At 39.7% G+C, this 124,889-nt stretch overlaps 1 protein-coding gene across 6 annotated transcripts; it reads right to left on the bottom strand.

Moving 5' to 3' along the window:
- Window positions 1–3,571: 3,571 nt before the first annotated feature.
- Window positions 3,572–114,031, bottom strand: dot1l (DOT1-like histone H3K79 methyltransferase). Of its 6 annotated transcripts, none has more exons than XM_041204047.1 (29): window positions 113,813–114,031; window positions 92,495–92,538; window positions 87,509–87,583; window positions 82,955–83,018; window positions 80,246–80,474; window positions 79,868–79,962; window positions 79,733–79,795; window positions 77,331–77,386; window positions 66,432–66,511; window positions 65,309–65,377; window positions 63,032–63,138; window positions 61,979–62,020; window positions 61,673–61,750; window positions 60,965–61,193; window positions 59,412–59,525; window positions 54,953–55,044; window positions 53,762–53,863; window positions 52,267–52,404; window positions 51,571–51,696; window positions 49,203–49,687; window positions 47,908–48,046; window positions 42,969–43,121; window positions 40,725–40,842; window positions 39,523–40,160; window positions 31,735–31,937; window positions 20,718–20,803; window positions 17,889–18,407; window positions 8,780–9,395; window positions 3,572–7,833 (listed from the first exon to the last, which is right to left on the bottom strand). In XM_041204047.1, exons 1-28 carry the CDS (start codon window positions 113,891–113,893, stop codon window positions 8,809–8,811), a joined length of 4,812 nt encoding a protein of 1,603 aa, XP_041059981.1. In that variant the 5' UTR covers window positions 113,894–114,031; the 3' UTR covers window positions 3,572–7,833; window positions 8,780–8,808. The 6 variants fall into 6 exon arrangements, with proteins under 6 accessions (XP_041059981.1, XP_041059982.1, XP_041059985.1 ...); XM_041204048.1 differs by having other exon boundaries at window positions 18,228–18,407; XM_041204051.1 differs by lacking the exon at window positions 8,780–9,395.
- Window positions 114,032–124,889: the final 10,858 nt, after the last annotated feature.

Here is a 124,889-nt window from a genome sequence, read left to right as displayed (position 1 = left end):
TAATTGGCAAAATCCAACATTGGCAGCTCACTGTATGCCTAGAAAAGGAAATGCTGCAACCAGGTTTCCAGTGATACATACAGAAGAAACATGATGTAAAGTGTGCGACTTTGGTGACTTCACCCATCATCACAGCTTATCTTGGGCAGCAGTGCATGAGTGTGGATTGGAGAAATGGTTCTCAAGCTATACAAAGCACTTCATAGCCAATGAAGTACTTTCAAAGTGTAGTCACAGTTGTAGGAAATGCAATAGCTAATTTGGAAACGGCACGGTCCCATAAACAGTGATATAAATGAAAAGATAATCTGATTTAGTGATGTGAGTTGAAGGATAAATATTGGCCCAAACAACAGGTGAACAATCAGATCTTTTATGTACATCAGACAGGGGCCTCAGTTTACAGCTCATTCTAAAGATGACACTTGTAATCACTGCACTGGAATGTCAGTTTAGATTTGTGCTCAAATCTGAAGTGGGCCTTGAACCACAACTCAGGCTTGAGTGCACTAAAAGGTCATAGCTGAACCTGCAGGATTCCATTCAGTTAAGAACTTGCAGTTATAAAGCATCTTTGTCATTGGACATCCCAAAGCATTTCATAGCCAATGAATCACAATGTATTTACACAGACCGCTAATTTGCGTACACAATATGAGAGATAATCTGTTTTGCCGTTATTGGGTATGGAAGTCAGTCAGAACACAATACATCTACTTCTCTACTTAACCCTACATCTTACTAAATAGGAAAACTGAAAAATAGCACTTGTGATGCTGTAGCATTCCCTAAAATAGCACAGAAGTGCTCAAGTTCTTCAATGGAACTCAAATCCACAAACTTCTCGCTCAGAGTGCTTTTATTTTATTTGTTCGTTCATGGGATATGCTAGGCCAGCATTTATTGCCCATCCCTAATTGCCCTTGTTCAGGGGAATTTTAAGAGACAACCATATTGCTGTGGGTCTGGCAGATTTCCTTCCCTAAAGGGCATTAGTAAACCAGATGGGTTTTTACAACAGCTGACAATGGTTTTTATTGAATTCACCATCTGCCGTGGTGGGATTTGAACCTGGGGCCCCAGAGCATTACCCTGGGTCTCTGGAATACCAGTCCAATGAAAATACTACTATGCCACCACCTCCCTCTTAGCCACTGAGCTAACTTGGCATGTGCTCCATGAATGGCGTTGAAATATCTATGGACTATAAAAAGGTCTAGTGATAAAACTAGACACACAACATATCCAATGACTCTGAAGCAGGAGTTAATAATGCAAGAACAATGCTAAAGCTAAACTATATTGATAAACAGTGGAGTACAAATTGCAGGAACTATGTTAAAACTAGACTACAAGTGCATTAGTGTGTCCAGTTTTGGTTAATGAGTCACAAGAAAAACATACAAACTCTGAAAATACTGCAGAGAACCACAAGGCTGAACCTCTGTGCCACAAGATGATGAGTTGAGGAATGATTGGACACTCATGGGATCTTCAGAGATGAACAAAGAAGAACAGGTCTCAAGTGCAAGTAATAAATAGTATTGAAATTATTTAAGACTAGAACATCACAATTTAAACCACGAGAAGATGAGGTCATAAGTTTAAACAAGTGAAAGACAAATTTAGCACCATTACCATGAGGTTTAGTATACAAAGTGATCAATCCTTGGTTTTAGACAGGTGAGATAATCAAGGTAGATGTTATAATGCCAGGATTGATGGGGGGTGGTGGTGGGACTAGTTTTTGGATGGATGAGTTGGGATGGGCCAAGAAGATTTTTCTATCTGTGATTATATTGGAATCCTCCCAATAATAGGAACTTCCTGCATGGGGTTTCTGTACTATCAATATTAAAATATTTTTGTTATACATTTTACTGTATAAGTGAACACATTGAAATTACACTGCACAGAATTTCTGCTGCTGCAAGTGTGGTACAATTGAAACTGCAAGGAAAATAATTTGGAAAAGTAGATTAGACAATGAATTTATTAAACAACAGATGTAATGGTGACTTAATTGTTGCTTACAAACAGCTATGACAAGGATTGGGTCCTGAATATTTTGAGGGGTAAACGATATTCAAGAATAGGAAGCTAGGTAAGGGTGGAGGGGTAGCACTGTTAATCAAGGATGGCATTGGTGCAATAGTTAAAAATGAACTTGATTCAGGAGATCAGGATGTAGAATTGGTTTGGAGGAGATGGAGAATAGTAGGGGAAAGTAGTCACTAGTAGAAGTGCCCCCCCTAACAGTGACCACAACGTAGGACAAAGTATATAAGAAATATTGGGTACTTGTGATAAAAGAACGGCTATAATCATGGGTGATTTTAATTTACAGATAAACTAGAAAAATCAGATTGGCAGTAGTAGACTGGGTGAGAAGTTTGTAGAATGGTTGAGATGGTTTCATGGAGCATGTTCTGAAATCAATCACACAGCAGGTTATTAGACTTGGTATTGTGTAATGTGACAGGATTAATTAATGACCTCAGAGTAAAGGTATCGCTAGGTAGTAGTGACCACATTATGATTGAATTTTACATCCAGTATGAAAGGGAGAAGAGTGTGTCTAAGACTAGTATTTTAAACTTAAATAAGTGCAACTATGTAGGCATGAAAGCTAAGCTGGCTGAAGTTAACTGGGATTCTAGGCTATGGGATAGGTCAATAACTGTGCAAAGGTGAGGAGGTCAGATGATTGGTCAGAATATAAAGATAGGCAGAGAATGACTGAAAGGTTAATCAGGAGAAATTAGAGCATGAGAGGAAACTAGCTAGAAATGTAAAAACTGATAGCAAGAGTTTCTACAGCTATTTTAATAGGAAAAAAGAGTAGGTAAAGTGAGTGTTGGTCCTCTAGAGAGTGAGAATGGGGAGTTAATAGTAGATAAATAAGGAAATGGATGAAATGAACAAATATTTTGCTCCCATTTTCACTACAGAGGATACAAAAACATTCCAGTAATAACTGGAATAGGTGGAGTGGAAAGAGGAACTTGGTGAAATTACAATCTCTAGGGAAGCGGTACTGAGCAAACTAATGGAACTTATAGGACAGAGGTAAGAATTTTTTTTTCACTCAGAGGGCTGTGTGACTTTGGAACTTTCTGCCTCAGAAGGCAGTGGAAGCGGGGTCACTGAATATTTTTAAGGCAGAGGTAGATTGATTCCCTTGCCTAACAAGAATCTAAGGTTATCGGAGGCCGGTGGTGGTGGTGGTGGTGGTGGTGGTGGCGGCGGGGGGGTGGAGGTGGTGTAGATGGGAATGAAGAACTTGAAACACAAACAGGTTAAGCACGATCTTATTCAATGGCAGAGCAGGCTCAAGGAGCTGAATAGCCTACTTCTCTTATTTCGTATGTTCGTACGTTGAATTGAAAATTTAGACACGTTTTGTAGCTCCTGAGATATGTTTTTTGCAATTAATACACAACATTACATTTAGAAATACACAACTTTATTAAAAAGCAAAAAAAAAAAAGACCCTTAAAAGCATAATTGCTTGACAAAGCAAACACCAGAGACAAAATTCAAGAATAATTTGGGGGTAAAATGTCAAAAATGCCAGGCCAAAGAAAATTTATTCCTCCAAAATAACATTTTAGTAGTAGTTGCAACTTAACTGGATTTACAGTACTTTAGAAAAGGGTGGAATGGCAGAAAAAAACAATAAAGAGCAGTTCCATTATAACATTACATACAAAGAAAACAATGAGATTTTTAGAATGCTTGCCATTTAACCTTCACAAATTTCACAAAATGTAATAAGCACTAGGCAACTGTAATCACAAAAACATCCCTTTCCCCTACCACACAGTATATGCACCAAGTCTACATTATGAAAAATTTGAAAAAGCCAATTGAACCAGCTGTCAATGTGAATATCTAGCTCTCTTTCAAATTCTACAGCCATGCCAAAATAGTCACAAGCTAATTCTTGAGCAATATCATCTTCGCAACTGTACATATTGAACAATTTTTGTATATTCAGAGTTTTTTAAATAACCACAGATTTTATTTCCTTAACATTGTGTTTATTTAGGACAGCTTTTTTTCTTCCACACCAAGCAGCATTGTACAATATAAGCTATAGCCACAAAAAGACAGACTGTACGGTACAAGTGCAAAGAATATATGATTCATCCTCCACTTGTGTATTTAAAGATAACGTCCATCTTACACAGGATAACATGTAGCCTTCTGGTCAAATACTACAAAGTGATGAAAACCTATGTCTGAGATGTCTAAAGCTTATAAGGAATTTGAGGAGTCCAGAGGAAAAACATTTAAAGTTCAGATTCTTGCACCTTACAACTAAGGTATTCAGTTTTCAATTCATGAAATTTGCTGAATTAATAGTCCTAACTCCTGTTTGTAAATGTTTTGGGGGTAGTATGTGCCCGAAATAATCAGGAGTCTTAACACTATATTGTATTCCCCTTTATCATATTCCACAATCACAGCACACTTCATATTTATGGAACTTCTGGCATTTTAATTTGTATTAACTGTGGTTAATTTCAAACAAACCTAACACCCATGCAATCTCAACTCACCGGCTACTTGATTTAAATGAAGTTGTAAAATTTTACATCATATGACTTTAGATAGTTATATATACATTGTTTAAATGCTCATTCAGGATGCAGTGCGATGAGGATTAAAATATACTTGTATCTCAAATGTTTTTCCCAACATAAGCATTTTTAAAATGTAAAATTATGTTCAAATACCCCTAAGTGCAGTTGAGGGAGTGAAAGATATATGCAAAATACAATTAATATGTAAAATCCAGCATATGATGGACATTACCTTTCAGTGCTGAAAAATATCATCTGTGCCTTGGGATGGTTCAGAGACACTTGGAAAAGGTTTCTCCTTTTTCCGAACTAGTAAATGTACAATTTTGTTACAAACAGAAAATATTGTCCTCCAAAGTATTTGGGAATACTCAAGAAAATTAGGTAATAGCTTCTAATATATCTCAGGCATTTTGGTAATATACATATATATTAAAATAATAGTATTACTTTGTACAGAAGATTTTCCTTACAGTAAACTGAACTTGATAAATAGTGTACAGATCACAATAGATGTTCAATATTTAAGGGGCAATCTCATTTACAGTTTCTGCATGATAGAGGCACCCCTGATGGATTGTACAAATTGATTTTGACTGCTTCTGAAAAGCAGTTTGTTTTATTACTATAAACCAACATAAAATGACATAAATGCACCTTTTTTCTATTAAGTTATATGGCTCAGTTTTCACAGCATGTAATTACACCTCAATCTACCTATAAATTTAAGGCTACTTATGAGAACATCCTGTCACTGTTTGATGTTTCACTTGGTTACTGGTGAGCTAACTATCTACCATGTACTAGTGTGAATATTTTCACATTGTACAAAAATTAAGCCAAATTTATAATTGATTCATCATCTTCCTATATATGCTTCCATGAAATTTCTGGTAGCATGTAATACCCGAATATTCAATTTGCAGTCAACATCACCAGACTCTACAAAGTAGGTTCTACGGGACTGAAATCCAATTAAACACCATATTCTTGAATAATTTAGATTTCTTACAGTTTTAGTGTCTATTTCAATAGAACAGTACTCTGAATTTTATTTTATTTGACCTGTTGCACCTCAAAAGCAGAGTTTATAATACCTGATAACTATTGCATCTGTACCAATAACAGACTAAAGGTCTAATTTTAGTCAACTATTTCCTAGTTCAATTGCCCTCTTAGCTATTTCAAAAAGGAAGAATACAAAAGATTCAATCCAATAATCTTTCTTCTTCCCAAGATCTTATGACGCATTTTATGAGGTCTTGACCAGGAATTGTCAGAATACAGAAAGGGAAGTACAACTCTCTACAGTACTACATTATGGTCTTTTAAACTTGAATAAATATTAGTTTCAAGTAAAGGTCAAAACATTAACATGACTGCACTGAATCTGGTAACCAGTCAGTGGAAGGTGTCCAATCAATGTTTGCACTTGAACACTTACTACTTTAAACTATATTGTGCATTATGTAGCACTGAACAAGTAGGAAACGTGTCGCTATTTTAGCGCTAGTCATGCATCAAGATGCATGCGCATTGGAGGTCCATCAAGCTCAATTTCTCAAGAACCACGGTTCCTCCATACTGTAAAAAGCCAACATTTCTGCTCACACTTTACAAGCTTTCATTTTATTACAATTACTCAGTCACAAACTCAAAATTCCCACAGCCACCACTAAAGCTAAACAATCTTCTGGACATCCCAAAAGCAAAAACAGTTAATTCACTCAGGTAAAATACAACAGTTTTAAACTGCAATGTGGTTTCAAAACAGCAGAAACTAAGGATACATCTCCTTCCCCAGCGCACCCTCCCCCCACCCTCACCCATTTTATAGGTTATTTATTTTCTTAACATGCTGGATATTGTTTTCAAAAAGAGAGATATGGGCTCCCGTGTGCTGCACTGCAAAAAATACAGGGCACATGAATCAGCTCCACCTGAAACAAACAGCACAGTTCTTTGCTGGCCTAAGAGCCTTTATGTCACCCTCAGTTACTTAGTTAATCATTTCATTATACTTACAAAAATGCTTGGCATTGGTCTTACTGCAGTTTGGTTAGTGAATATAATTACATAAAAAATTACTGCAACTTCTTTGCTTCAGACCTTTTTAAAAAAACATAGCTTTAAATAATTTGATAAAAGAAAAAAAACATTTAGCTTCAAGCACAATCCAATGTTGAATTCTTTAACCAGAAAGTTGAACTTTTGTAAGGATATTAAAAAACTTGAGGTACTTTTTAAAACTGGATTAGTAAAGATGTCCCACCTTAAATGTATAAAACATTGTGAAAAAGAAATTTTTAAAATACATTTTTAAAATGACCTACAGTCTATGAAATCCCATTGCATTTTAAATTCAGTTTTCATTTTCACATTTTGCTCTCTTGGGTTGTTTATACATAATACATATTTCTTGAACAAAATGTGTAGAAAATGGTAAAATTTACACTTCATTGTATACTAAGTTTACCAGAAAATCAATGTGCTATTGCTTACAATTAAAATTACACAGCAATAATTCAAATGTATAATAAATCTTTATCTAATGGTATTAGATTACATTGTATGAACTGCAATTTACAATGCTATAAAACACCATTAAATTAATGAGAAAAAGACAGTGATGACAGTATTTTTCTGTGTTATCGTGAACAATCACTTAACATACAAAAGACCAGAGACAAATCAGTGGAAGAGAAGAGCAGGATTGTACTTGTATAAAGTAAACTGAAGGTGGCTGAGCAACATCTGCATCAAGTACCAAACTGTTAACAAGTGATACAAAATGTTACAAAGATATCACTTGTTTCAGAGAAACTGGTCTCAGCTAACAATTTAGTTTGCAACCTTTCAGAATAAAAGCACCAGGGATCAAAACCCACAGAGGCACAGTTTATGGTGGTTAAAATAGCACCAACAGCAGGCTAACAAATGAATGCTGGTGTGCGCTGCACTTCACACTTCAAAGCCTCTATAGGCTTGCTGGGACAATGACTAGTCCCAATTACTTGGGAAAAAGATAAATAGTTTCTAAAATGCCATACAACAGGAGCCTTTTTTTGCAGCAACACTAAAACCAATTCACAGTAAAATGTATTTGCTTTTATTTTCCAGTAGTAAAGAAGCAAAACAATGTTTGCAGGCCACTCAAGCACCTTTTGTTTGATGGAAGTGGATGAAGTTGGTCCACATCGTCCTTGCATAGGTCACATTGTTTTGAGGTAGAATTCCTAATTACCTAGAAATAGAAGGGAAAAAAATACATCATCTACCTTACATTAATAATTGCACCATACTTCAGCTTCATAAACAAACGATGATTAGGCAAAGGAGAAAGAAACTCCCTATTCAACTTTTAAGCATCATCATGAGCGAACTCTATTCAATAATTTGATACAGATTAAATATTATGATTGGATATTCAAATCGCAGGTGTAAATTTAATATTAGCTGAACAGCAAAATAGTGTTTTTAATGTTAATGAGAAAACTTCCACTAAAGGGCATCTATATCGCAGTGGATAAGTCTTCATCTGAAACTCAAATGAATAATCAAGCCACAATCCTGAATTTTTAGATGCCATATTAATTATTATGCCAATATATTATTGTTGGAAAAGCAGAATTCTATGGATGCTGGAAATCTGAAATAAAAAAAGAGAAAATGCTAGAAATACTCAGCAAGGTCAGGCAGCATCTGTGAGGAGAGAAACAGAGTTAACATTTCAGGCCTGTGACTTTCCCAGTTCTAATGAAAGGTCACAAACCTGAAATGCCAGGCGAAATTTTATGCCAACGGGATTTTACGGTCCCAAAATCAATGCATTTTTTGAATGGCTCGCTGTATTTTACAGCCCCACCCCAGCCACAATGGGATGGTAAAATTCCGTCCATTAACTTTGTTTCTCTTAATGTTGGAACTTTGCTTTGAATTGGGGAGCTGCTTTTTTTTTAAAAGAATGGAGATATCTATATCTGCATTTCCAATTTGAAACATATGTGGCTACACTGTGTAAAGAAAAATACAACATTCCTAATCCATTAATGGGATTATCTAGATATCTTAATTTTGCAAAGATATTCAGTTTATACACTCCTAGTGTTTATATTTCACCAAGATATCTCTCACATAGCTGTACACATTCTGATAAATTGTTTTAACCTTGCACATTTTTCTAACCTTACCTTATAAGACTGATAAAGTACGCAAGTTCTTATCGAGGCTTAACCCCAGAGAAATGTGTAGCATAAGGAGACTGCATGCCAAGTGTGACCCACATTGCAGATGTATTTGTGCTGGACTGAGGGATAAGAGGTGCTGACTGAGCAAGCGCTGAACGTGGCAAAGGTGGGTGATGCACTGTGAAGGAAGGGTGAGAAGCTTTGGGCTGCAAAGATGCAAGTTTCATGGCCAATGCAGTGTTAGCAGATTGAAGCGAAGCAGTTGAAGAGGAGCAAGAAATGGATGAAGGCAAGTATCCATCGCTAACAGTGGACATATTACGGAAAGGAGAAGGATCAGAACTGTTTGAATTCAACAGTGGAGGAGGTGGCGGCAAGGAAATATTAGGGGGAGGTGTGTTAAGCACAGATTGTGTAGGTGCTCGGGTAAGGTAGGGGGCCACTCTGCTCTCAGTGGAAGATAATGTACTGGAAGATACAGAAAGAAATGAGTGAGAAGTAGTAGGAACAGTCTGTAGTGGGTTAAAGCTTAACATCGTGCTACTAGACACTGGAACATTGCTGAAATTGGCTCCAAACTGATGAGAAGAGACTGAAGGCACCACATGGTTAAAAATACCTGAAATAGGAGAGAAAAAAACAGCTCAAAGATTTTTGTCCAGCAAGAAGCAAAGCATCAATACAGCAGCTAAGCCCACACCTTCAGCATTTTTCAGCAAGCACAGTAAAAGCAACAAAAGGAAATAGATTTATAAAAAAGCAAAATAATTCAGGTTACCCAAAGCATAGCAACTCTCCTTTTCAGCCAATTTCTAGTACACGTAAGGAAAAGAAATACACTATTTATATAAAAATATAAATGTAAATAATACTTTAAAGCATGATAGCATCAACCAGACTGGTTACTTGCAATAGTTTTGTTCCCTGCTCTCTGCATCCATACAGAAAATTTTTCTCTCCTCCAAAATTAAACACGTGCATCCCTTTAATATTTTGGCAGAGTGACTATTCTTGACGAATGCACCTACATCATGACTGTTACTACACTATTCAACCACGAAGACCACCATTGAGACAGATCCCTGATCTCACCAGATGACCACATGAACGCATTGTCTGGAAAGGAGCCTCTGGACGGCATTCAGAAACAGAAACCCTCAGAATTTAACCCCTCACCAGCTCAGAAATCAACTCCTGCACACCTAGTTAGTTTGCCCAGCTGTGTTGTAACTCTCCCTTTTAACCTTGCGCCTCCATCTCTGTGAATCAGTTCTGAATCATTTTCCAAGGCCTTGTGCGTTTCAGTGAGTTCATTCCTAGCTAAAATATTATACTGTAAACATTTTGTTAAACTGCACTTCATCAAAATATTTTGGGACACTTCATAAAATCACTGACATTGAATTGTAGTAATATGGTCTAAATGCTAATACTACAATGGCAAAATTAAACCAAAGGCCATTTAGTATTTAGTTGTATTTTTAGATTATTCAATTGGCCACATGAAAGACCATTGAATTCAAAGGTGGATTGGAATGGAAGAAGTAATTTCTTTTAAGGTATTATAAAACCCAGTGATTATTTATATTCACTGTTTAATCCTACATCAGTTACCTTTTGCAAAAGGTTATACCCTTTGCTTTCAGTGGTTGTGTTGAAATTATATCTGCTTTTTTAAAAAAAGTGCACTCTGTGTTCAGGACATTAGGTGTCGTCCACTTGCCCTTCCAATGTTCTTGAAGTTAAAGATGGCGCTTAGTTTCAAATAAGTACAAACGAGGGGACCATTTGGCACATCCATGCTTAGGAATCTAGACTCCCTATTATATCATCTAGCTGCTCCTTGATTCATGATTTTGCTTTCACTACCTTACCTTACAGACAGTTCTAGCTACTGATCAGTCTTGGCTTCAAGCATATTTGTCTCAGTTTGTCTTTGACCAGTTAGCACTTGTGGCCCCTTGTCCTGCAAGCTCTAGGGAGTTGACACAAACATGGTAACTCTTCCCTTATGCATGGAATCTCACTATTGTAGATGAAATGCCATGTGGAAGTGTGTGTCGTGTCAATAGCAGCCAGCTAATCTCTGATATATCAAACTATTTTTAAGCTTGCTCAAATTCTTTCAAATACAGGTTGAAATTGAGAGTTTGAAAATCAGAAAGCATTGGAATCCCCTTTTGAGATCACATAAAAGGTGTTCACTTCTTAAGCAGGATGCTTCGGGGAGCTTGGGTGAATTGAACAGATATACAATGAACCCCAAAAGTAATTTTCCCCATCTGCAGCATGAGACATTGCATTAATCCCCAGCATTGTCAATTCTTTATCCTGCATCTTTCAATTTACAGAGGGTGGAAAGGCAGAGTGGCAGCTTCAAACAACAACAGAGGTAAGTTTCTTCCCCATCTTCTCTACTGCTGGTTCAGGTCTCAAGATTCTTTGCAACCTAAGGAGCCAATCCAAGAATAAATTTTGAAGTACACTTTGTCACATAACCCTTCCAAACCCTATTTCATGAGACTAAGGCAGAAGTTCAAAAGGATACAACAAGAAAACTGGGTTTACCCTCTCTTTTTCCCCTTCCAGGTAGCCAAATCAGTACAAATTGGGAAAATATTTTGCAGGGTACAGAGTTGACTAAGAATGGAGGATCTTCCAGATTCAGCTCTAGAACACAAAAGATCCCAATACCTAAAGCATCAATAGTAAGTGCTGGTTAGCATCAATGAAAAATACACTGTAGCAACGGGCATCATTACGATTTACTCGTCAGGGGTCAAGTTTATATTACTTAATGTTTGATTTGCAACTGGGCAGTATTGATGCCAATAAAGGCTGCTGTCGACACTCCGTACTCAAATTTCAGCATCAATCCTTGCCAAAAAAAGGCAGAATTTTGACACCACTGTAGGTTGCAGTGCTCAGATGTAACTCGAGGAGAGGCTGTTGTTACCAGAGGTGGAACTGCAATGCTGAATAAACATTTGATCTTGAAACCCCAGAATCAATGGCACAAGATGCCATGGTGCTAGTTTTAGTTGAGGACATAACTAGTGTCAATTTCTTGTTCTGGTCTTCTTAAGCACTGCTCTTGGAGGATGGCCACCTAGCATGGTCAAGAAAAACCTAGAATGCCACGCCCTCCAAATCATACTTTGTTGGTCAATAGTGCAAGCATCTGTCATGTCCATCAACACTTTCTGTAGAATTTGATTACTGATCACATACTTCATATGGAACATTAAGATCAATACTAAGATTTCATGACATAAGGCTGCTCTTTTTCTCAGATGCAAGGTCCAACACTGAATTTAGTTTCTTTCATTCAACTGTGGAAGCAGCTGAAGGTAAATTGCAATAATCCAATAAAATGAGACTGGCATTAAAAAAGCGTGATCAGTTGTTATGAGCAAGAAAAGTCAAGCACAACCTGTACATTGTCAGTACAATCCAATAAAATGATTAATTTTGTAGATCATCCACACTAAGAATGGTAACGATAATTCATAGGAAACACAACATGGTTTCTCCACAGTCGATGGTCAGTATAAAAAGGTTTCTGAGGTTCCAGAGAATAACAAAGTGTTTAATTCTGCTTTTGAGTTTTTCTGTACCGCACAGGCTTATGCCAAGTTTTTGTAGCTGGCTGTTTACAGTTCTGCAGAAGAAACCCAAGTGACTTATTTCCCCACCACCTCTATGTTCTCTGGAAGTGTCCTCTTTTCCTCTTTGTATTTGCTGTCCATATCATGATAGTTCACTTAAGGCCAGTAATTCAGTGCAGAAAACAGTGAATACAATTCTATATCCTACAAATCCATGAAATAGGCAGTTTCTAATTGTTGTCTTCATAGTTCATCTTTTTCTTTCCACTATTAGTTAAGGTAGAGTGTGTCACTAACTTTTGGTTAAAAACCATAGCTACAAGCAAGGACATGGGCAAGTTACTTCAAAAACTCGCCACAAGATGGTAGTGGGATCTATGGTCAGAGTTGGACCAGGAATAACAGAAGGCTTCTTGACATTATTTTACACCCTTACAAAACATTCCTTTTGTAAGGGAAAATATTTACCAGTGTAAGCCACAAAAAAAACCTTGCATTTATATAGTGCTTTTCATGACCACTGGACATTTCAAAGCACTTTATAGCCAATTAAGTACTTTTTAAATGTAGCTACTGTTGTAATGTAGGAAACAGGTGATCAGTAAAGATGCCAAATAAAATTCCAGGAAATCCACGGTGAAGAAGTTTTACTCTATATTTTGCAAAGAGCACAAGATGTATTCAGATGACAGCCTTTTGACTTATCTGATTTTCAACGAGAATAAACACCCTATCATCCCACCATTCTTGGAAATATATCGCCGTTCTTTCACTGTTGCTGAGTCTAAATCCTGGAACTCCCTCCCTGAACTATTGGTGTACCTACAGCGTGTAGACTCCAGTGGTTCAAGAAGGCAGCTCACCGTCTTCTCAAGGACAATTACGGATGGGCAATAAATGCTGGCTTAGCCAATGATGCCCACACCCGTAAATTAATTTTAACAGCTTCTCCAGCTTGTGACTCATTCTTGCTTTTTTTGGGGAAGTCACTGTACACACATCCTTGACCTTGTAAAACTGAACTCAGTCTCAGAAGAAAATTCACAAAATTATTGATTCTCCTTATTCCCAAAAGATCAGCATTCAATGGATAATGATATATTCCCCCAACCCACAAAATGGTGTAGGCAAACTGATCCCAGGCCTTAATCAGTGTTGTTTTAGAAATACCCCCCACAGCTGTTCAAGGAGTTGGAATTATTTAAGCAAGGAATTGAACACTTCCTCCCACCCTAACGAACATGCCCTTAGGAAAGGCAAAATATTACAACTACTTTTATCCCTATACATTCAGAGGAACTGAATTCAAAGAACTGAAAAAAACAATGCACATAACTCAGTGTGGTATACCAAATGGACCAAAAAAATCAAAAATTTATCATCACATACGAAATGGGTGAAAACTTTTGTGCCCAATACTGTTTCCTGCATTTGAATGTTTATCTAAATTTACAGCTAGGAAAAATGTTATTGTATATGGTCACCTACTTGAAAGGAATGTGTTGATAATTTTTGCCACTGATGTTTCACTAAAAGCAGCACTGCCTATGAGATACAACCTCAAGCAATATCAGAAATGATTGTTTGTGAAAGACAAAATGGACAAATCTCCATCTTGGAACAGACAGGTCCAGTATCCTTTATCCATAAATCTGAAAACCAAAGTCATCCAAAACTGCAGTTTTTAAAACCTCATCGACCTTTAGCATGGGAAGTCTCTGACCTGAGCGACTCGAACTTTGCCGACCACACCAGAACTTTAACACAGTAATTTTATTTGTTTGTCTGCACTGTTTATTTTGCGAACCCTCTCCTACATGCAGGATCACAGATGGCATCATGGGTGGGAATTTATTACAGGTACCCTGTCTTTATTATTCAGTGGTATGTCTTACTATTCTAGCCATTTTATTTACTTTAGGCTATCACTAGCCTAGGCTTCGGCCATTGTAATGTAAGTAGGCCTAGGCCTATATGTGGTATCTGAAAACCAAAGTAATCTGAAATCTGAAATACAATCGGCCCTGTGGGTTTCAGATACTCTAGTTGTAGCATGAACATACCCAACAAAAAAAAAAATTGCCAAAAAGGGTACAAGTGTTGCCTTATGTTGTGCAACGCGAGATAAAGAGATTTGTAGTTTGCTCGCAACAGCAATTTGATCATCATCTGCCAATCAAGATTTTTCCTAAATAATTCTGCTTAGCCATGACACTGGGTTTTCTGAATGACTTGCAGTATAAAAAGATTACAAAGAACTGGAATTGTAATAGTTAGACATGTCGTCAATACATTTTTAGTCCTGCCATTTTCAATAGCAATCAGAACATATTGTGCGTTAAATTTGTTGCAAACCCCAATACCAGGTCCTTGTTCTAATCACCAATATTTAGGTGTACTATCACTGCTAATATTGTGGAAATTTTATATGTCTGCACTTGTGGTTTAAAACCTAAATTTGTTTTTTGGTCAGTCTTTGGTATAAATATTTTCCCACTATAAATTCCAAAGTTCACATCAATAGATGAAAATAGCCTATGTAAACTTGTCTTACTGTAATTATACTCTCCCACTATTGATAGTGCTACAGCAACTCAATTTTTCAATTTCCAGCTTCTTAGTCACAATGCAGAGAAAATCCAATGGTACATGCAACTCTATAATTTCAAGATGAACCTCTCTCTCTCTCTCTCCACCACCACCACCCTCCCACCCGACAGGAGTAGTTCAAGGGAGATTAAAGACTTAAATATGGGAACACATCTCCAACACATTGTGTACTCGCTGAAGTCATTTTTCCAGCAGTGGATATCAAGACATCAGAGTCCCGCCATAGAGAGACGGGGGCAACTAATTAAATCAGGCTCCCGATGCACGATTCATTGCTGCAGGAGTTTCCTTGGGATAGTGAAAGAAAGAAAGACCGAACCCGAGTCCCACAGTGCAAGTAAAAACAAGTAGTGCTGGAAAAACTCAGCAGGTCTGGCAGCATCTGTGGAGACAGAAACAGTGTTAACATTTCTTGTGGGCCAGGAGCAGCAGAGGTGCTGCCCCTGCACCCAAGGAAGCCTTTTGCTTCCCTATTGCCAACCCTCCCCACCTCCTACCATCGCAACTCACTAGGGTGGCCAGTCATCCAGTTTTATACGGGAGAGTCATTATCTTACTTATCTCATCTTAAACCAGCCTGTGCGTGCAAAATCCAAAACAAACCATCTGTTAGATATGATTCTGCAATTGGGCAGCACTTGCTGAGTGCATTGATCGCTACATTAACAACCAATTTAAGACAATCAGTTGAGCTGGTGGCTCATTTACATTTGCAAGAAGCAACATACACATACAAAGGGACCCGTTTTTTGCAAACAAAGGACTATGTTCAAGCCTTGCACTTTTTTTGAATTACCTGGGAGCTTGGGGGAACCTACAGCAACACATCTGCCAATCAATCACCACGCTTTTGTCCTAGAGTATAAAATGTCGCGATCATTTGAAATTTGACATTCTTGCCTTTGTCCTAATGAGTGTAAGACAGAAAGCTTTGGAAAAGTAACTTTCTTATCAACAATTTTTAATTATTACTGGCGAACTCATGAATACGAGTGGCATTGCAATACATAGCTAGTCAACTCTATATACCGCTCACGGTACAAATTAGTAGATCTCCTCCAAAAGCTAACTAACAGAATTGTATCATTTTTCTAATGAAATGACAGTAATGTTCAAGGTATTGATCATCACTTAAAAATCAGCTACAGCAGCCAATCCTGCTAGAATATACAAATCTCACCAAGAAATCTTTATTGTGGGGATCCAGTTAGGAAACAAAAAAAATGCTTCAAATGCAAAATGCATTAAATGTTATGTATCTAAATTAAAACCTATTGCTCATTTTGTTTCAGTATTTATCAGTTGAGTCAAAAGGGTTTTGCAAGTACTTGGAAAATGGATTTGTTTCCAACAATTATTTTGTGGGCAGTGTCAAATTTAGTTTCTATGGTTAAGTATCTTTAAATTTGGGAGAAATCAAAGTAGAAAGTACTGCCAAAGGTGCGTAATGCAATTTAAACAGACTGAACTTCAATACGTTTGAAATGATGCAGCAGTAGGTAAAGCAGCACTCTCACTTTCTCTCCCTCTCCCAGATGCCCACCACCCCCTGACCTCCCAAATGTGGATCAGCTGCAAGTTAATTTTATCTATCATACTCCACATACCATCATGCAAAGTTTGTATCACATTAATGGCTCCTTGAGGTATGATAAGGTTGTCCTGCAGTAATGGCCGAAAGAATTAGTCATGCAAGTGTTCTTTTACTAAGCAATCTTTGGTCTAGTAATGTGCAAATCAGTGTCTGCAGAAAGGCAGAACTCAATGTTCTAGTCCTTTAAGAAACAAAAGACACCAAGTAAAGAAATAATTAGCAAATTCCAACTGTACCATAACAAAACCATATAAAATCATTTATAACCAGGGATTCACAAGAAGAATTGTGGGGTCGTAAACTCATAGTACAGACTGGAAACTGGATTTTGATGTTGATTACAGTGGCCTTTCTGATCTGAGATATGGATTCAAATACAACCTATTTTAATGAAACTTTCTCTATTTGCTAACATCCTACAGAAAATTAATTCAACAGTTTCAATCCAAGTGGGCATGAGGCTACTATGCAAAACTGTCCCTCGTTGTGTATTAGGTCAGAGAAAGTTGACTATTAAGAAAAATGTCTCCATGATCACATCTGTATTCATTCAAGCAGTTTACCACACAGTAAATGGCGCTCTTCTGAGAGTGGCCTTATGGCAAATGGTCATGTCAGAGTGAAGGAAATGTTTATGGAACAGGGCAAGGGAGCTTTGAACTGAAAGTATCTTCCTGCCACTCCAAGTATTTCTGAAGTTTAATAAACTTGTTAGTATCCTGGCAAAGCTTTCAGGCTTCCTCCTCAAAATCTAGGAATTTCATTAAAACGTAAAGCCCACTTTATTGTTGCTAATTCAGTCCTTTTAACTGCAGTACACTGGCATACCCAACTCCTGCAGTCCCACCAGCAATACCAGTAGTGGAGAAACTAGCAACAGTGCAATAATTAGTTAACCCAGCACCAGCAGCTGTGACAGGAACCATGCAAACTGGTGTTGATCCAAAGAAAGACTCCATTAATGTTGGTAGACAATGGAATTGAGTTTCCCTGCAATCCCCTAGGGTACTGTGATCCTGTGGTAAGCTGACCAGGAAAAGAACCTCCAACAGAATGGTGCAATTGTGACTGAATTGAACATAATGCATGGTTAGCTGTCTGAAAAACTGCAGCTAGCATGGTTTTAACTGCCCAGTATTCCTCCCAACATGATAATGGTCACTGAAATGAAAAAAAAAGGCTTTAGCTAGTTTACATTTCCTACTCCCTTTCATGTAATTTATTCATCTTTATATTAAATAGCATTGCATTTTCTCCATTTGGCCTCCCAAGTAATTTACTTCTCCTGCATTTTCTTTACCTTTGACCCCTGACTTGCTCAGCTCATCGCCCTTTGCACCAGTCAACCCATCTGGTTGCTTCTTGTTTGAAGAGAGATTTGAGTCAATACTGGAGTCAGCTTTGTTCCTGGTCAGCTGGTACAGTGCACTGGAATTCAGACCCACCATCTCTGAAGTCTTACGAGCTAAACAAGCACCTTCATTATAATCATGTAAACTGATATCTGCAGATCGTCCCGAATTGTAATTAAAAATGATAGGTGAGGCTGCATGACAACCATTTTCCTCCACCGAGACTGGGGTGGTGATGTGTTTCCTCTGATGGGATCCCATTTTAGCATCACTGACTGAAAGTTCACCTGTAATAGGCCTGGTGCCAAAAGGAGATGCTTGGCATAAAGCAGATGCTGACTGGGATGCGTTGTCAGAGTTCTTGGTCAAATTGATGTCAGATATCGGAGAAAAAGTGGATTTCCATTTACTGCTGTTGTCTGAAGTACTGGAACCGGATCCTTGCTTCCGTATTGATAAATTTCCACCTACAAAGATTTAAAAACAATCAGAAACTGGGAGTGAGAGAAACAATACACATTTAACTTCACTTCCAAATTAGGGTTGAATAGTAACACATAAGATTGCAATCACTGAAGTATTTGGGGCGTGGTTTGGTACTATAATATATTATAAGTCATATTCATAGCATTAAACAGGCTTGAGGCTGAAAGAAACTCTCAGAAACTAAACAGTGAGACATGCAAAAGGTATACATGATGGAAACAAAGAATCTATGATGAAGTAATATTGACAGAGTAAGACTTACAAAGCCAGAAAATCAGTAAAGATACAGAAATAAAAATAATGGATCACAACTTAAATAGGTACAAGTAGGCCAGGCAGCCTAGCTGAGCTCATTCATTCAGGAGAAAAATAAACACTCTTTACCTCTTCCTCACACATGAATTATATGAATTATTGAATGGCACAGCAGGCTTAAGGGGTCAAATGGCCTACTCCTCTACCCATTTCTTTTATTCTTATGTTCTTACACTATCCCCCACAACTTTTTTACTTCCAGCATTCCAAGTGTTGATTACTCTTTATTTAAAGCTCTTCATGACAAATATGTTAAACTGCTCTTTCACCAGTATTGGTCAATTCTAGTTTAGCATTGGTTTGGTCTCAGTACTTCTATCATGGCTAAAGAGTCCCAGTTTCTCTAAGCTTTCCTTGCAACTTAATCCTTTCTTTCAGCCAACTTTTTATTCACACCAATATTACATTGAATTTCCCTGCTTTTAGTCTCAGTAGCAACCTTTTGAGAAAGGGCTATTAGAAAAGCTAAGTGCAGCAAGTTCATGTTTAACATTGTTTTACTTTAACGTCGGTATGTTCATGGGGCCTGTAATCTCAGTGTCACGAGGTGTGGTGTGGAGGAGGCAGGTTCAATCGAGGCATTCAAGAGGGCATTAGATTATTATTTGAACAAAAACAATGTGCAAGGGCTTGGGGAAAAGGCAGGGCAATGGCACTAGCCCATAATGCTCATTTGGAGAGCCAGTACAGGCATGAGTGGCCAAATGGCCTCCTTCTGTGCCGTTAAAATTCTGTGATTTGTTTTAACATCATTTCCTATGTGACCTGATTGGTGCCATTTTGGAGCAGCCTCTCCCTATTTTGAGTTGTGATCTTGATGCACCTTCAATGTGTGAATCTGTATTCATTGAACTTATAAACTTAGCAACTCGTGCAGTCCAGCTCCGATTTAATGACACCACGTATACCCAAATAGATGGCTTTGCCATGGGATCCCCTCTAGGCCCAGTCCCCAACCTCCGAACTGAGGCCTCTCCTTGCTCCCCAGCCTCTGAGCTGTAACCTTTCCCGTTCCCCAACTCATCACTTCTCTCTCATGAACTTGCATTCCCATTCAAGATCCAGGTCTGACCCAAAGCCTGAGCTTCAATGCTGTGCAAGCGCGAGTTGTAATGGTGCAAAAGTTCTGAGCTGGGACTGCAACAATCCGTTTCTTTTAAAAACAACTGTCTAAGTTGTTCCTGCCTCGCTGCTCTTCTTCCACGCTGTCGCTCAGAGTGAGGGTTCAGGAAAGGGAAGTGGCAAACAGGAGCATTTAAATAAAAGCATGGATTGCAGCAGCCCCAGCTCGGCACTTCCACAGCCAATCAGATCTGGATCTTGAACAGGAACACAACTCCAGGAGAGAGAAGTGGTGAGAGGGTGAGTCAGGTAGAGGGAGCTTCAGTGACAGGGTAGGGAGGGCGAAGAGACTGCAACTCAGAGAGTCGGGGTGAGGTTGCAACTCGGTTGAGGAGGGGAAGAAGAGGCCGCAACTTGGAGGGTTAAGAATTGGGAGGTTCTACAGCGACCAGCAGGATCAGTGCCATGGTTTTTATTTTTTGTATATGATCACATCACTTAGCATTATCCAGTTAAGTTTAGAAACGTGTTTCATAGCTTCCCTGACAAAATGTATCTTGAAGCAATCATTTAGCATTTCTGGCTCTAAACCACTTGAGCATTTCGGATTAGCTTGATTGAAATCCCTCACGAATATCCTCACATAGCCTGCTCATCTCTTGATAAAAAAATGTCTGTGTTGTTCTGATTCAAATTTTGATAAACATGCTTCTGAAGTAAGCGGGAGAGGGGGACAGAAAGAAGTAGAAGGAAAGGCAAGCTTGGCTCAGTCTTATAAAGTGGTCCTCTGTATACCTCACAGCCCAGTTCTGCTGTGGAATATGAGGAACTGCTAATAAATACATTTTTGAAACAATTAGTTGTGAAAATTTCAGGCCCATTTCACTTTGATTGCACCACTTCAACTTTCTTACCTTGGTCATTTTCTCCGCAAATGGTTGGAATTTCTTTACTTTCAATTGATACAGTGCACTGATTTTGGGTCATTTTTCTTTCAATCCTAAAAAACAAAACACAAAAATTAATGGATGCTCTCTCAAATTAGTAGTTTGCTGCAGTATTTTCCGCTGACACCTCAAGAATGGCTTCATTCTTTTACACTTTATTGTTTAACTATCTACATACATATTTTGAGGGAATTATGCATTTGAGCCTTTCGGTCTCTGTTCATTTACACCCTATAAACGTCCATTAAATACATATTCTCTCACTTTGTTTTTCCTTCCAGACTATATTACCTCATACTTACCCACAATGAATTGCATCTACCACCTATTTGACTGTTCTGTTAATCTGTGCATCCTTCTGAAATCTGCTGCTTGCCAAATCTCTTACCTTTTCAACAAATTTAAGTGGTGTTGCCAAGTTGAAATCATCTCTACATACAAGGAAAACAAATCTGGTCCCAGCATTGACCCCAGGGTACAATACTTCTGACCTTTTCTAGTCCAAGCAACATCCATCTAAGGAAATGTTGATCCATCATGCTACATTTCCTCTTGCAGCATAGACCTGTCTCTAAGAGAGGATATTTACAGATGTTCAAATTTATTAGGTAAAGAGAGAAAAATTATTTCAGCTGGTCAATGAGATCTACTAACTAAAGCATATAAATCAGCTACAAAAGAACAAAAATATGATTTCTTTAAAATTTAAGAGGGTTGTTATCACGTTACTTTTAGCATTGAATTCTCTGTCAGAAACAAAATACATGAGCTTTCCAAAAGGGAAGCAATAAATATTTGAAAAAAATGCTAATAAGGGTAGGAAAGAGTGAGAGTAAGAAAGAGTGGGATGGAAAGGATAGCTTTGACGCTAGCACAAGCAGTGGGTTAAATGGCCTCCCTGCATGCTGTAAATTCTACTGTTATAATACAAAGAGGCATTATCAAGCTTCAAGAACAAAGGCAATTTAACATTTACATGAACATACATACATACGATTAGGAGTAGGCCACTCAGCCTCTCGAGTCTGCTCTGCCATCTGATAAGATCATGGTTGATCTGATTGTGGCCCTTACTTTCCTGTCTAACCCCTATACCCTTTGATTCCCTTGTCAGTCAAGAATCCATCTAACTGAGCCTCAAAAATATTCAATGACCCTGCCACCACTGCTCCCTGGGCAAGAGTTCTACAGACTAACAATCCTCAGAAAAAAATTCTTCTCATCTCTGTCTTAACTGGGAGACCCCTCATTTGTAAGCTGTGTTCCTAGTCTCTCCCAAAAGGGGAAGCATCCTTTCAGCATCCACCCTGTTAAGTCCCCTCAGGATCTTATATGTTTCAATAAGATCACACCTCAGTCTTCTAAACTCCAGTGGATACAGGCCCAGCCTTTCCTCTGACCCAAAGACAAAATACAGCTCCACAACTGCAAGCCAAAAAAAGAAACAAATTATGCACTGGCTGGGAACTACATACCAAACTTGAAATTGCTTTCAAAGGTAGAGTAAGTCTACAAATTGAGTTGATACCACAAACAAACTTATTCGTTCAAATTTGACACAAATAGTGTTATCCTGAAGTTAAGTCCTGAACAGCAACATTTACAGGCAAGCTTGAAGCACTGTGTTGAACTACTAATATTCCTGTCAGTTCAACATAAAGGGAAGGATACAAACTGTTTCTTTGTAGCTGCTTTACAAATAACTTGTGGGAGAGAACTCTAGAGGAGGGAGCAAGAGGAGGACCTTGGGACAGGAAGTCAGCAGCACCCAGAGGAGAGAGCAAGAGAATGACCCTGGGACAGGCAGTCAGCAGCACCTAGAGGAGAGTGTGAGAGGAGGACCCTGGGACAGTCAGCAGCACCTAGAGGAGAGAGTGAGAGGGGGATCCCTGGGACAGGCAGTCAGCAGCAGCTAGCGGAGAGAGCGAGAAGAGTGCCCTCTGCAGTCACCGTTGCCAAGTGAAAAAAAGAGAGTGACATCACAGGAAAACCGTAAGTTCACTGGTTGATAAGTAACTGCCAGTTTGAACTACCTATTCTAAGTTGATTTCAGATTAAGGGTGACTACTGGAGCCCAGGATCGGAGGCCTAACACTTCAGCTTCAACTCAGCAGAGAGGGTGAGTTCTAGTTGATTTTAAAAAGTGTTTTTTTGAATCTCTATTTTAACTTGCTTTCAGATTAAAGGTAAATAGGAGAAATATTTTACAGATTGATAAACCAAAGACCAGTTGGAAATTTAAAAACAAATTTAAAAACTAATTAAATAGAATAGAGATGCAGGGCCAGGCAATGTGTTGTAGCTGCAGAATGTGGTAGTTAGTGGACCCCATTATGGTTCCTAGTGACCACACTGTAACAAATGTTGTTTGCTCAAGGAACTCTGGCTCAGAGTTGATGAGCTGGAGTCTGAGCTTCGGACATTGCGACACATCAGGGAGGGGGAGGGTTACCTGGACACAATGTTTCAGGAGACAGTCACACCCCTTAGATTAACTACCTTAAATTTGGCCAGTGGTCAGGGACAGGAGGGTGTGACTATGAGTAAGGCAGGTAGAGGGATGCAGGAAGTAGCACTGTAGGAGCCTCAGCCCTTGCCCTTATCCAACAGGTTCAAGGTTCTTGCTCCTTGTGTGGACAAGAGTGGGGACTGTAGGGAGGATGAGGAAACTGACCATAGCGCCACGGTACAAGGAGCCATTCAAGTGGGGCGAGAAAAGAGAAATGTAGTTGTAATCGAGGATAGTATAGTTAGGGGAATAAATACTGTTCTCTGTAGCCAGGATCAAGAGTCCTGAAGGTTGTGTTGCCTACCTGGTGCCAGGGTTTCAGGATCTCACATCTGGGCTGCAAAGGAACTTGGAGGGGAAAGATCCAGTTGTCGTAGTAGGTACCAACGATGTAGTTAGAAAGAGGAAAGAGGTTCTGCTGAGGGAATACGAGCAGCTAGGGGCTAAATTAAAAAGCAGAACCAAAAAGGTAATCTCCGGATTACTACCTGAGCCACAAGCTAATCTTACTGACCTGAACCAATTAAAGAGGTAAATGCGTGGCTCAAAGATTGGTGTGGGAGAAGTGGGTTCGAATTCATGGGACATTGGCACCAGTGGGGAAAGCGGGAGCTATTCCGTTCAGACGGGCTCCACTTGAATCATGCTGGGACCAGTGTCCTGGCGAATTGCATAACTAGGGTCGCAGATAGGGCTTTAAACTAAATAGTGGGGGGCGGGAGGATTCAGTTGCATGGAAATTTAAAAAACTAAAGTTTAAGGACAGGGTAAGAGTGCAGGTTAGTGACGAGGCTGATTGCTATCAAAAAGTGAAAGGAAGGAACAGAGTGTGTGAACGCCATATTGCACCAAAGAATCATATAAGAGTAGGGAAAATTGACAATAGGGCAAACTTAAAGGTTTTGTATCTGAATTCACATAGCATTTGAAATAAAACCAATGAATTAACAGCGCAAATGGAGATAAATAGGTGTGATTTGGTGGTGAATACTGAGACGTGGTTACAGGGAGAATAGGTTTGGGAGTTGAATATCCAAGGGTACTCAAGTGTTTCGGAAGGATAGGTAGGAAAGGAAGTGGTGTAGCTTTGTTAGTGAAGGAAGAGATCAGTGCTATAGTGAGGAATAATATAGGCACTGGAGAGCATGACGTAGAGTCATTCTGGGTAGAAATGAGAAATAGCAAGAGAAAGAAGTCCCTTCTTTGGGAGTAATCTATAGGTCCCCAAACAGTAGTTTAGCAGTAGGGCACAGTATAAACCAGGAAACAGTGGGAGAATGTAAGAAAGGCATGGCAATAATCATGGGTGATTTTAATATGCATATAGACTGGACTAATCAAATTGGCAAGGGTAGCCTTGAGGGAGAGTTCATAGCGTATTAGAGATTGTTTCTTAGAGCAATATGTTGTGGAACCAACCAGGAAGCAGGCTATTCTGGATTTGGTTTTGTCTAATGAGATGGGATTAATTAATTATCTCATAGTCAAGGATCCTCTAGGGAAGAGTGATCATAGCATGATAAAATTTCAAGTTGAGTTTGAGAGCGAGAAACCTGAGTCCCACACTAGTGTTCTGGAGTTAAACAAAGGTAACTACATAGGTATGAGGGCAGATTTGACATAGTGGACTGGGCAGGAAGACTACAAAGTAGGACAGTTAATGAACAGTGGCAGATATTTAAGGAGATATTCAATTCCTCCCAAGTAAAATATATCCCAATGAGGAAGAAAGATGGTAAGAGGGGGAAAAAGCATCTATGGCTAAGCAAGGAAGTTAATGATAACTTAAAGGCAAAAACTAAGGCCTACCAAATTGCAAAGGTCAGTGGTAGGCTGGAAGATTGGGAAACTATTAAAGATCAACAAAGGGTTACTAAAAATATAACAAAAAGAGCAAAGGTAAATGATGAAGGAAAACTAGCGCAAAATGTAAAAACTGATAGCAAAAGCTTCTACAAGTATATAAAAGGACAGAGTAGCTGAAGTGAATGTTGGTCCCTTGGAGGATGAGACTGGGGAGTTAACAGTGGGAACGCAGAAACAGCAGAGATGCTTAATCAATATTTTGCCTCAGTTTTCACGGTGGAGGACACTAGTACCGCCCCAATAGTAACAGGTAGTGCAGAGGATATAGAGGAGGAGGAACTTAGAACAATCACCATCACTAGAGAAAAAGTACTGAGCAAACTATTGGGATTAAAGGGTGACAAGTCCCCAGGACCTGATGGCTACATCCCAGGGTCTTAAAGGAAGTGGCAGCGGAGATAGTGGATGGATTGGCTATAATATTCCAAAATTCCCTGGATTCTGGAAAGGTTTCAGTGGTTTGGAAAAATGGTAATATAACACCCTTAATCAAAAAGGGGGGTGGGGGGAGGTAGAAAGTAGGAAACTATAGACCAGTTAGTTTAACGCCTGTCGTTGGGAAATTGTTGGAATCCATTATTAAGGAAGTAATAATGGGGCATTTGGAAAGTCAAAATGCAATCCATCAGAGTCAGCATGGTTTTATGAAGAGTAAATCGTGTTTGACTAATTTGCTAGAGTTCTTTGAAGATGTGACAAGCAAAGTGGATAATGGGGATCCTGTAGATGTAGTATATCTGGTTTTCCAGAAGGCCTTTGATAAGGTGCCGCACAAAAGATTATACACAAGATAAGATCACGCAGAGTTAGGGGTAATATTTTAGCTTGGATAGAGGATTGGCTAACCAACAGAAAGCAAAGAGTTGAGATAAATGGGTCTTTTTCTGGCTGGCAAGCTGTAACTAGTGGGGTGCCACAGGGTTTGGTCCTTCGGCCCCAACTATTTACAATCTAGATCAATGACTTGGATTCAGGGATAGGAGGTACTATAGCTAAATTTGCAGATGACACCAAAATAAGTGGGAAAGTAAGTTGCAATGAAGAAATAAGAAATCTACAAATGGATATGGACAGGTTAGGTGAATGGGCCAAAATTTGGAGTTTAATGTGGATAAGTGTGAGGTTATCCATTTTGGTCGGAAGAATAAAAAGGCGACTTATTATTTAAATGGAGAGAAACTTCAGAATGTTCCAGTGCAGAGGGACCTGGGTGCCCTCGTGCATGAATCACTGAAAGCTAGTATGCAGGTACAGCAGGTAATAAGGAAGGCAAATGGAATTTTGGCATTTATTGATGAAGCAATAGAGTATAAAAATAGGGAAGTGTTGTTGCAACTGTACAAGGCATTGGTGAGACCGCACCTCGAATACTGTGCACAGTTTTGGTCCCCTTACTTGAGGAAGGATGTAGTTGCACTGGAGAAAGTTCACAGGAGGTTCACCAGATTGATTCCAGAGATGCAGGGCTTGTCTTATGAGAAGAGATTGAGCAGTTTAGGCCTATACTCGCTAGAGTTTAGAAGGATGAGAGGAGATCTAATTGAGGTATAAAAGATGCTAAAGGGAATAGACAAAGTAGACGTGGAGTGGATATTTCCCCTTCTGGGACATTCTAGAACAAGGGGTGATAGTTTTAGGCTAAGGGGTGATAGGTTTAAATCAGAGATGAGGAGGAATTACTTTTCTCAAAGGGTTGTGAATCTGTGGAATTCACGACCTCAGAGTGCAGTGGATGCCAGGAGGCTGAATAAATTTGAGGAGATAGACAGATTTTTAATTAATGGGTTGAAAGTTTATGGGGAAGAGGGCGGGAAATTGGAGTTAAGGTTGAAATGAGGTCAGCCATGATCGTAATAAATGGTGGGGCAGACTCGAGGGGCTGAATTACCTACTCCTGCTCCTAGTTCTTATGAGTCCATGATATGGTAACTGCCCAATCGAGTTTCTGCCAGAAAACAGAAATAATTAATTCTACTCTTTACTCCAGTAATTTTCAATTGGGATGTTGTCTTGAAAAGCTGATTACCACCACAAATTACTTGTGGACATATTGAAGTTTTTAAGGAAGACTTGCCTGGTTTCAAAGAAATGCAAACAAGGACACTGAGCAAAAGATGGCTGATAATGTAAAGTGACCACTTTCTGGAAAATTCTTACGTGGATTATACCGACAGACCTGTCCTGAGAGAACATGGAATGTCACACCTGAAAAGCTGTCATGGCCTTCTTAAAGCAGAGACACTTAAAAGGGAGATAGGAAAATTGCAAAAGACTGAACTTCAATCTTCTGTGGTTGCAGGGACAAAACTTATTTGCACGTCTCAGCAGACATTTGAAATCCATGTCCTGTTGATTTATATCTCAGAATGGTGTAAGTGGTCTGACATGAAAAAAACATGGACTCTGGGTGCAAGTCATAGTATTTTCCCTTCCAGAATACATAGGGAAAATCAGTTTAAAAGAGTGTGCTGTGTGTAACAGTGAGAAGACGACCAACTAGTTACCCCTGCAGTTGCAGGCGAAGTCTCTCTCTCTGTTGCTGGAGGCAAAGCTCAACAGAAGCCACAAACATAAAGGAAATAGAACAGCTTCTTCAGCTATCCTGCAGAACCAAATGTCTCCCAATCAATTGTGAAACTGCCAAACTCAGCTCTACCGGAATCACCCAACTTAATGGCCACAACGTTCCACCATCTGTGCATCATGGAAAGCCAAAGACTGATTAGTATTTTTTTAAAACTTTTATTTGGAGTCTTAACTTCTCATTTCTGATCAGTGTGTGTTTTGCATTTTTTATTATTTTTCTTGGGTTTTTAGTAACTAATAAACTTATTCTTTCTTTGACTCAAGAAAGCCTGGTTAAATTTGCTCCTTCTAAAATAACATACATGTGGACTGGGAAAAGGTATCCACAGGGGGGCTGAATAAAGAAGGGGAGCCAGCTCATTCCTCCTCACCCGGGAGCACAACAAAATTGAGGTCTCGTTCAGGAAGTTAACAAACTGGGGGACCTCACCCAGGGACCAGTTGTAACAATGTGCAAACTAATCTTTTGTTACTGCAAGAAGTAGCACTGAAAAATTTTGGTTCTCACGTTGTTGAAAGATGAAAGTGCTTTGATGGCCTACAAAAATGTGGAGTTGATAAAAAAAGCTTTTGCACAGATTTTCTGCAACAGGGAATACTAACTTGTGACAAGAGTACGCATGGTGTGATCAGTTCTTAGATTCTGGCTATCTAATAGCTCAACAGGATTCATATCCAAGAAAAAAATACACAAATTCATTCGTTCAAATGATGGATATCGGGTTACTCGCAACAGTTTAATTTCCAAGTTGAGATTTACCTCCTGAATAAATTATCCAGTTGCCCAAAGAAAGCCTGCTTCCCTTTGCCAGGTTTCATGGATCAAACATTACATGAGTTGGGTTGGTCTGATTATAGAATGACACCGATTTTTGTTATTCAGGCTCCCATTTGATTACCAGAAATAATAATTCTCTGGACCACAACAAATCCAAGTAACACTTTAAAGGTCAAGAGGAAAATCTGAGATCCATGTGTATGCATACATGCGAACACAAACTTATCTTTTGAGTAATTTCTCTGGGTAAACATTCTTCAGTCACCATGAGAACCCAGTAGACTTACTGAGCCTAGAGGGCACAGGTACTTTCTAACTCAGATTCTTCTAATTTTCTCTCAGAGGAGGAAGGAACTGTGCATGTATGGTCTCTGTTCACAACCATCAGATTCATTAGTACATCCTTATTAACACAAGATCCTACATTCATAAGTGGTCACTATACTCAAAAGTAATTCAGTACTTAGGATGTGGGACGCAGAAATACTGCCGTAATTTTCTGTGACTATGGAATTTGCTGGTCACCAACATCTGTTAGTCCAGCTGAAGTCCACTGGACCTCAAATCAGATGGATGCTGCCACCAAGCCAAGACCACCACAGCTGTTACTGGCATTTGTGCTGGGACTGGTATCACAACAGGGGAAGACATTAGTTGTAATCCTGAAGCAAAATATATGCTACAAAATACTCTGCTTGGCTAAAGACAAACATTGCATTTCGGGGATCCCTCAAAAATCTGAGTGGGACGCAGATACCTCAGGGGATACTTCATTTTCCTTTTGCAAGCCAGGCATCCGTAAAAGTTCAACATCTCTGGCTGCTTCACCCTGTCATGCATCATTGATAGAATACTGGTACCAAAATTACATCAGTGGAAAGTTTAGTCCTAGTCAATTGCTCAAACTGATAATAGGCAGCTAATTATGCTCGAGTAGCCTTGCTAAATATTGGGAAGGCCAAAACAATTGTCTTTGTCCCCTTCACAAATACAGTTCCTAGCTATTAACTCCAGCCCTCTTCAGGGCAACTGTCTGGAGGCTGAATCAGACTGTTTGCACCTTGGTGCCATATTTCAGGAAGAATTCAGTATCACCATCTTGTTCTAAGACGAGCTTCAAACCACACATCTGTACCATCACCAGGGCCATCTATTTACAACTCTATAACATTGCCTGACTCTGTCCCTGCCTCAGCTCATCTGCTGCTGAAACCTCCAGCCATGCCTTTGTTGCCTCCAGTCTTGACTCACCATTAACTGGCCTCCCACATTCAACCCTTTGTAAACATAGGTCATCCAAAACTCTGTTGATGTCATATCTCATTTCAAGTCCCATTCATCTATCACTCCTGTTTTCGTTGACCTACACTGACTCTCTGTTAAACAGCGCCTTAACTTTAAAATTCTCATTCTCTGTTTCAAATTCCTTCATGGCCTCGTCCCATCCTATCACTATTCTCCTCCAGTCCAACAACCACATTGGCACTCTGCCAATTCTGGCCTCGAGTATCCCTGCTTTTAATTGCCCCACCATTGGTGACCTTGCCTTCAGCTGCCAAAGTCTTCAGTTTGGGAATTCTCTCCCCAAACCTGTCTCTCTCTTCCCTCCTTTTAAGATATCGCTTAAAACCTCCGATCAAGCTTTGGTAATCTTTCCTAGCATTTCCTGATATGATTTCGTGTCAAATTTTGCTCGATAGCAATTCTGTGAAGCACCATCGGATGTTTTATTACATTAGCTGTGTTGGAATCATAGAATTGTTTTAACACAGAAGGAAGCCATTTAGTCTGTGGAGCCTGTGCCAGCTCTGCATGACCAAATTTTGTTGTGTTTAATAAGAGCTCAATTAGCCCAAGAGCACTTCAGTGCTCTGCCCTCATTCATACAAATTTACATGGAACACTTGCCAGCTATTAAAGCTTCTCTGGAACAATTATGAATCTATTTTGTGCTTGCATTTAGTCTCTAACTGACCTCATGATAAATGCTTCTTGACAGATTCAGGAATACAAAGCCTCCCTGCATCTCAAATTTACCTTTTGAATTCCAGACCATCAGCAGCAGTCTCAGCAAACATGGAAAATAAAGCCTCTTGTTTCTGCTGACAATGTAATTCAATTTTGTATGATCAGAAGATCCATGACATTCAACAGAAAAATCATATCTTGGAATGGTCAGAGGTCAAGGATTGCTCAACTAGAGCCAAATGGCTTTGGTGGGCAAGGAGTAAGACAAGGTATGTAAAATACTGTCAATTTTTCAAGCAAAAGTCAAACTTTGTAAACATTTTCAAAAAGTGTAAAGGTTCCGAGCAGAACCAGAAACTTAGCAAACTATTTGGTTTTCAAAAAAAAACTTTTCAGGTGTCTATAAACAATCAAAATTGCTCCTGGCAGAAGAACCAATGTTTGACTTTATACCAAGGTCTTACAAGCACACTTCTTGAAGGGACAGTATTAAATGTTTCTTCCATCTTTCTTGTGATAGGATGATGTCACAAGCTATTCACATGTAGACTGAGCAAAAGAAGGACTTAGTTAAGACAAACCTCAAGTTTCACACAACTTTGCTTTTCAGACTCATGTTACTAGTAAAACAATGCTTTGCTGTCTTAAGGATTTCACGTAACACACTTAATAGTACAGCACTCTCGCAGGTATAGAAAACTTCAACTACAAGATGCCATATTTTACCCTAATAGCTATACCTACAAAGGACTGACTAATACTTAAGAAACCAGGAAGTGCTTTCAATAAGTCCATTAGTCTGACTTCTAAATATCAAGAGCTCTCAATGCAGTGCTGATGCATGCATTTCTCGTTAACTCTATATTTCTATATTATAGTTACTATTATTCCAAATACTTATTAAAATCAAATTATAGCCCACCCCACTTTGCCAATCACTAGCAAATTTTTAAAATAGGATTAACTGAGCAGATGCTCAAGCTAGCCAATCAATAGTCATAGTAACTAAATGCAGAACAGTTGTACAGCAAAATAATTGAGAGTTGATGGGTAATAAATTATGGGGTTATTTCCATTAGTGTGCATTTCCCTTCAACTGCAATGAACTTGATTGTGTTCTTCGCATTCCAAGGAATGTACAATGAGACAGTGGTATCATTTTAATTGTACTGAATTTTAAATGAATATTTCTTAGCTTCAATCACAAATTACCAATTTTGAAATACAAATCCTGCAAAGTTATAAAGTATATGAACCTTTGTTTACAAGAGCCCCACCTTCCATTAATCTGCTCAGTTTCCTCCTCCTGCTCTTCATCAGATGTAAGTGGAGAATAATGAACACCATTGGAGGCAAACACCTTTTTCTTTTTCAAACTTGGAGGTCCTTCATTGTCCTGATGGGGAACAGGAGAGCTCTTCACTGAAGTTTCTGGTGATGAAATTGCTGTTATTTCCAAAGGTTGGTTGATGTTATTGACCTTAAAAGAACAAATTTAACATTATAAGTAGTGTTCCCTACATTTTGAAAACATTCTATACGCCAAGAAGCTTGGGAAGTATTTGGTGGGATGTAATTAATTAATTAAAATGGTCAGCAATTCATCAAAGAGGAAAATTATAGTGAACTACTGCCTTTATTCAGCAACAGTGATGTTATTACTTAGTCACAAGTATCAAAACAATTCAGAAACAATCTGGCAGAACCTTAAATGCCTATCCTGTTATTGCTCAACAGTTTTATATGCATTATATACACTTGTTGAAACATTCATGGTATTCAATATGTGTGGCAATTATACTCAAGTTAGTCCAATCAAGAAAATTCAATCTATGTAAAAACAAGAACTTAAAACTGAAGCAGATGGTTTCAACCATAATAATTATACAGTCACTTTCAACTGAACAAGCAATGCATCAGATCACCTTCCTATTATGACAAAAAAAATCATACCAGGTTGAACCGGTCATATTTGAACATACTGATGACTGAAACAGTAGAATACAAATTAGAGGAAGTCATGATACAATTGAGCAGTGTTCTGGTCAGACCATGCCTCCAATATGTAAATAAAAAAAGAGAAGGCATCAAGTGCAGAAAGCAATGAAGAGAATTGAGAGGCAATGGCTTAGTAGTATTGGCACTGGACTAATAATCCAGAGACCCAGGGTAATGCTCTGGCAGATGGCAGAATTTGAATTCAATAAATAAAAGAAATCTAGAATTAAAAATCTAACAATGACCATGGAACCATCGTCGATTGTTGTAAAAACCCATCTGGTCCACTAACGTCCTTTAGGGTCTGGCCTACAAGTGACTCCAGACCCACAGCAATGTGGCTGACTCTTAAATGCCTTCTGAAATGGCCTAGCAAGCCACTCAGTTGTACCAAACAATGTCAGGAATGAAACATGGTGGACCATTTGGCATCAACCTAGGCACTGAAAACAACAATGGCAAAGTCAGCCCTGTCGACCCTGCAAAGTCCTCCTAAGTAACATCGGGATCTAGTGCCAAAATTGCGAGAGCTGTCTCAGACTAGTCAAGTTAACAGCCAGACACTGTCATACTCATGGAATCATATCTTACAGATAATATTCTGCCATTACCATCCCTGGGTATGTCCTGTCCCAGTATAGGACAGACCCAGTAGAGGTGGTGACACAGAGGTATACAGTCAGGAGGAAGCTACCCCGGGAGTTTTCAACATCGACTCCGGGCCCCATGAAGTCTCACGGTTAAACATGGGCAAGGAAACCAACTGCCGATTACTACATACCATACCACCTCAGTTGATGGATCAGAGCTCCTCCACTTGGAATGTACTCTGGGTGGGGAACTTCAAATGTCCATCATTAAGACTGGCTCAGTAGTGCCACTACAGACCAAGCTGGCAGAGTCCTAAAGGACAAAGCTGCTAGACTTGGTCCGCAGCAGGTGGTAAGCAAACTAATAAGAGGGAAATACAGTCTTAACAGTACCCTCTCCAAACAGCCACGGCAGATGCATCTGTCCATGACAGTAAAAGTAAGTGTGACTACTGCACAATCTCCTTGTGGAGATGAAGATGCCCTCCATTGTGTTGTGTGGCACTACCACCATGCTAAATGGGATAGCTTTTGAACAGATCTAGCAACTCAAGGTTGGGCAACCATGAGGTGCTGTGTGCCATCAGCAGCAGAATTGTACTCAACCACAATCTGTAACCTCATGGCCCAACTTAGCTCCCACTCTACCAATCACCACCAAGCCAGCAGGTCAACCTAAAAATGCGGCGCCAACCTGGTGAATCTACAACACAGGACAACTTGCGTGCCAAACAGAAGTAGCAAGCAACAGACAGAGCTAAGTGATTCCACAACCAACACATCAGATCTAGGCTCTGTAGTCCTGCCCCATCCAGTCATGAATGGTGGTAGACAATTAAACAACTCACTGGGAGGAGCCAGTTCCACAAATATCCCCACCCTCAATGACAGTGGAACCCAGCACATCAGTGCAAAAGATAAGGCTGAAGCATTTGCAACAATCTTCAGTCAGAAGTGCAGAGTGAATGATCCATCTCAGCCTACTCGAGGTCCCCAGCATTACAGATGCCAGTCTTCAGCCAATTCGATTCGCTCCACGTGATATCAAGAAATGGCTGAAGACACTGAATACTGCAAAAGCTATGGGCCATGACAATATTTCCGCAATACTACTGAAGACTTGTGCTCCAGAACTTGCTGAGCCCCTAGCCAAGCTGTTCCAGTACAGCTACAACCTGACATCTACCCTACGGCTATGTGGAGAATTGCCCAGGCATGTCCTGTACACAAAAAGCAGGACAATCCCACCCAGTCAATTACCGCCCCAATTGTCTACTCTCCGTCATCAACAGTGCTACCAAGTGGTATTGTCTTAGCAACAATCTGTTCACTGGCACTCAGTTTGGGTTCCACCGGGACCACTTAGCTCCTGACCTCATTACAGCCTTGGTTCAAACACAGACAGAAGTGAAGTCCAGAGGTGAGGTGAGAATGATTGTCCTTTACATCAAGGCAGCATTTGAACACGTGGCATCAAGGAGCACTAGCAAAACTGGAGTCAATGAGAATCGGGGAAAAAGCTTTCCGCTGGTGCGAGTCATACCTTGCACAAAGGATGATGTCTGTGGTTTTTGGAGGTCAATCATCTCAGTTCCAGGGAGTCACTGCAGGAGTTCCTCAGGGTAGTGACCTAGGACTAACTATCTTCAACTACTACTTCAATGACCTTCCTTCCATCATAAGGTTCTGGGGATGTTCACTGATGATTGCACAACTTCAATACAATTTGAGACTTCTCGAATACTGAAGCAGCGAATGTCCAAATGCAATAAGACCTGGACAATATCCAGGCTTGGGCTGGCAAGTGGCAAGTAACATTCGTGCCCCACAAGTGCCAGTCAATGAACATCTCCAACAAGAGAGAATCTAACCATCACCCCATCACATTCAATGGCATTAGCATCACTGAATCTCCCAAAATCAAATCCTGGGGTTACCATTGACCAGAAATTGAACTGGACCAGCTACATAAATACTGTAGCTACAAGAGCAAGCTGGAAATTCTGCGGAGAGCAACTCACCTCTTGACTCCCCAAAGCCTGTTCACCATTTACAAGACACAAGTCAGGAGTGTGATGGAATACTCTCCACTTGCCTGTATGAGTGCAGCTCCAACAACACTCAAGAAGCTTGACACAATACAGAATAAAGTAGCCTGTTTGATTGGCACTGCATCCACAAACATTTATTCCCTCCACCAATGAAGCAGAGTGGCAGCACCGTGTACCACCTAAAAGATGTACTGCAAAGATTCATCAAGTGTCATGAAACTAACATTTTTTTCATTACATTATTGTGGTTTATTGTGAAGTAGGTTTATGGGTGTGAGTGTAGATGGTTCTGTCCTTGTGATTTAATTGATTAAAAGTCAGATAGGCTGCAGACTTTAAACTATCAAAAGAAGTTAGGGGTAATAGGCATTAGAAATGCTAATGAGTAAACATGGATGAGGGCTTAGCATGTAGGGTGAGAAGGAAATTTGGATTTTTACATACGTGAAGGGCTTGTTTTAGGTTTCAAAGGGATGATAGGATGTTTATAAGTAATTAAGATAAGCAAGGCCAAGCAGTATTTATTTTTCCCCAAAGGTAATGACCATATTGGCAACATGAAAGATTTTTATATTATAGGAAAAGTTCCAAAGACATATATAAGAATGGAATTTACAGATTGAAGAGAGAAACATACATAAAGAGAATGGAATGCTGTGTTGTTGGTCCATGTAAGATCTAAGAGGACCATGTTAAACAGCCTTGGGGAAGCCTCCAGTCACTTTAGCAAAAGTCTGTGTCCAGTAACCAAAGATGGAGGAAAGCCTTTGGAACTCCAATCTCGAGTGGGTGCTGTGGTAAACTTGCTGGCTTGCTATTTAAATTTAAAATCTATTTTGGACTGTTGCCTTAAAAAGGGGGTGTGTCGTTGGGAGTCAGGTTAATTAGGAATTTTGGGATTTGTTGTAATGTTAACTAACTAATCTTATGCATGTGCTTGAAATCTTTTTGCTAATAAATGCTTTAATTTAGTTTTTAAAAGCTCTGAAGGTGTTAGTAGACTCATTACTTCTGAATTCAGTGCACAAATCTTCTCGTAATAAATACAAATTGCAAAACCATTGTGATAGTGTGGCCAAGTTTCCTTTGTGGATTTAATCCGCATGGCACAACATCACCTGCCATGTCTAACACCAAGGTTCCTTGGACAGCACCTTCCAAAATTATGACCGCTTAGCATCCAGAAAGGCAAGGGCAGCAGACACATGGAAACACCACCAGCTAGAAATGCCCCTTCAAGCCACTCACCACTCTGACTTGGAAATATATTGCAGTTCCTTCACTGTGGCTGGGTCAAAATCCTGGAACTCCCTCCATAACAGTATCGTGAATGTAACTACACCACATGGACTGCAGAGGTTCAAGAAGGCAGCTCATCACCACCTTCTCAAGGGAAATTAGCGATGGGCAATAAATGCTGCCTTGCCAGCAATACCCACATCCCATGAATGAATAAAATAAATAGTGCCAAAGGGCTGATTGTGTTGAAATTGCTGGAGCTGCGTGCTGACAAGTGCCTGGGTCCTGATGGACTTCATCCTAGGGTCTTAAAAGAAGTGGCTAGGGAAATAGTTGATGCGTTGGAATTAATTTTCCAAAGTTCCCTAGATTCGGGGAAGGTTCCATTAGATTGGAAAATAGCAAATGTAACTCCTTTATTCAAACAGGGAGGGAGGCAGGAAGCAAGAAACTACAGGACAGTTAGCTTAACATCTATCATAGGGAAAAGACATTCCAGCAGGGCATTTGGAAAAATTGAAGGTAATCAAGCAGAGTCAACGTGTTTGTGTGAAAAGGAAATCACAGTGAACCAATTTATTGGATTCTTTGAAGAAGCAACATGTGCTGTGGATAAAAGGGAACTTAGATTTTCAAAAAGCTTTTGATAAAGTGCCACATCAAAGGTATTGTAAAAAAAAAGCTCACAGTGTAAGGGGTAACATATTGGCATGGATAGAAGATTGGCTAGTTAACAGGAAACAGAGTAGGGATAAATGAGCCTTTTTTTGGTTGGCAAAATGTAACAAGTGGTGCATCAACAAAAGTTGGTGAGCCTCAAATTTTTACAATTTAAATAAATAACCTGGATGAAGGGACCGAAGGTTTGGCTGGTAAGTTTGCTGATGACACAGTGATTGGTTGGAAAGTTGTGAAGAGGACATAAGGAGGCTACAAAAGTAAACAGATAGGTTAAGTGAGTGGGCAAATATCTGGCAAATGGAATATCATGTGGGAAAATGTGAAATTATCCATTTTCGCAGGAAGAATAAAAAAGGGAGCATATTATCTAAATGGTGAGAGACTGAAGAGCTCTGAGATGCAGAGGGATCTGGGTGTCCTAGTGCATGAATCGCAAAAGCTTAGTATGCAAGTAATTAAGAAAGCTAATAGAACGTTATCGTTTATTACAAGGGGAATTGAATACAGAATTAGGGAGATTATGCTTCAGTTATACAGGGCATTCGTGAGACCACATCTGTGTACAATACTATTTCAGGAAGTTCAGAGAAGGTTTACCTGACTAATACCTGGAATGGGACGTTGCCTTATGAAGAAAAGTTGGACAGGCTGGGCTTGCACCCACTGGAGTTTAAGAGTAAGAGGCGAATTGATTGAAACATGCAAGATCATGAGGGGTATTGACAGTTTGGATGTGGAGAGGATGTTTCCTCTTGTGGGAGAATCTAGAACTAGAGGTCATGGTTTAAAAATAAGGGGATAGAGAGAATTTTTTTCTGAGGGTAGTGAGTCTTTGGAACTCCCTTCCTCAAAAGGCAGTGGAAGACAGAGGTAGATAGATTCTTGATAAGCAAGGGGATGAAAGGTTATCAAAAGTAGGCAGGAATGTGGACTTGAGGTTACAATCAGATCAGCCATGGTCTTATTGAATGGCAGAGCAGGTTCGAGGGGGTGAGTGGCCTACTCCTGTTCCTAATTTGTATGTTTGTATCCCTAGTGTCAGAGATCCAAATTACAAGAAAAACCAGTACAGACATGGCTTTTGATGTGTTGAGAGGTGATTTTAGTATTAATAGGATAGTAAGGTTAATCTAGAGACCATTATAAATTTGACAGTGGGAGTAGGCCAAGGGCTCTCAGGTCCAAACTAATAAAAGACAGATATAGGACTGATATCATGAAGTTCTTCTTCACAAAAGGAAGAAGGGAACAGGGGTTAGAGTTGTTAGAATGAAAATGGCTGAATGTTTCTAACATTGTTGCAGATGAAGCCAATCACTGTTGTGGCATTCATTTAATTGGCTTCAAAAACCTCAGCTTTATTCAGTGAAGCTAAACAAGGTTCATTTCAAATGCCAGCCTCAGCAGCAAAAATGAACAGTGGGAACCTCGAAGAACAAGACAGACAAGCAAGCGAAGATGGTTTTAAAGTTAGTTTAATATAAAACTCTAAAAATATAGATTAGGCAAAAAACATTAATAAAAATCACGTCCCAAATACATTGTCTTGAACAATGTTGGTTGCAGTCAATATTTTAGGGACTCTGAAAATGCTCAAGGTTTCCCTGGAAGCTGTATTCACCATATTTAGGTGCAGCATTCCAATGTGCTATGTCAGCACTGCATCCATATACATTCACACCTCTAGGTTTGATAGCCTTCCTATCATGAGCTTTCTTTCCTCGTGGTCCTCAGAAGCAAGCATAAGCTTGTCTTTCAGCAATACACCTACACACAGTAGGCAGCTTGACCAAGTACTGGGACTTCTGCACTTGGTGATGCCAAAGCTGAACCAGTAGTAACTGACAGTTATAGCCAAAACATAAATCAAAAGGCCTCATACATACATAAAATGAGCAATCAGATTTTAGCCAACTGTTAGTCAGACAAACTACATTTCTAATTAAATTTTAAAGCTGTGGTCGGTTGTGAACCAACACCAGCAGGGCTCAAGTCAATAGAGGTCGAGATCAAGGCATACCGGAACAGCCCGTGATACAGGATGGCATCCACTAAACTGTGAGAACATGGGTTTACAGCCTATACTAAATTCAAGAAAGCGACTTTTTTTCCAAAATAGAACTTCTTCAGTTGGCAAGGAACAGAGGAAAATTTATCATCTAACAAAAAACATGGTTAATGACAGAGATATAACACAGCATATGGAGAAAAGATTGCATTTGACTATGGCACAAATTTTCTTAAACAAGGCAGTATTCCAAGATAACTTCAACAGAGACTGAAGAATGAATATATGTATAGTTTTTTTAAAAAATGAACTGGCTCATCTGTACAGCCCTATTTTTACTGTAGTAACCATGTTAAGGTGTAAACATCCACTGAGGAATATATGATGGCATTTTTACTGCGGTACAATATCTAAGGGTATTCAGATAGGCTTTGAAGTCAAAAACAAGTGTTCCCTTCCAAAATAATCATTAAGATAGGAATAAATCAAATCACTTACCATGGAACTAATATTCAAAGGAGATCCTGAAGAAAGTCCTAGTGCAGCAAGGAGGGATTTCCGTTTAGGAGAGCTGCCTGCATTTAAATTGGACGTCAAAGAAGAACGTTTTCTTCTGCCCTTCTTTTTTCCTTCTTGTGACATTGTCTGTCCAGATTCCAACTTGATGGCTGAAGCAATAGGGGCCTGTTTATTTAAAGTAGATTGCTTTATATTTCCACCATTAGCAGTGGAAAATATTATTCTGCGTTTGGATTCATTCTCCTGATCCGAGGCACCTTGGTCTGGCTGTAGATCTTTTTTGATTACCTCCGAGAAGGCCTTTTGTGTGTCCGCATACTGTAAAACCCCACCTATGCTTGGAGAACTGGTCGCTGGATTTTGAGAGCTAGACAGCCTTGGGCTGCCTGAATGTTGAGTGGTTGGAGAATTTTGTTCAGAATTTCGAGAGTGCATCAGGTGCATTGTTGGATGCTGTGGGTTTATGCTCTGCAAGACTGAACTGTTGGCAAGGATACCTACACTGGTGGAATCAGAATCTTCTAATAGTGTCTTGTCATGACTATTGAGCACTGACTGGATGGGAGAGCCAGAATGGACTCCATTGACCGCCACAGAGCCAGCTGAGTAACAAAAACCTGCAAAACAATAATCACACTGTAACGACACTAGCTTCGATAAAAATTTACCATCCACTTTTTATTGTTGCTTGGCATGTGTGTTTTTCATTTTAATACAAAGTAAAAACTTTTCCAAAATACCAACATTGATTTTTTTTCTCAATTACATGGTATATCCATTTTCATTCACAACCACATAGAAGACCCAAAATATAATACTAGACATTCACAGATTCTCTATTTTACATTCTAACACACTTAGCTTCAAACACTTGGAATTTGCAGGCATTATATAAACACCTCAAATGATATTTTTGAAAAGGTAACGTTTTAATTTTATGAAATTCCCCACTGCCAATAATTTATTACAACCATAGCACGATGAGATACAACAAAGGCACCATAATAAAAACGGACTAAGTATTTAAGATACATCAAGGGTATAACATTCACATTACTTTCAAGATAAATTAGAAGTTCTGATCTAACCAACCTATCAATGATATTTTAATGGTTATTTAATCAAATGCAAATGTAACCTGCTCCACGTAAACTACAATTCAAAATCAAAAATACAAGTACCTGAGTTAGCCAAAGACTGTGGTTTATTTCCAGCCACATTTCCATAGGTAGCACCATATTGTTTGTCAAGCATTGATAAATCACGATTTGAAACGTGAATGGGACTGGGTGTGCTTCTCTGTAAAAGACATGAAATTAAACTGATATTCCTACAAAAGCAAATGATTGGACCAAAATAAAACTCAAGAAAATTAATATTTGATATTGCCTCCTGCCAAAAACTTAAGCAATCTGCACCAAAACCAAGAACCATGAAATGCAAGAACTACTAAATTGTTGAGTATTACAGAGTTTTAATTCATTGAGTGAATGAAGGATTTAAAAGCATTATTTGTCCGATGTGTCTAAACCAAGCTCCCATGCTGCTCTCTAGAGTCATGAGGATGAGAGCTCAGTCGGAATGTCACCTGTATTATGTTTTGGTTAACGGTGGTTCCAAACTTATTGCTAAAACCCATTTTAGAGATTCATATCCAGTGAGCACACCAACACCCCAAACTCCTATGCAAGTGTTATTTTATAATTATTGTTGTAGATATAGCGCCAACCCAGAATACTTCACCAATTTTGTCACTATAGCTGTTTTAATTCTGCTCGTTTATATTTTTAAGATGAGATTCAACAACATTATTTGCACTCACTGGCAACAAATGCAAAGAGCTCACAGGCTTTGCCATTACAATGAAGACTGTCATCAGCTGCCTCTGCCACTTCCTCCCTTCCCCTATCACCACAGGGTCAGACTTCCTCTAAGGTTACACCTGCTGAATCCTGAACTTGCATTTTGCTCTCGTTTCTCAACCGACCATCATGCCCTTTCTGAACTTATCCCGTTGGCGAGATATACCTCCTGCTGGCATGTTCTTTGCATTCCCTGAATGATCAGGACTCAGCTCCACTGCAGCTCCATCTCCCAAAAACTTGAGAAACTTTGGTATAAAAAATATATTTAGTTCCTTTGGAAGTAACACTCACAAATGCTCATTTTTCTCCAATATAACCTGGTCAGGACAGGCTACCTTAGAGCGATGGCCAAGGACAAATAACTTAAATTGGCAACAATTTGCATTTGCTTAGGTTGGTTCACACGGAAAGTCGAAAAGATGGGCACTGACACCAGTGTATAAAAGATTGGGTGATTGTGAGGAGGAGACGACACAAGGTTGAATAGCTAAGGAGCAATGAGCTTTCACAGAGACACAAGTCAAAATAGTTTCAAATCTACCTCCAATGACAGAACAAATACCTGGAGAAAATTGCTGGTGTAAGGTGGAATGAAGCTACATAGGGATATAAAAAAATGAGGAGAAAGGCTTAGAAATCAATATCGGAGAGAGCCAGAGCATTTAGGCACAATTAAAGCAATGAGCACAAAGGAACATCAGCAGAAGGAAGAACTTGTTGGATTTCTGCAATAATTGACATTCATGATATGTGAAAAATGGAAAATTAGTGGGGAGAACTTGAAAGCTAAATTTTCTAACTAATGGTGCAAATTAGGGTTTTAGCAGCCATGGGAGAAGCAGGACAGAAGAAGGGGTTGCCAGAGATGGAAAAACGCACGCTGGATGAAAAGCAAGATCAGCTCACAGTCAAGTTAGCATACCAAGGTTTACATCTTTTGGACCAATTAAAGCAGATGGAGAGCTGGTGCCAGTGGCTGAAGTGAGGCAAAGCATGACCACAGTTTTGCCAACATTCAGGTAAAGGAAATGTTGACTCAAATAAGCTGTTAGGAAGGATAGCAGTCTCAGTAGAGTCAACAGTAATGGAGGCGAGGTGAAGTTATGCATTATTAGCTAATGAAAACCCGGCTTGTAGATGATGTCACCAAAAGAGACTGAGTCAGAGAAAGAACAGACACAGAGGAAAATAGAAATTACTCTCTGGAGGCTTGAGGTACAGACAGGACTGGTGAATGAAGCAGCAATCCATTCCATACAGACCTCATCTCAAAATGCCCAAAGTGAAGCTATGTAAGGCCGACAAGAAACTAGCAGTTCAGGATTTGGAACAGTAGCAGCAATTGAGCATGAATAGGTGCAATGAATAGGGGTGGATGGGGGAAATGGGAGGCAAGATAAGTGATAATGTTACAGCTACTGGAATCACAATCTGTTTTTAAAACTAGACAGGACATTGAACTACTAAGATGAGACTGCACATGGAAATTTATTTTAGTCAATTGAAAAATTCTTAATTCTACCACTTGTAATATTGCAAATTTATTCAAATATTACTTACAACTTTTTCAGCACGGACTGGCAGAACTACACTGGCCAGGGGAATGCTGACAGGCAATTTGTTTGGTTGAACAGTGCTCAGTGGAATACTGATTGGTAGGCTGGTTATGGTTTCAGAATTATTAACTGGACTTTTGCTGCCATCTTTAGAAAGCTGCAGGGAAAAAAAAAACAATATTCAAAGAATGGACATGCAAATAAATCACAATACAGCCTTTCATAAAACCAATCAACACTGATCTACTTCAAACATGCAAACGAATAGCAAATGGAAAAGGTTTTGCAAGACTATTTGAGTATTTGAAATGGCTGCAGTTTTGATGAAATTGTGTACCTTGAATGTGTAAAGGATTAAATTAATACAATAGGACTCTGGATATTTGTAATAGAACCATCTCACTGACTTCTGGAAAATACAGCATCTATGTCAGTAGTTACATAGATGGTTCAAGAATTGCGGCCATAGATCCTAATTGTATTATAGGGGAATGAGCACTCAAAGATTCTACATTAAACATTTCCTATTAGTCCTGCCTCACTTTTTCATTAAAGCACAAAGTGTAGGGTGCAAAGGTCAATTTAGTACAAATTCATTGCTTATCAATACACAGAGTGGTGAAGCAGCAGGGATGGCAACACTGAATTGTAACTGCAGATCTGTACGCACTAAGTCTTGGGAGTCCAGTCACTCAGTTTTGGCTGTTTGCAACTCAACAGTTCTATTTAGGGCATTCACTGCTATTCAACATGGGAATGAGCTAGTAAAGACACCTGGAATATTCCTAGTTTCATAACTAATTGCGTCTGGTAAACTATCAGTTCTATCTTGGCTGGAAAATAAATTTTCTTTTCAACAAGGGTCATGGTCAGAGTATGAATAACTATCATCAATGGAAAGCAGAACAAATTTTACCTTTTAATATCCAGACCACACGGAAAAACTAAATGCTAGAACCAGTCAAAACTCAGTGAATTTTGCATCATGAAGTACGAAAGCAGTCAACATCAAGAAAATGTTACAGACCTATAAGAGTGACATATTGCAGGGCCATTTAAAAATTGTTCATTTTTAAAAATCAAGTAAGTGCATTACTTGGAGCTCTGGAAATATTAAATTGAAACATATCTAAAATATCTTTATAAATTGAAAAAACTGGAACAAACAACTTATTTCTTCAAAAAAGCTTTTGTAGACTACCAGGACATTGAATCATTATGTTATCCATCATAGGTTCTCTTTTTTGTTGAGCTGCTTTAGGATTATTAAATCATCTTCATGAAAGGAGCAAGGGCATCATCGAGAGATAGTTTTCCTGCTGAAATTTCTTTTGCCATACTCCTGGGAAGATTAATCAACGAACAGGAGGAGAAGGCTCCACAAACATTCCCACCCTCAAATGGGGAGCCCAGCACATCAGTGCAAAAGACAAGGTTGAAGGATTTGCAACCATTTTCAGTCAGAAGTGCTGAGTGGATGATCCACCTCTACCTCTTCCCAAGGTACCTAGCTTCACAGATGCCAGTCGTCAGCCAATGTGATTCATTCCACATAATGTCAAGAAATGGTGGAATGCAGTGGTTACAGCTGAAGCTATGGGAACTGACAACATCCCACCCGTAGTACTGAAGACATGTTCCAGGGCTAGCCCATGCCTCTAGCCAAGCTGTTTCAGTACAGCTTGAACACTGGCATCACCTGAATGTGAAAAATTGCCCAGCTTTGTCCTGCCAACAAAAAGCAGGACAAATTCAAATCTGGCCAATTACTGCCAGCAAAATGATGGAAAGTGTTGCTGACAGAGCTATCAATTGGCATGTATCAAGCAATAACCTGCTCAATGATGAGTTTGGTTTCCACCAGGGCCACTCAACTCCAGACTCATTACAAGCTTGGTTCAAACATAGCTAAATTTCAGACACAAGATGAGAGTGACTGTCCTTGACATCAAAGCAGCATTTGACTAAATATGACACCAAAGTGCCCTAGCAAAATTAAAGTCAATGGAAATCTGGTAAAACTCGCCACTGGTTTAGGCATACCTAGCACAAAAGAGGTTGGTTGTGGTTGTTGGAGACCAATCAACTCCGCCTCAGAACCTCGCTGTAGGAGTTCCTCAGGGTAGTGTCCTAGGTCCATATTCAGCTGTTTCTTCAATGACTTTCCCTGTGTCATAAAGTCAGAAGTGGAGATGTTCGCAGCTGATAGCATAGTGTTCAGTACCATTCACAGCTCCTCAGATACTGCAACAGTCCATGCCCGCATGCAGCAAGACCTGGACAACATTCAGGTTGTGGCAAAGTGGCAAATAACATTCGTGCCACATGTGCCAGACAATGACCATCTGAAGCAAGAGAGAAGCTAACCATCTCCCCTTGACATTCCAATGGAATTACCATCGCTGAATTCCTCATCCATCAACATGCTGGGGTTACCGCTGATCAGAAACTGAACTGGACCGGCCATATGAATACTGCATCTACAGGAAGTCAGAGGCTGGGAATTCTGTGGCAAGTAACTCACTTCCCAACTCCTCAAGGTCTGTCTACAAAATTAAATATCCATCAACTTTTACTTCACCCCATTTTAAATGGATAGATCCAACCTGTTATTTCCCTGAAATGTATTCTAGTCGAGAATTCAAGGTTCAAATGGGAATTCCAAAGAGCACTTTGGATTATTGCAGTTTCTTGACAAACTTGCAAGTTGTATGAGGAATCGCAAAAATTACTTATCAAAGTATCTTAGCTTTAGAAAGTAACTTGTACTAAACACAAGTGGTTAAGTGTGATGGAATACTCTCCATTTCCCCTGAGCTCAAGAAGCTCAACACCATCCAAGACAAAGCAGCCCGCTTGATCAGCACCCCATCCACCACCTTAAACATTCACTCCCTCCACCACCAGAACAAAGTAGCATACAAACTGCACTGCAGCAATTCAGCAAGGCTCCTTCAACAGCACTTTCTAAACCCACGACTTCTACCACATAGAAGGGCAAGGGCAGCAGACGCAAGGCATCACCATCACCTGCAAGCTCCCCTTCAGGTCATGCACCATGCTGACTTGGAGCTTTTTCACTGTTCCTTCACGATGGCTAGATCAAGATCCTGGAACACCCTCCCTAACAGCATCATGGGTGTACCTACACCACAGGCTACAGCAGTTCAAGAAGGTAGTTCAACACCACCTTCATAGGGACAATTAGAGATGGGCAACAAATGTTGGCCTTTCCAGTGACATCCACTTCCCATGAACAAAACAAAACTTAATCCCAGATTGCTCGACTACTACCAATCAGAAATCAGTTGAGAAGCTGATGCCAGTTTTGTAGTTAGAAACTAAATTATGAATACATGTGGAAATGGCTGTAGGTGAGGATTAAGCCATTTCCATGCTGGTTTTGGACTTAACATTTGCTCAAGTGTGCTGAAAGAACAGGGAGATTTATTCTGCAAATCACAGTTTTGGTAGCTTTCAGAGCCTCATTTGGAATAGCATGCCCAGTTTTGATTTCCACACTTAGTGGTGATTTTGTAGTGCAAGAGAAAGTACAAAGGAGGGTAACCAAAATCAAGTATCTGGAGTAGCTACCTCTTGGAACTCTTAGTTATCCTGATAGGCTTTAAATGATGAGGCTATTCTCATTAGTCAAATGTCACCTTAGAAGAGTTAAGCTTAAACTACTTAAACTGATGAAGGGAATAGATTATGGTTCAGTGGATAGGCTTTTTCAGATGGATAAAAATGGGGCAACTAGGAGGCATGAAGAGTTAGATAATAAGTGATTATTTGCACAGATTTATCACCCTCTGCCACATATTTCCGAAGACACCTAGTGTTTGGATTCGCAACAATCCTTCAAAATGGTGGATGAACAAATTTCTAACAGGAAAGCATCTCAACTGATAAGGTGTGATATGAGGTATCCGGGATTACAAATATGAATAAGCATGGGCTTCTAGAACTTGCTTGATTGTCATCAAGAATTAGTGAAGAATTTCCTTAGTGATCTTTTCTAAATTGCCAAAGATTTTATTTTGTTTCTCCCAGAGGAAGCAAAGGCCAGAGGAAAAAAACAATGATAAGCATTGCCACACCAGGCCTAGGTGGGAGCAGGTTTGGCGTACCACATGACTTTGTGCATGTGCAGACCCTACCTCCTCCTTGACTTGCAGCTGGAAAGTCTGTTTCCTAATGGAACAAGGACTTGGCTTTTGTACAGAGCTATTCTTGCTTGAAAGGCTGCCTTTCTGACTTGTTTGTAAATTCACACCAAAACAATGTGTTTTCAAGAAACCAAGCAATTGAAAATCAGTTCAAATCAGGCTTGTCCAAAAACCCTACACCATTACAAGCAATTTAACTTCTTTAGGATGCCAATAGCTGTTCCCTGTGATAATACTGCAGTGCCTTTAGAGAGGCGCATAATTGTCTATCAGGCCTGGATTAAGCAAAGATCTCTGTTTTGAGCCATGGTCAATACTCCTTCCAGGAGATTTAACAGTCATGCCTGACCTTTTCTCCATTAAGAACAGATTAAGACAGATTATCACCAACCAAAGATGATGCAACTACTCAAGAAGAAGAACTGCGTCATCATTTCCTCCTCCTTTCATCTCAAGTGACATGCCTTTATATGTAACAACATACCTCTTAACTGAGGTCAGGCTGAATCAGCTTCCACATTTTATGACTAAATTCAGGTTTACCAGGGTATTACCCGCCCATGAGAGAATTGTTTAAATCCTAATATAGACGGAGTTGAAAGAACGAGGATGTAATAATAGGCAAAGCAGAAACAGATGGAATTCAAATGCTTAATAGAAGACACATGGAGTTAATTGTAAAAAAAAAATAGTATAAATTGCTTCACAATGTATACACTTTATAAATCTGCAACAAAAAAAAAAACAAAATTCTAAACACCGTACTCTTAATACCTTCTCTGCGCTTTTCTCACATGTCATCTGCTGGGATGTTGGGGACAAAGGTTGCTGTTGTTCACCTGAACCATGCTGAACACCATTTGGAACTCCTGGACTATGATGTGGGAGACCAGTTTCTTTTAGGTTTTCAATCCTGCAATACATCAGCCAATTTCACTTTGACGTAACAGAGTTTAAACTGATTGTATAAATATGCACTTAAAGGAACAAAATAAATTATATTTGATATCCTTCATTAAATCTCTATAACATTAGCCTACTCCTAAACCTTTCAGTTTTCCAGCCTATTCCACCATTCAATGAGATCATGGCTGATCTCCAATCTAACGTCATACACCCACCTTTGCCCCACATCCCCTTAATACCTTTAGTTAACAGAAATATACCAATCTCAGATTTTAAATGAACAATTGACTGACCAACTGCAATTTGTGATAGACAGCTTGAAATTTCCACCATCCTTTGCATGTAGGATGGTTGAGAACAACAGGTTTCCTGAATCTGATGCATTCCAAAGCCTAGCAGCAGCTTGCTTTGTGGCAAGACGAGTGTTGACTTGGAGCCCAATAAGATGGTCACTAGCTGGTATGTATTTCTCTTTGGAATTTTAAATTTAGATTCCTTCTATCCCTGGTTTACAATATGACAGAACAGTACTGTTTTTTTGTGGACTGGCCTTGCGAATGAAATATTTTAACTATGGACTGAACAGCGCACAGACAAATCTACCACTAGCATAATTCATGAAGTTGAGGCCTCCTGGGTTTAGTCAGGAATAAAATTATTTTTCCAGTTTATCTACTACTACTCATCTGTGTTTCCTTGATAAATTATACCTGGGTCTTTTTGTTGTTTGATCATATTCTTCTGGTAGTTTATGGAGGTCTGCCTCCTTGTCTTGCCCCAGATTTGGTGTCGAGCGTTGCCCCTCAAAAACCAATTGTCACTCTCTAATGGAGAGAGATACCCATGGCCCTTCATGGACCACAGCTAACCACAATTACCATATTGTTAGAATTGCACAACAAGAATCAAGTTTTTTAAATTGAAATTAAGTGCCAGTTTTCGAGAAGGTCAAACTATCAAAACTTAACTAGAAAATCCACCCAATAAACACTTAGATTTACCAATTCAACATCAAGCAAAAACAAAAATTTCTTTAGTATCAGCTAAGCAATAATTATATCCCTCCGGGGAAATATTTGTCACTTGTTTGTTGGGAGGAGTCCAAAACACTTTATTGTAACATTACTTTGCTTTAACATTTTGAAATAGCATCTGTCACTGACCTCTGAGCACAGGCCACTTGTACTTCATGTACAAGCTTTTCACCTCCAGTATGATCTTGGTTCAAATGTCGACGAAGTGCAATTTTGGCAGGAGAAAACCTGGTGTAGTCAGGGAGAGTGTGACTTTGTAATCTGTCTGCTTTGTGTTTACTCATAAGGTTTGGGATGCACAGTCCATTCTCCTGGTCTGGAAACAGAGTGTTGTACACGTTTTGTGATTTGGAAGGAGGGCGGTTTACAGAATTGTGAATTTCAAAAGGTGTTGCACTTCCATTAATAGAGAGTTCGGGGCTCAAGCCATTCAGGTTTGCCATTGGAATCTTAGGGCATTCGATCTCAAGCTGATATCTGTTTCTTTCTGTATCCATCTCATAATTTTTGTTTTTGTGGCGCAGCTGAAGAGATACATCATCTGATGGCATATATGACTTAAGTTGTATTAGCTCTTGCTGCCGTTGACTCTTCTCCAACTCCACAATGCTTATCTAAAGACGCCAGGGAGGCAAGAAAGATGGAAAACAGTAATATTCTAAATCCCATCTTGCTAAGCTCTTAATTAACAATGTACAGTTTCATATCTAAAGTCCGTGCAAGCACTCAGGAAGCTTCATTTAAAAAAAGTTTTTGACAGCAAGCTAAATTCCATCAGCATCCAGATACTGTCAGCTGCACTTTATGTGAGGCATATTACCAGCCCCATAAACTCTTTCCTTAGAAATGAACTGTAAAAAAATGCTGAATTTCATTTTCAGATCAATCTGAAAAACATATTTTATGTAAATGCCTAAGAGAGATAGGCAATTTAATCACTCTACAGGTCAATTATTATAACCTATAATAAAAGTGCTTTCACACAAAACAATGCAATGGAATAAATGATCCTTTTACATCTGGAAGATAGTTCCAAGCAAATGATACAAAACTTAATTTTATATCAGTGGCCTTGATATTGCGTAATTCTGGATTTGATAATGCCAACGTCCATAAGTCTCAATAAAAATGTGTTTCTGGATGCCACCCTTTAAGAATCCAACTGGTTCACATTGATATTGCCAGCAGTTGTGCAACAGTTGGTTCACAGATAATGTACAATGTCCACTGATACCAATATAAAAGTAGCCATATTTTATTTTGACAGCTAAATGAATCATAAGCAAACTGAATTTCAGCACTGTTCAATAAATTTTCATTTGGGCTAAGTGCACAGCATAATTTCACATGACACTGCAAAACAGCTAGCTTCAACTGCAAAGCAGTGGCTTGCACAGAGAAATTACATTGTTGCAGGTTAACAGAAAGAGAAACACAAAAATATTACCTGCTTCTTAGCCAATGCAATGATCGAGTGGTTGATGATGGGCAACAAGTGGCAAATTTAATATTTGCAGGACTGGCAATCTTATCAAGTTGACCACAAAATATCATTAAATAACATTAAATATCTGAGCTATTGAGTAATTTATTCAAGAAGTTACTCAATACATTTAAATAAATGATTTATTGCTTCTGTGCTCAGCTTAAACCTGTTAGGTTCTAAGTTTAATGGTGGCTATTAAAAGGGAAACAGTTTCACCAAATTCTAACCTGCATGCACAAGATTAACTAAGAGGGAAAGGGTTCAGGCATTTTAATTATAAGACAAGCACCATCAGACACAAAATAAAATCTCCTCCCAATCCAATAGGTACAAAATCTCAATTTAAATAAAAACATATTTGTGTAATAGAAGTTCGGCCAATTTCCATTAGCTTTTTTTGTCAGCCCGTGTCTAGCAGATACAAGAAAATACAACTGCTTAACAGGCCCCAAACAAAAGTACTGAGAAGTGCACAAAGGTAGGGCTTGTTTGCTATATTATTGAGCATGTGCTCTTTCCCCTTAAGGACATAACTAAGCCCAGGAGTTTAGGAACAGATTCAAAACAGTCACCGCTTGGGACCCACTGGCATGTGCAAGGGCACTGTTGCATTTAACCTAATATAAATCAAGTGTACACAGCAAGGTGAAGCTTCTCACTGCTTCTCCAGCCAGAAGCACCCTTAGCAGATATACCTAAAGGGTACATCAGAGTTGAATAGAAAAAAAATCTCATCTCCTAGCTAAAGGTCCACCTTTCCTCCCTAGCACATTAATGAGGCAAGCTGATTGATCAATCATCAATTGTGTCTTGATGTATTACAGATCCGTCTTTCTCATATCTGACTGACAACTTTACTAAAAGGTGGCCTTTATTTAAATTTACAATCAGGTGTGTAATTTTAGGTTCATCTAAAGGAGACTCTGCCTACACAAGGAAACCAAACTGTCAAAGCTTTAAACTTATGGTTTTAGAAAATTAGTCTAGAGTAATAGCTTGTTGCTATCCTACCTGAAGCTCTAAGCAGTGCCTTTGTTTTTCTGAGATCTGGCTTTTCAAGGCTTGCTTCTCCTTCAGTAGGTTGTCCAAAGACAGAGAAGACCAATCCAAATTTAGCTCTTCACATCGTGCTTTCAGCTGTAACATTTAGGATCCAAGTAAAAAACCTTTTAATTATCCCTCATGCAAGTAAAAATGTTCATATTCCAAGATTCTTCATAATCTGAAAATTACAGTATCTCCAAACTGCTTTAACTGAGGCCTTTTTTCTGAGTCACTTGTCCTTAGAAATGCTACATGTGGAAACCAATCCTTCATTTCTAGCTAGACCACTAACTGGCTTTGAGGAGCTGCATGGGAACAGAACAATAATTTGTTCATTTTTTTCCCCTCACAGGGAATACAGCACATCTCTACTCAGCAGCTCATAAGAAACTGATGACAATCATAACTGGAAAAAAAATGGATACTTCATTGCATTCCTTAAAACCCTATAATAAAAATTCTTAAATAAACCATAATCACAAGGCAAAAACATTAATAAATTCAAGACTTTTAAAAAAATACTTCATAGCTAAATCTTGCAATAACTTCTATTATAACATGCCTAATTACAACTGACAAGAGGTCAAGCAGCTCAGCCTGCAACAGGATTCAAAAATGCCATGTTTTTAATTACACCCCACTCCAAACCCATTAAATAATTACCAGCTGTAGACTATGTTTCCTGAGGTCACCATTATCTTTTTCCAGCTGCTTTGTCTGTTCTTTTAGCTGCCTGTTGTGAGCGATGATCTCTTTCTGTGCTTGGAGTAAATCATTGAATGTCATGGCCTTTATACCCAACTGGAAAAAAAAAAGTTGGCCAAAATATAAATATAAAACATTCCACAATTTAGGATACCATTGTCAATTCCTTGCTACAATTCATACACATGCACATTATCGCTGTTTAATTGTTTTTCCAAACAAAAAATTGTTTCCTTTCAAATTCTGAATCACATTTTTGACTTTTTGAAAATTAACCTGTTGATTGGTGAATCTAAACACATCTGAAGCAACATAGTACAGCAGAAACACCTGGCAAAATATTTAAGGGAATCCCTGTCTTTCAATTGTACTTTATATCATTCGATTAAGGCAGAGTTTAAAATCTGCACATATCTGATGATCAGTAATTAATTGGCACATCAGCGATTTCAGTTAACAGTAAAACTGGCTAAGACCATAGACGAGGCAATGAAATGCCCTGTCTCAACCACCAGAATTAGTAGCCCTTATTATTGAAATCAGTAAACACATGTTATGGTCAATAAATAATTGGACTAAAAGTGGCTCATGTGTATACAGAGGGGGCATGGAGAAATAAAGAACATGTGATTGACAAAAATGGTTGAGGCTGGCATGATCTAGGCAAATCACATGCCCCACTGAAAATGTAATCAGCTTTCCTTTGATTATGATTTTATGCGAACACCACTTTACATTACAGACAAACACTATTAAAATTGTATTATTTCTTAAATAGTACTCCTTTAAAATCTACATGCCTCAATCAGGATTCTTTAATCCGATTGGTTGAAGTGCTCTGCTCATAAATTCCCTGTGGAGGGAGCTGTGCTGAAACAGGCACCAGTTGGAGGCCGTCTCAACTCTAAATTCCATAAGAACTCCCTCAAGCAGACGTGAAGGTGAACAGTGAGCACCATTCCTTCATCAGTGACTGCCAAGTCCAGGCCACTGTTTTCAGCATTGAATTACTATGTAGTATTTCACAACTGTTCCCCAAAAAGAGGGATGCCACCCCACTCAGCACATCAACCATTCAACTGCGATATTAGCAAGCATTCGATATCTTGTCTAAGAACTCCAAGTCCTACTTTATAAAGGGGAAGTGAATGACAAACGAATTAACCTTGAAAACTTTAATCATGACCACTTTTTGAGCAGCTAGAGAACGGCACAAAACCAGAGATAACAGCAGCACAACGTAAGTTACTGTGTACAATGAAAACAAAGCAAACAATAACAAAAATGCCAGCGATGCATGGCCATGCTTCTTCCTCACAACTCCAGGAAGGGTTTCACTTGAAACATGAATTTCTATTTTACTGATAAAAGGGAAAATAAATTCTAAGTTCAGAGGAATGCAGCCCTCAATCAGTAGCTTTATGCTTTACAGATGTGGCCACATAGTTTATACCTCTTCAAGTTTTTGCTGAAAAAGAAGGCGGACTTCTTCTTTCTGTGTCTGACAGTGCCTAAACAACTGCTGTGCTGTTCCGGTCAACTGCATATTCTTCAACTGCAAACAAAGAGGTTACATTTTGTTAACAGCTACCTTATAGGAATGCATTTTCTCAAATTCAAACTTAGCATTGCAATTGATGTATTTATTCCAATTTAGAGATCATGTTAAGGGTTTAGTGCTAAACTTAAAATGCTTTTATTTTAAACCCAAAAATGAAACTACAATGTTCCTCCACTGCAAAAACAGAATTACCTGGAAAAACTCAGCAGGTCTGGCAGCATCGGCGGAGAAGAAAAGAGTTGACGTTTCGAGTCCTCTGGACTCTCGATGCTGCCAGACCTGCTGAGTTTTTCCAGGTAATTCTGTTTTTGTTTTGGATTTCCAGCATCCGCAGTTTTTTTGTTTTTATCTCTATGTTCCTCCACTGATTTACTTTGAAAAATCCTCAATTTTTGTTCATGCCATAATTTTAAGAGTGAACTCTAAGTTAACACTGTTATTTCAAATGTCATTTGTAGTGAACATTCCAATGGAAACCAGATTCATTGTTCATCCTACAGCTGCTACATCAAATCTGATATCAAGAAGTTTTAGCTTTTGCAGGAAGTACCTGAGAGAGGCTCAATCATAACTGATAAATAAATTCATAGAGCTCAAGAGTCAGGGGGAAATAAAACAGGGGCAAAAAGGGCTGAGTGAGAGACAGAGCAAGGGGGGAGAGAGTGCAAGGAGCAAGAGGGAAGGCCGGGGGGAATGAGCAGCAGAGAAATTGGCAGAGCGGATTCACTACTGTAACGTAGGAAACATAGCAGCCTTTTTATGCACAATAAGTTCCCAGAAACAGCAATGTGAAAATGAACAAATAATTTGTTTTAGTGATGTTGATTGCGGGGAAAATTACTGGCCAGGACACTAGGGATAACTCCCCTGCTCTTTGGTGCAGTGTCATGGGTTTTTTTTACATCCACAATAGAAGGCAGGCTCTTGCCCCTCCTCTCACTAACCACCACATCCAACCCCCAATGTTAAACATCTCATCTGAAAAAAAAGCACCTAAAAAAACTGACAGAATATGCTGTTGTTTTGACTACATTATAAATGTTTAACTGCGATCAGAATTTAATGATGATACAAATATTGTACCTTTTCCTGGTCCAATAACTGCTGTAAGTTTGTCTTGTACTGAGGTGTCTTCATATATGCCATGAACTGCAGATACTGTAACCTGAAAGACTCTGTATTTGGTCAAGACTAGTTAATGCATTATTCTTTTAATTTCTTCTTAAATGAATACATTCCTACCACCGAAATACATTAAACTAAAAAAACAATATTATGTACTTGGGAGGGAAATTTTCAGAACATCAACTGTATTTTGAACTTTAGTGAATCCAGAACACTTGGCGATGGATTTCTTCAATAAAATAGTTGGTTAAATAAATAACGAGTATGAAGTTGCTCTTCCAAGTACTTAAATAGGTGCTTCAAATGAAAAGCCATTAGTAACATAACAACCTAGCAACAGAGGATAAGTAAAACAGGTCTAATAGCAGAATAATATTCAAAATCCAGTCACATTTCAGAGTACTGTATAAATACTAAACTTAAAAGCACACTTTTAAGAAGAGATAGAGTACAATGTGTGTGGGTATACTACCATTCTATGCCTCTGTATGTAGTATGACAGGGCCACTCCATACTGCCCATACAAGACATGCTAAGCAGATACAACAAAATAAAGTAAAACAATTGGAGGATAAAAATCACATTGAGCCATATTCCTAATAATAGGATTTAGCAGCGCAGTCCAAGACCTAAGGGGCTGGTAACCTAACTTTTAGCCATGGATAAGGGAAATGATTTAAAGGAATCTGCTTAGCATCACCACATTTAAACTATAATAATTCTCACAACCCCTTCAATGTCCATCCCATAATGCTTCTGCCTCATGCATGGCACAAAATACCATTAATCAAAATTAAATCGCATCCTGTGGAATGTACCAATGGCTCGCCATCCTCATTTTCCTTCACCTCTCAACTTTTAACACAGAAACAATACCTTCCTCCTCCAATATCTTTCCATTGCAATCCATCTTTGACACAATGACCCATGCTCTACTCTAACCAATAGAAAATACTAATTCCTGGCAATGGCTTTTCCTCCTCTGTTTGCACATTTACCTCTGGTATAATTAACAGTACATCTTCAGCCATCTACAGTTTGCTATCTGAATGACAAACTCTAAAAGCAGCTTCAACATATGCAATGACAACATTCTGCTCTGCCTGCGTCATTGATCCAAGGGTTGTTGCCATGCTCTTAAACTGCACTTATCAAAATGTGAATGAGATATAACTCTCCCCAGTTGAAGATCGGCAAACTGAAGTCATGTCTCCATCTCCAATCAACAACTCCAGCCTCAGGTCCATTAACCCAGCCAGCAGTCATCTCAAGCTGCAACAAGCGTAGTCCACTGGCATCCAGCTCAACCAGTTCCTTCCAACTTTGCAATATTTGTTACCTGTACCCCATTTTCTCCCCTTCTAATACCAAATCCACACCTTCATGACCTCAAAGCTGAATTTCTCCCAAGTTCTCACAGCTGGACTCCCAGCATAAACTCTCCACAAGCATTAACTTATCCCAACTGCATCCTGTACGCTCATTCATGTCAACTCTTGCATTTCCATAATCCCCATCCTTTCTTAACTCCACTGGCTAAGTGCTGCAGCATTCCCATTTCAAAATTTTAATCCTCCTTTGCCAATCCCTGCAGAATCTCACTCCACCCTATCTTTGTGACCCCACCGCCCCCCCCCCCACCCCCCAACCCCACAACCATTCCTTGCATTGATACAGCTACTTGCCCCTGAATCCCTCCAATCCACCACCGGCAGCGACTCACTTAACCACAATGTCTTGTAAAATTTTCTACTTTTGTTCTATATGCCTTTCCATCTTTTGACAATCTCCTTAAAACCTTGTTCTTGAACTGTGTTTTTGCTCCCCCATTCTAGACTCATTTCATGCTCTTGTAAAGTTTAAAGTGAAAAGAGAGCAATGTAAAGTACTCAATCCTAGCCTTATTTAGGTGGATGTAATTGAGTCAAAAATAAACACAATTTTACCAGCAGCATACCATGTAGTTGGGTTATACAGAAGGGGGGATACTTTTGCCTTGTAGACTGTAATCTTCAGCCAAGGTCAATGAAGGTTGCTCAGCTTCAAGGGTCTATCCGCTGATTTGGCCATTACAGAGACCTGTCACATTGCATCAGTTTCTGGTTAATAATGTGTTAGGAGTCTGATGGATTTTATTTCTACCAGCTCTTTCCACATAATTTCAAATCAGTGCAGAAGTAGCATGTCTAAATGGCTTCATCTTTGTCTTGGTATCATCTGCCAAGGAGCCATTACCACAAATTGCACTAAAACTCATTTTTGCTAAACTACTATGGGATAAGCCATATGTCCCAGTTCCCAGTCCAGTGCTTCAAACAACAGAAATCCACACAGAAAATTAGAGCACAAAGACCAGTACACCCAATTTACAACCTATACTACTTTTAGTCCATTAATTTTGAAAAATTTCACATGGGCTGCCAATCCGACATGCTAATCCAGTGCTTCCCAAACTTTTTCCTCGGTGTGGCCACTTTTTAATGCCTTAAGCTCTGCATGACTCCAGAGTGAAAATCAGGAATACAAAAAGTAGTTGAGTAGCCGGGGAGCAGCTTCATTTGCTGAGGCTGAGAGAGAGAGAAAAGAGAGAAAGAGAAAGAAAGAACGGGAGAGAGAGAGAGAGAGACAAAGAAAGAAAGAGTGAGAGAGAGAGAGGGGCGGGGGGGAGAGAAGAAAGAGAGAGAGAGAGAAAGAAAGCATGGTGCAAAGTGCTTAAACTGCAGGGTTCTCTAAAAGAAATGCCTACGTTTTCACAGATCTTTTTTGCAGCAGCATTTAGGCTTCAAAGATGTGTAAGGCCATGCCAACCATGAGAAATAAATGCAAGGATTTAAAGGGGTCTTGCAGCTGTTAACATTCAGGTCCAAGCTCCACAAAAGCCATTGCTGCCTCAGAGATCAGCCCCAAAATTTCATCGTGTGACCCCACTGAAGGTCTCGACCCACAGTTTGGGAAGCTCTGTGCTAATCACTGCATCATTTCCAAGTAGAATGTTTAAAACACTAGGTTTCTCACAATCTGCTGTCAAAGTGGCAAGAGTTACAATCAGTCAGTATCTGTAGGCCATTGTTATTTGTCCTTACAAATGCTAGTGGCTTAAATGTTAAGAATTTACTTGGCTAGTGTGAGAATTTTTCACTCTGACAAGTATAACTACAGCATTATTTCACCTTGAGATGTTTCTATGTTAAGTCTAAATAAGATTCAAGAATTCAAACATTATCCAACCAAAAATGGCATTTTTTAAACAAGCAGGACCAAAAAGCACAAGCATTTAATTTGCAGCTTTGACTACTTTCAAGTAATCTCCAAGAAACCGAGTAACGATCAAACTCAGCAATTCACATGAGCTCTGTAAGCTTTAACGCACTTGCTGCACAATGACAAGTCAGTAAAGTTTTAATTCTACTTTATAAACTTGCTCATCGCAACATGTATACAAGTATACTTGATGACCTCTCCCTGTTCCTGTAGTTCTCAGAATGATCAGTTCTTGTCCCATGGTTGGGCAAAGTTAGGATCCATAGTGCACTGCTCATACACCAATAACCTGCTCCAGTGCCTATCGAAACCCAAATTGCATTATTAAATGCCTGCAATCAGATTTGCATGCAAGAGATCCAAGATGTCTTTTGAAAACATCCAATCAAATGGACAACTTAGAACAGGTTGAGGCTAAGTGGCCAACATGGATGCCAACAAAGAGAGGAGACTACAAAGTACTTGGAGTTCACCAACAGTGGGCAATGCAAGATGTAAAATTGATTAATAAATTTTCTCACACATATCAAGAGCAAAGCAGTTACAATAAACACAAAATTCCAGGGTTATTCAAGCAGATCTATCATTAAATCGTTTCCAATTTTGAAGTATTAAAGTGAAAGCAAAAAATAACAGCATTTCTATTCCAGCTGGATAGTAACAATGGGTTGAACTTTATGGCTCCGTCATGGAGGGATGGGGCCGTAAAATGCAACCAACCATTCAAAAGTCAGAAGATCCCACCAGCAGGATAGGTCGTAAAGTTCCGCCCAATGTTTATAAAAATAGAAAGAATTATTCTTACACTGAATTGAAGACCCAAACATTCATTTAAGTTGCATGCCTATTACTATTTCAATAACTATGTCAAGTTGATTAGGTACTGAATCAAGAACTGGACTAGACAATTGCGTCAGGTGAAAATAATGAATAAAGGCTCAAAAGTTAGGGAGTTTTGACTATCTTTCAAAACAAAACTTAAATAGCAGTAGGTAGAAAATGGAACACGACATGGAACAGCAACAAGCAGACGTTACATAGAACAGTGCTGCTTACACACTGTAGCAGAAAGAATCGCAATTACATTTACATAAATAAAGGTCAGAACAGCTATAAAATTACATGTAGACAAATGCCAAAATGCGGCTGTACTTACCTAGCAGCTTCTGTAGTGCAGGTGGTGTAGGACCCAGTAAAAACTGATTGGGTGAATAGCGTTGCACTTTGGGAGGTAGTTGGTAAAATGGACTATGAGGTGACTTGTATGCATCTGAGAAACAAAAGCAGTAGACTCAAGATTTTTGAAAACTATCAGTTTTTCAGTTACAATTACCCCAAAACTTATGGCAGTCCCCAATATCATTCAGACTTCAAGACAAAATGGTGTTCTCAACTAAATCATCCAATATTCCTAAACATAGTTGCAAGGCTAGAGAAGCAAATCACTTCAGGCAAAGCCAAATTTATATTGAACTCTACCGCTGCAATTAGAAAACTTGAAATAAGGTCAACACATACAAAATGGGAAGTATTTTTCATGCCAAAGTAAGTATTTTAAGTGGTAGGATATGGCCATGAGTAACCGAATTATACACAATCAATATTTTGTGGTGCCTATTGTCATGTATTATGCTTCCAGAATTACTTTATTCTTATAAAACAACACCAATTATATTATTCACAACTAACTGATCAGAAAATCAAAAATGATTATCTTTATCAGCAATAAATTAAATCCCATATTCTGACAAGGAAATCCTTGCATGTGGGCACCAACAATCTGCACATATTTTTGGGGAGAGAATGGACATTTAAAAATGAATTGTACAAAACTGTACACAAAGTAAGTAACAGTCATTCACTGGTTGACCAGAGTCAAGCTGCCTGGTTTAAAATTCAAACAATGCGTGGCAGTTAACTGTCAGCCACCATCAACTGGTGCATTCTCCATGGCAACACCTTAACCAGAGTCCCTTTGCCAACCAATCATCACTCTCTTCCCATACAGTATATGTTGTTCCCCTGACATTGGTGTTTTCTTGCAAATTGTCCTGAGTGCAAGATGAAAAGCTTTGACAAAAAAAATGTATTTTTTTTTGGCAATACCCAAGTTCTGTACTACCAAACGACTATTAACACAAATTGTATAAAATTGGCACTTTTGGACTCTCAGAATAAATCACTGAGTGATCAGGTTAAATTTAGCACAATGCCTATTTATTAAGTAAAAGAAAACTTCAATTCATCTTTTTTCAAAATCAAAACATCAAAGACAAACTTCTTTCAAGAATTAGTTGGTTAAGTTGTGCAAAAGCTACCAAGGTGATTAGCTCACCTAAACAATGTACTATTGATAGATCTGTTTGCTATTAGAAATTAAGCAGCACTGTCAGGACCTCCAGAAATGAAGCATCCCACTATTCAACTCAAAATAATTACCTCCGACTTGTCAACAGCATATCAATTGCAGATTTAATGTATTTAGTTTAATGAACACCAAGGTAATACAGCAAGCTTTTTGCTAAATACAGAAGCCTTTTTTGGTGACAGTCTAACTTAATCAATGCAACTCAAAGTGTGCAGGACCATGCATAGCTAAAACAAGGTCGTTTATCCAGTATAAAAACAGAAAATCTGGAAATACTCAGCATGTCCGGTTTTTATTGCCTATGCATAAGTATAACAAACGACGGCTAATGTTTAACTTACCCTGAGGTGAGGATGCCGACAGAGTCTGAGCGTGTAAAAGATCCAGTGCAGATTGGCTTTTCTTGGTATTCCTTTTTGAAATCGCAGTGCTCATTTTCTTGGGGCGGCCTCTTTTTCGAACTGCAATTCTCTTGCTTTTATTAATTATCTTACTCTTACGTGGTTTAGCAGGTGAAGGTGCTTTTTTAATCCCGGTTACCCCAGTTTTTTCCTCCTCAGGACCAGAATCCTGCCAATGACAATGTCACAATTACTAGACTTTTAAAAAAAAAATAGCATCCATACATTGATACCGCAGGAAACCAAAATCATGACATACTTTTGCTTCCAAGTAAAATATATATTCTTTTCCCCTACCACATTTTCTACTATTCTAACAATTATAACAGGATCAGCAGTTTAAAGACGCTTCAGGGAAGGCTCAAAATTGACGATATTTAATTTACTCTAATACAGAAAAAAAATTGAAAACTAAAAAGCTAAATTGATCTGTGAATCCAGTATTCAGTCAGCTATGATGTACATATCAACAGCAGTGCTAGACATCCAACATACATAATATGACAGATCCAACTTGAAATAAATCATGAAAGGATAATTATATTCTCAATGATGCAAGCTACAACTCCCAAATAGTTTTCTGCAGTGGCTTTAAGATCAGATAGACTGCTAAAACTTATTTAATTAAAATTGAACATGGCACAGTACCTTGGTTGGAGTTGTTGTACTACTCTTATTTTCTTTATTTTCCTTTTGTTGTCTACGTCTAGCTGCCTCTTGTTCCTCCTGTAACAAATGTTAAACAACTATCATTCGGAGTGTAGGTACGGGGTGAGGGAAGAAAAAAAAAATTAGATTAGCAATACACTGCACATTTTCAGACAATTATATTTCTAGTATCCAGGAGGTAGAGACAAGCATGTTCGATTAAGAGTAATCTTCTTTGACCTCAAATTAGTAAACTTGTCATACTGACTGAAATAATTTTAGTAAGCGAGCAAAAAAAAAACTTACCCTGAGTTTTGGATTTTTGAGACTAGAAAAGTAGTTTTCAAGCTGAAATAGAAAAAAAAGGTTTTGCTTTCTTATTGTTGTGCTTTGAAAACAGTATACTAGTTGATTGGCAATTAAATCATCTGGCAGAGGTTCTGGAGCTGACTGAAGCCAAAGCAGATGTAATCATTATTCTGGATCCAAGCCTAGGCATACCTGTCATTCTACTGGCAGAACAAGGAGCCCTCCCCTCCTCACAACTCCCCATCTCCAAATCAAGAGCACAAAACACAAACTCTTAGCAGCAAGATATATTTCACTGCTGTGACGCAAATTACATAAGACCATAAGACACAGGAGCAGAAATTAGGCCATTCGGCCAATCGAGTCTGCCCCACCATTCAATCATGGCTGATAAGTTTCTCAACCCCATTTTCCCACCTTCTCCCCTCATCTTAAACAAACATGCTACCTAAGCACAATAGATATTTGTCATAGTGAGTAATGCACAGACTATGCCACAAGCAAAAGAAACATTGGGAGAAATGGGACCCCTTTCAGTAGGCCAGCATCCAACCCACCCGAATCTCCCATAACCAGCCCAGTCCATTCAGTGCTACCAACATGAGAGTTCCCAATACCTACACAACAGAAACAAGGGCTCGTCATTGATCCAGCCCAACAAAATCCCCCCATCTACATAGTTGAGACAATTCCTCCAGTAGAGATGGCAAACTTAAGAATTGCAATTAAACATAGAGCTAATATAACGTACACAGGAGGAAAAAGAAGTGTCTTTGTGGGAAATATAAATCAATTAAAAATATAGAAGCTTGCAGTGGAAGTAAAATGCGACTTTAAAAGTATGAAAAAGAGTTAAAGCTACCTTTTTAAGCAATGTTTCACTTTTTGCACCACACTTCTCACCAACACAATCATTCAGCTGCAATTCCATTCATCACCCAAAACCATTAAAATATGGCAAAGGTCACTAATAACACCATTCCCTCCCATCCCCCATGAACAATAACTGGCACATTCCCAGCAATTTAGACAACTTAACACACTACTTACTATGGTCCGATCAATTGTATGCAGGTAATAGGAGACTGGTTTGCCAGTCCACGAAACTGAGCCTCGCAGTGGTGATAACTCCACAACTCTCATGATAGTGCCAATATCTTTGAAGAACATAGAAGTACAAAAATACGTGCTTGTCATACATGAATCCAATATTACATGAACATTTTACCAACTTGCTTGGTTTTAAATTTCAAATAACAATTGCTGACTGGAAAGCATTTCCAAATAACAGTATGCAATTGTAATCAATGAGCAGGCTTTCCTGTGTAAAACTTTTACCAAACAATTTTTTTTTCACTCATAGGATGGCTAGGCCAGCATTTATTGTTCATCCCTAATTGCCCTTGAGGGGGTGGTGGTGAGCATCCTTCTTGAACCACAGAAGTCCATGTGGTGACAGTATAACCACAGTGCTGCTAGGGAGGGAGTTCCAGGATTTTGACCCAGCAATCACTGCAACAATTTCCAATCACACTGGATCAATCTGATCAAAGATTTCCCAATAATTCCCCCCAACAGGGGGAGATGATTGCATAGTGGTAATGTTACTGGGCTAGTAATCCAGAAGCCCAGGCTAATGCTGTGGGACAAGGGTTCAAATCCCACCATGGCAGCTGGTGAAATTTAAAATCAATTAATAATCTGGAATTGAAAAGCAGGTCTAAGCAATGGTGACCATGAAACCATTGTTGATTGTTGTAAAAGCCCATCTGGTTCTCTAATGCCCTTTAGGGAAGGAAATCTGCAATCCTTACCAGGTCTGGCCTACATGTGGCTCCAGACCCACAGCAACGTGGTTAACTTTTAACCTTCTGAAATGGTATAGCAAGCCCCTTGATTCAAGGGCAATTAGGGATGGACAACAAATGCTGGCCTAGCCAGCAATGACCAGATCCAATGAAATAATAAAATTAGTCTGCATAGTTTCTTCAGAAACAGGTAAAAAATTATATCTGCAACATTTATAATTGTACTTGAAAAACACTAAGATCTCAAAGTATTCTAAAAATGGCCTCTAGCTTAAAGATGGGACATCCAAAATTGCATGTTTCAAAATTATAATTTCAGTGTGCAGATTTTTTTGTTCCCCCTTTAATTGTAGTTTCTGTATTTATACAGAGATTGATTCGGCAAAGAGAAAAGTTTTTTTTAAAAAATACATTTGGAATTTTAAATGTTTTACACCCGTACACTCAAAAAATCCCCAACAAAAAACTGTCAAAAACCCATCTTAAACTACAGTGGGTTTTCTGTCCGATACCAAATTTGGCCTGCTTGGAACCTCTGCTGTACCGACCTTCATGAACTCCCTGTCCACCAGTGCATATGAAAATCTTCTCTTGTATAAATTCCTCCATGACTTAACCTCCACCAGCCATGTTTCAGCTTTGCCCTTCCAATCTCCACATTGGAGCCAAGCTTACAAATATCTTGGCCCTATGCTCTAGGCCTCCTTTCCTAATTCCCTCAGCTACGTTGCTAACTTTCATGCCTCAAAAAGCCTTCATACCTAAATTTCTGACACTGTTTTCAATTCACCTCTCTCAACTCTTCAATTATGACCCTGCATCAGTTTCTGCTTTTTTTAACACCTTATAAGAAAAGTCGTTTGTACAAATGCCAGATTTTGCTGACAGTTATACTAAAACATAGTAATAAATGCTTCTCAAAAACTTGAGCAGTTTCCTGTTCAAAGGTTTCTTAATTTCCTGCAATAATGCACCATGTTGCAGCAGGACTGGCACCATCTGAGCAACAAAGCCCAGTATACAGTTAAATTTCTGCTGACAATTTGGAAAAGGACTGTGTAGCTACACCTATTAAAAAAATGGGCACAATGCACAAAGTGAATTCAAGTATGAAGATAATTTTGATCAGTCATAACCAAAACAACTTGGATTCTATGGAACAAATCATTGGATCCACAGCCAAATCAATGCCAGTGGGAACAGTGTTAAACCGTAAAATAGGACTGCACAGAAATCTCAATTAGCAAATATAAATTGTTTTCTTTTTGGGAGAAAAGACCTTGAACAGATTCATGCAACCAGTCTAGTAAAAAATCTTAAGAGCAGAGACAATATTATCAAAAGTCCTAATGTATTACCTCCAATTTAGTTCTGAAAGTTTTGAATATTGTTTTCAAGAAACCGGTCATGAGTTCATCAAAAATGTATATACTTTGTAACAACTGATTAAGGAATGTGGGGCTGGGATGCTAGAGCCATATTAAGCCAAGTTAAAAACCCAAGTTCAATGAAAACTTACCACTCAAGTTCCGGCTATTTATTCTGAAATTCAATGGTGCAAAGGGTTTGGAAGAGACAATTTTGCCACCTGTAAAAATGATGATAACCAATTACAAATTCCTCAAGCTGTACTCCACATCTTTTCAAATCATTTTATAAACTTTAAGTATGAAATCTACATGGATTGATCTTAATTTAAATGCAAAATGTTCACACAATGCAAGTACACAACTAAGAAAGCATCCACAAAATTGCGCTTTTGTAGAAAGCCTTATTTGACTGCAACATGGATTGCTAATTCTGGCTTATACTCTCAAGTGGTCAATGACTTCCCACTCCCATCAAGTAGAGCTTCATGCCACATGTAGAGTTAGATAGTTGTATAACTTAGCTATTCCAACTAGGGCTGTTTTAATCAAATTAAGAGATGATTTGATAGTGTTTAAATTATGATGGAATGGGAAAGAGTGGGCAGAAACAGGCTATTTTCAGTGATTGCAGGCTGTGGAATAGGGGCCAGTCTTGCTTTTAATCGTCCAACTGAGTGCAAGGCAAACCTTGGACAGCATAACATGACACCCTCCCCCAGTCAAATAGCTATGATTTGGTATTACCATCAAGCCCATGGTCAACAATCCAACTACTCAGATGGAGTGTGGAAGCAAAGGCAAATAAAATAATTGGAAGAAATGTAGCATAATGTACTCCCAATTTTAATTCACTCGAAACAATCTGAACAGGTCTCAAGGTGGAAACAAATGCACTTATGATGCTAATTTAAGTAACCAAGTACCACTTGGCCCAACAAAATAGGCAGTATTCAGCAACTATATGCAGCTCTATTAAGGAAATTTAAATTGAAAGTTCCAAGTCCACCCATGGTATTATCCTGGCTGGAAATTATGAAGCACCAACTACCGCAGTTTTTAAACTGATTACTACTTGAATAAGTACTGTAATGTAATAATAAGGAATATCAATTTGATAATGTAAATTCAATCCAAGCTCAAAGATCCACTACTTTGCAAGTCACATTTTAATAATTTTAATTTTTTGAACAGGGTAGGAACAACAGTGTTGCTGGTTTGAGGTAGCTAATTTTTGTTGCTAATAAAAGTTAAGAAAAAATAAAGTGCTCTTACCTTCCTTCATGTTTGCAAATCGTTCCTTCAGCTGGTGATCCACCTCGGGACCAAAGGCAAAATTATTCACAAACACAACACTGTAAAGAAATACTGAAAATATAATCACTCATCACCAATAACCGCAACATAAAACAGGGTGCATTAATAATTGTCAATTGATACTTGTCACAAAGTTCATTCTTCATCATAATTAAGAATCTAAAAGAACATTTCTTACTTAAAAACAGTCATTTGAAACACTTGTATTCCTGATGTATGTTGTGCCATAAAAAGTCAACAATTGTCAATGCAGAATTTCACAATTTACTGGTAACTGAATAAAGTCTGAGGGAATAAACTCAAATTATACGTAAAAAGATAAATACTAAAACAGAAGTAAAATATTGCAAACGCTGGAAATCTGAAATAAAAACAAAAAAAATGCTGGAAATGCTCGGCAATCAGGCAACATCTCTGGAAAGAGAAATAAATCAACCTGAAACGTTAAAGCCATTTCTCTCTCCATAGCTGACAGTCAGTATTGCCAGCATTTTATTGTTATTTCATAACAAATACTACATTGTTCCAGCACATTTACATGGGAAAATATAATGAACACACCCACATTATAGTACCCGCTTATGAGGTTCTATCCTATTTTATCTTCAGGCTGGACAAATACTGTAAGGTCTTCACTTTCAAATTATGCCATCAAGTGCGGCCTTGCAAATTTATGTTGCTCATGGTCCCTTAAAAATTTGCGTGTGTGGCTGCGCACCCACATTATTTATCACATAAGGCCTGCGCAGTACCTTCCAGGTTGCTGCATGGCCGCCACCCGTACAGCTTAGCGGCAGCGTTGATGACATCCATCAAACCCTGTAGGAACAAATCCAACCTTGACTGGTTCTGGGGAAAATGATCTCCATCACCCGCTCTCCTCCACCCCACCCCCATACCTCATGACATTATCAAGCCAATCCTTTCAACTCAACTCCTGGACAACACTCTTGCAGCATAGGACTCAAATGTGACAGCCTGCTTATTTTTGATCTACTACAATCTAAATAATATTACCCTAAGAGTTTAATAAATATGAAATAAGCAGTATCCCCAAAACACCCTGCAACTAAAAGAGTGATAACCTATGATTCTCAACTGGTTGACAGGAAAGCAGGTAATATTCTGAATCTCTTGACCCAGATAAAACTGAATCCATCTTCGATAGAAACTTCGAGTGGGCTGAAAGACCTACTCTATCTTTCTGCTGAAATACATAGGGTTGATCTATGTCTCACTCTGTCACACTAACTTTGGGACTGAAAATAATGCTATTAATAATGACGCCTTACTAAAAATTAAAGTCAAACATTCAAATAAGTAGTTTCTCAATTTATTAAGGGTAGGTTTACAGTTAGGGATAAGGAAATGTTTATCTGCAGTGCAGGAACAGGGTGTTAAGGGGGGTTGTGGAGTGCGATTGTCCTAAATGGACAAATTCCTATAGAAAGCAGGATGCTTGAATTGTGAATATACATTACAGTTAGCGAACTGAACACATTCAAAGCAAACAGTCCAATTAACAATATACCCACAATTGCTTTAGCATTCAAATTGATGACTTCTCAATAGATAAAAATCTATCACTACCCCTACTTGCATGTGTTCCATAAACAAATTAAAGTGTCAATATAACGCCAATGATTAAACTTCAAACTTACAGATTCAATGTAAACAAAATAATGAAAAATGTTAGTGAATATCACATTAGCTCATATATCAGTCTGCTAAATTTTTAGAATTCTAATTTTTTAACCACAAGTTGATGTTCCTAGAGTCATAACAGGAAAAGTTTTGAGAAGTTAAGAAAAGATTCGAAACAATGTAAAGGTGATGCTCAAGACATAATTTAACTTCATAATGTAATCTTTCTGGGAAAATGTAATTTCCAGAAACTGAGTTGCCCTCAGTGAAAATGATCTCAATAAGCCTCTCGTAGATAAACTGCAGGCACACATTCATACAATCCAGTTTCTACTGCATTATTTTACTATATGAAATACAATACACGGTTAATCACTACTAAGTCAAAACCTCAAACTCAATACTCAAAACAAAGATAAATACCAAAGAATAATAAAGCAGTAAGGGGCTATCCTACCTACCATGTGCCAATGTCTGAAACAGCATTTGTTCTAAAATGTTACCCAGTACACTCAGTTTCTTAATTAAAAATAACTGCAAGGAGAAGGATTTGCTCATCACTAAAATTAGCTACATCAAATACAACTAGTATACTTCAACAGCTAGATTTTGCACTAAACACACTATACCTTGAAGCTCTCTCTTCCCCCTAATCCTATCAACAGTATTCAAAGTCAGTGGTCATGAAAAGAAAACAGCTTTGAATTAGTGTTTGATAACCCCAAGGATCATGTAACAAGCAACTGCTTAAATTACATGTTGTGTAAAAACTTAGCCAGAAAAGTTTGGAATATAAAATCTCAGCTTAAAGATGAGGGAGGCATCAAAAAAAAACAGGATAGAAAAGAAAGAAAACCAAGGGTAATGTTTGTGTACAAATAAGCAAAGTAGAAATAATATTAATGACTTCAGGGTAAAGGCACCCCTGGGTAGCAGTGACCAAAATACGACTGCATTCTACATCCAACATGAAAGGGAGAGGAGTGGGTCTAGGACTAGTGTTTTACATTTAAATAAGGACAACTATGTAAGCATGAAAGCTAAGCTGGCTGAAGTTGACTGGCTCACTAGGCTAGGGAATAGATCAATAGAGAAGCAGCAGCATTTAAGGGGATTTTTCACAATACTCAGAATAACTGCATTCCTACTAGAAAGAAAGATTCTAAAGGGAGGACCCATTAGCTAAAGAAGTTAGGGAAAGCAGACTTAAGGAAAAAGCTTATAACTGCGCAAGGATGAATGGCAGGACAGCTGATTGGTCAGATTGTAAAGGACAGCAGAGAATGACTAAAAGGTTAATCAGGGAGGCAACGGCTTAGTGGTATTGACGCTGGACTAGCAACAGACCCAGGGTCATGCTCTGGAGACCTGGGTTCAAATCCCGCCATGGCGGAGGGTAGAATTTGAATTCAATAAAAATCTGAAATTAAAAGTCTAATTGTCAATTGTTGTAAAAACCCAACTGGTTCACTAAATCTGTTGTCCTTATCTGGTCTGACATGTGGTGACTCTTAAATGCCCTCTGAAGTGGCCTAGCAAACCACTACAAAGTCACAAAAAAGGAATGAAACCAGACAGACTGAAAACAATGGCAATCTCAGCTCGTTCAGCTCTTACTAACATCAGGGGGCTAGAGCCAAAACTGGAAGAGCTGTCTCAGACTAGTCAAGCAACATAGTCATCCTCACAGGATCAAATCTTACAGATAATGCCCCAAACACCACCAGTACTGACCAAGCTGGCTGAGTCCTAAATTACATAGCTGCTAGACTGAGTCTGCAGCAGGTGGTGAGGGAACCAAGAGGGGAAGCAATATAATTGACCCCTTCCTCATCAACCTGCCTGCCGCAGTATCGGTAGGAGTGACCACTGCACAGTTGCTGTGGAAACAAAGTCCCACCTTCAAAGTGAGCCTCCATCGTGCTGTGTGGCACTACCAAACAACTAAATGGGATAGGTTTCAACCAGATCTAGCAACTCAAGACTGGGCATCCATGAGGTGCTGTGGGTCAGCAGCAGAATTGTACTCTAACACAATCTGTAACCTCATGGCCCAGCATATCCCCCACTCCACCATTACCATCGAGCCTGGTTCAATAAAGAGTGCATGAGGGTATGCCAGGAGCAGCACCAGGCATACCAAAAAATGAGGTGTTAACCCGATGAAGATACACCACAGGACTACTTGTGTGCCAAACTGCATAAACAGCAAGGGATAGAAAGAACAAAGCAATTCCACAACCAACGCATCAGATCAAGCTCTGCAGTCCTGTCACATCCAGTCGTGAATGGTGGTGGACAATTAAACAACTCTCTGTGGGAAGAGGTTCCACTAATATCCCATCTTCAATGATGGAGGAGCCCAGCACATCAGTGTAGCAAATGCTTCAGCCTTATCTTTTGCAATCTTCAGCCAGAAGTGCCAAGTGGATGATCCATCTCGGCCTACTCTGGAAGTCCCCAGCATCAAAGATGCCAGTCTTCAGCTAATGCGAATCACTCTACAAGATATCAAAAAACAGCTGAAGGCACTGGATACTGCAAAGGCTATGGACCCTGACAATATTCCAGCAATAGTACTGAAGACTGGTGCTCCAGAACGTGCCGTGCTCCTAACCAAGCTGTTCCAGTACAGCTACAACACTGGCATCTACCCTATGTGGAAAATTACCCAGGTATGTCCTGTACACAAAAAGCAGGACAAATCCAACCCGGCCAATTACCGCCCCATCAGACTCCTCTCGATCATTAGTAAAGTAATGGAATGATTCATCAACAGTGCTATCAAGCAGCACTTGCTTATCAGTAACCTGCTCACTGACACCCAGTTTGGGTTCTGCCAAGATCAGTCAGCTCCTGGCCTCATTACAGCCTTGGTTCAAACATGGCAAAAGGGCTGAACTCCCAAGGTGAGGTGAGAGTGAAAGCCTTTGACATCAAGGCCGCATTTGACCAAGTGTGGCATCAAGGAGCCCTAGCAAATCTGGAATCAAAGGGAATCGGGGAAAACTCTCCACTGGTTGGAGTCATACCTAGCACAAACGAAGATGGTTGTGGCTGTTGGAGGTCAATCATCTCAGCTCCAGGACATCACTGCAGGCATGCCTCAGGCTAGTGTCTTTGGCCCAAACATCTTCAGCTGCTTCAATGACCTTCCTTCCATCATAAGGTCAGAAGTGGGGATGCTCGCTGATGATTGCATAATGTTCAGCACCATTCGCAACTCCTCAGATACTGAAGCAGCCCATGTCCAAATGAAACATGACCGGGACAATATCCAGGTGGCAAGTAACAATCACGCCACACAAGTGTCAGGCAATGACCATGTGCACCTTAACGTTCAATGGCATTACAATCGCTGAATCCTCTGCACCCAACATCCTGGGGGTTACCACTGACCAAAAACTGAACTGGATTAGTCATATAAATACTGCTACAAGAGCAGGTCATAGGCTAGGAATCCTGCGACAAGTAACTCACCTCCTGACTCCCCAAAATCTGTCCACCATCGACAAGGCACAGGTCAAGAGTGTTATGGAATACTCTCCACTTGGCTAGATGAGTGCAGCTCCAACAACACTCAAGAAGCTTGACACCATCCAGGACAAAGCAGCCTGCTTGATTGGCACCACATCCACAAACATTCACTCCCTCCACCACTGACACACAGTAGCAGCAGTGCATACCAGTAGCAGGATGCATTGCAGGAATTGACCAAGGCTCCTTCAACAGCACCTTCCAAACCTACAACCACCATCATCCAGAAGGACAAGAGCAGCAGATAGATGGAAACATCACCACCTGGAAGTTCCCCTCCAAGTCACTCACCATCCTGACTTGGGAAATATATCGCCGTTCCTTCACTGTCACTGGGTTAAAATCCTGGAACTCCCTTCCTAACAGCACTGTGGGTGCACTACACCACATGGACTACAGCAGTTCAAGAAGGCAGCTCACCACCACCTTCTCAAGGACAACTAGGGGTGGGCATTAAATGCTGGCCCAGCCAGCGAAGTCCACGTCTCGTGAATTAATAAAACAAAAGAAAAGTAGAGTATGAGAGGAAGCTAGCTAGAAATGTATAAACGGATAGCAAGAGTTTCTACAGGTATTGAAACCGAAAAAGATTAGGTAAAGTTAGTGAGAATGGTGAGTTAATAGTAGATAATAAGGAAATGGCGGATGAAATGAACAAGCATTTTGCTTCTGTCTTCACACTAGAGGATACAAAAAACATAGTAATAGCTGTAAGCTGCTGGTGGTGGGGAGAGGGGAACTTGGTGAAATTACAATCACTGAGGAAGCAGTACTGAGTAAACCGATAGAGCTGCAGGCTGACAAGTCTCTGGGTCCAGATGGATTTCATCCTAGGGTATTAAAAGAGGTGGCTAATGAGGTAGTAGATGTGTTGGTGTTAGTTTTCCAAAATTCTCGAGATTCTGGAAAAGTTCCATCAGACTGGAAAGTAGCAAATATAACCACTCCTTTCAAGAAGGAGGGAGGCAGAAAACAGGAAACTATAGGCCAGTTAGCTTCACATCTATAATGGGGAAGGTGTTAAGAGTCAATAATTAAAGCCGTCATAGCTGGGCACTCAAAAAAAAAAACACAAGGTAATTGAGAAGAGTCAGCATGGTTTTGTGAAAGAGAAATCATGCGTTGGAGGCAGTTCAGAGGAGATTTACTAGACTGATACTTGGATTGAGCAGTTTGTCTTATGAGGATAGGTTGGACAGGCTGGGCTTGTTTTCACTGGAGTTTAGAAGAATGAGGAGTGACTTAATTGAAGTATAAAAGATCCTGAATGGTTTTGACAAGCTGGACATTTAAAGGATGTTTCCTCTTGTGGGTGAGTCCAGGACTAGGGGACACTGTTTTAAAATTAGAGGTCGCCCTTATAGGACAGAGATGAGAAGAAATGTTTTCTGAGGGTTGTGCGACTTTGGAACTCTGCCTCAGAAGACAGTGGAAGTGAGGTCACTGAATATTTTTAAGGCAGAGGTAGATTGATTCCCTTGCTTAACAAGCGACTAAGGTTATCAAGGATGGATGGGAATATAGAACTCAAAACAAACAGATGAGCCATGATCTTATTTAATGGCGGAACAGGCTTGAGGAGCCGAACGGCCTACTTCTGCTCCCATTTCATATGTTCGTAAAATTGGGGGATATTTAAAACATGGCAATGAGGTAATGGAGGTATTACTATACAAAACTTCAACTTGTACATTGGTGTTTCCACTGATTATCCGAAATGAATTGAGAAATAATGATTCTGCAACATCATTGGGCTTATGGAACAAATCTTGAGAAATACAGGAAGAGATGTACACATAATTCAAAGAAGGTTTCAGAATAGAGCAGTGATAACAAGGCACAAAATATCCAGATGTAGTCTGAGATAACACTAACAACTGCTCAAAATAGGGAAGGGCTCACAGAATTCATTCAGGGCTGTTTTTTCATCAGTTACAATTATAGCTAGTATAACAATTGTTAGACCTAAACAAAAACAGAATTACCTGGAAAAACTCAGCAGGTCTGGCAGCATCGGCAGAGAAGAAAAGAGTTGACGTTTCGAGTCCTCATGACCCTTCAACAGAATGTTCTGTTGAAGGGTCACGAGGACTCGAAACATCAACTCTTTTCTTCTCCGCCGATGCTGCCAGACCTGCTGAGTTTTTCCAGGTAATTCTGTTTTTGTTTTGGATTTCCAGCATCCACAGCTTTTTGTTTTTATCTAATTGTTAGACCTAGTTTTGGAAAATGGTCTGGAACAAAAAAGGCCTGAAAGTAGAATATTTAGGATCAGGAATAAAACAATTATGTTTAAAGGCAGAATAGATGAAAGGGTTAAAAAAGTGTTTAAAAAGTGCTAAGCTAGAAATGAAAAATTTTAAATGGAAGGAAACATATCAAATTTAGACAAAATAAACTAGTAGTGGGAAACATTTAAATTCAAGATGGGTGAAGTAGAAACAAAAATTATTTCACCTAGAAGCAAAGGGAAAGACAGCTAGGGAGTTGGGTCTAAGCTAAGACTAAGATGGATAATGATGATAAAATGAAAGCTGACATCACAGAAAACTCATGTTTACATGAAACACTCCAAGGCACTTCACAGGAGCATTATAAAACCAAGTATGACACGAAGCTACATCAGAAGATACTGGCTGGGATTTTCTGGCCCCATTGCAGGGGAGGCGGTGACTCAGCCAGAAGTCCACTGACTTGCAGCGGGACTGAAAGATCCCAGTGGCGAGCAGGTGCGGAAAATCTCGCCCATTAGGTCAGATAACTAAAAGCTTGGTCAAAATGGAACGTTTTAAAGAATGTCTTAAAGGAGCAAAGTGAGGTGGTGAGGTAGAGGCAGAGAAGTAGAGAGGCAGAAAGGTGTAGGGAGGAAATTTCAGAGCTTGGATCAGATACCTGAAGACACAGCAACAAATGGTGGGGCGATTATAATTCGGAATGCACAAGAGGCCAAAATTAAACAAGTGCTAATATTTGAGGATTAGAGCAGGTGAGAGAGATAGGGAGGAGTAAGTCCATAGAGGGATTTGAAAACAGGGATAAGAATTATAAGTTAAGACGTTGCTTGACTGGGAGACAATGTAGGTCAGCAATTACAAGGGTGACAGGGAACGGGACTTGCTGAGAGTTACGGTGTGGGCAGCAGAGCTTTGGATGACCTCAAGTTTACAGAGAGTAGAATGTGAGACACCAGCCTGGAGGGTGTTGAATAGTGAAGTCCAGAGGTAACAAAGGCATGGATGAGGGTTTCAGCAGGAGATAAGATGAGACAGAGAAAAAGTAGTCATGTCATTTTATACGGAGGTGAAAATGGGCAGTCTCAGTGATGGCACTATAAGGTTGGAACCACATCTCAGGATTAAATGTGACACCAAAGTTGCGAACAGACTGGCTTAACTTCAGACTGCTGCCCGGGAAAAGACAGAGTTAGGAGCAAGGGAACAGAGTTTGGAGCAGGACTGAAAACAACGGCTTCGGTCTTCCCAATATTTAACTGGGGAAAATTTCTGCTCATCCAGTACTAGATGTCGGCTAAACAGTCTGATAATTTAGTAACAGTGCAGGAGTCAAGAGAAGTAGTGGTGAAACAGAGCTGGGTTTCATCAGAGTACATGTGAAACTGACAGTGCCTTCAGATGATATCACGAAGAGATGCAACACAGGATGGGGGCCAAAGAAAGTTCCTTGGAAGGCAGCAGATGTAATGGTGGGTGGGGGAGCAGAAAAGAAACAGCAAAAAAAAAGAAAAAAATTACAAAAAGTATTAGGCCAGTAACTCTGCTGCAGCATAAGTATTGGACTTCAGTGCTAAAATTTCTGATAATTAAGACACTTGAAGCAGAGTAAAAAAGCCTAGAGTCACAGTAAGCTGAAACACAATGAGTATGGTTAGCTTTAAACTGTAAACCAAACTTCTCAAACGGAAATTGTTTGCAGCATGTGCATAACCATACTAACTTATCCTTCATATACATTCACTATATAAATTCTTATTTCACGCGAATTCCGTAAAAAAAGCAAAAGAAAAAAAGGATGAAATTCCTGCCAAGCAATTGCAGTTTCAAAAGTTGAAGTATTGGTCATACAAGAGGAGGAATACAGGATTGAACGAAGGACTTTTACTCATTTTTTTAAAAATGATTTCTCAGTTCTCAGATGTGGGCATAACTGGCATTTAATGCCATCTTTCACTGCCCTCAGCAGGTGGCGGTGGATCTTTTAGAATTGCTACAAGCAGTTTGTTACAGCCGAGTGGATTGCGGGGCCATTTCAGCAGGCAGTTAAGTGCCAACCAAAATGGTGTCTGATTGGAGACACATCACAGAGTGAATAGGCGTGGCAGGTTTCCTTCTCAAAGACATTAGTAAACAAGATCGGTTTTTATGACAAGCCAACAGCTTTATGGCCATGTCTACTTCTACCAGCTTTACATTTCATGATTTAAACTTTTCACTTGGTGCGATTTCAACTCACCTTATCTTGATTACAGTTGAGTAACATAAAGATGGCACTACTATAAGAATTATTTGCTTACTGGTACAAACATACAAATTAGGAGCTGTGGGCCACTCAGCCCTTCGAGCCTGCTCTACCATTCAAAAAGATCATGCTGATCTGATTGTAAGCTCAGCTCCACATTCCCGCCTACCCCCGATAACCACATTGGTATCACACTGGCATGATCTATTTATAAAAAAAATCACTGACAAACTGTGAAATTATTGCTTCTGTTGTGGATGCAAACAACAATCCAGGCACAATTTCCACTCAAAATTGTGTTCCTTTTTCAAAGCAAAGTTATGGTTCAAGTTTCCACTCAAACACATTTGCATAATTACAAACCTAAAATCTTCCATAAATCAGCTAGGTAAACCAGGTAATGTTATCTAATTTTGGTTTATTTCTCTAACATTAAAAAAGTTGATGTATGCAAGAATAGTATTAATGTAGCTGAAATTGAGTTCATCACAAAGAAAGCCTTTTAATATGCGTCCACCTCCTGTCAGTAATAGGACTTCAAATAACTGAAATGATTTTAAAAACTACCTAGAACCATTTACTAATTTAATTGGTGTACACTAGACAGTTCTAGTAAATTTATTCTTTAATATTTAAAAACATTTAATAGCACCTATGAGTGCCTTTGCATCTAAAAAATAGAACTCATTTTGAAGAGCCTTCTCAAAGGGCTACAAATAGATACCAGCAGAAGAAACTCGCCAAGCTCATTAATTCAGTCAGGGACGTGGGCAGTTTCCAGGGCAATGTGGCTTTTAAAAATAGCATAAGAGACTCTGGAAACTACTTGGACTTGAAATTCATCAATCTTTTACGCTGGTTTGGCCTATATCCAGTGAAACCCAGTGGAAACACTATGTTGACGTTTCTATTGATACAACAACGGTATTTGTGGGCTAGAGAAAGCTGCGCTCTTTTTTCCCCCCAAAAAATAAACTACAGGTACTATAAGGTCTTACAAGCTGCAGCTGGACTCAGCAAGGACGTATACTTGTGCAACTGATTATATCCCACTTTTGCCCATAACTGATACAAGTGGGTTTTGGCAATTTGTGTAAAATTATCAATTCCAAAGGGTCAAATGCAGACACCACCTCAACAGCCAACAAAAAAATATTAATATACTGAACACTGAATTATGTATTACTCTAAACTGGTCACCTTGTACTTGCAATTTTTTCTTTCCATTCTTCAGATAGGAAGTCGCCTCTTTCCAGCTAAAAGAAATAGAAACTGCTCAAAATCACAATATAAAATTCTCTTATATTTGACCACAAGATGCATATCAAATAAAGAATAAGAGATAAAACATTTAGTTCAAAACTATGCAATTGGTTGCACATTATTTTGCAAAATTCAATAGCTATTATTAGTACAGTACAAACTGGTATCTACCATGGGTCATCAGTCACTTTCAAAATTCTTAATTCACACCACAGTTTAATGGTTTCCTTTCAGACTTATCAGAAATGTCAAAGTCACTATAGAAGAACAAAAATCTCTTATTGAGACTTCACTAATCTAATCGATTCTGGACCTTGATGCAGAATAGTTGGGCACAAGATGCATGATCCGACCTTCAACAATCATAAAACCACTTACTTCCAAACAATGACCACAACGAGACACAGAAAAGTCTGAGTTTCATATATATACTTTCTTCACTGGAAAGGCTGGATTGTATCTGTGGAATAAGTATTTGGATTTCTCCCTACCGTCCAACTGACCACTAAGTTAAAAGCAGAGATACTGTTTCCCAAAGTTAAATTTAAAATAGAAACACATGCAACATTTAAAAATTTTCATATTAAATTGTCAACAGAGTATAATCAGATTGGTCACTTAATGTGCAGATTTTTAAAAATGGCACAAAGAGCAAGCATGTGAAACCACCACAATTGATCTCAATTCCAAGGTTAAACCTAATCGAAAAAAGTGTTTGGTATCAGCTCGACTTAGCAGGTAGCACTGCTTTCTTTGGGTCAAAAGGTCATAAATTCAAGTGGTACTACAGGCTTGAGTACTTAACCTGACATTTCAGTGCAGTACTAAGCGGGCAAAATATTGAGAGAGGATGCCATTTTCTGGGCAGGCCATTAAAAAAAAAAGGCCAGTCTACCTGTTCAGGTGGACGCATAAGACACCTAAAAAGGATCATAAAGCTCTCATGGTAACTTAGCTGGCCTTCCTCTTTCAACATTTGCCACCAAGAACATTCTTTGTTCCAGGACCCTTGCTGTGCAAAATTCTGGCCATCATGTTTACCTACAAAATGCACCTCAAAAGCAAACTTTTGGTTATTAGGCATTTTGGGATGTTCTACAATCATGGTAAAAGTGTTATTTAAGTGCAAGTTTCTTTCAATTTCACAAAGAGGGGTAAGCAAAGGAAGCTGACACCAAGCTGGGAGGGTGAGATTAGAAAAGGTGTCCAAAGAATAAGTGGAAAATATCAAATAAGGTATAAACATTTAAGAGTTAAGAGGGGCTTAAGACTTGGGCATCAGGGTTCCAAAGACAAAATAACTCAAATGGTTGATGCACATCAGCCATAATCTAATTGAACAGTGAATCAAAATCGTCTGGCTGAATAGCCTATTCCTGTTTCTATGTTCCAAAGACTGTGCAACTAGACTTGGCTATGGGGTGTGTATACAAGGTCAGCATCAGAGGAAATAGCATGCTGAAACATGATAGAGCTGAGAAGGATTTCAGAAAGTGTGGGAAAGGAGGAACTTGTAGACAAAAATTTTAATTTTAATCCATGGAAGACAGGGAACCAAGTAGATTAGTATGTGTAGGCAAGGGTACAGAATATATTAGAGCTTATGAGGGGAGGAGGTTGGGAAGTCAGAGAACTGATAGTTTAATAGAGAAAAATAGAGAAGAGGGGATAGTGGAAGAAGAGCACAGGGAAAGGAGAAACTGGTTAGCAACAGAAGTGGAAGAGATCGAGTTAAAGCAAGTAGTATACACAGGAACAGAAGGAAATAGTAAAAAACGATAAGGGAGGCGGGGGGGGTCATAGTAGAAAGGATAAAGGGTGGAGTACAAAAGACAGGCAGGCACCAAGTTAGAATGGAAACAACCAAGTTCTCATTTTCCATACATATACCACCAGGAAATTCAATCTGGTTCCAGGCAGTTCCCTTCTCTGCACAACGCCCGACCAAAAGGACGAAAGAGAAAATCGGGCACAGAACCAAAAAAGCAAAGTACGGAAACATACAAATAAGGTTCATGAAACAGCATATAGCTGGCAGAGCACAAGGGAACCTAAGTGACAAAGAAATATAGCCATATCTCACATTTGTGCTGTGTCCGGCCTAGAGTAGACTTCAGGTGAAATGGGGTGAGAGCGTGGGGGTAACTAGACCAGAGCGTACAGATACAATGCACTTACCATGGGACAAATTTGACACCACAACTATGCAACATAGTTATGTTTTAAAGACAGAAAATGCAGAGGTTTAAAAAAAGAGAAAACATTTTTCGGTAATTTAATTCTAAGAATGAAAAGATTTAAAATGTTTATTTCTGAAGCTTTGCATAAAACAAACTTACTGTGTACTCTCCATATTTCTTCCCATACCATCGCATCCATTTTCTGAACTCTGTGTCCATTGTCTGTGTAGGGCAAAAAACAATTATACTGTGTTTTTTCTTGATTGGGAATTTTTCACAACATTTGGCACTTACCTCTGCATATTTTGCAGGTATCTCTGCCTTCTCTACGCCATAGTAATGCTTGCACTGTGTAGCTGCAGCAACTTGCAACACTACTTGACCCACTCCTTGGGGAAAGGAAGAAAGTTATCAATACAACTGTCTACCCAATACAAATGAGTTATACCACCACAACATAATCCAGAATTTCCTATTTTCATATAAATTACTCTATTGCCTTATAAAAACAATGCCATTATGAAAACATAACTGTTACACTAATATTCAGGTCAATGGCTAAACGTCACCTAACATTCTAATTATAACATAGGCTTGTCAGTTCAGTTTTTATTCATAATTTTTTTTTATCAATAGCTCAATAAAACTGGCCAACGAAGTTGAATTTCTTACCACTTCCTAAATCAACAAACGTATCATCTTCAGTCATCTTGATCTCATCAATCATTTGAGCGACTAAATCGAAGGATGTTTCACCATAAACCTCAGGAGAAAAGGGTTCGTAGTTGTTCAGTTTCTCTGGGTCAGTCACTGAGTGGTTGTAGACCTGTTGCAGAATATGTCGTAGCAGGCCATTGCAAGGCCGAGTGTTCAGTTTCATAGGCTGTGTCGTCCCTTTCCACTGTATTAAATTGGAGGCATTTTTCAATTAAGCAAACTCAATTAAGTAAATTGTGTTTCTAACAGCACCCACTTAGCAATTAAATTTGTCGTCAACACCACCACCTAAGTGATAGCACAACACATGGAATCTCAACTAAATTTACAAACCAAAACTATGCACGTAACTTTAAGAATTATATCTGAAATTGACGTTTCACCTAATCCCACCCACTCCCCAATTGCAGAGGCCAATATATTTTTATAGTTAATGATTGCTCCTCATGCAAATTGTCCCCTACTTTACTAACTATTCTTCAGACGATATTTCCAAGCTTGTTAGCATTGGGAAAACGAAGCAAATGTCATAAGCATTAGGAGAAAAATTTGGTTTTGATTTTACACGGAGCTGTGAAATATCCAGAAAAACCCTATGATACATGGGACATGAAAATTATAGACAATACCCAAACAAGATTTATGAACATAATAATAGGGACATGGTTCCTAACAACATTTTCAACAGCACTTTCAAGCAATGATACCTAAATTGGTTGGATTTTGCAATCAGTGACTATAGGCGCTCACTGCTGACAAAGAAAGCTGCTCACAAAGATGTAGCGATCTCTGTGATGTGCATTTCACTTTGCCCAATGTTAATTTCATTCTGACGCCAGTTATAGAGAATCTCTGGTGCCCAACAAAAATGATACAATCAATCACATGGAAAATTCTCAGACAGCAAACCTGGAAGGGACAATCAGGATTCATCATTCACTTTTTGCAATTTTACAGTAAGTGACATAAGGATTGGGACATACAAGAGACTACAGTAGAAGAAAGATAAGATCTCTTTTTTTTAAATCTATGAAATCTTTAACAGACTAGGGAAATTTTCCTTTCTACAAATATAAAATTAGTTCTCAGGGCACACGAGCTTGCTCAGCAAAAATCATGAACTTAGTACAGCATTAAAAACTCATTTGCAACTCAACAAGGCATAACATTTGCAAGGGTTTTTACAGTGAGACAAATTGCATAAAAAGTAGAAGTTCAAGTCAAATCAGTGATTTCTAAATGATTTCCATCGTCTAGGGACTTGAACAGTATATACAGTGGAGGAGCAGAGATTCAATGACAGCAGCATCTCAATTTCTGCATTTAACTCTGCATATGCAGTCGCCTTAAATTGTTAGTTTCACATAGTAACAGCAGCAAATGACAGCTTCACCATCATTACTGTTGCAAAATCCAGGCCAAGATTTTTTAGAAACAACTTGAAAAAACCAATAACTTCCATGTCAAAAAAGCACAGAGTGTCCAATTAAGATACTTAGTTTATTGGCATTAAACAGTTTGTTGGTCTGGGATGCCAATACTAAATAAATTATTGAAGAATTCAATTAATCTTGCCAGCAACCGAGAATTTATTCCCAAATTGAAAATATGTAAGTATTTGATAAATTGTGTTAATAATTGTTTCTCTTTCCCTGGGAAAGACAATGAATATTCACAAGAGAAATACCAATCAGAAGAACTTCAAAAGGAAAACTTATGAGTACCACTGTTTTGTACTCATTACAATGGAAGCTGACATTTATAACCAACATTATTTCTTTCAGTAGCCAGAAACTAGAGAAAGTAACCAAGTTATTCTCTAACATGTTTTAATGGATTTCAATGAGCTGGTAACAATGCCTTGAAATTTCGACCATATCTTTAGTTCCCAACACTCCCATTCATTCCCAAATGAAAAGGTAACCCATTTGCTGAAAGTATTCAATGCATGTAAATAAGCCATTAAAGAGGTGAATAAAAGGCCATTTGCACAATCAAAAAATGAACTTTCTATCTTCTGAGCTCCATCATCAGCTGGCTCAGCCAAGATGAGACCCCTACTATACAGAAATTGGTGAGCATTGGTGAGCACTGTGGGGCAAAGATAGCCAGTGCAAAAATGTACTGAATCTAAGACCATTTCATTATTTACTTTATTAATACAGGAAGCTAAAGAAGTCTTCCTTCCCCTCACTGAGACACCACTGTTCTGGAACAGCAGGCTGCTCAGCCAGTCAAACACATACCCTATAAGATATTTTGTTTTATTTTCAATACTTGAAATTGGTATATCCTTAGTCATCTATTACAGCTGTTTCCTTCTCCCCACTTCCAAATCAAACCAACATTAATAAAATACATTTGGCCATGGTTTCAGATTCAATGCAACACCAGAAATAAAAGTGATCCGGGCTGAGGTACAGACTTGGCACAGGCCAAGTTCAAAGCTCGAAGGCAAGACATCACATTCAAAACCTGGATCCAGGCCTCTGTTGGACTCGAGATACATAGAGATACACATCCACACAAACACACACAATTCATGTGGATGAAAATACATGAGAAAACTAAAATAGAATGAGGACACAAGAACAATTAAGTAGCTTTAAAACATTTTTCTAACACATAATTGCAATACACTATATGTAATCCACACATACATACCAACTGCTGAATGCTATCCATTGCCCGGTTGTACTTCTCACATAGCTTCTGCATACTCTCAAAGCTAGAAGAGATCACATTGCCAACTGAGAAAAGCATCCAAAAATGAAAACTTGTTACAAATGTCTTCAATTAATTTTAGGTTATGGCTAATATTCGCAAGTACAAGGGAAAATGCTTATATACAGCAATGCTGTCATAGTGGAGATCCCCATAGTATTGTCAAAATGTGCTAGGTGTAGAAAATATTTACAATTGACTAAATTTGTATGTACAGTTGTATGTATTTATATGTATCTGCATTTTCTAATTCTAGGTTTTTCTATACATGAGTAAAATTATTTACAAATTAAAAAGGACACAAAATTGACCAAAATACAATATCAAAAGTAAACAGTAAGCTAGTGGCAAAATGGAATGTAGTACTATTGACGCATTCCCATTAATATTGAATGGATTGAAAACCATGTCCCAGATACTAAAACCAAAAGCTCTAAATGGAAAATTTACATACAATCAATTTTTGCAAATAGTTGAGTATCTCATTCAAGGTAGAAAGAACAAACTTTTATCATGCCTTCTATCATTTCAGGGTGCTCTAAAACATTTCAGTCAGTGAAGTACTTTTGAAGTCATTTTTAAAATTTATTCAAGGGACATATACGTTGCAAACAATGTCAGCATATATGCCTATTTTTAACTGCCCTCAAGACGACAGTGATGAGCTGCCTTCTTGTACCGCGGCAGTCCACATGACCATCAGAATGGTTTATAGACCCATGGCAACTTTACAAATAGAGCCATTAGCAATTAGATTCTGAAAACAAATGCATGTATAAACCTAGGAAAAAGCCAGGGAAACAGTTTTGTGCAGAGAAACCCATTATGAGTAATTAATGCTAAGGAGAAATCAATACTGTCTTTTCACATTCACACATCTTTCAGTATTACATAGATGATACAGCACATCAACAGGCTGCTATGATCCCAGTAGAGACCAGTAATGTTTTTTATTTTTGAAATCTGAAAAACCCAGGCAGTTATTTTAAAAAAGCCACAAGATTCACAGTTTAACACAAAAGAATTTTATTTCACAAAAATCAAAGAACATGAATACTAATAATTACACTATCTTAAAGTCAGTTACAGTAAGGATGTTAAAAGTACAATGAACACAACTACTTATACTTTAAACTCTTAAATGTCTTTCTACACCCATTTGACTTACACCCCCAAAGCTTAGGTACTTATCAGAAATTAGTCCAAGTATAGAGTCACGATTTCTTGGGCCTTCCGCTTACTTACGGCAAGGTTGTCCCTTTAAATCTCCTCCAACCACCCCCCCAGTTGTAGACTCCCAGTTTAATACAGGCATCGCTAGTTCTTAAGCCTAGTCTAGTCATAAGTCTCCTGATTTTAACATTCTTTAACTCTGGAGGCTCTCTTTCTCCCCACTCAGGTTGGCTATCCCTGTTAGGAGTCCATTAAGAAGAGTTTTAAACTCTTTTAGCCAGAGCACACAGAATTTCAATTGAATCCTGCTTGGAAGATATGTTTCATGCAGCTTGATCTAAAAACTAAAGTCCTGCTCGAGACCAGAGCCACAGCCAGGAACCTACTCACCTCTATAATGAACTCCTTGTTGATCCATTGCTATTCTTTTGTTTCTCTCCCAGGCAAACTTGGTCACACTATCAGTTACTAGAATCAAGGTGTTTTGCCAGAAATCGATTTTCAAAGAAATCTAGTTCTTAAAGGGAACATCATCCCAACACCAAAATACAGCTTTTCTGCCCCAGAAAAACACATGGACCATTACAGGGCCAGTTGGCCAAATCATCCATGCCAATGTTTCACCTCCACATAAAACTCCTCCCATTCTTCATACTATTCCATCGCCATATCATATTCCCTTCTGCCTTGTGCATTTATCAGCTTCCCTTTAAATGCATCCATGCTAGTCCCCTCAACAACTCCCAGGGTTTTTACATTTTAACCGCTCTCTGGATAAAAGAGTCTCGCCTAATTTCCTGTTGGATACATATTATTCTTGTATTTATAGTACTTAGTTTTGGCCTTTCCCCACAAGTGCAAACATTTTTTTTTCTATATCAAATCTCATCAACCCTTTCATAACCTTAAAAGATCAATATAAGGTTACCCTACTATGTTCCCTTTTCCAGAGAAAAGAGCACCAAGTTGTTCAAACTTTGATGGGTATAGCCTACCAACTCTGGTATCATTCTTGTAGATCTTTTTTGCAGTTGCTCTAACTCTTTTGCAGAACATGGAAACCAGAACTGTGCACTGTATTCTTAAATGTGGTTTAAGCATGGTTCTAAACAAGTTTATGGTCCTTTGTCGCTACATATCGTGATTTGTTTATCTTTACCTCAAGTTCACTGTGTCCCTCTATTCCATTGGGACTCTTATTTCTCCAAGAATAAGTAGCCTCCTTATTCTTTCTACCAAAATGCATTACCTCATGTTTGGGTATATTAGAATTCATTTACCAATTACCCAAGCAATCTTCAAATTTATTAACGTCTAACAAGTAGTTAAAGTATAGAACTAATTAAAGTCAATTTTCAACTAGGATAAGATGTGCAAATTTGTATCATTTTGAAAATGCCTTTGACCGGTGGCACTCTGGCAATTACAAGTGAATTTCCACAAATTCAATTTTCAATTAAATTAATGGAAAAACTACAACCATCTATTTGAATTCAAGTATGTGTTTTGGTCAGAACACAACTGAACTATGTCTGTACATCCTTTCATTTGCTACTGCTGTTATAGGTAGATTAGAATATAGGGCAGAGGAGTTTGGATTGCAATTTTAAAAATAGATAGATTATTCATTCCACTGAAATGTATGTCGATAAATATGGGAGAAACATGATCTTGCCCAAAAAACAAGGTGCAACTTTGAAGTTTTCAACAGTACTGAAACCAAATTAAGTCAAAAAGTGTAAACAACAAACTAGCCAGTGATGGTGAAATAAATGTGCACTATTTAGGAATGGGGCAGAATGAGCATACAGCATCATAGTGGTCACGTGACCAGACTAATAATCCATATCAATATGCAACCACGGATGTTGAGAATTTGAATTCAGTTTTAAAAGTTTGAAAAAGTGACCATTAAGCTGTCAGACTATGAAAAAAACTGGTTCACTGAATCATTAATGCCCTTAAGAGAAAAAAATCTGTTGTCTTCTACCCTGTCTGGCCTACATGTGACTCCACTCAACATGGCTGACCTTTAACTACCTATCAAGCCTCAATTGCATCAAATGGCTATCATTGGTTCAGTGATTGAAAATGCTTCTCAGAAGCATTTAGGGATGACTACTAATTACCGACCTTGACTGTGATGCCTACATTTCACGAATGACTTTTTTTAAACTTAGTTTGGTCAGGATAACCTAACCTTTCCAGCTTTGACGCTGTCTAAAATATCAGTGTTTAATACGGCTTGCTCGACAGCTTAATTCTACATACACCATTCATGATTACATAAGTGTATTGTTGCAACACCCATATATATGTATATGTCTATGTTCCAAGCCGCTGAACACATTGTTCCCATCCTCAATAAAAAGACTTACACAAGTTAGTTATCCAGCACAGAAGTCATCTTAAAATGATTCTAGAGTCTTCCACCTCACTCCACTTTCTCCTGTTAAAGTTCCTTGACATTGACAAACTATTACATGCAGAGCTTCAATGATTCACAGTGTGCACAGTCATACCCTCGCCCAAATAAAGACAAATAAGCTATCAGAGCATTACAAATTTCACTTCACATCATTGTCGACAGAAATAAAAAGCTTTTAGTTAAATCTAGCATTGAATCAAACCAGGATTTATAATTAAATGGCTCATTTGTACATTTGTTCAATCCCAGTACTATTGGCACTTCTTCCCCTACCCAATGCATCCAGTGTGGACCCACACTGCCTTAAAAATGAAGCAAGCATATTTTACATTAATAGTTTACATTCTCTTCATCGGCTTCTATGCAATTACCTTCACTCTATAAAAATATCTAACAGCTGAAATGATTTGCCACTGCCTTCAAACGAAACATCAATACGCAATTGCGAAATATACACTGGACATTTTAATTGTAGAGACACTAGATTTTATCATTCTTAATGCTCAGGACTCAACACCAATTTTAGCTGTCAGTTTAGTAAACAAAGATGTTTCAAATCATAGAACACTCACAAAATTGTTTATCAAGCACTAGGCACACTACAGTTAAACAAGGACACAATAAGCTCAGACCTTCAATTCTGTTTCCTCAATTTACAGCTTTAAATAGTCATTCCTTACATGGAATAAATTGAACTCTTTTTTGAATATCTTACAACATAGGTATTTGAAATTTGTTCGAGAGCCTTCATTTCTCTAATTTTCCCAGTACTCCTAAATTAGGGATAATTTCTAAATTGTTTATTCTTTCAACGTAATGATGATTTTAAAATGAAACTGCTTTGTGTTCATAAAACTCATTACAATTATTAATAAAGCATCAATACATCTTACCATTTGGTATCATAGTCCACTAGCACATAGTTTTCCATAGCAAGTTTAAGATCAGGGACCTCTTCACAAACCCATCTGAAATAAATTCAAACATAGTTTATGGAAAATCAGAGGTTGAATGACTATCATTCCTTCTTGGCCACCATTTTTATAAAGTGCATTCTCACTAATGCCAACATTTTTTTCTTAAACCAGGAAAACAAAGTTAAATTTCCTTAAAACAGCCAAGATAAAATACAAAGCAAAATCATAGTCAAACTGCACAATCTCAAAGCGACATGGCAGAAAAAGAAGATCTAGCAAGTCGAGGTCTTTTGATGTTATCAAGCATTGAATGCCCAATTCATATTATATCAAACAGCCAAGTATCAGCATAGATTAGGTGTGTTCAACTACTGGAGGGGGGCTGGAACCTACAGCCTTTGGAACTCGAGTCAAATCTTAGAGCTGACAGCAACCCAGCATCTCAAGCTATGTAACCAGTTATATGCTAATTTCAATTAATATTCTGGATGGACTATAATTACCTGCAAAATTGCTCTCAAGTCCATTTGAATAATTCAAATTGGAATCTTGGCTCGGAAGCCTGGAAAGAAGGCACCATGAGGGGTGAAATTATAGAAATACGCAAGATGGAAACTAGGTGGAATAATTAAATCTATAATACTACTATAAACTAGTCTGTGGGGTTAGGACATGGGGACAGGCGAATGGTTCCTTTGAGATTGATATCAAGAAGTAGCTCCTACTGCAAATAAACAAATGGACTTCCAGGTGGAGTGGATAAAGTGAAAACTCTAGACTTTATAAACAAAAAAAAAAGCAAAAATTGGACAGGTCCTTTCTAGATGAATTCAAGTGGACTGAATGGCTTTCCTCAACTGTATGGATCTTCTGAAATGCCATCAAGGCCAAGTGTCTGGAGCAAAGACAGGATACAAGCAAGCTTTCTGCTACCAGAGCACTCAATGTTCTCTAGCTGTTTAGGAAGAGGCATTTATAAATGAGAGTTTAAATATGGCTTCTTCACACTGGGAACAATCCAAATGGGAAGCAAAGGAATGACTTGCATTTATACAACACCTTCTACAACCTCAGGACCTCCTAATGTGCTTTATGGACATATGAATTAAGAGGAGTGGTGGGCCACTCGAGCCGGCTATGCCATTCAATAAAATCATGGCTGATCTAATTATAACCTCAACTTCACATTCCTGCCTGCCCCCCATAACCTTTCCCCCCTTGCTTATCAAGAATCTATATGCTTCTGCCTTAAAGATAATCAAAGATTCTGCCTCAACCTTTTAAGCAAGGAAATTCCAAAGTCTCTCAGCCCTCAGAAAAAATTCTCATCTGTCTTAAATGGGCGACCCCTTATTTTTAAACAGTGACCCCTAGTTCTAGATTCTCCCACAAGGGGAAACATTCTTTCCACATCCACCCTGTCAAGACCCCTCAGGGTCTTAAAGGTTTCAAGCAAGTCGTCTCTTACTCTTAACTCCAATGGGTACAAGCCTAGCCTGTCAAGCCTTTCTGCATAAGACAACCCACCTATTTCAGGTATTAGTTTAGTAAACCTTCTCTGATTTACACCTTTCCTTAAATAAGACAACCAATACAGTAGACAGTACCCCAGATGTGGTCTCACCAATGCCCGGTATAACTGAAGTATAACCTCAGTACTCTGGTATTCAATTCTACTCACAATAAATGATAACATTCTATTAGCTTTACTAATTACTTGCTGCAACTGCATACTAGCCTTTTGCAATTCACATACTAAGAGATCCAGGTCCCTCCGAATCTCAGTGCTCTGCAATCTCTATTTAGATAATATGCTTTTTTATTATTTCTTCCAAAATGGACATCCTCACATTTTCCCCACAGTATACACCATTTGCCAGGTCTTTGCCCACTCATCTAACCCATCTATATCCTTTTGTAGCCTCTTCATGTCCTCTTCACAACTTACTTTCCTTCCATCAGCAAATTTGGCAACCATACCATTGGGCCCCTCCTCCAAATAATTTATGTAAAGAGTTGAGGCCTCAGCACTGATCCCTGGGGCACACCACCCGTCACACCATGCCAACCAGAAAATGACCCATTTATGCCTACTCTGCTTCTTGTTGGCTAACCAATCTTCTATTCACACTAATGTGCTACTCCCTACACCATAAGCTTCTATTTTCCACAATAACCTTTGATGAGGCACTTTACCAAATGCCTTTTGAAATTCTAAGTATGGTACATCCACCGGTTCCCTTTTATCCACAGCACATTACTTTTTCAAAGAGCTCCAATAAATTGGTTAAATGTGATTTCCCTTTTACACGACCATGATGACCCTACCTGATTACTTTGAATTTATCTAAGTACCCTGTTATAACGTCTTTAATAATAGCTAACATTTTCCCTATGACAGGTGTTAAGCTAACTGGCCTATAGTTTCCTGTTCCCTGTCTCCATCCCTTTTTGAATAAAGGAGTTACATTAGCCAGTTTCTAATATGATGGAACCTTGCCCGAATCTAGGGAATTTGGAAAATTGAAATCAAGGCATCAACTAACTCACTAGCCACTTCTTTTTAGACCTTAGGATGAAATCCATCAGGGCCTGAGGACTTAAATTGTTGACAAGTACCACTTCCCTGGTGATTGTAATTTGAGTTCGTCCCTCTCTTTCAATTCCTGATTTATAACTATTTCTGGCATGTTATTTGTATCCTCGATAGTAAAGAACAATGCAAAATATCTGTTCAATTCATCTGCAATCTCTTTATTTTCCATTATTAATTCCCCAGACTCACTTTCTAAAGGACCAATGCTCACTTTGTTAACTCTTTTCTTTTTTAAATATCTATAGAAACTCTTACTGTCTTTGTATTCCTAGCTAGCTTTCTCTCGTACTCTAATTTTTCCCTCATTAATCTTTGAGTCATCCTTTGCTGTTTTATATTCTGTCCAATCTTCTGACCTGCCACCCATCTTTGCACAATTATGTGCTTTTTCTTTAAGTTTGATACTGTCTTTAACTTTTTTTAGCTAACCATGGATGGTGGGTCCTCCCACTGGAATCTTTCTTTCTCTTTGGAACGTATCTATTCTGTGAATTGTGAAATACCCCCTTAAATGCCTGACACTGCATCTCTCCATTGACCTATCCCTAATTTGCCAGTTCACTTTTGCTAGCTCTGCTTTCGTGCCCTCATAATTGCTCTTAAAGTTTAAAATGCTAGTCTTAGTTCCACTCTTATCTCCTTCAAACTGAATGTAAAATTCAATCATATTATGATCACTGCTATCTAGGGGTGCCTTCATTATGAGATCATTAATTAATCCTATCTCATTGCATAATACCAGGTCTAGCATATCCTGCTCCCTGGTTGGCTCCAGAACTTGATCTCAGAAACTTTCCCAAAAACATTCTATTAATGTGTCATCTACGCTACCTTTGATTATTCCAGTCTATATGTAGGTTAAAATTTCCAATGACAATTGCCATAACTGTATAAAGCTCCCACTATTTCTTCTTTGCAACCCCTTCCTATCATGTGATTACTGTTAGGTAGCCTGAACACCACTCCAACAAGCGACTTTTTGCCTTTATCATTCCTCATCTCTACCCAAGCCACTTCTATATCAACTTTTTTGAACTTAGGTCACCCATCTCTATTGTGCTAATGTCCTCTTTAATGAGCAAAACCACCCCTTCTATCTTTTCTTAACTTGCTATCCTTTCTCAAAGTTACACACCCTTCAATTTTCAAATCCCAATCTATGCCATTTTTAATCAATTTAGTGCTTCTAAAGTGTAGTCACTGATAATATAGGACCAAAACAGTTAACATTTTGTATGTAGCAGATCTCAAAAGGAAAATCACAGCCCACTAACTCTGGCCTACCTTGATAGGTTAATCCACTGTACAGACACCTTAATTTAGACATTTTTACAAGTAATAAATTGAAGGCATTGTTTAAGGAAAGGGTTAATCAGGCTAGCATTTTCACAAACTGATTTGGAGTCATTTGTTGTTGGAGTAACTACCTTTATTTAAATACAAAGGTATGATCTTTAAATAGTGTCTTAAAATAACTAATTGATGCTAACATTGTACAGCTGCACAGCAGTTCTAAAACAGTGACCACTGAACCGAGAATTTACCCTTAAGCACCAGTTTTAATATATTTTTGTGAAGAAAACAGCGATAGAGAATGTGCACTAAAGGAACAAGTTTACTGAATATGTGCCAGTGCATACTGACTCTTGAGCTTATGGGAGCTGTAGGCACTGATCAGTGACTGCAAAGACATGAGTTAGTCCAGGAAAGAAAACGTTTGTGAAAATATTATCTTCTAATTTGAAGTAAGTGTAGGTCAAGAGGACCTGGTCGGTATGTGGGGGTGCAGAGCCAGGACAATAAATTCACATGGTTGAAAAGCAATTATGTGCAACAGGAAAGAAATGTATGTTAAGATAAGAAAAATAAAGAATTATGCCAATCTCATTAGCTCAAGAGAAAAAGAGCTCATTAGTGCAGGATTCTGCTTATTAACAGAGTTATTGATATGGTATTAGTTTCTTTATAATTACTTATATGGAATTATTTTAAACTTCTGGTATAATCATGTAATGTAGCTACATGCCAACTGTCATGTAGCGAGTGTCTAAGAAAGGTATAAAAATGCAGCAAATTTTAATAATTTGGATTTTAAAATTTGCACAACCAGAATACTGGACCTCAAAAATGTAACAAGTCCCCAATATCAGTGGCCACTATGGCTGGATATGTTATTTACGTATATGCTTAAATACAAGAGCATTTATGAGATGTTAGGTAAATCTGAGCAGTTAACTTTTATGAACATTGTCAGAATACCTAATTATTAACAAAGATATCTAACAATAAAAAAAGGCAATATGTAAAAAAGAAAATACAAAACACATTGACCAACAAAATCAATAGGACTGAACTTCTGTTCTTACCGGATGGTTTCAATAATTTCATGAGCAGCATCATGGTGTTTGTCCTGAAAGGGCAAATGATACATACAGTTCTGTTAAAACAGTGTGTAAGAAATGAAAGTCCTCCAGAGAAAAAAATGGTACATTGTACATCTATTTAATAGAAACAGACTCTTATATCATCAATTGGATATCAAGTGAACTACAGATGTACACATCATTTTCAGGCTTTAAATCAAGATAGCTAAGTCTAAATCTGCCTCAAGAACTCTAAGTACCCAACAATAGTTAGACAAGTGCATTGATGACAGTAATGGAAACATACGAATAAGAGCAGGCTATTCAATTTTTCAAGCCTTCACCAGCATTCAACTGGATGATTTCATAGTTGATTTGTAATTCAGCTCTACTTAACTCCCTTGGATCCATAACCCTCATAGGAACATGGGACTTAGGAGCAGGAGTGGGCCATTCAGCTCTTCAAGCCTGCTGCACCATAAGGTCATGGCTGATCTGGTTGTAGTCTCTACTCCATTTTCCTGTCTGTCCCCCATAATCCTCGAGTCCTCTGTCTATCAAAAAGATATCTAACTCAGCCTTTAATAAATTCAATGACCTAGCCTCCACTGCTTTCTGTGAAATACAATTCCACTTACTAATAATCTTCAGAGGAAAGACTTCTCCTCATCTCGGTCTTAAAAGGGAGCCCTCTTAAGCTTAAACTGTGTCCCCTAGTTCTGGTTACACCCACAAGAGGAAACATCCTTCTGGTATCCACCCTATAAGATCCTGAGAGGACTTGGTATATGTTTCAATCAGATCATCTCTCATTCTTCTAAACTCTAATGGGTATAAGTTCAACATTTCATCATAAGCCCTTCATCTCAGGAATGAGTTGAATGAGTCTTCTCTGAACTGCTCCGAATACAATTTTATCCTTTTTCAAATAACTGTACTCCAGATGAGGTCTCACGAAGGCCCTGTACAGCTGCAGTGAAACTTCCCTACCTATATATTCCATTCCCCTCGCAATAAATGCCAGCATTCTATTTGCCTTCCTAGTAACATGTTGTACTTGCATTCTATCTTTGTGATCCATATACCAGGACACCCAGACTCCTCTAACCAAGCTCTGCAATCTTTATCCATTTAAATAGTATACTACTTTTCTATTCTTCCTGCCAAAGTGGACATTTCCCCACACTGTATTCAATCTGCCAATTTTTTCCCCCACTCACTTAACCTATCTATATCCCTTTGTTAACTTTTTACCTCTTCTTGCCAACTTACTTTCCTATCTTGGTGTTATCTGCAAATTTAGCTACTATACATTTGGCCCCTTCATCCAAGTCATTGGTATAGGTTGTAAATAGTCGGGGCCCCAGCACTGATCCCACTGGCATTCCAATAGTTAGAGTTTGCCAGCCCGAAGACGACCCATTTATCCGTTAGCTTCCTGTTCCTGTTAGCTAACCAATCTTTTATCGTTAATATGTTTCCCTCTACACCATGTTCTCTTATCTTGTGTAGTAACCTTTGATGTGGAACCTCATCAAACACCTTCTGGAAATCTAAGTACACCACATCTACAAGCTCCCCTTTCTCCACCTTGCTTATTACTTTCTCAGAGAGCTCCAATAAATTATTTAAATACCATTTCCCTTTCACAAAATCATGTTAACCCTGTCTAATCCCATTATGATTTTTAAAGTATCCTGCTTTAACTTCCTGAATAATGATTCTAATAATTTCCCTGGGACAGCTGTAAAAGTATATTAATCTCAGTATTCCAAAATTTCAATTTATCTAACATGGCTTTTTGGAGGCCAGGGGAATTAGGAGGGTTAAGGTTTTGCAATATCATTTTTGTGAAAAGGTGCTTCCTTATTTCAATCCTAAATGGCCAGATCTAACTTTGATTGTGCATAGAGATGTGAGTTTAATCACTTGGATCCAAGAAAGACACATTGTAATATTATCCTAACGATGAGAGACTAGAAATAGTGAAAGAGGAACGCGATTTGGGTGTCCAGATACATATAGCACTGATGCCTAGTAGAGTATGAAAAATCACCAAAAAGGCTGAATGTTACCCTTTATCTCAATGGAACTGAACACTATGGAAAGGAAGCGATGCTTCATTTATACAGAGCCTTGGTCAGATTTCATCAGGAGCTCTGCATTCAGACTTAGGCAATACACCTCAGGAAATATATTTTGGATTTGGACTAGAGCATATTACAGATTCACCAGAATGATACTAGAGCTCAAAATGATTATGAAGACTTGTTGTATAAATTTGGGTTGTATCCTTGAGTTTAGAGTATTGAGGAGTGATTTACTGAAGATATTTAAAATAAGAGATTTGACTTATTAGATACAGAGAAGTAATCCTTTTGGAGAATCTAGAACAAGGAAGCCCTTGTCCTTCTAGGTGGTAGCAGTTATGGGTTTGGAAGGTGCTAAGAAGTCTTGGGAAGTTCCTGCAGTGCATCTTGTAGGTGGTACACTGCTGCCAGTGTGTGTCAGTGGTGGAGTGAGTGAATGTTTGTGGGTGGGCTTTGTCCTGGATGGTTGCGAGCTTCTTGATTGTTGTTGGAGCTGCACTCATCCAGGCAAGTGGAGAGTATCCCAATACACTCCTGACTTCTGCTTTGGAGATGTAGACAGGCTTTGGGGGCCAGGAGGCAAGTTACTATCAACAGGATCCCTAGCCTTTGACCTGCTGTTGTAGCCACATATTGATATGGCTAGTCCAGTTCAATTTCTGGTCAATGGTAATCCACCAGGACGTGGCAAGTGGGGGAAATCAGTGATGGTAATGCTGTTTAATGTCAAGGGGTGATGGTTAGATTCTCTCTTGGAGATGGTCATTGCCTGGCACTTCTGTACCGCTGATGTTACTTGCCACTTGTCAGCACAAGCCTGGATACTGTCCAGGTCTTGTTGTATTTGGACACACACTGCTTCAGCATTTGAGATGTCACAAATGGCGCTGAACATTGTGCAATCAATCAGCAGCAAACATCCCAGAACATTTTGATAGAGTAAAGCTCATTCATGAAGAAGCTGAAGATGCTTGTGCCTAGGCTACTACCCTGAGGAACTTCTGCAGAGATGTGCTGGAACAGAGATGGCTGACCTCCAAACACCACAACCGTCTTCCTTTGTGCTGGGTAGACTCCAACCAGCAGAGTTTTCCCCGATTCCCATTGACTCCAGTTTTGCTAGGGCTCCTTGATGCCATACTCCATAAAATGGTGCCTTGACATCAAATGACAATCACACTGCCTCACTGGTACAGCAGGCAATTAGGAAGGCAATGGTATGTTAGCCTTTAATACAAAAAGAAGTCTTGCTCTAATTATATAGAGCCTTGGTGAGGCCACACCGAGAGTGCCTTGTACAATTTTGGTCTCCTTACCCAAGAAAAATACACCTGCCTTGGAAGGAAATCAACAAAGGTTCACTGTACTGATTCCTGGGATGAGGGTTTGTCCTTTGAGAAGAGTTTGAATCGACTAGGCCTATTATGATTCCCATGGAGGCCAACAAACCAAATAAACAAATTTACCAAACAACCCCAATGAAAAAAAAATGGACAAGGTTTCACTTTTAATAAAGTTTTCTCTTTATAAAACCAAAGTCAACATAAACATGAATTCACAGACATCTCACAGTCAATATATGACAAATTATACATAAAATAGCAGATATAAAAGGTAGATCTCACTGATTTACTATGCAGTCCACTCAGCATACATGACATCAATTTCAGCCACAAAGTCTTTCAAAACTCAACTTCCTCAGGTAGAAGACCAGCTCCTTTTTCAAAAAAACATTTTAGCCAATTCTCATCAACACAGCTCCCCTTCAGAGTTCCACGGGCATGGTCTTCACCAAAATGGCACACTTGTCAAAAACTCCTCAATTCTGATCACAATGGTCTTGATGGTGCGGATCGATCAGCGTACGTTTATCCAAATCCTCATAGGCAACACCCATGGCTGCTTCTGGTCTATTTGTTCCTTTAAAATAACAAACAGCAGCAGTGTCCTTATTTTTTCCTTATCTCTGCTCCCAGATGAAGCCTTCATGCTCATTTTTTTAAAACTGCACATCTACTCCCTTGCAAGGCCTGGTCGCTTGGCCCTGTTTTCATGACACTCCCAGGGTCATGCAAGCCCATTTTTACACCCATCCCCGTGTCACACCTGCATGGGTAGCATGAGCTACCAGAAATTTCACCAGGTCTCACAAGGCAAAGGTCAATGCCAGACCAAGTCCATTGCCCAAAACCTGCGCTATCACCCCAGGCCCATAACTGCCAGGCCTAGTTCAGCAGCTCCAGCTCTCTGACAACTCTAGCTTTTAACAGTGAAAGCAGTCCGGCCAAAAGCCATCATTTTGACAGCACTTGCTCTGTAGCCCCCACACGCAACAACTTTGCACAAAAAGGCTCTAGCCCACCAGATACCATCACACCACATTCCCTGAAATTGGGAAGAACGAGGAGTAATCCCAATGAAGCCTATAAAATTCTCTAGGGACTTAACAGGGTAGATGCTCAGAGGATATTTTCCTTGACTGGGGGGGTCCAGAACAAGGGGGTCAGTCTCAGAATAAGGGATTGGCCATTTAGGGCTGAGGTGAGGAGAAATTTCTTCATTCAAAGGCTTGTGAATCTCTGGAATTCTTGACACATTAGAGGACTATGGTTATTCAGTATATTCAAGTAAGAGGCTGAGACACATTTTGGTGCTAAGGGAATTAAGGAATATGCAGATAGTGCCGGAAGAAGAGGAGTGCAGGAAGGAGAAGTTGAGGTGGAAGATCATCCATGATTGTATTGAATAACTGAGCAGGACCAACTCCTGCTCTTATTTCCTATGTAATGTTCTTACTAAGTTCTATAATTCCCTCACCACAGTCTCACTTATATAAATAGAATACGTCCCTCTCATTACCTTAATTTTAACATTTATGTATTCCGGTAGTACACTGTCCTCTTTCACCAGTGAAAGTCAGTAAAAAGTACTCATTTAATAAGTCTGCCATTTCTTTATTATCCATTATAGTACAATGTGCCTACATTTATCCATTAATAAATATATTTAGGAATAGCCTTTAACTGTTGGCTTTGACATCCATAAGAATATAAGAAATAGAAGCAGACCATACAGCCTTTTGAGATTGGACCACCATTCAACATGATAATGGCTGATCTCCTGCCTCCACTCTTTCCCACCCACTGCCAACATCGCTCGATTCTGAGTGACCAAACAGCTATCTCAGTCTTAAACATATTTGGTGAAGGTGCATCTACAACTCTCTGAGGTAGAGAATTCCAAGGACTCATAACCCTTTGAGTGAAAAATGTTTCATTTTTCCTAAATGAAACCCCTTATTCTAAGATAGTGGCCCCATGTTCTAGATTCCCAAGCCAGGGAACATTTTCTCAGAATCGACCCTGCCAATCCCCTTAAGAATTTCAAGTTCTGATTAGATCACCTCTCATTCATCTAAACTCCATGGAATATAGGCCTAATCTGCACAATTTCTCCTCGTAGCTTAATCCCCTCATTCCAGGGACCAGTCTGGTGAACCCACATTGAACTCCCTCTAGGGTAGGTATGTTTTTCCTCAGGTAATGAGACCAAACGTGGCCTCACTACAATTATTCAGGACATTGGTGAGGCTCTCTTGCTCTTGTACTGCAATCCTTTTGAGTACAGGTCCTAACTTTGTATAATCAGCAAAATTGAAGTGGGAAAGTCCCCAGGTTACGATGAGAAGGAAAAGAGAGGCTTTTAGCAGGTACAAGGGAAGCAAATCAGTGGAGTCATTAGTGGAGTACAGGAAGTGTAGGGTGGAGCTTAAGAAAGCAATTAGGAGAGCAAAGAGGGGATATGAGAAAGCTCTGGCCGATAAAAATAGGGAAAATCCCAAGATAAACTATAAGTATATCAATGGGGAGAGAGGATAACCAGGCCAAGAGTAGGGCCCATTAGGGACCAAGGGGGCAATCTATGGGTGGAGCCAGAGGACATCGGTAGAGTGTTGAACGAATACCTCACATCCATCTTCACCCAAGAGAATGAGGATGAAGGTATCGAACTCGGGGAGAGACACTGCGAGGTTCTTAAGCAAATTGATTTGGGAGTGACAAGGTATTGACAGGCTTAAAAGTGGACAAATCTCCAGGTCTGGATGATTTGTGTCCCAGACTGCTGAGAGGCAAGGGAGGAGTTCACAGGGGCTCTGACCCAAATTTTTAATTCCTCTCTGACCACTGGGGAGGTGCCAGAGGACTGGAGAACAGCTAATGTGGTTCCGCTATTTAAGAAGGGTTGTAGAGATAAGCCAGGGAACTACAGACCAGTGAGACTCATGTCAGTGGTAGGGAAACTATTGGAGAAAGTTCTGAATGAGAGAATCTATCTCCACTTGAAGAGGCAAGGTTTCATCAGGGATAGTCAGCATGGCTTTGTCAGAGGTCATGCCTAACAAATTTGATTGAATTTTTTTGAGGAGGTGACCAGGTGTGTAGATGAGGGTAGTGCAGTTGATGTAGTTTATTTGGATTTCAGCAAAGCCTTTGACAAGGTCCCACATGGGAAACTTATAAAGAAGGCAAATGCGCATGGGATACAGGATAATATGATAAGATGGATTCAAAATTAGCTTAGCTGTAGGAAACAGAGGGTGATGACAGAAGGCTGCTTTAGTGACTGGAAGCCAGTGTCCAGTGGCGTACCACAGGGATCTGTGCTGGATCCCCTATTATTTGTCATTTATATAAACGACATAGATGGCTATGTGGGGGGTAGGATTAGTAAGATTGCGGATGACACAAAGATTGGCCGGGTGGTTATCAGTGAGGTTGAGTGTCTTGGACTACAGGAAGATATAGACGGGATGGTCAAATGGGCAGATAAGTGGCAGATGGAATTTAATACTGAAAAGTGTGAGGTGATACACTTTGGAAGGAGTAATTTGACAAGGAAGTATTCAATGAATGGCACTAGTAAACTCTGAGGCACAAAAGGACCTTGGCATGTGTGTCCATAGATCTCTGAAGGCAGAGGGGCGTGTTAGTGAGGTGGTGAAAAAGGCATATGGGACACTTGCCTTTATCAAAGGAGGCATAGATTACAAAAGTAGGGAGGTCATGTGGGAGTTGTATAGAACCTTGGTGAGTTTGCAGCTGTAGTACTATGTGCAGTTCTGGTCACCATATTATAGGAAGGATGTGATTGCACTGGAGGGGGTGCAGAGGAGATTCACCAGGATGTTGCCTGGGATGAAACATTTAAGTTATGAAGAGAGGTTGGATAGACTTGGGTTGTTTTCATTGGAACAGAGAAGACTGAGGGATGACCTGATCGAGGTATACAAGATTATGAGGGGCATGGACAGTGTGGATAGGGAGCAGCTGTTCCCCTTAGTTGAAGGGTCAGTCATGAGGGGGCATAAGTTCAAGGTGAGGGGCAGGAGGTTTGGGGGAATGTGAGGAAAAACTGTTTTACCCAGAGGGTGGTGACGGTCTGGAATGCACTGCCTGGGAGGGTAGTGGAGGCAGGTTGCCTCACATCCTTTAAAAAGTACCTGGGTGAGCACTTGGCACATCATAACATTCAAGGTTATGGGCCAAGTGCTGGTAAATGGGATTTGGTAGGTAGGTCAGGTGTTTCTCATGTATCGGTGCAGACTCGATGGGCCGAAGGGCCTCTTCTGCAACGTGTGATTCTGTGATTCTGTAAAAGTGGCAAGCCAACATACCATTTGTCTTCCCGATTGCTTGCTATACCTGCTTGTTAACTTTCCATGATTCATGTACAAAGACGCCCAAGTCCCTGTAAATGCAAACATTTCCCACTCAAAATTGAAAAAAAAATTATTTTTCCTAAGTGGGTAACATCACCACATTGTATTCCAGCTGCCATGTTCTTGTTGACTCATCCAACCTGTCTATATCCCTCTGCAGCCACTTTGCTTCCTCCTCATCACTTACTTTCCCACCTAACTTTGTATAATCAACAAAGTTGATATGCTTGACTCAAAAGCAACAATATAGATTGTAAATAGCCGAGGACCACGTACTGATGCTTGATGTACCCCACTAGTTACAGCCTTCCAAGCCTTCAAGTTAACGTCTCATCTGAAAGACTGCACCCCATCCCACAGTTAATCACGTCTTTTGAAGTTAATACTAGTTTAAGAACTAACATTTGGATTTACACATTCTAACCAGATGAACCAATGTTAGTGACTTGAGGAATACAAATTTCAAACCTTACAAAACAACATATCAATAATTAAGTAGGTAACAGTCTCAAGAAGGCATACTTCAAGAAAAGTTCATTTTAAAAGGGGGTTCTTTATTCAATTATTTGACAAAATCCCGAAGTCTTTAAGTGTTGCAATGTAAAGGCTTCCCTTTAGTCCAAATGTATGGCTTCTGATCAAAGGCCATTAATTAACACATTCATTTCACAGATTGCTTACAGTTACTGTAGCCGGCATGAATAGTATAAATAGATCAGATATTGAAAATAAAAAGTGCATTGCAATAACAAATCGAGCCGGGGCAGGGAACATGAAACAGTTCAATTCAAAGAAGGCATCAGGCAAACAAAGTCATGAAAGAAATTGGCTAACACCCCCTGTGGTGTGGCACATGGGGAATCAAGACCAAGTGTAATCTTCAAGTGAAGTAGTGGGCAGGGCAGAAAGTACCTAGACTAGGGTGCACAGACATAATTCAGTTCCCATTGTGAAGTCATATTCAGTGCTTTTAAGCATAATATTTGATATTATCAATTAATATGTTTAAAAATTCATGGCTGCATGAACCTGATGACATTTTCTACTGGGCAGAATGTACAAACTGAGAACATTTCAGAAGCAGTTGCCATTCTAAGTGTGGACAAAGGAATTTGACAAGAAGCAAACAAACTTAAGATTCTTAATTATGGATAGATGGATAGAAATTCCAAGTTGCCCACTTGGTCTAATTTTGCAAAATTTCAGGAAATTGGAAGTTCTGCTGCTTGACAGTCACACATTTTGCAGCTCTAATCATAAATGTCATGGGTGCCAGAATCCAATATTCCATAACTAAGACCAATCCCAAAACCATCTGAATTATTTATAATATAATTCAACTCATTTCAGAAGTACTTAGAAACGAATTCTTCCAATCTTATGAAAGAATCAGCTCATCGTGTAAAGCCTAGTCTAACTTTCACTACCACAGGCAATATCATTAAATCAGTTTAGCTCTCCTTTACCTTCAAAGTCCCAAAATTACTTAAACTACAACTTCTGAGACATGTGGCTGATACTGTGCAGTGATACAAATTCATCAAAATAGTTGTTTAACAAAATTCCTGAAACACCCAAAGGCATAAAAAATAACATGAAGACTCAAAAATGGTCCAAATACAAAGAGGGGAAGAAAGTAGCTATTACCACAAACTACATAACAAATCTTTTCCATATTGCAACACCAGGATTATTGCACTTTTTTCAAATACAATAAATTATCTTTTATTCATTCACGAGGTATGGGCTTCATTGGCTGGGTCAGCATTCACTGCCCATCCCTAGTTGCCCTTGATAAGGTGCTGGTGAGCTGCCTTCTTAAACCACTGCAGTCCATGTGGTGTAGGTACACTCAAAGTGCTGTTAAAAGGAGATCCAGGATTTTGACCCAACATCAGTGAAGGAACTGTGATATAATTCCAAGTCAGGATAGTGAATGACTTTGAAGGGAACTTCCAGGTGGCAGTATTCCCATCTGCTGCTCTTGTCCTTCTAAATAGCAGTTGTGGGTTTCGAAGGTGCTGTCTAAGGATCCTTGGTGAATTCCTGCAGTGCCTCTTGTAGATGGTACCCACTGCTGCTACTGTGTGTCGGTGGTGGAGGGAGTGAATGTACGTGGATGTGGTGCCAATCAAGCAGGCTGCTTTGGCGTGGACGACGTCAAGCTTCTTGAGTGTTGTGGGAGCTGCACTTATCGAGGCAAATGGGGAGTATTCCATTACACTTCTGACTTGTGCCTTGTAGATGGTGGACAGGCTTTGGGGAGGGAGGAGGTGAGATACTCGTCGCATTATTCCTAGCCTCTGACATGCTCTTAAGCCACAGTACTTATATGGCTAGTCCAGTTCAGTTTCTGGTCAATGGTAACCCCCAGGATGTTGATAGTGGGGGATTCAGTAATGGTAATGTCACTGAATGTCAAGGGGCGATGGTTAGATTCTTTCTTGTTGGAGATTGTCATTGACTGGCACTTGTATGGCATGAATGTTACTTGCCACTTATCAGCCCAAGCCTGGATATTGTCCAGGTCTTGCTGCATTTGGACAGGGACTGCTTCAGTATCTGAGGAGTCATGAATGGTGAACATTGTGCAATCAGCGAACATCCCCAATTATGACTTTATGATGGAAGGTCATTGATGAAGCAGCGGAAGATGTTTGGGCTGAGGCCACCCTGAGGAACTCCTGCAGTGATATCGTGGAGCTGAGATGACTGACCAACAACCACATCTTCCTTTGTGCTAGGTATGACTCCAACCAGCGGAGGGTTTTCCCCAATTCCCATTGACTCCAGTTTTGCTAGGGCTCCTTGATGCCACACTTGGTCAAATGCAGCCTTGACGTGAAGGACAATCACTCCCACCTCACGAGTTCAGCTCTTTTGTTCGTGTTTGAACCAAGGCTGTAATGAAGCCAGGAGCTGAATGACTCTGGCAGAATCCAAACTGGGAGTCAGTGAGCAGGTTATTGCTAAGCAAGTGCCACTTGGTAGCACTGTTGATCACACCTTCCATTACTTTACTGATGATCAAGAGTAGACTGATGGGGCAGTAACTGGCTGGGTTGGATTTGTCCCCTGCTTTGCATGTACAGGACATATCTGGGCAATTTTCCATATAGCCAGGTAGATGCCAGTGTTGTAGCTGCACTGGAACAGCTTGGCTAACATAGAAACATAGAAAATAGAAGTAGGCCATTTGGCCCTTTGAGCCTGCTCCACCATTCATTATGATCATCCAACTTAATAGACTGCTCCCGCTTTCTCCCCATATCCTTTGATCCCTTTCACCCCAAGAGCTATATCCAACTCCTTCTTGAAAACATACAATGTTTTGGCCTCAACTACTTTGTGTGGTAGCAAATTCAACAGGCTCACCACTCTCCGGGTGAAGAAATTCCTCATCATCTCAGTCCTAAATGGTCTATCCCGTACCCTCAGACCGTGATCCCTGGTTCCGGACTCCCCACCATTGGGTACATCCTTCCTGCATCTTCCTGTCTAGTCCTGTTAGAATTTTATAAGTTTCTATGAGATCCTCCCCCCTTCATTCTTCTGAACTCCAGCAAATATAATCCTGATCGACTCGATGTTCCCCAACATTTCTGGTATGTTATTTGTGTCCTTTGTGAAGGCAGAGCCAATCTACGTATTTAGTCGGTCAGCCATTTCTTTGTTCCCCATTATAAATTCCCGTTTCTGACTGTAAGGGATCTACATTCGGTTTCACCGATCTTTTGCTCTTCACATACCTATAGAAACTTTCACAGTCAGTTTTTATGTTCCCCGCAAGCTTACTCTCGTACTCTATTTTCCCCATCTTAATTAATCACTTGGTCCTCCTTTGCTGAATTCTAAAGTGCTCCCAATCCTCAGGTCTATTGTTTTTTCTGATCAATTTGTATGCTTCTTCCTTGCATCTAATACTCGCTCTAATTTCCCTTCTAAGCCACCTTCCTGTTTTACTTTTGCGCCAGACAGGAATAAACAATTGCTGCAGTTCACCCATGTGCTCTTTGAACGTTTGCCATTGTCTATCCACCGTCATCCCTTTAAGTAACATTTCCCAATCCATCATAGCCAACTTGCACCTCATACCATTGTAGTTTCCTTTATTAAGGTTCAGGACCCTAGTATCTGAATCAACTATGTCACTCTCCATCTTGATGAAGAATTCTATATTAATGTCACTCATCTCCAAGGGGCCTCACACAACTAGATTGCCAATTATTCCTTTCTCATTACATAATACCCAGTCTAGGATGGCCTCTTCTCTAGTTGGTTCCTCAACATATTGATCCAGAAAACCATCCCGTATACACCCCAGGAATTCTTCCTCTATGGTTTTGTTACTAATTTGATTTGCATAATCTATATGCAGATTAAAGTCACCCATAATCACAGATGCTCATTTATTGCATGCATCTCTAATTTCCAGCTTAATGCCATTCCCAACATCACCACTACAGTCTGGGGGCTTATATACAAGCCCCACTAACGTCTTTTGTCCCTTAGGTTTCTCAGCTCTACCCATACAGATTCCACATCATCGGAGCTAATTTCTTTCCTCATTGCGTTAATTTCCTTTTTAGCCAGCAATGCAACTCCACCGCCTTTCCTTTTTGTCTGTCATTCCTAAATACTGAATACCCCTGGACATTCAGTTCCCATCCCTGGTCACCCTCCAGCCATGTCTCCATAATCTCGACTATATTATACCTGTTTACGCCTAGTTGCGTGGTTAATTCATCCACTTTATTGTGAATGCTCCTCGCATTAAGTCACAAAGCCTTCAGGCTTGTCTTTTTAACATTACTTGTCCCGTTCCCACTATTTTTCACTGAGGCCCTGTTTGATTCTTGCCCTTGATTTATCTGCCTAATCACTTTTCTTATTCCCCTGTCTTTTGTTCTTGTCCTTGATTCCCCCTCCTCTGACTTCTTGCATAGGTTCCCATTCCCCTGCCATTTTAGTTTAAACCCTCCCCAACCACTAGCACATATTCCCCATAGGATATCAGTCCCGGTCCTGCCCAGTGTAACTTGTCCAATTATTACGGGTCCCACCTCCCCCAGAACCGGTCCCAATGTCCCAGGAATCCGAAACCCTACGCCTCTTCAGCCACATATTCATCCAATATATCCTATTTCTACTCTAACACGTGGCACTGGTAGTAATCCTGAGATCACTACGTTTGAGGTCCTACTTTTCAACTTACTTCCTAACTCCCTATATTCTGCTTATAGGGCCTCATCCTTTTTTTTATCTATGTCATTTGTACCAATGTGTACCACAACCACTAGCTGTTCACCCTCCCCTAGGAGTGCAGAAAGTTCTGGAGCACAAGTCTTCAGTACTATTGCTTGAATATTGTCCGAGTCCATGGCCTTTGCACTATCCAGTGCCTTCAGCCGTTTCTTGATATGTGGAGTGAATTGAATTGACTTAAGACTGGCATGAATTTTTTGCCTGCTCTTGCAATTTTTCTATTACCGCACTTCTCCAAAAGAATGTTCCAATCCTGGTGTCTAGTTCCAAACTGCTAAAAGCCCAGTCATTCCTTAGTACAAATCCAGCAAGTGTTGTTACATATTTGAATAGCTGTGTGATGTGTTTGTGTATTATGTCAGCTTGAAGTCAATAAATGCCATTTCGTGCAATTGTAGGTCTCCAAACTTGGGTTCAGCCTGGTGATTAATTAAGTTCCTCAAATAGACTGAGGAAAAGGATAAGTGGAAACGAAGCAACCTTTCAAAAGTATGTCAAAGCTGCATTGGAAATATTGTTACAAAAATTAATACACACATTGTTACAGGTAAAATGTTAAGAATGGCTGAAGCATAGAAAGTACAGGTAAACGAGTATTCCTCAGGCCAGCATGAATTAGATTGTTCTCTTCCTTTCCAGGCATCAATTTTTGCAATACTTCTCATCTGCATATGAGTAAAATGATTTGAACAGGTACAAAGACAGGATATCAAAACTTTCTGACAATATTCAGATTAGGAGACATAAACTGAGGAATAATGAAGGGCTGGAATTAAGTTAATAAACTGGGGAACAGTATGCACATGGAGGTTGGTGGGGGCAGGACATCAGTTGAGGGGTTAGTATGGGTAAGGATGGAAACAGCAAAATTGGAAGTCATGCCAGATATGAGTTGGAAAGTCCATTGATCATGTTGAGGTCTTGGAGGTGACAATGGTGTGGACATGGGTCTCAGCAGCAGTGGGCTGAAGTATTGGATGATACATTCACAATGAATAGTTTGAAATTATTTCATCAAACCAAATAGAACAATTGAAAGCAGAGAAACATTCACAGGGACAGACTAAGAATAAGGGAAAGTATGCACATCAGTGTGAAATCACAAAATAAGCCTCATTACAGCCACAAACAAAATGTAAAATATAAACTAATAGGGTAGGAGAAGAGATGGAGACAGAGAGCAACAGAGATAATTAGTTGGCAGAGAGATTAAAAATTAAGACGTTACCCTAAAAAATCTACTTGGAAAATGAAACTAAATTAAACACCCTGTGCATGACTTACAAAGTAATGTGATTATTTTCCAGTGTCACCATTTCAGAGTTGATTAAGACCCAATATCTATTGATCTTATATCTGGCTCAGTTTTAAGGACAAAGTCTTCTTGCAGAGAAGGCAGTATAACCAAGATTAAATTTTAATCAACAATTGGCTGAGTAGTGAACTTGAAACCCAACACCTGAACACTACATTTTGTTGCATTACTGTGGGAAAACGCAATAGCCAAAATCATTCTATCACCCTAATCCAAATAATGAAACATTTCAGAACTGTATAATTTTATGAAGTAATACTCTAAAAGGTTCAAGTGTAACCAATGAAATATCTCTTTGGTATTTTAATGCACAACATAAACTACAAATTAGATTCTTTAAATTTCTAAATTCCTTTTCAAAAGAACCGATCCTTTTATTTAAAAACAAAAAGTCAATCAACTTTTCTGACATTCTCAACAGGAAGGTAAAGAAAACAAATGTCATGGGCAAAATCCTTTTAGAACATACTAAGATACACCCATGCACAATATATTGATTTTACTGTATGCTATATTTACAACCACCTTCATTCAAGAGCCTGATAATCACAATCTTGACAGGTAAACAGAACAGCAAGACCAGTTTTAAATTTTAATAAAATAACCTAAAAGACTAGCATTACCAAGTGTCCTGCAAATATACATCTTTGCTCCAAGTAGATTTCTGAACATTAGCAGAACACTATCTATAGTTTTCCTGTGCACACAAAATATGTAGACTGACAGAATAACTCAACAGCGTCCAACACACGGCTCATGTGATGCAGGTCATTATTGTAAGAGTGCAATTCTTTGACCTTTTAACTTGATTAATAGCAGTGCAGCTCAGATATAAATTTTCAGGGGAGGAGTTTTGAAGAATAGGATTGAGTACTTAGTGAGGAGGGCTAGCTATTTCAAATCATAACAAATGGCACTGGCATTTGCTATAGATGGAGATACTGTGGCAGCAGTGAAGAAATCAGTGACATCAAGATTTACGATAGAGTCGTAAGAGGAACCTAGGAATGTTGCTTGGATAAAGGAGAACAATTTTAGTTCCAAAAATATGAAGATGCTAATAAGGATAGCAAGGATTCCAGTTTAACAGTCCTGTAACTTCAAATTATTTAATTGAATCACTTTTGGAAGTGGCGAATTAAGTGAAATGTGATGTAGAAAGTGCATATACAATACAAAAAAAACACGTTTGAGGTGAGAACTGCAATTATCCTACCTCAGCATAATGCAAAACGGTCAATGACAGACAACAAATGGGGTGAAATTATGCAAGCCTTTTTAAATTGTTGCTGTCGGTAATAGTTTCTTCCGCAAGGAATTCAAGGCTCAACTGTTGAAAGTTTTATTTTAAATTCTGGTTGCATTAAGTTCTGAAGGGTTGTAGCATAAGTGTCCAAATATGAACACCATTGCCCTTCATCTGATTTGTGTTTAATTCCACTTGTATATATCAATGATTTGGGCTTGAATTTAGATGAAATGACGAAGAAGTTTGCAAATGATGCAAAGGCTGGCCTTGTGGTTGATAATGAAGAAAACAGACTTCAGGAAGTCATCAATGGGCAAGTTAGGTGGGCAGAGCAGTGGTAAATGAAGTTAATCCATAAAAGTGTGAGAAAATGCATTTTGGGGAAGAACAATACAGGAAGCAAGAGCCAATAAATAGCAACTACTCAGAAGTGTAGAGGGTCCTTGGGGTGCATGTCCATGGGTCTCTTAAGGATGTAGATAAGGTGGCCCAAAAAGCATACGGGTTACTTGCCTTTATTAGCTGAGGCATGAGAGCTAGGAGGTAATTCTGGAGTTGTATAAACCATTAATAAGGCCACAGTTGGAGTACTGCATGCAGTTCTGGTTACTGCACTACAGGAAAGTTGTGATTGCCGTAGAGAGGGTACAGACAAGGTTTACGAGCAAGTTGCCTGGACTGGGGAATTTCAGTTATGAGCAAGGATTGGATAGACAAGGATCATTTTCTTTGGAACAAAGGTGGTTGATGGTGAGACCCAAGTATATAAAATTAAAAGGGATCGAAATAGAATGGTTGGAAGGCCCTACACATATTGGTTGAAGTGTCCATAACCAGGGGGCATAGATTGGGGGTAAGAGGAGATTTAGAGGGGATTCGAGTAGAAATTCTGCAGATCTGGAACTCTAACTGAAAGGGAGATGGAACTCTCTGACTGAAAGGGAGATAAAGTACATGAATATGCATTTGAAGTGCCATTACCTACAAGGTTACGGAATAGCAGCTGGAAAGTGGGAATAGGCCACAGATGGAGTACTGGTGTATGGCTACTTATGGCCAACACAGACATGAAGGACCAAATGGCCTCCTTGTAAACTTCTATGATTCTAATGTCTCCAATCTATCCTACCCTTCACTGATCTTCAATCGTGCATCCATATTCATACTTTACATCTAACAATGGTGTACCCTGTTTTCCTTACTTAATTTACTCCCTCATTGACAGCCACTATTTTAACCATTTTATCCTCACTTTCTGTAACTCCTTCCCAAAATCCTGTAACCTCACCATCTTCATCCTTGCTTTCAATAGTATGCACAAAACTTGTCATTTCAGCTGCTTTTTCAGCTCTACCCCTTAAGTCCATTTCATCTGGCCCTCTTCACATTCCCATGATCATTTAACTCATCTGTGAAGTTCTCTGGGATATACTTTTGCTACAAATTGCATCTTCTCTCAATTTCTAATAATGACACCTAAGCAATAACAGAAACCCACTCCTCATACGGATGCTATACAAACTACCACTACTCTCTTTGCCATGCTACCAATGCCAGCAACACAATAAAATTCAAAACTGCACTACTTTCAACACCTAAATAGATATGAAACATCCCTAGCAACAACGTTAATCATTTCCAACTTCTTACCTGGGTATTAAGTATTTGAATTCACATCCAATGTCGGCCAATTATGTAATTTTCGCTCAACGGCTCGTACAGACTTTCCCAAAACTAACGAGGGACCCATTGCTTTAACAAACAAAAGTGTAGAAACAGCTACATGGTGCAAAATTACATATATTGTTTTTGTGTGTCCAACTACAGTGGAATCCTGCAACAATGAAAGCCTCGAGCCACATTGAGGGACATTTTCTTGAAATAGTTTGGTGGCACAAATAAGCCACAAGTTATCATACTTCTGTTTAAAAATTTTAAATACATAGTGCTTCGTAGAGAGTATACAAGGTCAAATTCCCTTTTCATTCAATGCCTGAACTGAATCACAGATGGGCAGGGGAAAACACCAAGATGCCATAGGCAGTACAGGGAAAAAAATCAAGTGGCAGTGTCATCACATTCCAGCTTATCAAAGATGGAGCCGATAGAACTCTAGGGGCAAGCCATAGAAACATAGGACTTTAAAATATCAAGGGCAAAAATTAAAGCCTGCATATTCGAAGAAGTTGAGCAACCAGGTGTAAAGAGAAAACTGTTACTAGATTCTCTTAAAAGTTGAACATTGCAGAACACTCATGGCTACAACTAGCTATGGTGGTCTATGAAAGATGGAAGAATGTAAATAAATGGAAAAAAATCCAACCATGTAAAAGTAATAAGCAGTATTTTTTTAATGTTTAAATTAGCAATTACTGGAGGCAAAACCCAAATTAGCCTGCATAACCAATAATAACCACACCAAAATTATTAGCAGTTTTCTGAGACAGCTCCACCTGATGGTTGAATGAGTAAAACCACAACTTGGTGTGCTGCACAGATGAGAAGGTCCCAGTTCAATATCCCTATGGACGTCTGTTGATATTAGCCAAACCAACTGTTACATAACTCCAAATGGCCTCAAAGCCCCAGTTTTGGTTGGGGGGGTAAAGAGGAAAAAGGCATTAAGCCAAGATATCATTGCTATCCTTCTGCAATCTAGAAAGTGCACAAGTTATTGAGCACGAACAAGATTTGAGAGTTAATTGATAAAACCCAGCTAATTGTACACTAACATTCAAGGTCTAGACTGGGTATCAGTAAAATAGCTCTAAAATCAAACATCAATAACCTGAGTCTTCAAGAAAGAAAAAGAAAGCGTTCATGACGTCTCCAACTCTGGCCTCTTGCACATGCCCAATTTTCTACACTTCACAACTGAAGTGTGTGCCTTCAGCTGCAGAGGCCCGAAGCACTGGAATTCCCTTTCCAAATCTCTCTCCTTTAACAGAGTTCTTAAAACCTCTCTTTGACCAACCTTTCAGGCACCTGTCCTAATGTTTTGTTATATGCCTGAGTGTTATCACTCCTGTGAAGTGTCTGGGAACATTTTATGTTACAGGCACTATCTAAATCCAAGCTGGTGTTTGTAGTTCTGCAAAAATGTTCTCCTGGCTGACCTCAAGTTTATGCACTTTCAATGCAAGTTGCTGTTGTTTTAGCATTAGAATTTTATACTAATTTGGAATATTGACAATGCTCCATCCTCCTGATAGTAACATTAAATGTTTGATAAAAAGACAGTTATCATTTGCAGCAAGACCTCAATTATTTTCACTTGTGCAGTTACAATTCACTTGTGACCCTACAGCTTACTTTTTCTGGCAAGCTGTGCTTGTGGCTATATTTATCATATTCACGTCACTCCATGTCACAAGAAAACCTATATGAACTTTAATTTGGCTACACAGAGTATATAATTCAACATACATTAGAACATTGTTTACCAATGACATCATTAAAAATATCCTTCAACTTATTCTGATTGATGACCATAGCTGAGTGTTTTAGGTCAATAGTTTAAGTGGGAGATAAAAGTTATGAACTGAAGCATCCAATTTTACACATTAAATTCTCATTAGGCAAAAAATAAAACAAGTTACTCAGAGTCAAAAATTCATAATGTGCTATTTTGAATCAAAAGTGTACTAAACCCTATTAGCTTTCTGCTTGAATAATTGACTAGGCACTACTGGCCCTTGCAAATGTGTTTTTCCCAAACATGTATAAATAGAACAATTCTTTGCAGTTATTAAATCATTTTCCACAAGCAAAATGAGTTGTGCTTAAAAGCATCAAAGGAATATTTACTACAATGCGTTCAGATATGAAAGATTACTTTTTCTTCCTCAAAACTTATTTTAATATGAAGTCGTAAATTTTACTAGAATTCTATGGTTTGAAATATTCTATTCTGCCACATTTCCTTCAGTGGCAATAGAGATGAATGTGCACATCATGTGTAGAAAAAACGTAAATTGTCGCTTCAACATACTGGTGAGTGTGACTCATAGCCGAATCATTGATTGTTACAGTAGTGAAGTTTCTGAACTTTACAGCGAACATAAAGGTTACAAACGAATTAGTCAATAAGCTTGTAACATTATGTGGCATTTCTGGTAACAAGTCGCGCAGATAAGGCAATGCTCAATCTTTTCAGGGAAGAATCCCCGTCTTTTCCCCTGGCTAATCTATCACGGTATCGTTTTGAGCCAACAGCTGTTTGATGCTGATCTGCCAAAATGAGTTTCCCCTCCCACAGCCCAGAAGAACGTCAGCACGGGGCCGTGTACTATCAAACCATAACAACGCATGGTTATTATATCAGAAACACACTGGCAACGTCCACGCCTAGCTTGATAACGCCTAACTGGCGATATTTCACCAATTTTAAGTTTAATATGTTTGAAGAATATCTATTTCTGGGTGGGTGCCTTAAAGGCATGTGTATGCATCTCTAACGTAGTCGTTGCAGACACACGTCCATAAAAAGCAGTCACTCCTCAGGAATTCCAGTCATTCCGAAGTCAGACAGCGACACAGTCATTTTCCACACTCATGCTTTTTTTTTTCCCTCCTGCTTCCAGCTCAACGCAAACCCAACAAAAATAATCATAGACAGACACAGAGGAAATCCAGCACGTGGTAACTGTTACAAACTGAAAGTAGACGTACCCCGAAAACACACTTATGTGGAATCAACCGAACAAATTTTCAAAAAAAATACCCGGCCAAACATTATTTATTTAAGCCTCCCTGTCTGTACTGGGGGGGGGGGGGTAGAGAGAAAGAGAGATCGCGGTGAAGCAAGTCACCTTAAGCTACATACTAGGGGCGGATTGGGAAGCCGGGCAGTGGCTAAAAGTCATTCTGCAACAGAATTGAATGGGGGAGGAGGAGAGTCAAAAGGGTTCGAAATAATCCTCACAATTATTGTTTTCGACCCTCCCCATATATATATATATATATATACACATACACACACACACATATACATAGGAGATAAAAACAAGGAAAACTCGACCCGACCAGGGGCCGCTTGGACTCTGATTAATTCCCAGCCGACCATGAATGGGGGGGGGGGGGGGGGGGGGGGCTGCTGGAGACAAAGAGAATAAATTGACCGTCCGCCGGCACCGGCTTAAACACAATGAGCAACAGCAACCGAAAATAATTTTTAAAAAATAAATAAAGCCGTCTTCTCTCACCTCATAAATTCACATTTCCGACGCAGCACACCGAACATTTATTATATATGTTTATATACACATACAAATAAGTTTGGGATCCTCCAAGTAAAAAATTTCCCTCACACACACACACACAACCAACACCGCCCCCCCCCCACCCCCCCACAAAATCCCCATCCCCCATCCCCCCTTCTCCTTCTCCCCCCTTCTGAAGGGAAAGGTTTTCGCTGTCGGTGCTGCTTTTGGGCCCCACCGAAGCCGCGCTCTCCACCACCAACCAACCCCCCCCCCCCTCCTCCCCTCCCCTCCCCTCCCCTCCCCCCGCCGCCCGCCTTCTCGCCGCCAGAGAGCCCGCGAATAAACCTCTCTCGGCCTTTTTATTTTATATATATATATATATATATATACACATATATATAGTTTTTTTTCTTCCCCCCCCCACACCTCCTCTCCCCTCTCCCCTCCCCCACTCTCTCTCTCTCTCTCTCTCCACTTACATAGACTGGTAACGGCCAGGGGTACACAGCGGGCTCCGCACCCACCGGGCTTTTAAGACGCAGTTCGTGCTTCTCACCCATTTTCTTCCTGGTACTATCATGCTATGTCTTTGACGGATCGAAAAAGATTTGGCCAGAAAAAAAAAGGAATTAAGAGTCGAAATAGAGATGGGAGGGAGTGAAGAAGGAGGGAGGGAGGAGAGAGAGAGAGAGAGAGAGGAGGAGGGAGGGAGGGAGGGAGGGAGGGAGGAAGGAAGGAGGAGGAGGAGGGGGGGGGGTTGGAGAGGAAAGGGGCGTTGATTTTTTTTAAATTATATGAGTCAAAATAAAAGTTCAAAGGTAATTTGTCATCATCTCCCTTTCCTGACTCCCTGTCACCAGACCCCAAACCCCCGCCATCTTGGGCCGGCGTCAACTGAGCGACCGAGAGCGGCTATACCGCGGACCCAACCAACTGGCAGATAGAGAGGGGGGGGGGGGGGCGGCGGCGGCGGCGGCGGGGGGGGGGGGGGGGGGGGGTGGGTTGGGGAGAGGAGGAGGTGACCAAAACCTCCCGGCTGTTCTCCGGCTGCACATCCACCCAATCCTCGGCTTTATTCCGCCTCGATTCGCACGCTGCCGGCGGGGGGTGGGGGGAAACCCTCGAGGCCGGCAGCCACCGTCCCAGCAAACCTCCCCCCCCCTCCCCCTCCCCCTCCCCCTCCCAACGCCCACACCAAAATAGGGGGTTGAAGCGATCGAGCGGTTGCCATCTCCACACACACACACCCCCCCCCCCCCCTCCTCCCACTTTCCCTCTCCCGCCTCCTCACGTTGCGCCGTACCGGAGGCTCTACCAAATCGGAGGTGCCAGGGGGTGTGTTTTGACACCCAACTATATGCTAATGAGGGTGGGGGTGGGGGTGTGAGGCAGGGTGGGGTTGGTATGAAGGGGGGGGGGGTGCCGCTGAGAGGGGGGTGGCGGTTGGTGTTGGGGGGGTGAGAAGGGGGTGGGGTGGGTATGGGGGGGGGGTGGGGTGGGGGTGGGGTTGGTATGGGGGGGTGGGGTGGGGTTGGTATGAGGGGGGATGGGGTTGGTGGGGTCGGAGTGAGGGGGGTGGGGTTGGTATTAGGGGGTGAGGGGGGTTGGGGTTGGTATGAGGGGTGGTTGGTATGAAGGGGGTTGGTATGAGGGGGTGGGGTTGGTATGGGGGGTTGGGGTTGGGGTTGGTATAAGTGAGGGGTGCGGTTGATATGAGGGGGGGTGGGGTGTGAGCTTGGTATGAGGGGGGTTAGGGTTGGTATGAGGGGGTGGGGTGGGTATGGGGGGGTGAGGTGGGGGTGGGGTTGGTATGGGGGGGGTGAGGTGGGGGTTGGGGTTGGTATGAGGGGGTGGGGTTGGTATGAGGGGTGGTTGGTATGAGGGGGGTTGGTATGAGGGGGTGGGGTTGGTATGGGGGGTGTGGGGGGTTGGGGTTGGTATAAGTGAGAGGTGCGGTTGATATGGGGGGGGTGGGGTGTGAGCTTGGTATGAGGGGGGTTAGGGTTGGTATGAAGGGGGTGGGGTTGGTATGAGGAGGGGTGCGGGTTCCAAGCACGTGATGCAGGGAGAACAGGAGACAACTGAAAGGTGTGTTCCTGTGCTGGGCTTTGGAATGTACAAATGTTTCGCAGTGAGAGCCGTGAGGTTGGCATCAGCTTAAAAGTATCTAATTTGCACCGCCACAACACTTGCTGATCAGCTTTCAGAGTGGAACTTATAGAGTTGTAGGCTGTGCACATCATCAGACATTAACCCAAGCCCCAACCTCTCCCAAATTGGTCATTTCCTTCCCCGGCAGGTATCCACTGACACTGACCCTTATCTGGGTTTCGAAATATATCCTGCAGTGATCATTGAAATTAGAGCGAAAGCTGGCACTGCACAGCAGGTATGTCAGCATTGGTGGAGGGTGGTGGTGGGGGTGGGGGGGGCGGTGGGAAACAGATCATTTCACAATTTGGATGCAGACCCTCCTTCAAAACCGATTAAGTCAAGGTTTGGGGTTTTCTGAAAACACTCAGCAGCAGGATTCACACTAACTCACTGCTGATGTAATTTTTTCCATTTTTGCAGGTCTGACAAAGGGTCATAAAGCATGAAATGTTAACCATGCCTTCCTCTCTCCACAGCCTGTCCTGCTGAATGTTTCAAGCAATTTTCTGCTTTTGTTTCATGATTCCTCATGAGATCTTTTAAGTGAAGAACGAACGGAATTTCCCTAGGATGCGAGGGAACTCCCCATACATGCCCCTTGATGGCAGTTTACAGCGCCAGTGTAACAAAGGAAACTTCCTGGCAGACGCAGGCCCCTTCCCAAATTCCTGGTCCCACCAGGTACAAATCTAATTTTTCATTCTCCACCCGAAATATTGGGATCACACTGTGCAATGGGCATCTGGAAGTCAATAGTAAAAAGATGTGTAATCTGATTTTGGACATCTCAAGAGTCACCGCAGTGGCATCTTGGTGTAAACTCGATGTCAGGTTTTTTTTTAATTTATTTTTTATTCATCCATGAGATGTGGGTTTTGCTGGCTGGGACAACATTTATTGCCCATCCCTAGTTGACTTTGAGAAGGTGGTGGTGAGCTGCCTTCCATGTGCTGCAGTCCATGTGGTACAGTTACACCCACAGTGCTGTTAGGAAGAGAGTTCCAGGATTACGACCCAGCAACAGTGAAGGAACGGTGCTATATTTCCAAGTCATGATGGTGAGTGACTTGGAGGGAACTTCTAGGTGGTGGTGTTCCCATCTACCTGCTGCCCTTGTCCTTCTAGATGGTAGTGGTTGTGGATTTTGAAGGTGCTCTCGAAGGAACCTTGGTGAATTCCTGAAACATAGAAACTAGGAGCAGGAGTAGGCCATTCAGCCCTTCGAGCCTGTTCCGCCATTCAATACGATCGTGGCTGATCTTCCTTCTCAATGCCATATTCCCACTTTCTCTCCATACCCTTTGATGCCCCTGATATCCAAAAAATTATCAATTTCTTTCTTGAATATCCTCAGTGCCCCAGCCTCCACAGCCTTCTGTGGTAGTGATTACCATAAGACATAGGAGCAGAAATTAGGCCATTCGGCCCATTGAGTCTGCTCCGCCATTCAATCATGGCTGATAAGTTTCTCAACCCCATTCTCCCGCCTTCTCCCCGTAATCTTTGATCCCCTTACCAATCAAGAACCTATCTATCTCAGTCTTAAATACACTCAATGACCTGGCCTCCACAGCCTTCTGTGGCAATGAATTCCATAGGTTCACCACTCTCTGGCTAAAGAAGTTTCTCCTCATCTCTATTCTAAAAGGTCTTCCGTTTACTCTGAGGCTGTGCCCTCGGGTCCTAGTCTCTCCTACTAATGGTAACATCTTCCCCACATCCACTCTATCCAGGCCTTTCAATATTCTGTTAGTTTCAATCAGATCAATCAGATGAAAGGGGAATTAGTGCATTGAGCTCATCCATAAGGGTTAACAATCATACAAAAATCATCCTAAATTATTGTTCTGTTGTGTAATGTATTGTTGTCAATCAAGGTTGAAAGGGGGATTGGGAAATGTCAAAAGTAGTAAATCCCCATGGGGATTCCTGACTTAGCTTCCTAACTAAGATTAACCAAACGCTTGGCATTTGCGTATGATTTGAATCAAGCCGGCATCAAGCGGTTATGAATTCCTTGAAGAATCAAGTTCAGTGTCATTAGAAAACTCTGCACCTTGGTCCTCATGACCACCTTGTTAAAGTCGCTGATGGCACCAGTACTATAAATGTCAAGGCAGTCGACTGCATGCAAGGTATTGCTGTTCATGAAACTTGCACTGGATTATCGTGACTGCTGAAAAAGTGGACACAATGGCAGATGATGTAACAAGTGATTTTCTTCCCTTTGCAACTGAAGTTAAAACTGAAACTAAAAGCTCTGAATTCACTTGGAGGCAAGTGGAGATGATTTTATGATTCTATGTTGGTTGACAACAATGTTTAAAGCCTCTTTAGACCAAACAAGAACATCTGTAGGGGTGAATTATAGCACATCATGAGGGTCATTATGGGGAAGATAGGAAATCAGTGGTTAAAAACAAAAACAGAATTACCTGGAAAAACTCAGCAGGCCTGGCAGCATCGGCGGAGAAGAAAAGAGTTGACGTTTCGAGTCCTCATGACCCTTCGACAGAACTTGAGTTCGAGTCCAAGAAAGAGTTGAAATATAAGCTGGTTTAAGGTGTGTGTGTGGGGGGCGGAGAGATAGAGAGACAGAGAGGTCTCTCTATCTCTCCGCCCCCCACACACATACCTTAAACCAGCTTATATTTCAACTCTTTCTTGGACTCGAACTCAAGTTCTGTCGAAGGGTCATGAGGACTCGAAACGTCAACTCTTTTCTTCTCCGCCGATGCTGCCAGGCCTGCTGAGTTTTTCCAGGTAATTCTGTTTTTGTTTTGGATTTCCAGCATCCGCAGTTTTTTTGTTTTAATCAGTGGTTAAGTTCACTTACTGTTGCATCAAAATCATTCCTTTGGCCAAAAACAATCACGCATGCATGGCTAAAAGAGTTCTTTCTGGAAAAGTGCGACGATGAATGTGTATCCTTTTCTTCTAAAAAAACTCGTGGAGCAGAGAGTGCTGCACACATGGGAAATTTTAATGAACCATTCTGTTTAGAGGAGTGGACTCCAAACTGTGTTGCCTCAATAATGATAGTCCTAAATGCTATTTGCCTTTGGAGTATGATGGAGAGATGGTAATAGTCTTAGGGATCTGTGCCTTGAATAGCTGTCTCATCTTGAAGCTGCCTTTCGGATGTCAGTATATTAGAATTTGTTCCGGATGTCAATTCCCTTGGTGTTCCAGAATGTAATTGTTTTTAACCAATAAGAAGAAATATCCTAGTGAAAACTATCAAGGAACTCAAGAGGTGGCTGTGACCATGAAGTTCATAAGACTCAAGAGAAACCTATTTTTCACCCATTTTCAGAAGACTTTCAATCCATCTCCTCATGCAGCCCTCGTGAGGAAGTATGAAAGTTTGAGAGTTGTATGGCTGTATCCTGAATTTTGCCTATGTAAGGATAGAGAGATGCCTATTTCTTAAAAGTCGAATGAACCAAGACTATCCCCAGTCATCTTACATGCTTTTGTGAATTACATCATAAAGAACAATATTCAGCTGTCCATTTCAGGCATTTCTGCTGTCATGTTATTCACAGAATTGCTTGGGCATCTTGTGCACTCTGTACCCCATCTGAACAATGAGTTACCCAATGTGATATGGTGGTTACTTCCAAGTGTATTTCTATGCATGGTTCTTCATGGGTCATAGGGATCTTGACAGTATTTAATGACAGATAAAAGGAATGTTGATCCCAATTGTTGTATTTTGTGGTTTCCACTATCCTTCTGCCAATGTACAAGAACCAGACCCATGCTATGCAATAGATTTATGGAAAGAAAATAGGTTGTGAGTATCTTGTGTCCAATGCTGCTTTATAACGTGTAAAATACCTGATCTTCATAAGCATTGGGAAGATGACAGGGTCAATGAACTTGGCTTTGCCTATACAGAAAGTAATTAGATATGATATGCTTACAATCAGATGTTAATTATGTATATTCTACATCATTGCAGTCATCCCATTTTTAATCGTGTAGGCTGCTGCAATTTGGAGAAGAAAGAAGGCAAAAACATAAAGGTTGTTATGTCTCATTTACCCTGTAAATAATATATTTGGCAGAATCTCCATTGTACTTCCTATTATTATCAATTTGCCAAATACCAATTATATCTGTATGCAAGGTAGGAATTCCTGCCTTAACAGCAATAGGGTATATTTGTTTGCAGGTTAATTTTAGGCTTTCCTAACTGTGTTGATATTTTTCACTGCTCAAAAAGAAAGAGCTTGAATTTACCTAGTATCTTTCATGACCTTAGGATGTCCCAAAGTACTTCACAACCAATAAAGTATTTTTTAATTGTAATAAATGTTGTAATGTAGACAAGTGCAGCAGCCAATTTACACATAGGAAAGGCCAACAGTGTTTTAAATGACCAGCTGATCTGTTTTGTTGAGGAGTGATTATTGGTCAAGAGACCTGCTCTCCTTCAAATAATGCCATGGGATTTTTTTAGATCCATCTTAGAGGGCAGACAGGACTTCAGTTTAATGTCTCATCTGGAAGGAACTGAATGGTCTACTCCTGTTCATATACTCCTGTGTACCTCTGACAGTGCAGTATTCTCTCAGTACTACATGCAAGTGTCAGTCTAGATCAATAGCTTGTCTCTGGGATGGAGCTTGAACCTTGATCTGCTGACTTAAGGCAAGAGTGCCACTTCTGAACAGGCTGACATCTGAAATGCAGTAGAGTAGAAATTTTTGGTGAAATGAAGCGCTGTATTGTTTTTGAGTTGCATCAATAAGGGTACAAATCCCTTGTCTTTTTCTGGGAGCTCCCTTGTTCAAACACTAAATGCAACTGATGGGACTGGTGAACACCTTGTTCCTAGGCTACCACCAATGCTGCCCTGAATGAGTTACTTGGAATTGTGTTCAAATTGCCTTACGAAGACTCTAATTTTTACTGTCCTGTGGCAATGCTCAGCACTGCCCTACAATAAGCAGCTAAGATCATAGAATCATAGAAATTTACAGTACAGAAAATGGCCATTCAGCCCATCTTGTCCACATTGGCCAAAAAGTCACCATCCAGCCAAATCCCTCTTTCTATCTCTTAGTCAGCAGCCTTGCAGGCCATGGCACATCATTTGCATATCCACATATGTCTTAAATGTTATGATGGTTTCTGTCTCCACCCGTCTTTCAGAAAGTGAGCACCAGATCCACACCACCCTCTGGATGAAGAAAAATCGTCTCTAAACCTTTTACCTCTTACTCTAAACCTATGCCCCCTGGTTATGGAACCCTGACCCATGGGGAATAGGGCCTTTCTACCCAATCGATCTGGACCTTTCCTAATTTTATAAACTTCAATTTGGTCTTCCCTGAGCCTCCTCTGTTCCAAAGAAAACAACCTTAGCCTATCCAATCTTTGCTCACATGTAAAATTCTCCAGTCCAGGCAACATCCTGGTAGATCTCGTCTGTACCCTCTCTGCAGCAAACACATGTTTCCTATTGTGTAATGACCAGAACTGCATGCAACGCTCCAGCTGTAGTCCAACTAGTGTTTTATACAGTTCCAGATTAATTTCTAAGCTCTTATATTCCATGACCCTTCAACAGACCTGAAAAATTAATTCTGTTTTTCTCTGCACAGATGCTGTCTGACACATTGAGTATTTTGGCATTTTCTGTTCTTGCTTCAGATTTCCAACATCCACAGTATTTTGCTTTTGTATGTTTGTTAAACAGATTCTAGCAGCTTAAACTTTATATGCAAACATCACCTGCCAAATTATTCTACTAATTCAGTAACTTAAAAATTATAGGTGCACTTCAACTACAAAATTTTGAGATTATCAGATGTTAAACATATTTTAAAGTTAAACTGGTGCATAACCGGAAAAGAGCATAAATGGGATTCAGGTTTTGAACAGATGATTAAAGAGATTTGGCAGCAGGCATAGGTATCAAATGTTGTTTTATCACTGAAAGAGTCTTTTTATTTCTAATTACCACCAGTAAAATAGCAAATCAGGTCATATTGGACCTGATTTCACTGCGCAAGTGAAATGATTTTGAGTGGGTTAAAATTACCCCTATTCTATACATATGGTTCCAGTGGCAGAGTTACAGTGAGTGGGGTCCTGTGCTCAGCTTCATTTCCCCCCCCTGGACCCCCTATCAGCAGCAAATGTGGGAGAGGAGTGGCCTGTGATTGGAGGAAAGGCTGCGAGAACAATCTTCCACTCCAGCTTACCTGTTTGACCAGCATTTTGAAAACTAAATCAGGAGGAGCCGCATCAAGGGACTTTGGGGGCCAAGTTGGACAAGCCTGCCTTAACCAGACTCTACTCCTTGACTGCTTTGCGGAACACCTTCGGTCTGTCCTCAAACATTATCCAGACCTCCCTGTTGCTTGCCATTTTAACACACCACCCTGCTCTCATGCTCACATGTCTGTCCTTGGCCTGCTGCAATGTCCCAGTGAAGCTCAACACAATCTGGAGGAACAGCACCTCATCTTCCTACTAGGCACTTTGCAGCTTTCCAGACTTAATATTGAGTTCAACAATTTCAGATCATGAACTCTCTCCTCCATCCCCACCCCCTTTCCGATCCCCTTTTTTCCAATAATTTATAATTTAAAAAAAATATATATTTTTCTTTTCCCACCTATTTTTAAATTTATTTCGATCTTTTGTTTTATCTCCATCTTTTAGCCCATTTCGATCCCTTCCCCCCCACCCCACCCCCACTAGGGCCATCTGCCACTAGCTTGTCCTGCTTGCTACCCTTAATATCCCCATCAGCACATTCCTTAGATAATATCACCACCGTCAACGCCCCTTTGTCCTTTTGTCTATGACATCTTTGGCAATCTCTTCTTTGCCTCCACCTATCACTGGCCCCCTATCCAGCTCTACCTGTCCCACCCTCCTCTACCAGCTTATATTTCACCTCATTCTTCTATTTCCTTAGTTCTGATGAAGAGTCATACAGACTCGAAACATCAACTATATTCCTCTCCGCAGATGCTGTCAGACCTGCTGAGTTTTTCCAGCTACTTTTGTTTTTGTTTCTGCTCCTTACACTTGAAATTCATTCATTTTGGGGCCCCCTTGTTTGGGGACCCTGTGCCCTGGCACAGTATGTTTCATTGTAAATCAACCCCTGTATGGTTCCATTGATGAAAAATACCCAACCTAACTATTGTGACACAGTGAGGTAGTCATTGGAAAAGGTTACTGATGCACAATGTTAACAATTCTGTTTCTCATCTCCTGTTTGGAGTTTCTTTCACTCCATCTTTGGAAGGGAAAAATTATTCACTTGTTCAAAGGAAGTAAAAACCACCACTGCAAGCACCACACAAAGAAAAAGCATCATCTTATATTAAGAGCATGATTTAAACAAAGATGATGAAAAATTCTAATGTAATGTGCGGTATATAACTGCGAGACATGTCGTATGTGGTCTAAGCTGCCAACGTCATGGGTGGAAAAACCACATCCACCTTGAAGAGTGAGTACATACCTTCTTGATAATCTGCTTTAAAAACATATAATTTATTCTCGGACTATGAAGAGAAATCTACCAGTCAAAGGATGAATATTCAGCTTGTGAAAAGCGAAAGTGAAAGTAGATGCATATGAGATAAGGATTAATAGTTAGCAGCAACATGCCGGATTAATTCTCGATTTTTTTTGAGAGGTTTCTTTGAGGATTATATTGAGAGTAAAGTGCTCATAAAATAAATAGAATATCTCGCCAATGAAGATAGGCCAGGCATTTTTCATTCATACGAAAGAAACAAAATAATTGACATGCCTCTACTGCTCATGAATAAATAATGCTTCATAATGGAGAAAAAAAATCGGAAATCTTCATCCATGCTGGCTAGTTAGGGAAATCAGATTATAGTAAAATACTTTCAAAACTTTCACACTTGTAAGATTATTTACTAGCGGTTATGACAGTTTTTCAGTTCAAACAGATGTCACAGAAAAGCATCATTTTGATATTTGCAGAACGGTATCATTTTGATTAGGATGAGTCAAATGTTTGTTTAATCACTGATTCACCTGTCTTTAAGAAAAATATCTTTTACAGCAATTACTGTGATTCAGAGGTGTGGGAGTTTTGATGGTAACATTAGTATGACAAAGTGATTCTCCTTAACCTGAATCATAGTTGCGCTACCTACCCACGCAGAAAGTGTTGTTTATGACATCACCACCTCTATGGGATATCAAGAAAATCTTCCATTCAGCCAGATCATATTTTCCACATGCAGTTCTTGGTCATCCGAGATTGTACATTGATGCAATACAACAGTGATACTCCACAACATATGGACAAAACTCATACTACAGTAGAGAATTCAATTTATGTGCTCAGTTTAAAAACATAAGAAATAGGAGCAGGAGTAGACCATTTGACTTTTCAAACCTAGTTTCATCACTCACCAAGATTCATGGCTGATCTTCTACACAAATTCACCTTCCTGCACCACCCTATATCCCTTGATCCCAATAGTATACAAAAATCTATTAATCCCTGTCTTGAATATGCTCAATGTCTGAGCATCCACAACTTACTGGAGTAGAGAATTTCAAACATTCACAACCTTTTGAATGAAGAAATTTCTCCTCATCTCAGTTCTAAATGGCCAACCCTTATAACTGTGTTCTAGATTCCCCAGCCAGGAGAAACATTCACCCAGCATCTACCCTGTCAAACTGTTCCACTACAGCTATAACATTGTCACCTACCCAGCAATGTGTTTTTTGTGGACAGGATAATATGCTCTGTCCATAAAGAGCAGGACAAATCCAACCCAGCCAATTACCACCCCATCAGTCTACTCTCAACGATTAGCAAAATGATGGCACGTATCGTCAACAGTGCTAGCAAGCAGCACTCACTCAGCAATAACCTGCTCCCTTGGTCCAAACCAGGACAATAGAGCTCAACTCAAGAGGTGAGATGAGAGTGACTGCCCTTGACATCAAGGCAGCCATTGACCGAGTGTGGCTTCTGGCACAACTGTAGTCAATGGGAATCAGGGGGAAAACTCTCCATTGGTTAGAGTCATACCGAGCACAAAGGAAGATGGTTGTGGCTGTTGGAGGTCAATCATCTCAGCTCCAGGATATCATTGCGTGAGTTCCTCAGGGTAGTGTCCTAGGCGCAATATCTTCAGCTGCTTCATTAATGACCTTCCCTCCATCATAAGGTCACAAGTGGGGATGTACGCTGCAAAGCAGCCCGCTTGATTGGCAACCCATTCACCACCTTAAACATTCACTCCCTCCACCATCAATGTACAGTGGCATAGTGTATACCATTTACCAGGTGCACTGCAGCAACTCACCAAGGCTCCTTCAACAGCACCTTCCAAACCCTCAACCTGGGCCAGAAGTTGCATGGGAATGCCACCA

The sequence above is a fragment of the Carcharodon carcharias genome, chromosome 14, assembly GCF_017639515.1.
Source record: "Carcharodon carcharias isolate sCarCar2 chromosome 14, sCarCar2.pri, whole genome shotgun sequence".
NCBI lineage: Eukaryota > Metazoa > Chordata > Chondrichthyes > Lamniformes > Lamnidae > Carcharodon > Carcharodon carcharias.
The sequence above is the reverse complement of the archived record's forward strand: the minus strand, read 5'-3'. Positions and strand labels throughout refer to the sequence as shown.

What these genes read in the sequence shown, in the direction of transcription:
- dot1l (XM_041204047.1), bottom strand. Translation starts at nt 113,893, where the DNA reads ATGGGTGAGAAGCACGAACTGCGTCTTAAAAGCCCGGTGGGTGCGGAG. An exon ending in TGGATAGCATTCAGCAGTTG is followed by an intron (nt 80,475 to 82,954) that starts GTATGTATGTGT and finishes AATTTAATACAG; the next exon opens with TGGAAAGGGACGACACAGCC. An exon ending in TGCACTACAGAAGCTGCTAG is followed by an intron (nt 55,045 to 59,411) that starts GTAAGTACAGCC and finishes GACCAAATACAG; the next exon opens with AGTCTTTCAGGTTACAGTAT.